This window comes from Magnolia sinica, chromosome 13, assembly GCF_029962835.1.
Source record: "Magnolia sinica isolate HGM2019 chromosome 13, MsV1, whole genome shotgun sequence".
NCBI lineage: Eukaryota > Viridiplantae > Streptophyta > Magnoliopsida > Magnoliales > Magnoliaceae > Magnolia > Magnolia sinica.
Genome location: NC_080585.1, coordinates 25,536,471 through 25,680,649, shown reverse-complemented (window position 1 = coordinate 25,680,649; position 144,179 = coordinate 25,536,471). Strand labels below are relative to the sequence as shown.

General features: G+C 39.8%; 4 protein-coding genes across 6 annotated transcripts; 2 read left to right on the top strand and 2 right to left on the bottom strand.

The window, feature by feature from the left end:
* The first annotated feature begins 36,029 nt into the window (after positions 1 to 36,029).
* LOC131224070 (gibberellin 3-beta-dioxygenase 1-like) lies at positions 36,030 to 40,459 on the top strand. Its single transcript, XM_058219638.1, has 2 exons — positions 36,030 to 36,542; positions 39,784 to 40,459. Exons 1-2 carry the CDS (start codon positions 36,076 to 36,078, stop codon positions 40,409 to 40,411), a joined length of 1,095 nt encoding a protein of 364 aa, XP_058075621.1. The 5' UTR covers positions 36,030 to 36,075; the 3' UTR covers positions 40,412 to 40,459.
* A 36,688-nt stretch (positions 40,460 to 77,147) lies between these two features.
* LOC131224171 (gibberellin 3-beta-dioxygenase 1-like) lies at positions 77,148 to 79,169 on the top strand (the record flags this gene model as incomplete). Its single annotated transcript, XM_058219712.1, has 2 exons — positions 77,148 to 77,905; positions 78,297 to 79,169. Coding segments are annotated over 2 exons (1,398 nt in total), but the record flags the coding sequence as incomplete, so codon positions are not given.
* A 3,965-nt stretch (positions 79,170 to 83,134) lies between these two features.
* On the bottom strand, positions 83,135 to 127,741 carry LOC131223310 (uncharacterized). 3 transcript variants are annotated; one of them, XM_058218665.1, is made up of 11 exons: positions 127,415 to 127,741; positions 122,164 to 122,323; positions 119,969 to 120,067; positions 117,459 to 117,572; positions 115,756 to 115,935; positions 99,842 to 99,921; positions 92,252 to 92,291; positions 92,044 to 92,151; positions 90,188 to 90,268; positions 84,050 to 84,172; positions 83,135 to 83,374 (listed from the first exon to the last, which is right to left on the bottom strand). In XM_058218665.1, the coding sequence occupies exons 1-11, from the start codon at positions 127,633 to 127,635 to the stop codon at positions 83,327 to 83,329; spliced, it is 1,254 nt and encodes a 417-aa protein (XP_058074648.1). In that variant the 5' UTR covers positions 127,636 to 127,741; the 3' UTR covers positions 83,135 to 83,326. The 3 variants fall into 3 exon arrangements, with proteins under 3 accessions (XP_058074648.1, XP_058074649.1, XP_058074650.1); XM_058218666.1 differs by having other exon boundaries at positions 119,969 to 120,064; positions 127,415 to 127,740; XM_058218667.1 differs by lacking the exon at positions 119,969 to 120,067.
* Positions 127,742 to 135,647: 7,906 nt separating this feature from the next.
* LOC131224170 (probable 2-oxoglutarate-dependent dioxygenase AOP1) lies at positions 135,648 to 139,457 on the bottom strand. Its single transcript, XM_058219711.1, is given in 3 exon segments — positions 135,648 to 136,010; positions 137,455 to 137,776; positions 139,198 to 139,457. Coding segments are annotated over 3 exon segments (834 nt in total). The 3' UTR covers positions 135,648 to 135,758.
* Between the last annotated feature and the right edge of the window lie 4,722 nt (positions 139,458 to 144,179).

Below are 144,179 nucleotides of genomic sequence, written 5' to 3'. Positions count from 1 at the left end.
GCCATTACATGGCTGCGATTAGCTGCGACCACAGGGCGTGGATTCAGTCAGGTGGGGACCTGACCGTGGGGCCCACCTTGATGTATGTGTTGTTTATCCACACCTCCATCTTTTTTCCCCCTCTAATTTTAAAGTATGGGCCCAAAACTGTAGCAGATACAAATTTCAAGTGGACCACACCATAGGAAACAGTGGTGAGTGGTGAATGGCCATTAAAAACTTTTTGTGGGCTACAAAAGTTTTGGATGAAGCTGATATTTGTGTTTTTTTTCCTTCATGGAAAATAAGCATTAAGGTGGATCCTAAGAAGTTTTTAATGGAGGGGTTCAATGATCAAGGTTTCTTGTGGTGCATTCCACCTGAGATTTGGACATGCCTCATTTTGGGGTCATACCTAAAATAAGCTAGTAATAGATGGTGTGGATATACAACATATACATTGAGGTAGGCCCCACAGGTCACGACCCGACTGAACTTTGTTGTATGGGGACCTGAGTGAATCGCCCCCCTTGGGCTCACCTTGATGCATGCGTTGTATACATCCACGCCTTCCATCCATTTTGCTAGCTTATTTTAGGACATGGTGCAAAAAATGAAGACATAAATATCAAGTGGACAATACAGTAGGGATTGAATTTCCACCATTAAAAGCTTTTTGGGGGCTGCAATTTTTTTGGATCAGGCCGCTATTGTGTTTTACCTTCATCTAGGTATATGTGACCTTATCAACGGTTTGGATGACAAATAAACATGCGGCGGATCCTAAAAAGTTTTTAATGGTGAGCATTCAGTGACCATTGACTCTTTTCCTATGGTGTGGTCCACCTGAAATTTGTATTTGCTTCAATTTTTTTACCATGTCCAAAATAATCTGGTAAAACAGATAGACGGTGTGGATATACAACACACACGTTGAGGTGGGCCCTACTGTCTAGGTTGCAACCACCTAGCTGAATCCCAGTCGCAGTTAACCTGGTCCCATTACATTTGCTAGCATGGCATATAAGTGTAATGTCCAAGCTATCCATAGAAAGGTACCACTATATAGATTTCCTATCATAAGAATTAGGTCCCCCAAATATCAAATGGACCATAATTAACAATAGATATATGGTTGTGTTTGGCTTGAAATTCGGTTATACATACATGCGTGTATCGTGTTAGGCATGTCTAAGCCTTTTATATCTCCATCCGAAATGAATACCTTTCACCCCAGGTGCCAAGAGACTGAGAACTGAAACAGTTTGGATGTCTATGTTTTTAAAAAAGTGATTTACGAAGGAGATGATTGGTTTTTCTAATGAGTTTTTTGTGCATTTTAAATGAAAGGACTTTTCTCACCATGATAGCGGAGAAGATTCGTTACATGCAAAATGTGAGTAAAAAGAACTTAATTGTATTGGCTGAAAAGAAAAGAGAACTTACAAAGATTATTCCTTTGCGATCTAGCACTTGTAGCATAAATGATCAAGCCTTAGATCAATATCTTCATTGGTCCAACAATTAAGGCATAAACGAAGAGAATTATACTACTGAAAGTAAAATTTAATGTCTTCTTTGTGATCCAGTGCTCGACGTAGATGGAAAGCAATTACCCTACTATTTACCCTACTATTCTAAGTCAGTCCATAGTAGCATGGACGGACTTTAGATCAAACTTTTCATCTTAATTTCTTTTAATTTTGACCATCCATGATATTGACCTTGAATTTGTCCTATATTAGACCCCTCTACTTGAAAAATTAAACTCATTCCCGGAGTTTAGAATGGTAGTAGCCCATTGTTATGACTTGCTTTCACAACACGCTTTCTTTGTCTTCAACAATAATTGATAGTGAAGAATTACAAGTTAGATTGAAATTTAGATAACAAAACTCAATGGATTGCAACCTTTTATACCTTTTATATTTAAGTTGTTGACTTCCACCTCTATTACAATAATGGATTGGTCACTCTTGATTAATGTCGTTGGCCATGCTGTTATTTTCATCATTGTCGTCCTTCAATCTATGCACTTTGGCCATTGTGGAGAAGGTATAAAGGTGTTGATCTGCTTAGAGCTTGATGGGATGATTATGAAAGTGTTACTCTCTTTCACCATGGAGCCATCATATCTGTTGATCCATTGATTGTCTATATTAGGCCACTCGTTAACTAATCTATTAATTTAAATGGAACTTTTTCTAGTTTAACATTGAATTTATCAGTTGATCTATACCTGGATTTACCAAATAATTTGATGGCAGATTCATTGAGAGGCATTTCTTGACTTGCATTTCAATCTTATTTTTCATATATATCTGATTGGCTGGAAAACATCCAACCACAAACTGACTTATAATCACGAGCCCCTTTGATGGTCTTGGGTCACTTGTTTTCGTGAATATATTGTGGCCCATGGATTTGATCACCTGAGAAATCATCGCTTTCAACTCTTCCATTAAATTATCAAATTCTCGATAAAAGGTTACAAACTTCGTGCTCATGATGCTTGATTTTTCTTAATATAATCCATATGATTTTTGCTGCCTGATCCATTGCCAGACACCAATATGACCTGAGGGAAGACTTCAGTCTGATATCATATAAGGTAGCAGGGCATGGTGCAAGAAGAGTTTACTATCTTCTTCTTAGGCATAGCCATTGTATTAATCCACAAGTAACGTGAAATCTCTAAGCAATGAGAAATAAAAGTAAATTATTGATGATTTATATAAGCCTTTAACTATTAATTTATAACTTTTTCAAAATAGTAAACTTTTTTAAAATAATAAGTTCACTAAAATTAGTATATAACTTTTAAACTAACTTAAGTTCTTTCTCATTATTAAAATAAAGATTTTAAGCTATTCCAACACTAAATTCTAAAATACCCTCAAAATATTTTTTTGTAACTTACCAAAAACAATAAATTTAAACTTTAAACTCATAATTTACACTAGAAATGATCAATTTTTTTTAAAAAAAATGTTTAAAGCGCCAATTGCCATTGGCATTCCTCAATGTGTAGATCTCATCAATAGTTTTCTAATAGTATGTCATTAGCATGAAACAAAAAACTAGTTACAAAGTTATAACCTTTAGAAGTTATAGTGCAAGCTAATTGAACCTTTTAGCTCTATTTTCTTTAATCCCAACCATATGTGATATGGATGCTTTGTCCTTTTTTTTTTTTGTTTCACACCCATGTCAGTACACACACTCGATGTTAGCCACCCCCGCTAGGGATCGATACCAAGACCTTAAGTGTTGAAACGAGGTATCTCCACTCAGTCTGCCAGTTGAGCTATGGATATGGGTGTTGTATCAAGATGAGTCACCAACCTTTGAAATAATTTTGGGACCCTTCTCTTTCACTCTATCATACACTTACATGTAACCGCATTCTTTCCCTTTGTCTCTCACTCTCTCCCCTTTTCTCCGATTTCCCCTTTGCTCTACACATGTCTATAATAACATCTATGATGGGCAAGCACAGAAACTTAGTATGACTAGAGTCAAGTAGAGAGTAGTCTCTAACACATAAAATGGGATGCAAATTAGCAGCAAAGTCACTACTCAACAGTGCTATGTGGGCCCACCATGATGTATGTGTTTAATCCATGCTATCCATCCAATTCTAGATCCTTTAAGGGCCTGAGCCAAAAGATGAGGTAAATTCAAATCTGAGGTGGACCACATCACATGAAACAATGGTGATTGAAAGTCCACCATCTAAAACTTCTTAGGGGACAAAAAGTTTTGGATTAAGTTGATATTTTTGTTTTTCCCAGTGTGGCCTAATCAACGGGTTAGAGGGCAAATAAACATATTATAGTGGGCCCTAAGATGTTTTTTTAAAGGTGGGCGTTCAATCACCACAGTTTTCTTGTGGACGGACGGCGTGGATAAGAGGCACATTATTGTGGGTCCCATGGGTCACTATCCAGTAGTGAGTGGCCATTGTTAGTGTCAGTATGCAATCTGCCAACGTGGATTGGGTAATACCTCAGCTTGTCCCAAGCTCGGCATAGATTGGGCCTCTGAGGGGCCCACCATAATGTATGGGTTTATCCACACCATGCATCCATTTTTCTATATTATTTTAGGATATAAGCCTAAAAATAATGAAGATCCAAGGCTCTAGTGGACCACACTAGTAGTTTCTATCTAGCCACCTCCACTTGATGTTGATAGGTAGCTATGTTTGGAATGCTTTCGTAGTAAAACCAAGAAAAGAAGCCACGGTACCATTAAAATATATTTTAATGTGGGGCCACTGTTATCAATGCCTGGTTCACGCCCTTCATCTCTTTTACTTTTTCTTTTTTGGGGATGAGACAAAAAACAGACAGATCCAAAGCTCAAGTGGAACAACTCCATCTTACCTTTTCATTTCAGGGGATGAGACAAAAAAATAGGTAGATCCAAAGCTCAAGTGGAACAATTCCCCTGGAATAAGGGAATTAAATACCTACGCTTGAAAACTTCTTGAGAGCTACTGTTGTTTGGATAAGCTCGTATTTGTATTTACCCTTCATCCATGTCTGTGTTACCTTACGAATAGGTTGGATGAGATACACATCCCTATAAACCCTAAAAAGATTTCAATTTTGAACAGCAAGCGTCATCATCCTCCGTTTCCAGTGGTATGGTCCACTTGAACTTACAATCTGCCTCATGTTTTTTGGCTCATACCCTAAAGTGAGAGAAAAAAATGAATGGACGGTATTGATTAAGACACATACATGGTGAAAGTAACGATGGGCTTTTTACATGGATTTACCTTGTAATTGGGTAAAACTAACAGCACCCAAATAAATATCTAAGTACAATTGAAAGTTTGATGGAAATGGCTAGAGATTCCCAACCACAAGTGACAGCCGTAGGAAATGGCCTAGTCTGCTACTGCCAAACCATCTCCATTCGGTGCAAGTGGCGCCTACAACTCAATGATCCATGCCGTTCACGTCCTAGGCCATGTTGTAATTGGCCTCCCATGAACCGAAATTCTTTAAGATTGGAAGAATCCTTACCCTTCAATGGGAGGTCAACAAATCGACGGTTAATAGAAAATACAGCAACATTTCACATTCAAACAAGAAAAGGACCAGTTAAATCTACAAATTTAAGTAGATTTTTGTTGGACAGGCCATCCAACATGAGTCACATCATATCAACGGCTCAAGCTATTGAATCATGGGCCCCACTTGTTGGACGTGAAGCCCAAATGTCACTATAAAACATTTTGGCCAAACATCGTAGGTGAAGACGAAATTGGCCCACTTGACAAAAGGGGAGTTTCTCTTTTATTTATTTATTTATTATTTATTTTTACCATTTCCTTTTCCAGTAAGGAATCTATAGCCTAAGGCAGTGTATAATCCTAGACTTTGAGAAATTAGTTAATTTTTAAGTTGATGATATTAAAATCATTACTCTGAAAGCTTTTAAAGCCACACGTGTGTACAAGTCAGCTAATGCACGTGGCGTTACATGGTCACGATTAGCTGTGACCACAGATCACGTATTCAGCCAGGTGGCCACCTGATAGAGTCCAGTCAGGTCGTAACCGTGGGGCCCACTTTAATGTATGTGTTTTACATCCCTGCGTTCATATGATTTTTTTTTTTTTTTAAATTTTTTTACCTTTCTTATTTTAAAGTATGGGCTAAAAAATTAAAGTAAATCTAAATCCCAAATAGACCACAACACATGAAACAGTGATGAATGACCATTAAAAGCTTTCGTTGGTTACAAAAGTTTTGGATCAAGTTTATATTTGTCTTTTCCCTTTATATAAGACTTTTTGACCTTATCAACACTTTCTGTAGCAAATAAACATTACAGTGGATCCTAGTAAGTTTTTAATGGTGGAATTCAATGATCCTCATTTCTCCCCTGCATTCCACCTGAGATTTGGATTTGCTTTATTTATACGACACATACATTGAGGTGGGCCCCACAGATTACAACCTGACCAACTCCACAGGTCCCGGCTCAAGTGAATTGCGCCCCCACATCCAGTAAGGTAGTTGCGACCCTAGCAGTGAGGCTCACCTCGATGTATGTGTTGGTTATGCCCTTTATATATTTTGCTAGCTTACCTGATGCCCAAGAAACTGGAGTAGATACAAATCTCAAGTGGATATTAAAAGCTTTTTAAAAGCCGCAAAAGACTTAGATCATGTTGGTGTTTGTGTTTTCCATTCAGCCAGGTATGTGTGACCTTATCAACAGGTTAGATGACAAATAAACATTATGGACCTTAGGAATTTTTTAATGGCAAGTGTTCAATGATCACCATTTCCTTTCCAGTGAGTGGTCCACCTAAGATTTGTATTAGCTTTACTTTTGGGACCATGCCCTAAAATAAGCTGGTAAAACGGATAGACAGGGTGGATATTCAACACATAGAGGTGGGCCCTACAGTCTGGGTCGCACCCACTTGGCTGAATCCAGGTCCCAGCTAATGGGAATCCCCATTACATATAGCATGTAGGTGCAATATCCAAGCTATCCATAAAAAAACGGTACCACCATATAGATTTCCTATCATAAGGATTAGATCACCCAACTAATCAGATGGACCACAATTAACAAAAGATGTACGGTTGTGAAAATTTTCGTTGGATGTTTTCTAACCACTTATTTCTAAATCATGGTGCATGTACAAATCAGATAATGCACTTGCAAGTAATAGGTCAACGTGGCAGACAGGAGCAATCTTCAAGCTATCCAACTAGTCAGGTAGGCCACATTAACAGAACAATGTACGGTTGTGAACATTTTAAGTTGATATTTTCTAGCCAGTCAACTTATCTAATATCATGGCTCACCTGCTTAGATGGATAACCATTATCTCCGGCTAATGACATCAACATGTCGTGGTCGACCTGATGGTGGCCTGGATGTATTATCTATCTGCTATGTGGCATATGTGGTGGCGCGTACGTCAGCTGACTTGTACATGCATATGCGAATGGGAGGCAAAAGATTTCAAAAAAGTGGATTATTAATTAAAATAACCCTCAATTATAACATAATATATGCAGTGATATTAGAATTTCAGTCTATGCTTTTTTAGTTGGTGGACATTTTTGGCTTCCAAAGGATGAAAATGCTTTGCTGACAGCCGTCCTGCATATGGCGGTAACTTTTTGTGGAAGTAAAGAGAGCCTTTTGAGAATGGGGTATGGTATCTATTAAATTAACGATTGCGGTCACTCCTCGGTGGATTTGACTCATTCACTTTAATCGGATAGCCGTGAACTTATAGTAAATCATTCAAAAAATAAAAATAAAAATGGAGTTGTTTGTGACCCACAATTGCATGATCGTTATGCATTAATTCCATATTGTTTCCACCAATGTAGTCCATCTATAATGAGTTATGCACCCAAGCTTCGTCCAATGGCCTGAAATTAGAATCCATTTCATATGAACGGCTTGGATTTGTTCCGAGACAATCCAGTGAGCCCTAGATAGATTCTCATGTGGAGTTCAAAAGTGGGGTCCTTGCACAGCAAGGCCATTCGGCCTTTTTAAATTTTTTTTTTTTTAATTTTTATTATTATTTTTAATTCTTCATGGTAGGGAGCCACATGAAGAGGAGGGGAGCGCAATGAAGAGGTGAATCACCATCGACAATTAGTAGTTATACGGATGGACAATTCACTCTCGACGATGATAACAAACTTCGACCAATTTCTACAAAACGACGGGAAAGTTTTAGATGAAAAATGAGGATTTTTTTAAAGTTATCCGGTTATATTCTCAAACATAGAATGTAAGACACCAAAAATTAATTTTTGATGTGTTGTTTTTGTTATTATTGGTGGTTATCAATGGTGGAAATTTGTGAAAGGGAAGAGGGTGTAGTGGTCCCCTTTCTAGTTATTTATTTATTTATATTTTTTTGTATGTTTTTTTTAAAAAAATAAATTATTTTCTTGTTTGAATGGTTGGAGTTTGTGGAATGAAGGAAGATGTGGTATTTGTATGGATAATGTATGTATGGTGGAGATTGTGGTGGTCCCATGTTGGAAGGGTATTTTATTATGTTTGTTTGTTTGTTTTTTTTTTATTATCCCTATTTGAATGGTTGAAGATTGTGAAAGGGAGGGGGATGTGGTATTTATATGGATGGTGGAGAGTGTTGGTCACTGATAAGGACCGTGGATCGTCGATATTATATGTAAATCACAAATATTCACAGTGGATTGCCGATACACAGTGGCTAGTGACAATCCACAATTTATATCGGTGATCCACATAAAATATCAGCAATCTACATTTATATCGACGATCCATTGTCCTTATGCATTTAATAAATTACTGATGGTGTCATTATATGAATTGGTGTGATTACACTTAAATCTAATTCTTTATCTTTTAAGCACTGTAGAATCCTTGTTGGTGGCGGGAAAACAGTCCTTTCGTAGAATACTCCAATATAAAGGTCATTGCTAAGTAATCAATACAATTTCTACCTATTTTGAATGATGCATTTAACAAGTTCCTTGTCAGGAGGGAGATATTTAGAAGACCTAATTTAGGTATCTACTTGATTTTGATAGAGGATGCAGGAAAGATAGAAAATCGATCCACTTCTTGATATAAAGGCATTTCAGTGAATACGCTTTAACTTCAGTGACACTATTCTCCAATTTAGGGAGTGGGCATTGCCTTGATTATGGGTCTCCAGTGGGAAATAATAGACAAATCGAAGTAGAGCGATCAAAGATCATGAAGAATGAGTAATATGGATCAATTTTTCAAGGATAAGTCTCATATTACAAAGAAGAATTTGTTGAAGGCATGTAGAACTCTCTGAGGAGAGAGTACCAATGACACAGTTACCTATAGACACCCCATCCAAGAATGATAAGCTAATTGTCATGTCCCAGACTCGGTAACCGGACTCACAAGGAACCCGATGGCCGGTTCTGGTCGCAACAGCCTCCGCAGTACCCCATTCTCGGCTCCTGAGGTAGGTTCCGATCCTGGGATCCTACAAGGAGGATTTTCATAACAGTATAATCATTTCCAATATGAGCATACCCAAGATCACAGCAAGTACATCTGAAAATAACAAAGGCACACATCGAAAAATCTACTAAAAATTTAAACTTTTACATCATCCATAAAGTCCAAAAGGACATACATGAGAATAAAAGGAAAAGAGAGAGAAATCGGCAACACTGGAGTTCTCACTGCTCAACTCTACTTCACGCTCTGCTGCTACGGCACTTACCTAGAGTCTCCTGCATGCATCAATCGTGCATAAGCTTATAGAAGCTTAGAGGGTCGTGTAAGTGTGCGACAATGGTGCACAGAAGAATAGTAGGAGGTATAAGGAGAGAAGCATGATCAATGAGCATATCACTAGCCTTACTAAGGCTTACTATGAACGCGATGCAATGAGTAATGGGTGCCATACTAAGACAATGCATGAAGGGGGGCTTGTACAACCAATGCTAATGCGATGCAAATAATGTCAGTGCTCATATCCAAACCATAAGTGAAGTACATTTCTAATCATAAGGAAATCACCGGGGTCCATTATACTGCTGAATGACTGCCGCTCTGCAGACCCCGTACAGTCAAATGAGCGTAAGAGACCTCACTACTCGCCTGTGGACAACCAATCACCAACAAGGCCTGAAGGTAGCTAACCCATTTACGAGCTGGTCAGACTCAGCCTAACAATGCCTCCTCGCACCAGGCAGGTAAGGCCACACCCCTATCCAACCGACTACACGATAGTGGGAGTCGTAGCCTAACGGTATAAGGCTCTCGTGCGCTTATGTATTCCACCCGGTCACGGCGTTGGAGCAGATCTTTGGTACCATGGAAGTTTTAAAAATTTCACCCATGGGCATCCTATGCACCCGGTATGCTCAACTAATATTTTCGGTGTCCAGACATACGGCTATCCACGAATACCACTGTGGAGGTAAGGCCCTGATGAAGTAAGGGCGGATATCCATAAGCTATGCAATGCCAAATGCATGAATCACATAATCACCCATGTATCAATCCCAAACATCCATCTCTAGGGAAGATACCAATATGTCCTACACAATAGCACAACCATGGCCAATCATACCTCAACCAAGCATGCATATGATGCATATGAGAGTGGGCCATGAAACTGAATAGGGGTGCCATTGAGGTGAAGATGAACTCTCTACCTAACCATGAAGGGTCTAGGTACTTAACCAATTCCTCATAAGGAATACAACCTCTAGTGGGGGCCCATATACCTGGGATAGCCCACGAGATTAAGGAGAACAATGGTATGGGCCTAAATAGATGAAACGGGCCTAGCAAGGGTCTATGGTGGACCTTTAACCACCCATAGAAGCCTATAGGCCTACCTTAGGGCCACCAATGTGGACATCCAACTACAATTAGTTCCCAAGAGGTAGCTCATCTCTAATTGATCATGTATCAAGGCTCAAGGACCACGCAACATCAGAAATAAGAAACAGGCAGCCATAATCATACCACAAATACTCATGTTGGGCTTTAGAAAGGGCGGCCCAAGACCTATCCAGAACATGGGTCCAAGAGAAACACACATAGCCCAACTCATAATTACCATTATGGGCTCAACATAAAGGCCACTAATTCCATATATTGTGGTGGCCTAGTGGGCAGCCCATTGCTCAAACCACATGGGCAAATGTCATGCTCTTAGTCATGTAAGTTGGGCCTACAACTCGGCCCAAGTATTAAAGTTGATTTTATGGGCAACCAAGGGCCCATCTACTTGTGTAATCCAGCCTACTAACCCAACACAATAGTATGGTAAAAATGGCCCAAGAGTTCAATGGGCCTATCTGGAAAGTCCCAGCTCAATTGGGCCTAAAGAGTTCAACAACTAGCTATATTCGTGGATCCAATTAAATTCAACTATGGTGGGCCTCAAAAGTACATTTATTAAGCTCAACATTTAAGGAATGAAAGATATAAATTATTCCCTCTAAGATCTTCACAATGTAGTGGGCCTTACTCCTCAAAATTTCAGCCCAAAGGCTAAGCATAATTATAACATATTGCTGTCCTAAATTTGGGCACTCCATTGGAGTGGGTCCAGGGCCTCTAAAACTCTGAAAATTGAGGGCCAAGGTCCCTCATCATGTATACAATGAGTGGTAACCCAAAAAGGTGGCCCACCATCAGAGGGAATATTTTTGAATTATGGTTTTATCAAGGCATATTGCTGGACTGCACAGCAGAAAATCTGGCAGTCCAACTATCTTGGCCCATTCTTTTGGATGCCCAAATGAGGTCCGTTGGAGCTGAAATTTTATAGAGTGATACTACCATAGGTAGGCCACACCCCCACAAGATTTTAAAATTTTTAGACTTCTATAAATATTTTAATTCATTTAAAGAAATCCATCTGTCTTGAAAATCGGACTGATCTGGACACTATGTTGTAATGGGCGGGTCCAGCCATCACTATGGTGTGTACAGGTGTCCATTAGCCTCAAAATTTTGTAGGTGGGTCCCACCATGAGTGGTCCACCTTCTTGTAAATTTTTATAATTGTTACACACCCAAAACTATTTTAATAAATTTTGGAATTCTAACCTGTCCAGGGTGGATTGCTGCTGGAACAGTGCGCCGACGTGGAGGCAAACCCGGGATCTCCTGAAACACATCCGGGTACTCACAAATAACTGGCAGCAGTTCAATACTCTCTGCCACAGAATCCTCAACGACTGAAGTCAAGAAACTAAATAACGGCTCTCCTCTAGGCTCAGCGACGAACTGGAACACTGGCAAGCCTGGAATGTGAAACGTAACCGTCCTCGCGGCACAGTCTAAGATGGCACCGTTGCAGTTGAGGAAATGGCAGGAGCAGTTGGATGAGCTTCGGAAGTTAAGTTTCATTCGTCCCAGTAGTTTACCTTGGGAAGCCCTGGTATTGTTTGTGAAGAAGAAGGATGGTTCGTTGTGACTTTATGTAGATTATCGTGAGCTCAACAGAGTCACCATCAAGAACTGATATCCGCTTCCCCGTATTGATGACTTGTTCGATCAGTTGCAGGGTGCACAGTATTTTTCCAAGATAGACTTATGCTCTGGTTACCATCAGATTTGGGTCCGAGAAGAGGACATTCCGAAGACAGCTTTCCGGACACGTTATGGTCACTTCGAGTTCTTGGTCATGTCGTTTGGACTGACCAATGCGCTCGCTATATTCATGCTGCTGATGAATGAGGTTTTTTTGTCGTTCCTTGATCAGTTCGTGGTGGTATTCATTGATGATATTCTTGTATATTCAATGACTCGAGAGGACCATGCTGAGTACCTGCGGATTGTGCTTGAGACCCTTCGTGCCCACCAGCTGTATGCGAAGCTGGAGAAGTGTGAGTTTTGACAGGAAGAGATGAAGTTCCTTGGTCACGTGGTGACGAGGGAGGGTGTCGCTATGGACCCCTAGAAGGTTGATGCAATGCGTCGGTAGGGCCAGCCCACGAATGCGTCCGAGATTCACAGCTTCCTTGGTCTAGTGGGATATTACCAACGGTTTATCGAGGGTTTCTCCCGTATTGCAGTATCGCTGACCCGGTTGATGCAGAAGGGTGTCGAGTTCGTCTGGAGTGACGCTTGCGAGAAGGCATTTACGGAGTTGAAGGACCGCCTCACGTCCGCTCCTGTTCTCACTATTCCTGATGGGAGTGAGGGTTTTGTTATTTTTACTGATGCCTCCAGAGTTGGGTTGGGTACTTATTGATGCAGCATGGGAAGCCAGTGGTGTATGCCTCACGCCAGCTCAAGGTCCATGAGCTGAACTACCCCACTCATGATTTAGAGCTCGCAGCATTCGTCTTCGCACTGAAGGTGTGGAGGCATTATCTATATAGGGTCAGGTTCGAGCTCTTCTCGGATCATAAGAGCTTGAAGTATCTATTTTCGCAGTCCGAGTAGAATCTGCGTCAGAGGTGATGGAGGGAGCTGTTGAAGGACTATGATTTTGATCTTCAGTATGACCCGGGTAAGGCGAATGTGGTGGCGGACGCGCTCAGCCGTCAGCCACAAGGCTTAGTGGTACAGATGATGGTGCGAGAGTGGCAGATGCTTGAGGATGTTTAAGAGTTTGACTTTGAGTTCGATTTGCATTCTTCTATTACTCAGCTTTCAAGCTTGTCGATTCAACCCTCTTTGGTGGCTAGAGTGATCGAGGCTCAGCAGACGGACGAGTCACTTCAGGAGTACCGAGCAGAGGCCGCATCCGTGGAACAGTCAGACATACGCTTCAGAGGCCAATTGTGTGTCCTAGACGTTCCAGAGTTGCGTCGGGATCTGATGACCGAGGCACACCGATCGAGACTTACTATCCACCCACGCTCCACGAAGATGTATCGTGATATGAGGAGGCAGTACTTCTGGCAAGGGATGAAACGCCAGATTGCGAGTTTTGTGGCTGAGTGTGACACATGCTAGCATATTAAAGCCGATCATCAGAGACCCCCTGGTCCCTTGTAGCCGTTGAGCGTTCTAGAGTGAAAGTGGGAGCATATATTGATGGACTTCATCGCAGGTTTGCCGAGGACTCAGTGCGGTCATGATACCATCTGGGTTATCGTCGATCATCTGACGAAGTCGGCTCATTTCATTCCAGTACGTGCTTCCTGGTCTATGGACCGGTTAGCGAGGATATTCATTGAGGAGATAGTGAGACTGCAAGGCATCCCAGTTTCGATCGTTTCAGACTGAGACTCCATATTTACGTCTTAGTTTTGGATGAATTTTCAACAGGCATTGGGGGTCACTTTGCATCTCAGCACCGCATATCATTCGCAGACGGATGGGCAGACCGAAAAGGTCAACCAGATCCTTGAGGATATGCTTAGGGCTTGTGTGATCGACTTTGCGGGCAGTTGAGATGATCATATGCGCCTCACCGAGTTCGCGTACAATAACAGCTATCATGCAACTATCAGCATGACTCTTTTTGAGGCACTTTATGGTATACCGTACATATTTCCTAGTTGTTGGACTGAGGTTGGAAAGCGTCGTCTCTTAGGTCCCGAGCTTGTGCTGCAGACGTCAGAGGTTATTGATGTTAACAGGCGGAGGATACACACAGCTCAGAGCCGGCAGAAGAGTTTTGCTGATCGTCGGCGTCGACCTCTCGAGTTCGCAGTCGGCAACATGGTGTATCTCAAGGTCTCGCCTATGAAGGGTGTGATACGTTTTGGTGTGAAGGGCAAGCTCGCCCCGAGATTCATCGGACCTTTTGAGATTACCGAGCGTGTGAGCGCTGTGGCCTATAGGCTTGCCTTACCTCCTAAGTTGTCTGCTATCCACGACGTGTTCTATATTTCTATGTTGCGAAGATGTGGGTCAGACACTATTCCTGTGATTGATTGGCAGCCACTTGAGGTCCGTGACGATGCTTCCTATATTGAGCAGCCGATTCGTATCCTTGATCGGAAGGAGCAGGTCCTCAGGACCAAGGTTATTCCCTTGGTGAAGGTGCAATGAGGTCATCATTCAAAGGCCGAGGTGTCTTAGGAACGCGAGGTCGAGATTAGAGAACGTTATCCCTATTTGTTTGATGATTGATTGATATATGATTGTTTGTATTGCCTTCCTTAGATGATGGTGGTGTTTTATCTTTTATTTTGTCTTAGATTGTTCAATTTTGATGACAAAATTTCTTTGTTGGTGGGGAGGGTTGTGAGACCCGACCCAAGTTGGCATGTGTGCATGTGTGTGTGTGAGTATGCGTTCCGTCCATCTTGATCCCGCGGTCCTACCGGTCGAATCCTGGTAACCCGTGACTCTTGGATAGTGTTTACGGTCATCCATGAGCGTAGTCGTGAAGACTCGACTCGGATCGAGTTGAGACCTATGCCATTGTGACCGTATCGTCGCCGCGGTTCCAACGACGCATCTTGTACGTCCATCCGATGTGTAGATCGTAAGTTGGGTACATTTTATTTTCTAAGCCCTTGATCATGATCATGTGGCCCACCTAAGAGTGGTGTGCATGGATTTCTAGGTAGGTCCCATCTCTTGGAACTATTTCCAACACACACTACATACACACTACCTAGGCCCTATCCCTACACCACCTATCTCTAAAACACCATCCACTAACCTAAAAAGTCTACTAACCCTACAACATTGTTTCTAACTCCTTATTGTTATGATTTCTCTTCTCTATCCAAGGTAAGAAACTTATGATTACTTAGCTTAAAAGAGATTTTTCTCTCTTTCCCTCTCATTTCTCTCTCTCTCTCTTCTCTTCTTCCCTAGCAACATTCCTCCAAAAATTTCTAAATTCTCCCGCCCCTTCTCCTCCTTTTTCCTCTTAATCCATCCATTGAAAATCCATCTCATCTATCTATCTTAGTTCCTTGGAGCATTTGGAGCTTGGTGATTCAAGTTTTGGTGAAGATATTTAGGTGGGTGCTTCTTTATTCCATACAATATCCTTTCCATAGTGTAGATCTTTTTCTTCTTTCATTCGGAAAGTGTAGGACTCACCACTAAATGGTGGAGATCCTACACAATTCCTTGGATGTGGCCAAATGGTCCATCTTATGCATGCATGTCCCATACATGGGGTTTCCTCTTGATGGACCCCATCATGGAGGGTTCTCTACATTCCATAACTTGATGGGTCATCTAGACCCCTGCATCATGGTTGGGATGGTATCTCATCCATTCATCTCAAGTGCAGATCATGCATGATGAAGATCCATGGTGAAATATAGATGGAAATGCAATGTATGGGTGTGATCGTGTTGGGAAAGGCTCAATAGTGACGGAGCATTCTCCCAATGGCCGGAATATTTTTATTTCTCTTCTTCTACCTTTCCTATGATTGCTGATGATGTGTGTGGTCCACTTAGTGGGCCTAGATAGTCCAGAAAAGTCCAGCTAGGGTGGGACATCCATACTCACCTACACTATGGTTGGGTGTCCCATTTCCTGACCTTTACTGATGTATGTAAGTGTGGTAACCATGGAATTTGTTTTGAACATTTATAGGGCCTACTAGGGAGGGCCATAGCACCTAATTCTTGGAGTATTTTTTCTTTTTATTTAACTTATATAATTAATTTTATCTAAGTATATGTTGCTGTCTAGAATTTTCTAGACAGTTTCTAGTTGATTTTGGACTAGATTTTGGGACTGTTTGGGGGATTATTCATAATCACAAAATATACTTTCCTAAAATTTGGGGATCTCATCTTGATGTCTCTCAAATTTCAGCCCCATCTGACATTCATAGGGGTCCCAAAGGTGTGGTCCAAGTGAGGTGGACAGTCTAGATTTTCTGCACTATTCCAGCAGCAATCCACCCTGGACAGGTTAGAATTCCAAATTTATTAAAATACTTTTGGGTGTGTAAAAATTATAAAAATTTACAGGAAGGTGGACCACCCATGGTGGGACCCACCTACAAAATTTTGAGGCCAATGGACACCTGTACACACCATAGTGATGGTTGGATCGGCCCATTACAACATGGTGTCCAGATCAGTCTGATTTTCAAGATAGATTGATTTCTTTAAATGAATTAAAATATTTATAGATGTCTAAAAATTTTGAAATTTTGTGCGGGTGTGGCCCACTTATGGTAGAGTCACTCTGTAAAATTTCAGCTCCAACGGATCTCATTTAGGTATCCAAAAGAATGGGCCAGGATAGTTGGACTGCCAGATTTTCTGTTGTACAGTCCAGCAATATACCTTGATAAAACCATAATTCAAAAATATTCCCTCTGATGGTGGGCCACCTTTTTGGGTTACCTATCATTGTATACATGATGAGGGACCTTGGCCCTCAATTTCCAGAGTTTTAGAGGCCTTGGACCCACTCCAATAGAGTGCCCAAATTTAGGACAACAACATGTTATAATTATGCTTGGCCTTTGGGCTGAAATTTTGAGGAGTGAGGCCCACCACATTGTGAAGATCTTAGAGGGAATAATTTATACCTTTGGTTCCTTAAATGTTGGGCTTAATAAATGTACTTTTGAGGCCCACTACAGTTAAATTTAATTGGGTCCACGAATGTAGCTAGTTGTTGAACTCTTTAGGTCCAATTGAGCTGGAACTTTCTAGATAGGCCCATTGAACTCTTGGGCCATTTTACCATACTATTGTGTTGGGTTATTAGGCTGGATTACACAAGTAGATGGGCCCTTGGTTGCCCACCAAATTAACTTTATACTTGGGCCGGGTTGTAGGCCCAACTCACTTGACTAAGAGCATGACATTTGCCCATGTGGTTTGAGCAATGGGCTGCCCACTAGGCCACCACAATATATGGGATTAGTGGCCTTTATGTTGAGCTCTAACCTTTCCCCTATGGGCCCATAATGGTAATTATGAGTTGGGCTATATGTGTTTCCCTTGGACCCATGTTCTGGATAGGCCTTGGGCCGTCCTTTCTAAAGCCTAACATGAGTGTTTGTCGTATGACTATGGCTGTCCGTTTCTTATTTCTGATGTTGCGTGGTTCTTGAGCCATGATCCATGATCAATTAGAGATGAGCTACCTCTTGGAGACTAATTGTGGTTGGATGTCCACATTGGTGGCCCTAAGGTAGGCTCATGGGCTTCTACGGGTGGTTAAAGGTTCACCATAGACCCTTGCTAGGCCCGTTTCATCTATTTAGGCCCATACCATTGTTCTCCTTAGTCTCATGGGCTACCCCTGGTATATGGGCCCTCACTAGAGGTTGTATTCCTTATGAAAAATTGGTTAAGTACCTAGACCCTTCATGGTTAGGTAGAGAGTTCATCTTCACTTCATTGGCACCCTTATTCATCTTCATGGCCCACTCCCATACACATCATATGCATGCTTGGTTGAGGTATGATTGGCCATGGTTGTGCCATTATGTAGGACATGTTGGTATCTCCCCGAGAGATGGATGCTTGGGATTGATGCATGGGTGATTGTGCGATTCATGCATCTGGCATTGCATAGCTTGTGGATATCTGCCCTTACTTCATCAGGACCTTACCTCCACAGGGGTATTCGTGGATGGCCGTATGTCTGGACACCGAAAATATTAGTTGAGTATACTGGGTGCATAGGATGCCCATGGGTGAAATTCTAAAAACTTCCATAGTACCAAGGATCTGCTCTAACGCCGTGACTGAGTGAAAACTATGAGCGCACGAGGGCCTTACACCGTTAGGCCGCGACTCTCACTGTCGTGTAGTTGGTTGGATAGCGGTGTGGCCTTACCTGCCTGGTGCGAGGAGGCATTGCTAGGCTGAGTCTGACCAGCTCGTAAATAGGTCCGCTACCTTCAGGCCTTGTTGGTGATTGGCTGTCCACAGGCGGGTAGTGAGGTCTTTTACACTCGTTTAACTGTGCGGGGTCTGCAGAGTGGCAGTCATTCAGTAGTGTAATAGACTCCGGTGATTTTCTTATGATTGGAAATGTACTTGACTTATGGTTTGGATATGAGTACTGACATTACTTGCATCGCATTAGCATTGGCTATACAAGCCCCGCTTCATGCATTGCCTTGGTATGACACCCATTACTCATTGCATCGCATTCATGGTAAGCCTTGGTAAGGCTAGTGATATGCTTATTGATCATGCTTCTTTCCTTATACCTCATACTATTCTTCTGTGCACCATTGTCACACACTTACAGCACCCTCTAAGCTTCTATAAGCTTATGCACGATTGATGCGTGCAGGAGACTCTAGGTAGGTGCCGTAGCAGCAGAGCGTGGAGTAGAGTTGAGCAGTGAGGACTCCAGTGTTGCTGATTTCTCTCTCTTTTTCTTTTATTCTCATGTATGTCCTTTTGGACCTTATGGATAATGTAAAAGTTTAAATTTATAGTGGATTTTACGATGTGTGCCTTTGTTATTCTCAGATGTACTTGCTGTGATCTTAGGTATGCTTGTATTGAAAATAATTATACTATTATGAAAATCCTCCTTGTAGGATCTCAGGATCAGAACCTACCTCAGGAGCTGAGAATAGGGTACTACGGAGGCTGTTGCGGCCAGAACCGGCAATCGGGTTCCTTGTGAATCTGGTTACCGAGTGTGGGGCGTGATATGAGGTCCACTTGAGATTTGGATATATTTCATTTTTGAGATGAAACCATAAACTTATCTGTTAAAATGGTTGGACGGAATAGATAAAATATGAAAATCATGGTGGACCCTAGAGAATTTACTCAGTAGACGTAGTGAGTTACATAGTACACTATTCGCTTCCGTAGCGTGCTACTACTAGCTGGCTAGGCATGTGCAAAGACGAGATTGACACTCCTTGAGTTCCGAGTTGTACGAACAGTTCAAAGGATATCAAAGTTATATCGGCCCCACAGTGATGTATTTATTATATGTAAACCGTTCATATATTTTTAGATATCATTATATAATATTATCCAAAAAATGAATAATATCCAAAGATCATCTGGACCACACCACAAATAGCAGAAGAGAATGATTTTTACCATTAAACATCTTGTGTGGTCCACTTGATAGTTAGATCTGTCTTATTTTTCGTCTTAAGTCTTAAGACGAGCTTGCCAAATGGATGGACGGTTTAGATATAACACATACTCCATGATCAGACCCATGGAACTTGCTAACATCAATAAAGCAAGTTAGGTGCACAGCTGCACTTACGTGAGATGTTGTAAAACGTTATTGCACTTTCGTGTAGTGCGCATTAACTAAAATATCTAACATATATTCGATAAAAGTAAAGATAAATAACGGATATTTCTTTCGTAACCATGTGGGGCCCACCTTTATGTATATGTTTTATCTAAGCCGTTCATCCATTTTGACATATTATTTTAAACCTTGATAAAAAAAAATGAGGTATATTAAAGGCTAAAGTGGACCATACATTGTGAAACAGTTAGATTAAGATTATACATCCAAATCCTCCCGAACCCGATTCGACTCAGTTTTCCTGACCGAGTCGAAGTCGGTTTGGGTCAGGCCAGCCATGTATAAGATCGGTCCGAGTCAGGTGACCTGGATTCGGTCCCGGATCGGATTGAGTTAGAGTAAGGGCATTGAGACTTCGGATCGGATTGAGTCCCAATTCGATCCGATCAGGACCGATGCCCAGCTATACCCTTATATATGAGTAATATTATCATATCTTGTGTATGGTATAGTATATTAAGATGTAATACCCTTATATATTTATAATATATAAATAACTATAGGTATATCATATATTTACAATATCAATACCGAATATATATGAATACCACTATAAGCATCATAATGTCCTATGATGTTCTGTATAACTAGATAATTATAATTTACATGAATGAAGGATATATTATAAACAAATTAATATTAAGAAATAGGTATTTCTTAATACTATCTAATTAAATATAATATATCTAGTTATACAGAATATATATATAATATTTAATTTTTAAATCTCTTTCATATTTATTAGTCAAATCTGATATTTATAAGTTACTGTATATCCTCTCATGCGTTTTTAATCTCTTTCATAGGAGATTAAAAGAAAATATCAGATTTGGTATTATTTATAATATAAATTATAAATTTATATACCATGAGTGTTTAACATAATATATACATTGCTACAGTTATATAACAATGTATTTAATATAAACCCTAAACCCTAATGTAGCTTAACATCTTAACATATAATGTTAAGCCACATTATATCCCACTCAACATTGCTATAATGTAGTATTTAATATACTTTATGTTAGAGTTATAAAATACATATATAATTATAGTTATTGTATTACTTATAATATAAACTTGTATTATCGTAATACAATTGTGTATTACGATACCAATTGTACATATAAAGTTAGAAATAAACACCAGAGAATATAATTATTCGCCTATCATAATTTATAATAATATCATCTGTTATAAAATAAATTATACTATGGTGTTTATGATTATAATAAAGTATCGTAACCCTATATAATATAAGTTTGTATTATAAGTAATAAAATAGATATAATTATATTGAGTGATTCTTTGAGTTGTAAGAGTTGTGACTGAAGTGAATAATGGATACACCACTTTAATAACAGTATAACATTATAATATACATATCTTATAACTATTTAATTAAATATCATTATAAGACATGAGTATATGATAGTTATTATTATATCAAATATATAATAACAACTATCATATACTCATGTCTTGTAATATATTAGTATATTATATTAAATTAATATAATTATTTATATTATAACTCAAAAAAATTATTAGATATTTCGATAATGATATTTGTTATAATTATATTAATTTATTACAATTATAATTATATTAATTATTATATATTTGATATAATAACAACTATCATATACTCATGTCTTTTAATATATTAGTACGTTATATAACTTTTGTTATATATATAATTTACCATATTTCTCATGTTGTATGTATATATCACATCCTAAACTCAATATATAACATTTAAAAGTAATTTAAATGTTATTATATCATGTAATACTCTTAAGCTTATTAATATATTAACAATACATAAATATTAAATATACATATGATAATATTTTAGGGTTTAAGGTTAATATATACCTATAACATGAGAAATATGGTAAACTATAAATATAACAAAAGTTATATAATGTTTATATCATATATACGTGAAGTGTATAAATATAGTATTATAAAGTGTTTTGTTATGAAGTATATGTCGGTTGTACATACTATATCCGACAATATATATAATTATACATCTTAATGTTAGATGGTATAATTTGTTTGGTTATACCAAAAATTATACCATCACTCATCACTATATATTTATACCAAATACTTTATAACACTATATTTATACATTTAATGTAATTTAATATAAATACACATATATATATATATATATATATATATATATATATATATATATATATATATATATATATATATATATATATATATATATACACACACAACCTAAATATATATACTATGAAATGTTATTTATATATTTTATAAATATTTAAAGTTTCATATTAAAATAATATGTAACTATAACATATATTATATGCATATACTTACAACATCATTAATGTAAATTACAAACTATAGAAATTGTAATACATAAAATATACTAGAAAAATTTATAATGAATATCATATTTCAAACAATTTAATGACTTGTATAAAGTGTAAAAACCTAACATATATCTGACCATACAAATAATAATATATATTTATTAATCTTTGCTTACTGATATTCATATAATTTATATATTAACAATTTACGATAATATAAACTATATATGACAAAATATATAAAGGAAAATAATAATAATAATAATAATAATAATAATAATAATAATAATAATAGTAAACATTAAAACTTATTCTAGTAATAGCATTTAATATTCTAAATCCATAGTGTAAATTCTAGCTTAAGTAGTCCCTAGGACTCTTTTAGCCGTTGACATCCAAATTCAAGATCATCCGACTAGCGGATCAGCGAGGATCCGTACTTAAGGCCAAGAATCACTTGGTATGGCTCACCTAGGCTTTGGATCCACCTCATCTTTAGCCTAAGGTCCTAATTGGACCTGTGAAACTAAATGAATGGAGTGGATTTCATCCAAACACCATTGTGGACCCCACCTAAATGTTGCATGCGCACATTTCACGTGCACCCGCTGTGCTCCAGTCGGCCCAGCACGGTCAAACGGGTCTTACCCGCAATTTCCATAAAAAGAGATTTCTCTCTCTCTCTCTTCGTTTTGCACAGCCGACGGACAGAGTCCGTTTGGGATGTGAGGTGGCCCACCTTCATCATCCATATCAATGATCCAAACCGCCCATCTGACTCGGGCAGCGGGCCCCACCAAAACCCAACTTACTTCACGTGTTGAAGTGCGTGTGTGTGGGCATAGTTTACGGCGCAAATCGGCCCTACAAACACAAATTGCTAAAAGAGGAAATCCCATTCCGCTGCTGCCTCGAGGGCGATCCGTGTGAGCCCTCCTCTCGAAATCTTAGCCGTCCACCCCGGTGCTATCACAGCCATCCATTTGCTTAGGGCGTTCCTTGCAAAACCGGGGACGGTTTCGGCTCATTCCCACGGTTTTGTGAAAATCGGACTGTAGGATGTAATCCTGACCATCCATCCAACGGTATTATGAGGCTTAGGGCTTCAAGAAAAGAGGATAAATACGATGAACAGTTCAATGCCCCGTCCTTAGCAACCCTACCTCCGAAAATCCATGTTTCTTCCTCCCTTCAAACCCACCGAGAAAATGCCGCTAGACCTCCCATTTCTTACTCCTATAAGCTTCCTAGGGGCTATACCAACCTTCCTAAAGGGATGGATTGAAGGAAGGAGAGGTGGTTTTCAACGCCATTAATGGCCGTCTCTTTCTTCTCCGTTTGAGCCGCGTCTGGTCGCACCGATTAAGGGCGATTTCTGGTCAGATTCGGAGTTCCCTCTGGCCAGAGATGGAGGAAGAAAAGAAAGGAAGAAGAAGAAGAAGAAGAAGAAGGAAAATGAGGAAGAGGTGTGACTGTTTTGCCACACCGATTGGGCCGGAAATGAGTTGCTGCCTGGCTCGACCGAGCTCGGTTCGGGTCAGGCAAAGGTGAGATGGCAGCCTCAGCTTTGAGGAAAAGCAGAGGGCGAGGCTTAGGGAAATTGAGAAAGAGAATGGAGAAGAAGAGGGGTGCGTGCGGTTGTTCATGTTACAGCCGCTGCCGAGTCAAGCGAGCTCAACTCGCTGGGGTCTGAATCAGGGTGAGATTTGGTCCAACGTTTTGCTGATGTGTGGGTCTGAAGGAAAACAAAGGAAAAAGGAAGAAAAGAAAGACAACAAAAGAAAAGAGGATGAAAGAGGAAAAGGGGTTTGAGGAAGTGAGCCGACTCACTGTTGAGTTGGGCTGTCTTGATTCACTACCGAGTCACAGAGTTGGTGGGTTTGGTCCTACAATTGCTGAGATTCCAACAGGAGAGTAGGGGAAAAAGGAAGAAAAGAACAAGAAAAGAGAGTTAGGAAGAGGAGAAGACAGGAAGAGGAAGAGAAGAGGAAAGGGAGTTGAGTCCTGACTCGCCACCGAGTAACTCGCTAAAGTGGGTGTTGGGCCACGCCCGAACAACGCCCGAATACTACTAAGGTATAAAATACTCTAACCTCTTGTGTTGTAGTGTTAGGTTTGATTATTTAAATAGACATTATTAGATTATTCATGCTATAACTAGTTAATAAAATCAAAGGTTGTAATTATCAAATAGTAGATCTTAGTGTTTATTATCCTCATTAACGCTACTATAATTATTGCGAAGTATTGAATATAGTTAATCATCGGTAGGGTAATTTTGCGGGAATTAGTATTAGGTATATTAGATATTAATATTTATCATGCTATACTTATTTTGTCATTGTAGGTTATTGACAATAGGTTTAGCATTGTTAGTGTTGATAGACAATTATTATTTACTTTTACTTCATTCTAATATTATTATGAATTAATTGTATGAGTTAGGTTTCAAACTCTAAACCAAAGCCTAAAGTTAGATTGGTGAATGAAACCCTGAGTCTAAGTAACCTAAACCATAAGTTATGATCCTAATTATATAAATTGATAAGTTGTTCTCTACGATATCACTATAGGTTCCTTTTACCGTTGTTATTACTATCATGAGTTACTATTAGTATCCTTATTCGTGTGTTGTTAGATAATTTAATATAATATTAGCCGTTGTAATATTCTCAAAATTAATAACTAAATTATTTATGAATTTTACTCATTCATTACTCTCATTAACAATACCATTGATGGCCATACGAAATAGAGTTCAAATTCCATAATCTAAACCTAGAACTAAATCCTAAGATGAAGCCCTAAACTCTACATTAAAATCGTAAAATCTAAGTATGGGACTAGACTCTAGAATAAAACCCTAAAAATGAGTAATTCAAACCCTAGGTTATGATCTTGAACCCTAGGTAGTATGTAGAACTTAGATCTATCCTGATTTATGGTAGGATTTGATTGTAAGGGAACACACATTCTTTAATAATGCTGGTAGGCGATGCAAAGGATAAGGTGATGATTCTTCCCCTTGAGCTTTTCATTTTCCCATTAGCTTAAGTTCTAGTTTTTATTAAAAATTATAATTGATATCTCTCTCTTATAATCACATGTGTTAGCTGGTGAAAATTGAATTGCTATATTACATGCTTAATGTTCATCCTGTATATTTGTTCATGCTTGTGGATTATTTGTGTATTGCTTATGGACTTTAAACTGGTACATTAGTGGGAAACCCCCACCTATAAATGTACACCCATACTTGGGATGTAACCCGACTGGTTGTGATTAAAATGGACCTTCGACTTAGTGGTTATTGAGTAGTGGTCTAAATGGATCATTGATGTGGGCCTACCATCCAGGGTTATTGTGTCCAAATGGTTTTCAAGGATGGTCTTTTATCGCATGGTTTTGACACTCGCCCTATGAGGCCTATTTTGATAATTGCCCTATGTGGCTTGTTTGATATCGCCCTATGTGGCTTTGTTTTGATATTTTTCCTATATGGGTTCGATGTTTTATACTGTGTAACCATACGATGGTAAGCCCCATATATTGTAATATGATTGGCCACTAGTCGATGGGTTTCCATTAAACATCCTAAGATGGTAGCCTCATGAGCCGGGGATGGTGGTAATGGGACACTATGCCCGAGCTGTCGGCCTACGCTGGGCCATGTGCTCCCCGTAGTGACCTTTGAGCTTATCTAAATTGGCTGGTTGTAAATGGACTAATAATGACTTGGCTAATCATGCATGCATGACATACTACGACGGGGATCATTATGCCCATATGATTATGCTGCGAGTTGCGCTAATGACCAGCCGATCAATTTATGATGATGACTTAGATCACTCATGCCCATACGATTACGCTGCGTGTTGTACTGATGACCACTTACATCTTTGGGTGACGACCTCATTACCTATCTGGATATTTTTCCTGGGGCACCGACCGTCCGGATGATTTACCCGGGTCGATGATTGCATTCATGCATCTATGCACCTAATAAGACTGTATTTACTCTATTTTGGTTGTCTGAATGTTTTATACTATCTCTTACCTAATGCGGCGGTGTGTTATCTTGAGGGGAATTCACATTGAGTTGGCCAATCATCCATCAAATATAAAACCGTCAGGTAGTACAGTGGCTTAAGTGAAACGCATGTTCAGACTTGATAAGAAGCAGGGTACGATCACCAGGAATGCTTGACTGTATGCTTGGAGGAGCTGTGTGATCTTGCGGCTTATATTTATATGTTTTCTATTATTTCTCATGTATTAGATCATGTAATTCTTCTATTTGTTAATTTTGGAGACATTGGTTTGTATAAGTCATTATGGGCAACTTCTTGTAAATTTGAATGATAATGAAATTTTTCTTTATGTCGATTTGTCCACACTACGCTCATTTGCTTACTCTGATGATGTAAGAAAAAAAAAATGTATACTCGAATTTGACCATCCTTTAAAGCTAACACTAGTGTTTGGTTATACCAAAAATTATACCATCACTCATCACTATATATTTATACCAAATACTTTATAACACTATATTTATATATTTCAACATTAAAATTAAGATGTATGATTGTATATATTGTCAGATATAGTATGTACATTCGATATATACTATATAACCAAATACTTTATAATACTATATTTATACACTTCACGTATATACGATCTTAAGACATATATATGGTTACAATAAATATCATAGATAACTATTATATGATGTAAATATAATAAGTATAATATCATATAAGTAATAACTACTTATAATTAGAGGTGAGCATCGGTCCGGATCGGAGCAGATTGGGTTCAACCCGATCAGATCCGAAATGACAATGGTTTGACTTGAACTCGATCAGATTTGGAATCAAATCCGGGTCACCTAATCCGAACAGATCCGATGCATGATTCGCCTGACCCAAACCGAGTCCGACTCGGTCAGAGAAACCGAGTCGGATCGAGTTGGGTACAATTCGGATCTATGTGAATTTAAATTAACTTTTCATATAATGTGGTCCACTTCAACATTTAATTATCCTATTTTTTTGCTCAAGGCCTAAATTGATATGTCAAAATGGATGAATGACTTAGATAAAACATATACATCATGGTGGGCCCCACATGGCTCTTATAGAGCTTTTCACCTGCATATTGAGGTTTTCATTGGACGTTACTTTACGTGCATGATAATAAATTACAAAGCCATTGCAAATCCATTGTAATTTCAATCACAACAGACCATTAAATACTGAGAAAATATTCCTTGAATTACCAACTTAAAAATCAAATTGAGTTCAGCAATTTTAAATTAAATGCATAGAATAAACTCTCCCATCTCGCTACAGCTTCACCTCTTAGCCCTAGCTAAGAGGTTTAGCCACTCATGATTGGCCTAAACCCAAAACAAATAAAAAGAATAAAAAGAGCAAGAAAAGAACCAGAAGGAAAGAAATAAAAGGAAACCAAAGGGCGACATAAAGAAAACCTTCACTCTCTCTTCAATCCTCTCGCTTGGTTCCTTGCCCCATCAAAGAATTCCTCCCTCATCCGCTGCCTCAGCGCCCTGACCAGCGACACCTAAAACCGATCCACGTTCCCCAAACTTCTCTCTCAACCAAAACCGGCTCTCCTTGACCGTGCACAGCAGCAGCAACTGCTCCAGCGTTTTCCTCGGCCTAGCTCTCCCCCCGTCTCAAAAAGCTACTCTTTCTTCTTATTTTCCTTCCTTTTAAAGATGGCCAGCCCCCCCCTCTTCCGGTGCTGTGGAGTCCCACCAGAACTAGCTCACATAAACCGTCCTTCCGCAGGTAGTTTGCAACGAAGCCGGACTCCCTGTTTACGCAGCCGCCTCCGCATCTCCTTTCTTCTTATTTTTTTTTCTTCTTTCCAAAAGGGCAGTGTCCCCTGGGAGATTTTTGGCAGACCTACCTGGTGAACGGCTCGGATCAGCCGTCTAACCGCTCCCACGAGAGCAGGATCCGCCGCAAAAACCGGACGGTTTCCGGTTGAAAACAGGGTAACGTCATCGACGCTGTGACGATGGTGGGCCCCACTTTACTGTCTTTTTGGAAAATCCAATCCGTCCACTGCGTTCTACTCGAAAAATCAGGTGGGAAGCACTACTTTTAGATTAAATTCCATGTGACCCACGTTATCTTTCAAGTCACCGTTAATCATCCTTTTTAACAGCTGAAATCCACTCTCCATTGTCTTCCGAGATTATGCCACCTAGGCGATGTTCACGCCCACCCTCTTGATACAATGGACGGTTTGGATCATCACTCCAGGTGTCGAGTGGGCCCCACTAAGGAGGACCGGCGGACGACAGCGAAAACGCTGTTGCGTTTTTGAAGAGGACGCGGGTCAGCCACCGCTGACCCTTTTGTAGGAATTCGGTGCACCGCAGGAGTGCACCGTCTATGCACTCGCATGCTCCTTATGGGGTTCATCATGATGTATATATGAAATCTGCTCCGTCCATCCATTCTGTCACATCATTTAGACCGTGGAGACCGGAGATGAAGCAGATCCAAACAGCAGGTGGGTCCCACTTAAGGATTTAAGGGGCTGATCTGTCCGTTGGGCCACTTTCATAGTGATCCAGGGGCTGAAATTTTACGTGTACGGTTTATTTATGGTCCTCAAGCCACGTGTGAAGTTTCGAACTGATCAGATGGTGGGAACCCTATGATCTTGCATTTTGGACACTTTTCAGGCCACTTGAGCTTCGATTCCTCGATTTCTGCGGACCCCTGGTGTATAATTCCGTCGCTCTTGGTCTTCTGGAGTCTGTCCCATGCTTTAGTGTCATCAGATCGGTAAATCCATGCTTTTTAGTGTCCTTTCCCAGTCCAAGCTCATGAAGGCGCCCTGCATCACAAATTCAATTAAATTAGGCTATTAAATGGTGTCATGCTTGTAAATCCATGCAATAAATGGGTCTGATATGCAATATTTGACCCTCAACACAACCCCCAACCAGCATTTTGCTAGTCCCGAGCAAAGTATGCGAAAAATAAGTTGAGAATTACAGGAGAATTTCTATGAACTCGAGTGATTTTGGAAAAACAATCTAGATATTCAGAATTCAACAATTCATGAATGTTGGGCCTTACTCTCTCCTAGACTCAAACACACGATAAACTTCATTCAAAGTATTAGTCCCTTAATTAGAAATAATTCTAAACATTGAGTTCCACAGATGTAAAGTGTAATCCCAACTTTCAACATTAATATTCAAGTCTTTATTTCAGGATATTGTCGGTAATCAACAAGAGAATTCATAATAACCAAAGCTTGCCTCAAAGATCATCTTTTCATTCCTTCAGTTTTTTTTTTTTTTTTTTTTTTACTAAAAACCAAGAAGGGGAATGAAGTCCACACTTATAGGGAGCAAACCTATAGTGAAAATTCTTTGCCTAACCTTTCTCGACGATATCTCTTCCTTTTAATTGATCTTGACGGACAATTGTTCAAGTTGGTTCCTTCTATGCTTACTGATCACCAAATTAACCCTTCAGTTTCAAACTGAAATCTTAATATGTAAGCGAGATGTGACATGTGAAATCAGGACTCAATCAATGTTTACAACTTCTAGTCATGGATTAATAATTAAACTTAACTGTGAAATCTAACGAGCAACTGAATCTACGAGCAGTAAATCACCAACATTCCATATCCTGTAATTCTAAATCAAAGATGGTCGTCCAATCACTTTGAATTCACCAGAAAGTCCAGAGAAAATTTAAAAATTTTCACAATTTTTGCTCAAGAAAATACTGATTAGGTAACCTAATCTCCCACCCGCAACTTAAAAGCTACATTGTCCTCAATGTGAAGGATATGAGTATGGAATGCGCATAGAACAACAAAAGTAAAGAAAAAGTGAAGGGAAGATAGTACCTGGATGATGAATCGTGAGGGATCGCAGCATGGAATCCGGTCAGCACGAGCGAGAAAGTAAAACAAAACTAACAAAAATAAAATCCTACCTATACCACTTTCGCAGGTGCTCTCGATTGCATTTAGCGCACGCAACAAGCCTTGAAACCCCTAGGTTACCCCTAGTGGACGAGTTGTAGTCTCGTGAGGGTTTGCAGTAATGTTACCCACAAACATTGAACTTGCTAGGAAAATGAAATAAGTTGACAGATGGGCTACTGCCTACTCGCCTACTCCCCTGCCACCCACAAATGGCCCGTGGTCGGTGCTCTGTGGGCCCCACAATGATTTATGTGTTTCATCCATGCCTTCTATTTATTTTTATAGATTATTTTATGTTATGAGAATAAAAATGAGGTACATAGAAATCTCAAGTGGACCACATTGTAGGAAACAGTGTTGAGTGAACGTTGACTATTAAAAACGTTTTGGAAGCTATAAAAGTTTTTTTTTTCAAGATGATATTTATTATATACCCGACGTTAAAACCGGGTAGGGTCTGTTCGGGTCGATTCGGACCTATTCAGTACAGGTATTTGGACCGAATCTATTCGAATACAGTGCTATTCGAACCTTATTTGAAATACTTTCGAATCTATATCATTAGAATCGATCAGGCTCGATCAGACCGTCGGTTTTGTTCGGAATGGTACCGAGTCGGGTCGGATCCACCGGATCGGACCTAAGTTGCCCACCTCTACTTATAATTATAACATTCTCTTATGTAAAAATATTATTATATATTATAAGACACTATTATTAAAATATAGATTTTATTACTTAATTTTTTAATATTATCTTAATTAATATATATAATTATAATATTTGATAAATGTTATAATTAAGATTATATATGATAAACTATATATATTTAATTATACTAAATATAGTATATAGGATTTAATATATAAACTCTATAGTATATACAAATGTTATCTCCTAAAATTTATAACAATAACTTATGTTTAACAATACAAATATAAGTTATAATTGTATAGACAATACAATTATTGGGAATAAAGCTATGAGTTAACCTTGTTAATGATATAATAAAATGGTATACCACAATATAAGATATTGATATAATTATAATAATCAAAGTTTTATATCCATCTACCCAATCAATAATATGAAGTTTATATATATAGTTTATGATGAGATAACATAATATAATATAGAATTATCTATATATTGATAATTTTAGTAATATTAATAATCTCAAAATTATTATATAAATTTATAATAATATTTTATTACATAGTGTGTAAAGCAAAGGTTATTATATTTTATAATTCATAATAAGACTATAATAACTTTGGGATTATTAATATTAGATAACCACATAGAGATTAAATGATTTTAATATATTTATAATATCATAATATATTAGGTATGTATACTATATAATAAGTTATGTTATGATCATATAACTATATCAAAATTATGTTATGATACCGCATAGATATAATTGAAAATCCCTTGATATATTACATATAACAACTATTTGTAAATATCCATATAATAAAATATATTATTTATTAATTAGTCACATTATTAATTGGTAATTATAAGAAAATTTCAAAGACCTTTAATCTTTCAATTGTAGATAATTCTCGAAGATCTTTTTTATCATTATGCATATAGATGTATTATTTGATTGTTTTCACATTCAAATTTATATTATCATATCGTAATAATATCATCTGGGTCAGAGATATATGAACAAGATATTATAATGTACTATACAATATAATAAAGAATATAATTAATATATATATATATATAACAACAATATATTATATGCTTTGAGGTATTGAATAATATATAATCATAAAATGGTTATATATGTAATATTGGATAGATTTGACTTATATAATATTATTACAAAGTTATAATACATATTATAATGTTTTCTCTAAATAAATTATATAACTAATATAATATATATTACATATATATAACAACAATATATTATAAATTTATACATATAATAGTTGTAAAATATATTGACATATGTAGATAACATGTAATCTATATATATTACATTCTAATATAAATTATAGTTATTGTACTATCATATGTATAAATTTATATATTAATTTTAGTTATATTAATATATAAATATCAAAGGTAGCCCCACATGATGTGTAGTCCACACCAAGGCTCTTTTTTTTTTTAAAAAAATAAAAATAAATTACACACTCAACCCACACAAATACTCATCTAGTATAATACTTAATATGGGTTATCTATTTTTCGAACTAATAATTGAACGACTACAATCATATGGTCCAATTGATTTGACACTTGTATGTTGAGGTGAGGCCCATCTACATTGATTTGGACTTAAATATCTAATGTGGGTTCATGTGACAGCCCATCGTGAGGCCATATTTACAAGCCATGAACTGGGCCATATTCATACATTTTCACCCCTTTAAAAAATAAACAAACATGAAAAAGTTACTCAAGTATATAAATTAGATCAAAGTCACATATGTGATAAATAAATTACAAGGTGGACGTATATATAATAACCGCATCTGATGGATGTATCAAGTCAGATCCTAATCCTATCCAACCCATTCAACAAATTTGCATTTACAACTCATAAATGTAATTGGCTAAAATAAGAAAATCTTATCTGGGGTCCAGAATTCAAAGATCATGCCTAATTTAATGCTACAATTCAAATAAAAGGAAATCCTAACTTAAAAACAATCAAAACCTATCGATGAGTCTGACCGACAAACGAACGGACACATGTCTTCTGGGATTTAATGGTCATGGTTCGCTATTCCTTTTTTGGTAATCTAAAGATACGTGATCCTAATGTACTTCACAGTATCTTCGAGAAGTTATACAATGGAAGCAGTGACACTAAAACTCTGTATACACCTTCTTTGTTTTTTTATTGGATAATGGAATCTGTCAATCGGGGCTGTTCATCTTGTGGACCTTCTTATGGATTAATGATTCAGAAGATATTTTTATTGGCGAATCTTATAGCCATTGTTTTATTTTACATTTATCACTGCCAAACATTGATAATTGACTCTTTTCATTTATAAATTGAAGCTGCTTATTTGATTACTAAGACCCCATATTTGTGGGGTTTATAAATTATTTTCCACTAATAGTAGGTTCCACTTGATGGGTGGTCCACAATCATACATTCCTATGCGATATGTACCGTGGAGAGTCTCTAACATGCTTCGGTTCTACCATTTCCACCGCACCATAAAAAAAAATAAAAGTAAAACCTGATGATTTAGAAGCACAGCCCAAGTGATATGATCCGCCCTCCTCACTAATCACACGTGGAAGAAATACGTGAGAATCCGAACCATTCATCTAGTAGAAAATTGTATAGGTGGACCACTTTACAACAAAAATCGGATGATCGTAATGATCAGATCATTGGCGAGGGGATTATTAGAACTTGATAAAAAAAAAAAAAACAATGGTTTATAATCACCAGTCCAGAAATTTGTTTTAATTTGTTTTTTTTGTTTTTTTTTTTTTAAGGGTTAGCTTGTTAGTATACAAGTTGAGATATGGATCAGGGTGTAGAAATTTGTTTTAAATAAACACCTTGAGGGGTTCTAATTCAACATGCGTGTGTATCCATGCCCGTCCACATGCAGGAACACACACGAACAGGGAAATCATGGGTGAGATCTAATGGTTAAAATAGATTTATTTTCAACTGGTTCTTCTTTTTTATGCCATGGCCCACCTAATTTATTAAATGGCCTGAATTTTATTCCAAGAGATCTAAACAATGTGATGCACCCAACGGAAAGCTCAGATCTTACATAATATTAACATGTGTGCTTGAATGTGTATGGTAAGGATCCACACGCGTGTGTAATTAGCAAACCCTTAAACTTAGTAGAAATAACACAGAGAGATTTGCTAGGATACATTCCTACTCATTGCAGTACGATAAGGGCCAATTTGGCCACCTGCATTAGCAGTGATTAGATGGGATTGCATTCGTTGTCCCATATAATCTAATCCACCGTAAGATTATGTTTGGGACCCATCTGTAAAACGTGGGATACGGTCTTTGGGTCTCCCGCCCAAACCGCGGGTCGAGAGGGAAGGATTTCGCAATCCTCCCTCTGAATTAGCTAATTCCCGCAGTTTTTCCCTCAAAAAAATGCCTGCATTGCATCCTACATTTGGGCGTGAAAGGGCAGGGTTACGTGGGGCGCATCATGATGTAAATGGTGGTATCCACACCATTCATAATTATTTTTGGGTCATTTCAGAGTATGAACCAAAAAATGAAGTATAACCGGAAATGGAGTGGACCACAACCTATAATGAAGTAGAACCACATCAAGATTGCATGATGTTTGTTTAAATATTAAAACGTCCTTAAAGTGGGTCCACGTGGCATTACCTGGGTCGTCAATTAACATGACCAGGATTATCAGTGAGTTCATGGTCCTCCCACTAGATTGGAACTCATCCAGTTTCTCACCTCATTTAACGCACATGTGCTATACCTCGACGACATGGGGACGATTCATCCCGAAGCGTCTGCAATTTATTGGCCACTGACCCAAAATCGGCTTGATCAGATAATGCTAACTATCTAAACAATGTACATTCTACTTTTGAATTCGAACCGTTACTGATATTTATCTCGCCACCAATTAAAGGGTTAGGATTATTTGACTAGTGTGAATTTTGGTTCATGTTCGACTCACGCTTAGTCTTGTTGAACAAACGGTCTGGATATCTTCCAAATATACCAGGTATATGGTAATCGATGTGTAGGCAAAGTAAATTTGTTACATTAAGATCCATCTAATTAGTCCCTGGTTAGATAAGAGCGTTTGCAAAATGACTTTTGCAATCTCACATTATCTTTCCAAACATGACTTTAGTCCTATCCCGCGGGATTAAGGGTACTCCCATATCTTCCAAACATGGCATTGCAAATCTATGAATAAACTTAATCCAAAGACAATAACTCACGCATACATTAATTGCTACTTTTTCAATTTCATCCACTTTAATCCCACTTAATGCAGGTGGTTAAACAGGCCCTAAGTTGGGACTTTAGCCGTTGGATCAGGTCCCTTCCAATAACACAAACCGAATATTCAATGGGCTTGACTTTGGAAGGAACAAACTTGACAAATTGTCAGATTGAATCATTTCAACCCTTAGAATATTTGTCAAAAGGTTAAGGACACTGTCCATATTTAAAGGAAAAGAGATAAATGATCAATGACCTGTAATATTTCAATCTAATTAAAAAAATATTTTGAATATCCAATGTAAAAGTTATGGCCCATCATGTAAACGGTCTAGATCATTGAAAGATCATACCATTCCATAGGTTGTGAAGGCAAAGGTATTTTCATCTGCAAATAGTGTGTCTGTTATAAATGGCTTACTTTGGGAAGGTAAAGCTTGGGAGCGTTATAAAAAGATGCTGGGTAAAAGGTTGCGTCTACAATGGTCAACCATGATATATGTGTTTCATCCATTCCGTTCATCAATTTTTACGGATCATTTTAGGGCTTTAGCCCAAAATGAGAGGGATATAAATCTTAGGTGGATCACACCACAAGAAAACAATACTGATTAGATATCCACCATTAAAATCCTCCTAAGGCCCACCGTACTATTTATTTGAAATCAAATATGTTGATTAGGTCATGTAGGACCAGATGCAACAAAGATCATCTTGATTTAAGACTTTTATGGGCCCAAAAAGGTTTTCAATGGTCGATGCTCATTCAACACTGTTTCCTGTAATGTGGTCCTCTTGAGATTGGTATATATCTCATTTTTGGTCTCGGACTATAAAATGATCTAGAAAGATATATGGAGGGCATGGATGAAATATATACATCATGGTGGGGCCCACAGAGAACTGACCATCAGCCATTGGCTGGTGGCAAGGGGAGTAGCCAATCCATTTCCAAAATATCATTAACACGTGCAACTTCAATCTAATCTCCCGCTCTATATATTCACATGCAATTCCTCTAGTTTTCTTTCATCGCCTCACTACAAAACTTCTCTCATAACTTGGTTTTCTTTCCACACTCAACTCACCATGCCTTCACTCTCAGAAGCCTTGGGAGCTTACCCGGCCCCACTCCGTTCCTCACACATCGACTTCGACTCGGTCCAAAAAGTACCTGACTCGCACAACTGGCCCCGGTCAGGCGAGTACCCATCATGCGACTTGGTTGGTGACTCAGTTCCTATTATTGATATGGTTGACCCAGATGTAGTGAGTCACATGGGTCATGCATGTGAGAAATGGGGTGTATTCCAAATCATAAATCACGGCGTGCCGATGAGCCTTCTCCAGAAGGTCGAGTCGCAAGCGCAACGACTCTTCTCGCTACCGATCGAGCAAAAGCTCAAGGGAATACGTGGGTCTGACCAAACAGGATATGGCATCCCTCCCGTTTCTTCCTTCTACTCTAAGTACATGTGGGCTGAAGGCTTCACAATCGTTAAGTCTCCGGTCGACTCGGTTCGCCGAATTTGGCCTGATGGCTACCAAGAATTTTGGTAAATTGCATGCATTTGTTCTATATCATTCTATGGAAACTCGGTCGAGTTTGTGCAAACTCACTGAGTTGACTCGGTGGCTGTAACTCGATAATAGATCTGAAACATGGTAGGTGGGGTGGTGAATCCAAACCATCCACTTGATAGGTGCTTTCATGTGGATTGCTTATGTTGAAAAAGTCGAACTGAATCGATTATCGTAGATGTAATTGAGAAGTGAAAATGGTGAGCGATGAACATTTAATAAGAAAAGAACTAATGGTCAAGATCAGCTATTCAGTTTGATTTTCAACCAAGGGACATCCGTACATAGGATGAAGTAGATTCACAGTCTAGATTCGCTACCCCACCTGTCTCATTTCAGTTTTGTCTTAAGATATGTAGTTAATCACCTTATCAGCTATGGGTCCACAAGGGTATATGGTTTGGATGGTTCATTTTGCACATCAGATATAACTGACCATAAGTGGGCCATGAACCGAAACTCATGTTGTGGAGTGACAAACGATCAATAGCAGGAGCCACCGGGTGGACGGTCCAGATCTATAGATGGACGACCATATGTACGGACGTGATGAATTGGCAGCAATTTACGGCAGACGTGTCTTGTAAGACCCAGAAAGAGGAGGTGGCGTGGCATGAACCTTCGCGTGTTGGTTTATTACAACTCACCTCGCTTTATGTGGTTATATGTCAGTGAATCCAGACCATCCATCTGGTGGGCCTTTCGTATAATTAATGGCACAAATTCCCACCAATTGGATAGTCCTTATGAATATGGACTGTTGACCAATTCGATTTTCCCACAATCATTACAAATAGGCACATATCTGACGGATAGGATGACCTCATGAACTCTTTGGATGGCATATAAACATTAAGGTGAAGCCTAGGAAGGTTTCAACGGTGGGCATTTCATTCCCCACTGTTTTATCTTCTATGCCCACTTGGGTTTTTGATCCTCTTCATTTTCTGTCGCATGTCCTATAATGAGTTTGAAAAACGGATGAAGTTGGGTTTTGGATCCTCTTCATTTTTCGTCGCATGTCCTGTAATGAGTTTGAAAAAAAGATGAAGTTGGGTTTTGGATCCTCTTCATTTTTTGTCGCATGTCCAGTAATGAGTAATGAGTTTGAAAAACTGAGATTGGATTTCTCACAAGCATTGCATTGGGCCTACCCAAGAATCCTTGCGCAGGAACTTATTACGAAAGGTCAGCATCCGTATTCATTGAGGGAGCGGATTGGATACTGAACACTTCACTAGCCAAAACGCTACTGAAGTGATGTGGCAAAACACCATTAGTTAGATACCAATGGCATGTTCCCTGGTATAAATGCTACTCCATTAGATCCGTTAACGGAGCGTTTCTGCCGTGCACCTACTCGGCCATGGAATCGGATTGTCATTCCGAGAAAATTCAGTTGGGCCACTGTGAATTTATGTGATTTATCCACACCTTCCATGTGTTTTTCTATCTAATTTTAGGCGTTTGAGCCCAAAATTGAAGCTTATAAAAATCTCAAGTGGAACATACCACATGAAACAGTGAAAATAATGATTTCCACCGTTGGAACCTTTCCAAGCCTCACAGTGATGTTTATTTTTCATCCAAAATATTCGAAGGATCAAAAAACACGTATAAAAGTAAAAAAAATAAAATATAATCTTGATCCAAAACTTCCATGCCCCCAAGAATTTTTCAATGGTATAAATTCAATTCACACTGTTTCCTTTGGTGTGGTCGATTTTAGCCTTTTATATGCTTATGTTTTGAGCTAAGGCCTTAAAATTATCTTATAAAATGGATGGACAGACTAGATAAAATACATAAATCACAATGACCCCACAGAGTTTACTCAGTACGCAATCCACTTCCGTTGGCCACATACCGGTAAACTCATCCGCTTTCCTTGGCCACATACCGGTAAACTCCACGTACATTTTTTCTAGAAGCGGAAGTTCCTGGAACAAGGTGGGGCCTATTGTGATGTTTGTGAGAAATCCTCCCCTTCCATTCGTTTTTTGAGTTCATTTCATGACATGATGCCAAAAATGAACCGTATCCAATGCCTAAGTGGGCCGTACTAAAGGAAAATTTGGTTAGGAAAATTCCTACCGTTAAAATCTACCTGGGTTCAACATTGATGTTTACAAGCCATCCGTACCGTTAATAACTTCATTCCTACTGGGATGAACTGAAATAAAAAATATTAGCATGACTCAAAACTTCTGTGGCCCACGAATATTTCAAATGTGGACGTTCAATTATCGCGTTTTTGGCTCACTTGAGCCGGGAAACGGTTCATCTTCATGCGGAAAGTCCTGGCAGGAAATCCGCCTCCTTTTTTCTTAAGATAAACAATTACCTATGCATGGCCGAGTGTGTTTACCATGTAGACGGAAAACACCCGATCTCAATTAGAAGAGCATTTATGGAAAGGAAACAACCGATTGGAATCCACCTATGCCATTTGCAACGTCACTTCAGTATCGTTCAGTATCCAATCCGCTCCCATTGATCAAGTGTAAAGGGAATCATAGGGACATTAAGCATTTGGAAGTGTTTCTTTGATCCAGACCACCGATCTGATGGGCCTCACCCTAGATGGGAGCTATCCGAAAAATGTTTTAAAACGACAATATCGTATGATCATCTTTCTGTTGGGACCTGATCTAATCCCCGTCCATGATAGGGTCCATCAAATCAATGGTTTAGATCACTAAACCAGGCCATCACTTATATAGGAGACCCTGGGAACACTGGCACTCTCATTATGCCCGGTTCTTTTAGACAGATAAACAATCGAATCATCAATCTTGATCTTCCATTAGGTTTTGCGCCACTTTTCATGAGCCACTGATCAGATGAACTTTTCAATCAGATCATTGCCGTACAAAAATTGCACGTTTTGGATCAAAGAAGGTCCAATAATCAATCTGACTAATTCATCAAAAGACCCCACTTTGGAAAACTTCGTAGACAAGAAACCAATTTGATAATATGATCATAAAATATTTAACCGTCCAAGTATCTTTTAAAAAATAATAATAATAAAATAAAAATAGAGGGACCCACTAAAAGCATCACTGCACCCTAAATAACGGTCCGGATAAAATATTTAACCGTCCAAGTATCTTTTAAAAATAAAATAAAATAGAGGGACCCACTAAAAGCATCACTGCACCCTAGGCGCACAGTAGCCTTTGTTTCTAAATTCTTGTGCATGGATTGATGTAGCGACGTGATGGAAGAATACAAGAAGGAGATGAGATTGCTGGCTACTAAACTTCTTTGGGTGATGCTGGCCTCACTAGGCATCACCAAAGACAATGTCCCATGGGTGGGCTCCACCGGTGAACTTGAAAAAGCAGCCATAGCCCTACAAATGAACTGGTACCCAGTCTGTCCAGAGCCAGATCGTTGCATGGGGTTAGTCGAGCACACTGACTCACCTCTCATCACCATCCTTCTACAAAGCAGCAACATCAGCGGACTAGAAATCCTTCTGGAGGACAATGGCCAGCCCAAGTGGGTGACCGTACACCCTATCGATGGCGCCCTAGCCGTCAACGTCGGCGATCTTCTCCACGTCTTCACCAATGGACGGTTCAAGAGCGTTCTGCACCGTGTGCTCGTTAACCACACCCGCCCTCGCTTCTCCATCGCCCATTTCTTGGGCCCACCTACTGGTGCACCAATCTCACCATGTCCGAAGCTGGTGGGCCCAGATCGCCCCCCGCTCTATGGTTCAGTGACTTGGGATGAGTACATCAGCGTCAAGGCAAAGCGTCACAATGAGGCCCTCTCTTCGATTCGTCTACCTGCATCACCGTTGAAAGATCACAACCTTGTGGAGGCAATCTAGGGCTGTGATGCGATCTCTTCAAGTCTAATTTCATTTCTCTTGATGCCTCGTAGAGAATAAATGGTCAGATACGGCCTCTTGCACATGAACTTTCACATACAAAGAAAAAACTTTCTATTCAACCGAGTGTCATATATAGAGAAAATCCGAGCAATACAAAAGGTGGGCCACACCATAATAATCACTTGGTGGGAAAATCATCCGGACCCACATTGAAATAAAAGGACATCCAATGGTATAACTCCTTATACAGTTGTGGTGGCCCACCCAAAGAATGGATGGACTGGATTTTCATGTGAATTGATCTTCATTATGGTACCCGAATTTTGTGAGGATCAGATTTGCTACACATGTGACAAGTTGGCTGGAAAGGAAGGTTTTGTAGTGAAAGTTCATGTACATGAGTTGTACGTGACCATTTCTCCTTTGAATAAATCCGAAATTGAAAAAAAAGAAAAAAAAAAAGATCATGAATTATGTTAAATAGAAAGTTCTATTAATTGTATTTCAAATAAACAGAATGAGAAATATCTATTTAGTTGTCTACAGTTGTTCCAGATGTTGGATGGTTATGATCTTACGATCAATGACTGTTTAGCTCGATTCCGTGTGCTCATTGCGCACGAGAGAATATTTTAGAATGGGCTTTTGGTAAGTTATAAACATGTGAAGCTCGAGAAATGATACAGTGGGACATGAGCTAGCTTAATTAATAGGGTAGACCCATATAGAGAGGGGCAAGTGGAGTTTAAACATCACGGTGGGGCCCACTGAGGTGTGTGTTGTATCCACTCCATGCATCGGTTGCGCCACATATGGCAAACTCAAGTGGGCCACATCACAAGAAATCAGTGGGGATTGAACGTTAACTATCTTGTGGGCACAGAAGTTTTTGGATCAGTTTGATATTTGTTTTCCCTTCATCCCATAATCCAGTGAGAATCACCTTATGAATGGGTTAAATGGCATATGAACATCAAGGTGGGCCATGAAGGTTTCAAAGGAGGCCTTTTCATTACCCATGTTTATTGAAGCAGGTTCACTTGGGGCCTGTTTGATTTTTCATTAAAGCTTGTGTAAATACCTTTGCAATGGATAATTATTACCATTTTATCTGTTTGAAAATCCATAGAAGTTTCTACCTTGAAAATCGGATCAAAAGAGTTAGTTTAAATTTGTGGACCCCAAAGTGATGTATATGATATATTCATTCTGTCCATCCGTTTTACCACAATATGTTGAGGCATAAGCCAAAAAATGAGGTAGATCCAACACTCAAATGGTGCACACCAAAAGAAATAATGGCCATAAGAGGATTTTAACGGTAAGTGTTCGATTCATTTTGGACCTCTCTCATTTTGGGGTTTATGTTTTAAAATTAGCTAGCTTCCTGTTCATGACTGGGTGTCAATGGGCTTGGCTCGGCATGTGTCCTTACTCATGCATCTATGGTAGACTAACAAGAATTTTAATAGGATATGTCATGAGTTAGAGTACCCATTGCAGTGAAAATCCACTATCGTGTGAGTAGGTGGGTGTACATGGAGTGTGAGTGCATGTGTGTAGTATGGGTCGGTGTAGCTGAGTGTGTTTGGGGTGTTTAAGTTTGCTTTTTTTGTTTTTCTTTTTTTATGGGGCCACTTAGGCATACATATATACATGCATGCATGTAATGCTCGCCTATGCACTAGTTATCCGGAGTTCTCTTGAGAACTTTTTGATAACTCATCTTAGGTGATGTACTAAGCATAAAATCTGAATAGTCCACTAGATCCAACACTCAAATGGCGCACACCAAAAGAAATAATGGCCATAAGAGGATTTTAACGGTAAGTGTTCGATTCATTTTGGACCTTTCTCATTTTTGGGTTTATGTTTTAAAATTAGCTAGCTTCCAGTTCGTGACTGGGTGTCAATGGGCTTGGCTCAGCATGTGTCCTTACTCATGCATCTATGGTAGACTCACAAGAATTTTAATACGATATGTCATGAGTTAGAGTACCCATTGCAGTGAAAATCCACTATTGTGTGAGTATGTGGGTGTACATGGAGTGCGAGTGCATGTGTGTAGTATGGGTCGGTGTAGCTGAGTGTGTTTGGGGTGTTTAAGTTTGCTTTTTTTGTTTTTTATTTTTTTATTTTTATGGGGCCACTTAGGCATACATATATACATGCATGCATGTAATGCTCACCTATGCACTAGTTATCCGGAGTTCTCTTGAGAACTTTTTGATAACTCATCTTAGGTGGTGTACTAAGCATAAAATCTGAATAGTCTACTAGATAAGTGATGTCATGAAATCATTAGGGCAAAAAAGTTAACCTAATCCTAAAATTTGGTGGGCCGCATAAAATTGAGAGGAAATTTCCACTCTTGATTTTCACCGGGGCCTACTTGACTTACAAAACAACTGAATGTCTCGGCTAACCCGGACGCGGATTAGCTACTGACAGGTTGAGTAGCGAGACTCGCTACTGAAGTGACATCATCAAGTTCCGTGAGCCACACCATGATGTATCTTTTGTATCTACACCGTCCATCTATTTTGAGAGTTCATATTAGGGCATGATCCAAAAATTAAATCAGATCCAAAGCTCGAGAGGACCCCACCACAAAAAACAGTGGGGAGAGTGACGCCCACCGTTAAAAAGTTCTAAGGGCCACGAAATTTGATCAAATATTTGTGTTTTCCCTTCTTTCATGTCTGCTTTAACACATGAACAAGTGAGATCTCAAATAAACAGACCTTTGGAAGGTTTCAACGGTGGCCATTACTCTCATCACAGTTTTCTGTGGTGGGGTCCAACCCAGCCTTGGATCTGCCTCGTTCTTTGGACCATGACCTAAAATGATCTCTCCAAATGTATGGACGGTGTGGATACAACACATACATCATGATGGGGCCCACAAAAGTTGGTGACGTCACTTCAGTAGCCAGCCTCGCTACTCAACATGTCAGTATCCAATCCGCGTCCGGCCAACCCTTCATTTAAGTTAGATAAAGAGCTTGTATGGCCTAGATTGCATACACCCCTAACATTATATGAGTTCTCAAAAAGTTCTCACAAGTTGTCATGAGAACCAGGTGAGCATATCTCTCTCTACACGTGTGTATGTTTCTACTCCGTATATTAAAACAGTGGACCGTCTATATTAAACCTTTGACCTCTATATGGCAGGTGTGTAACAGCCTGTACGTAGAATTCATATACAAAATAGAAAGTCTCATTGTAATTAAACGTACATACTAAACTAAGAGTCATAATAAAATCCAGAATTTAAAGTCTCATTGTAATTAAATGTACATACTAAACTAAGAGTCATAATGAAATCAGATTTTTTTTAGATTGGTGTCATGCATGACATTTACTATGTGGATACTCGGAAATTATACAAATGGCAAACAATATTTCAAATTGTCAAAATCATTGTCGTTGGTAAAAATCCCAAAATCAAATTAGTTGAACAAACCTAACCTTTGATTTGTAGACCCTTGGTTGTTGCTGAAATAGGACCATTAGATATTTTCTCTTTTAACCGTCTCAAAATTTTCAATGAAGCTTGACTTTTTGTTGATTCTACACCTAATCTAGGGCCCCTAATTTGGATTGTGTATATTTTAATTACTTACACTCTAAATATGCAATTTCATTATGATAATTTGTACCATTTAATCATGTAATGAATTAAAAGACAACCTAGAGGGATTGTTTTTATATCCCATAACATGCTCTTATATTTTATGTTTCTTGAAAAGAAAATGTAATTTTTTTTTTAAATTTTTACTTCTATTAGTACACTGTTTAATTGTTTAAATTAATCGTATTTTGTTTTTAAATTTCAAATCATAATTGAGTATACCCCATGCTCAAATGGATACACCAGTTCCCTTGAGATTACGGGCATGGGTATTGTTGGTAAAAAATATGACAAGTCCGGAGACTTAGTTATGGAATAGACCAACTCTACGGACACAGCCCGAAGACCCGAGGTAACGGGTTTGACCGAGGCAAGACATTAAAGCCTAAAGGAGAGACTTAGTTTGAATTGTAGGGAATGAATCCCGACCGAAACTCAAAGAGTCAAGAGCCATAGACAAAATATATAAGACGCGTTAAGTTGACTTGGCTAATGAGCCAGCAACGTCTAAAGGACCAATTAAAGTCATAAGGCTAGAAATCGCCCGATCGATCATGAAACCGACTCATGTTAAGACGGTTGTAGTATCAGTTATCGGAATAAGAAGGAGTATCGGTTACGAGCTGACTCTGTTTCATCCGATAGAAGATAAAAAGCTCTGTCCTTGCAGCCAGCCGAGACTCATCTATTGCTAGAGTCGGTCAAGGCCGAGCCAAGCAAGGAAGAAACGGTGTAAGCATGAATACTGTCCCGAAAATCTTGTGAAAGGATTCCCGACCCCAAAAATCTCGGGATCGGGAAGCATCCGTAAGCAGATTGCAATCAAATCAAAATCTCCTAAGATTGGGGAAAGAATCCCTGCACGGCGGGACCCCTCACTCCTATAAAATAAGGACGTTTCTAAGATCAAAGGTACGACAAAAACCCTTCTAAAAATCCTTCCTACACTGTCCAGTCACTGACTTTAGCATCGGAGGGTCCCCGGCTCTAGCCAGGGTCTCCTTTCTCTCATCCTTGTGCAGGCAGTAGGTCAAAGGGAAGGTTTACCAATTTTTTGCATCAACAGTTTGGTGCCATCTGTGGGAACTAGTACAAAAAGTCATTTTCCACGCTCTATCCGGAAGCTGTAAACGTGCTTTAATGGTGATAACTAGAAGAACGGTCCCAGAAGATCCAAATGAGGCCGTTGTCGCTGAACGACCGTGTACAAGCGTAAATCGAGGGACTCAAAATTAATCCAACAACCGTCAGAATTCCACTACTCATCCGGCAGCCTTTACTGCTACGAGAAACATTCAGCGGAACAGTGGCAATGGACGACTGGATAAAGAGGTCCAGGAACTCAGATCCGATATAAACGTTATGAAACAAATGTTGGAACAGATACATCGACAACAAGTTCAGCCCGGTGCCTAAATGAACAACGTCCCACAACAAGTCGCTGATCCTGAGCCTATCACTCCGCAATCGGCGATCCCTCAGTGAAGTCAGCCCCACGGTCCATCTGAGCCAGCACCCGCTCATTCCGAGACTGCCCCCGATTGATCTCTGACACGAGATCGATCAACGGAGGTGTAGTCGGCCTCCGGTTGAGGGAATGGCACAAAGTGACGAACCTTGGAAAGCCGACCTTCACGACTTCAGGAGACAAGTGCGGGAAGAGATTACGGACATGAAGCAGAGTCGGGATGCCCATCAAATTAGGCCCGAAACAAAGGTATCCCCGTTTGTGGAGAAAATATTGTAGGCTCGGCTACCGGAACGGTTTCGTCTTCCGCAAATCACACCTTTCACCGGTAAAACCGACCCAACTGAACACATTGAATGCTTTCGAACATACATGAAATTGCACGATGCCTCGGATGCCGTGATGTGCCAAGCTTTTTCCCTCACTTTAGCCGATGTAGCTAGACTTTGGTTCAAGCAGTTGAAATCAAAGTCCATCAGCTCGTTTATGGAGCTCAGTGATGCGTTCCTCACAAACTTTATTAGTGGGAAGAAGAAGTTGAAGCCCCATGCGCATCTGAACAACATAGTTTAGAAGGAGGGAGATCTACTGAAAGACTACATTAAGCGTTTCAATTTTGAATCACTCCAAGTTTGGAAACATTCGGAAGAGACGGCACTCAATTCCATCATGCAAGGCGTTAGGGATAAACTGTTTCTGGCATCTTTGGACAAGAATCCGCCTGAGACTTTGGTTGAATTCATGACTCGGTCAGATAAATACGCGGATGCCGAGGAAATACGAAACTTGCGTGAGGCCGCCTAGAACGTAAAAACCCCAGCTAAAGAGTCAGCCAAAAAGAAAGTTGATTCGGCCGGAGGAAAGAAGCATAAGGTCGACCGAACACGCGATGAACGCAAGTCAGGTAAGTGACCTGACCGAAGGTTTTCTACATACACCCCGCTTAATAAACCTCAAGAGTAGGTGCTGATGGAAATCAAGAGTGAAGGATTTGTCAGTTGGCCGAATAAGCTTCAGAGTAATCCGAACCGGCAAAATAAGGATAAATATTGCTACTACCATCGCGATCATAGCCACAGTACGAGTGATTTTTATCACTTGAAGGAAGAGATTGAAAGGCCTATCCGAGAAGGCCGGCTTAGAGAACACGTCGAAAGAACCGAGACAGCAGAAGAACGCCCAGGGGATAACCGACCCACGGAGGAAATCCGGACTATTATTGGCGGTCCCCGAGGTGGAGGCGACTCAAACAATGCTTGAAAAAATTATGCCAGGAGCATCAGTCGACCTGAGTCTGAGATCCTGATCATAGCCCGACCTTCGAAAGAAAAGAAGAGAGAAAAATATTGTATCTCATTCACCGATGAAGATGCTCGAGGCATTCACCATCCTCATGATGATGCTTTAGTCATTACTTTCACCATCACGAACCGAAGGGTGTTCCGCATACTCCTTGACACAGGATCGTTTACTGACGTACTGTTCACTCAGGCATTCAACAAAATGGGTGTCGAACTATCGGCATTGCGGACGGTTCGTACCCCATTGGTCGGATTCTCTAGAGGACAGATACTCCCAGAAGGAATCATCTCACTACCACTTACTACTGAAAATCCTCCGCATCAGGCAACAGTGATGGTCGACTTTCTGATAGTCGATCAGTCATCTGTCTACAACGCTATACTCGGCTGACCCTCCCTGAGTCTTCTTCAAGCTGTGGTATCCAAATACCACCTCTTCATGAAATTTTCGACTAAGTCAGGAGTGAGAGTCATCAAAGGAGATCAGCAAGATACACGGCGCTGTTACTCGACAATCGTAAAAGCTCCACCCAAGGTATCAGTGATCGAGTCGCTGGACCCTTGGGTCGAAACTCACGAATGAGGACAACCGGTGGAAGACCTTATCTCGGTACCTTTGACTGAGACAGATGAATCCAAAATGGTGTGAATTGGCTCGTCTCTGCAGTCACCCCTGAAAGACAATCTCATAGCTTTGCTCCAACGCTACGCTGACGTATTTGCATGGAGTCATGAGGACATGCCTGGGATCGATCCTTCGGTAATGACTCACCGACTCAATATTGATCCAACCTATCAGTCGATTCGACAGAAGTGATGCCCGCTTGACCCCAAAAGGTACGCTATAATTGAAGAAGAGGTCAGCAAGCTCCTCAAGGCCAAATTCATAGAAGAGATATACTACCTAGAATGGATAGCTAATGTCGTACTTGTAAAGAAAGTCAATGGGAAGTGGCGAGTCTGTATTGACTATACCGACCTAAACAAAGCCTGCCCAAAGGACAGCTTTCCTCTTCCGAGGATCAATCAGATGGTTGACAGCACTGCGGGGCACGAACTTCTTAGTTCTATGGATGCATATTCAGGCTATAATCAAATTGTAATGCACCAATCTGATAAATCTAAGACCACCTTTTGTCACTGACAAAGGTCTTTATTGTTACCGAGTGATGTCGTTTGGTTTGAAAAATGCTGGAGCGACTTATCAAAGATTAGTGAACAAAATATTCGCTCGGCAGATCAGCCGAACCATGAAAGTTTACGTTGACGACATGCTCGTTAAGAGTATATATGCGGCTGATCATATAGCCGACTTAGAAGTGAACATTCAATTCAAGTCGAGAGTAGCGATTAAGGGGTAAGCCGTGTAAAGACTACATCCATTCTGTACCATTTTTCATGCATATGTGCATGATGATCGATGCCCTTAGCTAGACCTAGATTGGCCGTTCATAGTACATACCTAACTGATTAGAACTCCAAGACCTCGAAACCTATCTCATATCGACTGCCCCGTTGCCGCAATCGTGGAGGTACCACCCATGCATCGGTATGATACTCCGTTAGAGAGATACGCCGTGAAGAATAATAAGTGTATCATGTGTGCATGACGCCATGTATTTCATTCCACACATGTGATACATACATGTACATGCCACACATGGGTGAGAGAATCTCTACCCATGTGTGTGATGTCACACACCCATACTCCTCCCTTTCTTATGCACACCTCAAGTCAACTCTCCTCCATGCCACACCTCATGTATGACATCATCACACCATGTCATCTCATGTCCCTTTAATCCATATTAATTATAAAGCATATATTAATTACCATAATCCTAGCCTAAGCTAACTTAACCAAAAATTTATCCATTTCTTTATAAATACCCCTTTATCCCTTAGCATTTCACCATTTTTCAATAGAGAGAGAGAGATTTTGGTGGGCCATCAACACCATCAATCTCATCCCTTCCATCCATCTCAATCATCAATTCCATCCCTTCCATCCATCTCAACAATCCATGTAATTCATAAAGGTGAGTACACCCTCTCCACTTATATTTATTTTTATTTTCATTGTGTTTATGGATGGTGAAGATGACACTCTAATGTTAGGAATGATATAGATGATGAACATAATATGAATGATGGTGGAGATAATTATAATGATGATGATGATGCTATTAATGGTGTGGATGCATAGGAGAATATATTTTTAAAAAGAAGAAGAAGAAGAAGAAGAATCAAATTATTCTAGACTTCTTATGAGACCCATTGATAGTGGGCCCCACCAAAATGTTTATATGACATCCAAATCATCCAAGCATTGGCCCATTGGGGTGGCCAAACTCACACATGCACACCATACACACACGTGCACATATAAAAAAAAAATATTTAAATAAAATAAGAGAGATGGAGAGACGGTGCTGCCCAACATACAGGGACGCTCCTTGCCTGCTGCATGAATTGGAAAGGAGGGTCTGTGAGCCCACAATGGGCCCCACCCTTGATGTATGTACCTAATTCACACCGTCCATCATATTTCCCAATTCATTTTAGGCCTTGAGCCGAAAAATGAAGCCAATCCAAATCTCTGGTAAGCAACACCATCAAAAAAATATTTTAAAGGTAATAATTTGTTAGGGCCCATTGTGATGTTCTGTATGCGGAAAAATAATGAATATTGGACTTGTTACATTTGTCCCAGGCCATAGAACCCAGCTGACGGATTGGATTGTCCTATTGTGGGCCCCATACTTGAAAAAATATGATTTCAAAAATAAAAAATAAAAAATGGCAGCACCTGACGTTGTTACTATCAGCATCAAAATGACGCTACAGCAAGCAGCGTCTACTGTTGGACGCTGGAAGAATGTGGGCCCCACCACAGGCCCCACCTTGATGTATCTTGAACATCAACACCGTGCATTTAATGGGTTCTGTTTAAAAATGGGTCACCCCCAAATTTTATCCGTACACGGAACTCAAGTGGCCCACACCATCAAAAATCATGTAAAGACATGCTAAAACATATAGAAGTACTTACTGGGGCCCACCTGAAACTTTGATGCATCTGAAACTTGGACTAACCCCTCCACCAAGTGTGACACATACAATGGATGGACTGGATCTCTCAAGTGACCCACCTTGATGAGAAAATATACAAATAATAATAATAATAATAATAATATCAAAATAAAATAATGGTGTGAGGAAGTGACGTCCTCACTAGACGTCCACATTTGGGGTAAAATTTTGCGGGCCAATCATGGCCACACCATGATGTATGTACTAAATCCACACCATTCATCCATCTTACTAGCACCATTTATTATATGGTCCCAAAAATCAGGCCGATTAGAAGTTCATGTAGGCCATGCCACTTGGACAGTGGAAATTGTACACAAAATACTTAGATTTTTCTAGGGCCCCCCTTGGTGATGAAAGGTATATCTGGGCCATTCATCCACTCCTTCAGACCATTTTAAGTCATGAGTAAAAGAATGAGGCAGATCCACAACTTAGGTGGACCACACTATAAGAAACAGCGGGAATAAAATTTCCTACTATTAAATCCTTTGAGTTCTACTATGATGTGTGACTGCCACCAAAGTTAGGTCAGTCATTAGATCGTGGAGCCAACTCATTACATGTATTTTACATCCCAGTCGTCCATCATTTAGACCATTCATGTGTTATAAGTCCCACCCGACGCATGTACCTTATATCCATGTCATTCACCTAGTGGGTGGTATCAGCTATGATGTTGTTTGTTATATGAATTATTCATGGGGTGAACCCCACCATGTCAATGAGACCCACAATTATACAAAATATAATAATAATAATAATAATAATAATAATAATAATAATAATAAGGAAAGGGAATTGCATGCTTACTAATGAAAGCTTCCCTAGACATAATGCGATGCATGTGAAGCCCACCTAGGTGCATGTGTTGTATACCCACACTGCCTATATATTTTTCAGTCACTTGGGAAGTGAGCCCACCTCCTGCCCGTGGACACAAGATGAAGTAAAACTCAATTTTAGGTGGGCCAGGCCATACTACAAGTAAAAACAGTGTAATAACCATTGAAAATTCTTAGGCTCTAGTGTGCCCTTATATGCTGGGATGCTTTCTTGATCATGGACTCCACTTTGTAGTATGATGTAGATCCATGCCTTTCATCGGTTTATCCTCATTATTTTAGGGTATGGTTCCATAGACTAGTCAGATCCAAATCTCATGCCATGGGAGCAATATTGATCACTTGTCTACCGTTAAATACTTCCTAGATTTGCAGTAATGTTCGTGAGAAATCTATCCATCTATTCCTTTTAACCGATCATGAACCATCTAATATACATGTTTTACCAGCCATTCATCTATTTTGATTAGATCATTTTAGAGTGTGGGGCTGCCTATATATTTACTGCAATCTAAGTCATTTTCATAGTGCCTATTGTAATAGTTATTTCTCATTTAGTCCGCTAGTTGGTAGGAATCATGTGGATCACTACACTATAGGAATTTGGGATCTTGGGTGGCCCAACTAGTAGTGTGGATTGGTGAGAGTTGTATGGACCACCACATGTGAGTGCTTGATTTTTATAGCCAACCTAACTGTATGAAAATTGGGACAATCGTGTGACTACTTGTCTAAGTAGATTTATGATTGTTGTGGCCATTAACCATATGATCACTGACAGGATGAGTGATAACTAGATTTGACAAAATGGTGCTGAATATGTAGCTCATAAATCTTGTGATCATGGGTGACGTGGATATCCATAAATCATGAGGGTATATGGGGAATGTGTAGCCCAACCATATGAGAAAGTAGTGCTTTGGTGACTACTAAACTATGTGAAATTGTAGTACTGGCCGCCCGACTACATGAAAATTTAGTAAAGCGGTTGCCCCATTATGGGAAATATGGTATAATAATAATAATAATAATAAGTAACCATCTCACCTTAAGTCCCTTATTATGACAAGTAGAGTGACATTTGTATGGCCACTCAACCATACGGACTTCTGATAATGGAGTGACCATAAGACCATGTGGGCATATGAGAAATTGTGTGATTACTTAGACTCATGGACTATGCCGATGGTGTAACTTCCTGGGTACATGAACTTAGGACTTGTGACATATTGATCATAGGCCCATTGAGATATATTTTCGGCCCATATGATGAGGCTCATTGTGATGTATTTCCTGCCCATGTGATGTGGCCCATAGTGATGTGTATTAGGCCCAGGTATGTGGCCTACTTGTGAAATAGATTTAAGGCCACTTGCAATGTATTCCAAGCCCATGGGGGAGGCCCAATGTGATGTATTTGAGACCCATGGGCGTGACTCATTGAGATGTATTTTAGGCCCATGGGTTGTGGCTCATTGTGATGTATTTGAGGCTTATGTGTAGGGCCCACCTCTTGTATATTTGAAGCCCATGGACGTGAAGCCTGATGTGGTGTATTCATGGCCCATGAGCCAAGGCCCATTGCCATGTGTAGTGTACATATGATACGACCCAATATGATGTATATGCGGCCTATGAGTAAGGCCCAATGCGATGAATGTCGACCCTTGTGTGAAACCCAAAACGATGTATTTGAGGACCGATGTGATGTGTGATTTCGCCATGATGTATGTATTGATGTTTATGTGGGTCATTCCTTGGGGGCAATGTTGGTTAAATGTCCACATTGTCAAAGCCGATTGTTGAGGCCAGTTATTAATACCGATTATGAGTATGTGACAGCATAGCATTATCATACATGCCCACACGCATCATTTGCATGTTTGTTATGAGATGTGGTTGACCATTGCATATGTCATTGGGCAGATTGTTATGAGACTCCCTGATAGGCGAAGGTTATCTCACATGAGCGCACGGTATGTGCAGGATTGATGCATGACTGGATTGTATGCCTCATGCATCTTGCGTTATGATTACTGTATGCCCTAGTGACATCAGGGTCGTAGCCTCTACAGGCATATCGTGGATGACCAGATTGGACACCAAAAATCTGTTCTAGCATCGTGCTGCCATAGATGACCCTGGGTGAAAATTCCTAAACCCTCTTGGTACCAGAAGACACCCCAATGTCCAGACCGAGTGGATAAATGAGCACTCGAGTGCCGAATACCAAGTGGCCGTGTCTCCCACTGTGTCGTGGTCGGTTGGGAGGGGGTGTGGCCTTAGCTGCGCTAGCGTAGGGGTAATACTAGGATGAGTTTGACCAGCTCATGAATGGGTCCGCTATCGACGTGCCGGATAGGTATTAGCAGACTATTGGCCAGGCGGATAGTGAGGTTTCTTACGCTCACTTGGACTGTGCGGCTGGAAAGCAGCAGTGTCATTTGGAGTGCACTAAACCCCGGTGATGATCCCAGAGATGAACTGTACTGATATGTGGACTTATTGAGCAGGAGTTGCATACTCTTTCGTTCATTCATTCACTATCCACTCAGGCTGATGGTGTGCAACTATTTGTCATGTGTACCTTCGCAATGGCCAGGATTTCAGTTGGGGCGCGTGCGTAACTAACCTGAGATCAGGAATCTACCACATTGAGTCTGACTATCCAAATTAGGTATGGAACTGGTTTGGATAGAAGTCCCTTGTGATGGACCCCATACCCTGCGATACTACGTACTATCATCCTGACTGCAAACTCCAGCATGGTCATTCCATTCACGCTGCATATTGCATTACATCCACGGCATACGGCATTTTGGGTTACTGTGCTTTTACATTTAGATAAGCTGACGATATGCGTGAACTCATCAGGAATTGTATATTACATTGCATCCTCGGCATCTGATATTTGACTCTTTATGACCCTCATTTGCATGGCTGATCTGTATTGTGTACTCTGATATTGTATGATTATGACATGACAATATGATGATGATGATGTGATTACGGATGCGTGTAATACGGTTATGGCCGTGGTATAGGAGAAATGAAAATATGACTTGTTGATGCTGGTAGCATTAACTCGAAGTATTAGTATGATGCATATGCATTGCATTGACATTGATATCATATCTTATGAGCTACATGCCTTTCACATATATGATTTTCTTGTGGTATATTTATCTTGCTTGCATGCAGGACACACTGCACACACGTGTGTACTCACTAGGCTTTTTGCCTAAGCTTCCTATTTCTCATTTTTTTAGGGTTGGAGTAGCTTGGAAGACTTAGCTTTGTCGATGCATTGCATCTATCTTTCGATTTGACAGTGATGACGTGATGTACCTTTTGAAAAGCTTTGTACTTGTAGCCATCAGGACTTATAATGAAGAGCGTTGCTTGGTAATTTGATCATGGATCTTCATGCTCAGGTATTATTATATATAGATATATATACATCAAAAAAAATTCAGTCAAAAATCTTCCTTGTGGTGCGCCGAACTTGGGACTTGGTGTATGGAAGTCGAGTGTCAGATTCGGGGCATCACGAAAGCTGTCCGTTCCTGGATTTGGGGTGTGACAAGCCATGGCGAACTTCATTGCTGAAGTGACACCACGAGCAGATTCAATGACTTCGAATACCGAGCCTACTGAAGAATTGACAGTCGCTTCTCTCGAGTCATCGCCCGACCCAATCTCCTGGAAGCTATATGTTGATGGCTCCTCCAACTCTCAGGTAAGCGGGGCAGGAGTAGTCTTAGAAACTCTCGATCAGACCTACATGCAGTATGCCTTAAGACTTGGATTTCAAGCCTCAAACAATACAGCAGAATATGAATCTTTATTGCTCGGCCTTTAACTCACGGCCAGTTTAGGCGTTACACATCTTAATGTCTTCAGCGATTCACAACTGGCCATAAATTAGGTTACGAGCGTGTATCAAACACGAAAAGAACAACTAAAAGCATACATGGAGAAAGCGAAAGAATTGATCGACAGCTTTTAGCTATGCGTCGTCACTCGGATCCCTTGGATCGAAAATGCCAGAGCCAATCCATTAGCAAAACTTGCCTCAGCCGATGAAGACGACATACCCAGGTTTGTTCCGATCAAGTACGTAGTTAAACCAAGTATCAATGAACTGGTTAGCTCAACCGTACACACAATTCATTCGGAACCTACTTGGCTCGACCGAACGTTCGATATCTCGACAATGAAGAGTTGCTAGAAGATCGCGCCGAGGCTCGATGATTAAAGATCCGAGGTTCTCGCTATACCATTCTTAATGGGATACTGTATAAAAAGGGTTTCTATGCTCATTTATTATGATGCCTAAATCCCGATGAAGCCAATTACATACTACGGGAGATCCATGAAGGGATTTGTGGAAGTCACTCGGGAGGGTGAGTATTCGTACACAAGGTTTTACGTCAAGGATACTACTGGCCGACTGTCCAACACGATGCTCATAAGCTCATCCAAAGATGCGACAAATGTCAAAGGTTCGTCGCCATTCCAAGGCAACCTCCGGAGGAGCTGACTCTAATGACCGGTCCTTAGCCCTTCACACAGTGGGGAATCGATATTATCGGATTACTCCCCATGGGAAAAGGCCAAATCAAGTTCGCTGTCGTAGCAGTGGACTACTTCACAAAGTGAGCCGAGGCAGAGACTTTGGCGAAGATAACCGAACAGAAAATCAGGGACTTTCTATGGAAAAACATTATCTGTCAGTTTGGTATACCTTGGACTATTGTTACTGACAATGGAAAGCAGTTTGATAACAGAAGCTTTTGAGAGATGTGCGATAATCTTGAAATCAGGAATGTATACGCATCACCCCATCATCCTCAGACGAACGGATAGATTGAGTCGGTCAATAAGATCATCAAACAACACCTCCGAATTAAGCTTGACCGAGCCAAAGGAGCATGGGTCGAAGAACTCCTAGAGATATGTGGGTATACCGAACTACGGTTCAAAATGCTACATGAGAAATTCCTTTCTCCCCTACTTATGGCTCAGAAGCCGTTACCCCAGTCGAGATTGGGCTACCTTCAGCCCGAGTCAATTCGTTTAACAAAGAGGATAATGAAGAACTCTTGGCCCTCGGACTTGACCTTGTGGACGAACAAAGAGAACGAGCTCGGCTACGAACTATGGCTCGGCAGTAACAAGTAGCTCGGTTTTATAATGCCGAATCAATGTCAGGCAATTTCGAATCAGGGACATGGTTCTTCGAAAAACGTTCATCAACACTAAGGAATTTAGTGCGGGCACACTGGGACCCAACTAGGAAGGACCCTATATCGTCTCAAGCACCATCTGACCAGGAACATATCGATTGAAAGACCTAACCGAACAATTACTACCTCATCCAAAGAATGTTGAGCATCTAAAAGTCTACTATCCCTAGGTCAGCCTAGCGAAGTGCTCAGAAAGACTCAAAATTGACAAACATGTAAACCGAATCAAAATGAGAAAGAAAACCAAATATATTCATTCATCAGTATGTTTGTTACATTGAGTTATATCTTGCTTCGGCATTACATTGGTAAAGTAAAAGGCTTAAAAGCAAAAGGGAAGAAGGTTGGCCGCGACATGCGAGTTTCTTCCTTAGCTGAGGGTACTCTCGAGCCTGCCTTGGAGCTCGATCGGTTTGGAAAGTAGGTGTGAGTGCCAAAAATGGAGCTGATGATGGTACCAAAAATCCAGCTCCTAGGTTCGCCAGGAACTGACTCAAGAAGTGGTTTAGACTTAGCTACTACCACTGGGAGCAACCTTAGCAACCTCAGGAGCTGCCTCGGTTTCGACTTCGACATCAGCCGCGGCTTCAGCAGGTTCGGCAGCCTCGACCTCCTGACCCTCAGACCCGGAGGCACCATCATCAAATCCCGAGAGATCAAGGTCGGGAAAAGACTACTTCATCAGTTGGATACAAGCTGCATATCCACTCTGATACAAGCGATCCCTCTCTTCCCCAAACTCTTGGGATCCGAGAAAGGCCTGTACGACCTGATCCTTGACCTCCTTGATGACCCTCTGAATAGTAGCCTCGGCTTAAGCCTTGGTTCGAGCTAGTTTATCCGTGTAAGAGGCATGAGCCTGACGGATTCGCCGACTCTCTTCTTGAGCCTCTGTCAGTAGCGAAACCACTCGAACACATTCCGCTTTGGCGTCAGCGGCGGCCTTTCTAGCGAGTCCCAATTCGCTCGACAGAATTTCAGCCCGAGCCAAGGCAGCCTCGACTTTTCCTCCCGCCTTAGCTGCCTGTTGTTGAGTTGTAGTCAGATCCGAGCAGGCCTTAACCAAACAAGGGGCCAGCTGCAAAAGGAAAATGTGAAGTTAGATTAAGTCATCAATAGAAAAAATCACAAAAAAAAGAGAAAATTCACCGACATTACCTCAAGAGTATCTTTGCCGCATGACCAAGAGTTTGCACCGAAGAGACATTATAAAGACTAGCGAAGTCTGTCTCGCTCCCATGAGCGATGACCCAATGGTTATCCTCGATATGACCTACTGGAAAGGCGAGGGCTCATGTTGAGTCATCCCCCCTCCTGAAGTCTCCCCTCTCTGCTACTCTCTGCTCCTCTCTTAGTTCCGAGACTCGCTTTGTAATGGGTCCCGGCTCAGAAGCCACTTGAGACTCAGTAGGAGCCGTTCTTGCCTCTTCCGGCCTCTCTTCAGGGTCAAAAAGTATGACGATAGTCAGGATGACTGGAGCAGGGGCGACTGGGGCAGATGACTCTTTAGCCTTCGGAGCCGTCTTCGCCTTCTTTGAAGGCTGAGGCTCCGACAGAAGCACCGACCTCGGAGGAGCCTTCATTTTTTACGCCGGTTTCAGAAAGGACCGAGCTTCAGCCATTTCTTTATCAGATAAGGTAAAGAGTTAGGAAAAATCCAAGAGAAACGCGTCAGAATGAATAGAGGATACCTGTCATGGCAGAGTCTAGGCCCGAGAGAAAAAGATGCTCTGGTTGAAAAAGATTCTTCCAAGACCGATCTTCCGGACTTAGCGCCCTCAATTCCTTGATCCGAGCTAAAGCGTTGGCGCCTAACTTCGGCCTTTTCTTAGGGATGCCTGCAAAAACGCGTTCAGTCAGACTCAGAAGAATCATAGTAAGAAAAGACACAGAAAGGACACGCTGAGTCACCTGCTACAGAGAACGCCCGAGGAATGCGAGGTCCAAAGAGCTCAAACTCGGCGATCTCTCAACGACCGCACGCCCATAACCACCTCTCTCTCCAACGCTTGTTAGAGGTAGGAGGGTCGGTTATTAAAGGACTGCCCTTGTTTCGCCAAGCGCACAGGAAGTACCAGCCGGATTGTTGAGGGTTTGGTCGTACTTGGTGCAGATAGAGGAACTCATCAATGGTCAATGGGGGCTGCTCTGCCTCATCCCACAACACTGACCATCCGAATAAGTTCCTCCACCTATTTGGAACTATTTACCCGGGAGCGATTTAGAGTCGGGAAAGAAAATCCTGAGCAACGGGTTGAAGGGGCAGACGTAAGCCACATTGCATGACGACTTGAAAAATCACGACCATCTCAGGAGGAGGATGGTCGGGCAATTCACTCGGGAGAGGAAGGTGAAGAATAACTGAATCGGAGACATGGTACCCGACTCAAATTCTATCCAAGTCCGCTTAAGTTAAGACCGAAGAGATCGGACCCTTCTGCTTATCTCCAGCCTCCCCTTCCTCGTCTGCCGACTCAGCGACCCGAGCCGACCTCCTAAGAGGAACCGACTCAGTGGTTTCCTTGTCCTCTTCTTCCAAGTCATCCCTAAGAGGATTAGGTCTCCTAGGGGCAGCCCACAATGACATGCCTCCAGAAGGACCTGCCGAAGCAGGACGCTCCGCTGAAGTTTTAGAGACCTTTTCAGAAAACTGGAAAGCTTCATTGGCACCAATCGCCATCTCCGTCAGCAATAAGGGCGATTCCGAGACATTCCAAAGATGTCTCGTTTCGTCCTCATCACCGAAAATCTCCTCCCGGGGACTTGAAAGACCACGCATAGCCATTGAAACTGAAAAGGGAAGGGAGGGAGAGAGTTAAAACTCACCAGAGAGGCAAAAAACACAGAACAGAGAAGCTAAAAGGAAAAAGGGAATGGAAATGGCGGAGGAAACGACAACAGAGAAAAAAGAGGAAACAGGGGGAGAAAGAGCAAATGCGTGGAAATGGGGAAATGGCGTCCCGCTCCTCCTTTTATAGCCCTGCCACATGGTAGAGGCATTTGAGGAGGAGTCGAATCGATGCCTGTTTCAACTCTCCCGCCCGACATGTGGCGCACGCCGATTGACGTAAGTAACATCCTCGCCACGCGTCCGACGCTCATAAGCGAACGGAACGTTTTGACGGCTGTCTGCTCGTGCGACCTCAAGCAACGAACCGACGCACGTTAAGAACGACACAAGAAGCATAGTCTTTAGGGAACACCGACTTAAAGACTCATTACTCCCTAGTGTCGACATAGTTGACACAAGGAGTAAGGGGGCTTACTATTGGTAAAAAATATGACAAGTTCGGATACCCAGTTATGGAATGGACCAACTTTACAGACACAACCCGAAGACCCAAGGTAACGGGTCCGGCCGAGGCATGACAGTAAAGTCTAAAGGAGAGAGACTTATCTTGGATTGTAGGAAATGAATCCTGATTGAGACTCAAAGAGTCAAGAGCTATAAGCAAAATATATAAGACGCGTTAAGTTGACTCGGCTAACGAGCCAACAACGTCTAAAGGACTAACTAAGGTCCCAAGGCTAGAAATTGTCCGATCGATTGTAAAGCCGATTCATGTTAAGACAGTTGTAATATCGGTTATCGGAGTAAAAAGGAGTATCGATTACGAGCCGACTCTGTTTCATCCGATAGAAGATAAAAAGCCATGTCTTTGCAACCAGCCGAGACTCATCTATTGTTAGAGTTGGTCAAGGCCGAGCCAAGCAAGGAAGAAACGGTGTAAGCATGAATACCGTTCCGAAAATCTTGTGAAAAGATTCCTGACTTTGAAAATCTCGGGATCGGGAAGCATCCGTAAGCAGATTGCAATCAAATCAAATCTCCTAAGATTTGGGAAAGAATCCCTGCACGACGGGACCCCTCACTCCTATAAAAGAAGAACGTTTCCAAGATCAAAGGTACTCCAAAAACCCTTCTCAAAACCCTTCCTATGCGGTCCAGTCACTGACTTTAGTATCGGAGGGTCCCCGGCTCTAGCCAGGGTCTCCTTTGTCTCATCCTTGTGCAGGCGATAGAAGGGAAGGTTCACTAGTTTTTTTGCATCAACAAGTCTCTTTTCTTATTTTCTATTAAATCATAGTTACAAAAGCTGGTAGGAGGTTAAATTAAATTTTTGCATCAACATATACCCATTTCAAACCCCACATAGGTGTGGGCGTGGATGCATGCATATCCGTTAGTGGGTATGGTATGATATTATCCTGTACCTAGCTGAACCCAGCTCAGAATGTCATTGGATGCCTACCATAACAAGGTAGACAGATCGTACGAACTTTCACGTGACGTGCCAAGGGGCTCTCGGTAGATGGACGGCGTGTGTGTCTACTGGGATGCCGCCTAGAAATCCATTCCTTCCATCAGATTCACCGTCTCACGTTACGATACGAGATAAAAAAATTGAAGCAGATCTAAAACTCTAGTGGACCTCACGATAGGAAACAGCCATCGTTGAGACCTTTCCGTGGCCTAACATGATGTTTTTATTGCATCCAAACCGTTCATTAGGTTTTCTCCTCAGTTGGGATGAACTGGAAAAACATATATTAGCCTGGTCCTGTCTACGTTCAATCCCCACTACTTCACACATCCTGTTGAGAATCACCTTATGAACGGTTGAATTGCGTATAAAGATCACAGCGGGCCCAAGAAGGTTTAAATGTTCCACGTTTCCATCCCAACTGTATCCTGTGGTGTGCCCTACCTGAGTTTTTGTATCTATCTGATTTTTATGATCATATGCTGAATGATCTGGAGAAACTGAATGGACGGAGTGGATGTGACACGGACATCACGTTGGGACACGTGAATTTGAAGATCTAAGGCATATGGAGCATGTATCCAGGTCGTTAGTACAAAGAAACTGCAATGGATTGCTCGTGCCTAAAAACATCGCGGATAAGAAAATCGCAACCGTTTCATTGGCGGCCTAAATATAGACGGTTAGAGAGTAGACACAACAATGGTCCGAAATAAGAACCATTGATGTGATGGATATGATCATTCAATCTGAAATGATTCTGCAAGTCACTCATCCATGATATATTCCATCAAATCAACGGTCTAGATCCCCAATACATGGTTTCCACCTGTAACCAATAAACGCATCATGTGTTAAGAGGTGGGTTTCCAGTGCGCAAGTCGGGGCAAGTGGAGCCAGCAGGGGGATGGCCAATCCCAAAAATTCTCAAACATTGGAAAAGTCCTGGCCCTTCAGTAAATGGACAATTAAGAGCGAAAAACGTTCAACCATCATATAAACGATCTGGATCGTTTAAATGAGGGTCCCACTTGCACAATTGAAAACCCTAGTGAGATTGTACAATCCATGGGTTTGGTCACTCTATAATCCTAGTCCACATGCAAACTCAACTCGTCCAACTCGTTCAAACCTAACTCGATCCAAATCAAATGGATCCAAATTGGGTAGATTTTGCCTAATCCAAACTCAAACAGAGACGGGTACAGGTAACTCAATTCAAGTAACTTGAAATCCAACTCGATATTGATGAAACCCGACTCATGTGTGTACATACACTGTGGGCAAAGGTTCTATGCCTCATGTGAACTTTCCATAAGGTCAAGTTGTGTGGGCCTTACCATGATGCCTGTTGAACATCTACCCCATGAGTCAGATGCACCATTCCATGGTGGGTCTCGGGCTTAAAAATCAAGTCAATCCATAACTTTTGTGAGCCACACCACATACAAAAGTTGAGATGGGTTACCCTCCTATTAAAACATTAATAATCATTTATTAGGACCATCGAGATGTAGTTCACAAATCCAACCCATCCATTATGTATGTCCAACTTAGATGAGGGGTGAGACTAAGTTCCAGATTCATCCAAACTTAAGGTGAGCCCAACCGAGTGATTTCATATGTTTTAGGAATGTCTTCACATGATTTTAGATGTTATGGCTCACTTGAGTTCTGTATACAACTGATTTTTGAGATATCACATAATTTAAAGGGGACCCATCAAACGCACAGTGTTGACATTCGACACACATCATGATAGGGCCCAACAGCTTGACCTCATGGAAAGTTCCCATGAGGTCAACCGTCTAGAACCATTTCTCACACACACACACACACACACACACACACACACACACACATATATATATATATATATATATATATATATATATATATTCAGATTTGACATCTCATATCTAAGATGCCATGTAGCTGATGTAAAGGTTACAATTTTGACACGTTCACCTAGGTATTGAGTTCTGCTTTTAGCCCATGAATACTCGCTGCTCTTGACCTGACTCGGTGCTGACTTGAGTCACTTGACCCGGCTTGATACTTGTTATCTGGTCAAACTCGGTCCAGATGAGTCCAGGTTAGACCCAGACTTGGATTGGGTCAAGTATGCTGGACTCAGGACTTAGTCAGGTCAAGTTGGTTTCAGACCCATTTCAAAACCAAACTAAGTTGGGTCAACCATGACTCGTTACAACTCAACTCAATGCCCAGCTCTACACATGTAGAGATGGAGAGAGAGGGAGAGTCAAATCGGTCAATGGTCCGTATCTCATTCGTAAGTAACTTCAAAAGTCACTCTTCAAAATCCATGACAACCGAATAAAGTCACTCATTTTATAAAGACTTCGGTACTCTGGCAGAGAGTGATGATTGATACGCGGGCACTGCGCAATTGTGCACCTGGAATACATGCAACTCCAATTAAACCGTCCAAACTGTGATAAAAAGATCAGACGGATTATAAACAGAGAAAACGCTGATTTGGGTTATAACTAGCTGATTGGTTGATATTTATTGGACGGTTTAAATGAAAGATAGCCAGTGGCCCTAATTCATCGAACTTGTGTCCAAGAATCAGATGTTGGACGGTTTACTTGGATTTATTGTATGACACATATGCACATTATGAGTGCCTGCGTATCAAGTACCGCCGTCTGCCGGAGTATCAATGACACTGCTCTTCTCGCTTTTAAAACATGACACTTTGGCAAATTCTGAGTTCCTGCGTGTCAACTCACGGTCTGCCCGAGTATCAAATAACTCCAGTTGTCTAGATCCAATACCATTTTTTCCCTCACACGCGTGAGTAATTTCATACGCTGTCGGGAGAATGTAATAGGCACACGTGTACTTCATTAAACTGCTCAAAGGACCTACTGCATATGGGTACCGGTTTCAAAATCAGATTGGTTATATGATCCTGACCTTGATTAACGGATATCCTTTTTATTATTATTATTATTATTCTTTTGCTGTAATTTGATCATTGCCCATTTTCCTTTCAGACGGTGTAATCAGCCTCCTGGTATGTTTAAATTTGTAGGTTATGGTCCATTGGTAGAGGGATGCACTGTTTAGAAGACATCTCAACCGTACATACAGGGTAATGCATCCATCGGGTCCATCTATCTATTGATAACTAGCATTGAAGGGTTATGTTTCTAAAGTTACGATTATTAATGATCTTATTGTTGCTGTTAAATCAGGATATGTGGCCACATGTATAATGAATTGCCCAATTTTAGTTAAACATTTGTGAATAGATTAGATGTCAAGGTGTTTAAGGGTCATGTTTGACTTGAATCAAATTGAATGCTTGTGACCTTGGGCATTAAAGTAGTTGGATTAAACCAATTCAATAAAGATTAGCTTGATTAGTTTGTCTAGATGAATCCTTTTTATCTTTAAAATAAGAATTTCTCATTTGATAGTGATAGCTTAATTAGATTGTGTTTCTTAGTAAAAGCATTAAAAGATAGATAAATTAAAAATAAAGACTTAGTCTCCAATTGTATTAATTAGAATATTAATGCAATACAATTGGTAAAAGGAAAAATAAATATGTAGAAGAGATAATCTACAACAGTGTATATTGGTCAAATGGTTGTAGTCTTTATGGTGCTATAGACCTAAACGGTCATGTAAAATTACATACGATTATGGTACAAGGTCAACATCTGATCGGAGATTACCAAGGACTCTGTTATTTATATTAATGTACTACCGTATTGTAGCGATGCGTTGGACAATAATAGAACTAAGCTAAGAAGATAATCCAGGGGTTTTATAAGCCTGTTGTAGCATGGTTAGACAGAGGTGAAGAAAACTAAAATTAAATTAATAAATATTCATAGAAGGCAAAAAAAGATAAGCAAGGTAGAACTTAAAAGTTTGTGTGTGATTGTATTAGTGTGAGGCCCGTAGATCTTCTTCATATCTTACTTTTATAAACTCTAAAAGGCGGTGGCCATGCATAGCATTTGGCAACAGGAGAGATCTCATCCAACTCTCCTTAATCCTTCGTGTAAATGTAGCCCATCACATTCGGCCGCGTATATAGGAAAGATCACATAAGTAAGGTGCATATGAAACTTTGCTGGTGTCTTTATAATGATCGCAAGTTCCATCATTGATCTCATGTTTTTCATTATTATGAACATAGATTTTTCCTAAAGCTTTTGTCCAACAATCGATCGCCATGTTGCAGTCCTTGCATAGCTTGCAAATTCTCCTGCTAGAAATACAAATGCCACTATTGTGATAGAATTGTTCCTTAGATCACCGTACATGGGTTTGTTACTCAAACTTTCGTTAGTTGCCATTAAATCAAGGAAATATATCACTCTGATACTAAGAAATGCAGGGAAGGATGTGATAAAGAAGATCACTTTCTACCTTAAGTGTGCAAAACTTTAAATTCAAAAGGGGTAAAAAAAAATAAAATTAAAATTAAAATTAAAATTTTTATTAATCAATAATTGTGTAATCTATATGTTCTTAATGAGAATACTAATAAAGAAAAATTAAAACCATAATTTATAATTACCAAAAATAGTAAAAATTTAACCTTAATAAAAGTCTTTAAGTATATCAAAACTCTTTAAAAGCTTAACTTCTAAAAATAAAAAGTTCAAATAAACCTTGTTAGAAGAGTCCAGGGATTATTACAAGTAATTTCTTCTTCTTCTTCTTCTTCTTTTTTTCTGTTTTTTTTTTTCTTTTTTTAAATTTTATTTTAAAGATGAAAATCTAAAATTCTAAAAATAAGTAAATATGATAAAAATTGGAATAATTAAAAATGGTAAAAAATAAAATAAAATAAATCCCAGCTTGAAACTAAAAGCATGCATTTTCTTACGAAATAGATGGACGCAATTACAATGTGGATTGGTTGACCCCAAATTGACCATTACACTAGAGATTAGTAGGTTGTACATCCCGTAACGATATTCAGATCAAAAGTTATCGCTAATTTATAGTTCACATTTCAAATAACAATTTCTCCTCAAATGAATTGAATTTCTTTGAACTATACGTGCATAGGCCCTGTTACATCATGTCCTACGTAGAATGGTCCCGATTACGATAAACTACTTCGACTTTTATTTCACCTATTTTTGATCCATTAATACTAAGAATGTATTTGTCCCACATCTTACATCACTTCTCCTTATAAATTCACTTGATTCCTTATAATCGGTGGCTGAGTAGATAATCAATTTAACAGGGCTTATACATATACACGTGCAATCGGCTCAATTGAATCTCATTAATCAAGCATTACACGTGTGGGTATATGCCCTAATTGAAGCCAAGACCCATGGTTTATAAATAAACGTGATTTTAGTGCTCCATCAACGATGGGATCATAACTTTGGTACTTTGGATAGCTGTACGTCAGCCACGTGTGAGTGAGGAGGATGAGTCACTCCATTTTCAAAAACATGGCAAAGTAACATAGTAGTGTAGCTTTTGGCAAGGAGACCGGGATGAGCCATACAGAGGGCTGTGTTCTGTTCGTGGGAAGTGGAAACCTTCCCACTTTTTTGTTTTTTTTTTTTTAAAAAATAAAAAAAAAATAAAAAAAAGAAAAGCTTATTGGTACACCCCCACTGTCAGTTCACACTTCACTGTTAGCCACCCCATTTAGGGATCAATACCAAGACCTTAGTGTTGAATCGAGGTATCTGTCACTCGGTTTACCACTTGAGCTTCCCACTCCACAAGGCATATGTGCCTTTAGATCATTACCATCCATGCCACCTATCCGGACCGTCCATTAGCTCCATTCACTCTTCGTTCGCTTCTTTGAGAAGTCATGCTTATCCAATGATGTAAATTGTCCAGTAGGTTGCTTGCAAAAATGGATGGAGAATGTAGTTACGAGAAGATGAATCTATTCACAAATTTTAAGGACCATCATATTGCTCTGATTTTTTTAAAAGTACAAGAGGGATGGACTGGGAATGATGGACGGTTCAGATGGATGACTTTTATGTTGAAACGTATTACTATAACTGTGTGAATGTGGGACTTTCCACACACACACAGACTACTATATCATTTCTAATACTAAAGGGGAGTTTTGGAAAGCGGATGGGAGGAGGCTTGGGTGGATCCCCGGATCCACTCAGGTCAGTGTATCCCTGAATGTGGGGGTCACCATAATGAATTTGTCTTATATCCATGCCGTCCTTCTGTTTTATTTTAGGAAATGATCCGAAAAATTCAGAAGATCCAAATCTCAAGTGGATCACAACATAGGAAACAGTGTTGATTAAACACCCATCCTTAAAAACTTCTTGGGGCCACTGGAATGATTATTTACCATCCAACCTTTTTATAAGGTCACAAATACCTTGATGAAAGGATCACACATTATTATCTGCATTCAAAACTTTTGCGGTCTCGATAAGTTTTTAATGGTCAACCACCACTGTTTCACGTAGTGGGGTCTACCTTGGATTTGGATATGGTGCATTTCGGGGATCATGCTCTAAAATGTTCCGAAGAAACGGATAGACGGCGTGGATATAAGTTTCATATATGAAGGTGGGCCCCACAGTTAGGGATCCACTGAAGTCGTGTCCAACCGGGGTCGTAGTAAATCCGCATCACGCACACGAGCCTTCCCCTCAGAGCAGGCGCCAAACGGGCAATATGGGAGCCATCTTAGCTGTACACATAAGACAATCCGTACCGTTAAGATAATCAAAAGCAAAACTCGGGGTGGTCCACTCATCAAGAAGAGCAAACCTGTACATTGAATATGGACCGTCGGCAAGTTCTTCAACCACCCACACTTTTTCTATACAGCCAGTGGTTCGCCTCGTAAGTGGACCAGGATGATTTTTTGCTTATGGTCATATTGACGGCAGAGGCCACCTTATAAACACTTGCCTAGATGGCACGTGGGCTGCGTTAAAAGGGGAGCGGATTAGGTGAGAACCCAGCTTCATCCTACACGGTGCGGCCCTTACCCTGGGGCCCACCTTGATGTATGTATTCTGTATCCACGCCGTTCATTTGTTTTTCCAGATTATATTAGTGGACGATACCAAAAATTAATCAGATAAAATCATAAGGTGGACCACACAATAGGAAACAGTGGTGATTGAACGCCCAACCTTCAAAAAATTCCTAGGGCTACCTTAATGTTTCTTTAGTATTTAGTTTCCATCCAATCTGTTTATAAGATCAAATATTACTGGATGAAGGTAAAAAAAACAAATATCTGATCCTATCCATCTGTGACCCAATAATGTTCAATCACCACTGTTTCTTATGTTATGATCGAGATGATAATTGGATCTGCTTCAGTTTTTGGATAATGACTGTAATTTATCTGGAAAAACGGATGGACGGTGTGGATAAAGAATAAATATATCAAGGTGGGCCCCTCTATAAGGGTCGCACCGTCTTGGATAAGGCCGGGGTCTCACCCAATCCGCTCCCGCGGTAAATGCGGGAAACGGATTGGCTACTCCCTGGTCAGTGCTCTGTGGGCTCCAACATGATGTATTCTTTTCATCAATGCCGTCCATATATTTTTCTAGATCATTTTATTATATTAGAGAAAAAATGAGATGCAAAAAAATTTCAAGTGGACCACATTACAGGAAAAAGTGTTGAATGAATTTCGACCATTAAAAACTTTTTGGGGGGCATAAAAGTTTTGGATCAAGCTGATATTTGTTTTTACCCTTCATCTGGGTCTGTATGAGTTAATCAACATATTGGATGTCAAATAAACAATACAGTGGGCCTTAAAAGGATTTTAATGGTGGATATCCAATCACTATTGTTTTCGTATGGTGTGATCCACCTGAGACTTATATTCTTGTAATTTTTTGTATCAAGCACTAAAATGATCTGAAAAAACGAATGAACGGAATGGATGAAGCAGATACGTCATGGTGGACCCACAGAGCACCGACCACTAGCCACGGGGCTGGTGGCAGGGATAGTAGCCAATCCGTTCTCCTAAAGGTGCACATGGAAAGGGTGAGTAGACGTGGCAAAACTCCCAAAAGAGTTTTCTTTTTATCCACCAACTTATGGTGGGCCAATTTCGTACAGATGGCAAACGTTTACAAGATCCGGACCAATCATCTGGTAGGCCATATCTTGGATGGCCATATCCCAAAATTCAAAACGATTGGACAGTCTTATTTCTTTGATTGAAGGTTTTCTGGAAGAAAAAATGGACAGTCAAAGAAACTTTGGTTGTCTTCTTCTGATGCATTACAGTTTTGTTTCACCAAAAGTCTTCCCATATGATGGTCACGATTGACGGCCTGATTGGTGTCACGTCGTTGGATGTGTTCCACCCAGTGAAAATCCTGTCGTACGATTGGTTCGGATCTTGATACCGACCTGCGGGTCTTTACACAGTATAAACCGTTTTTTTTTTTTTTTTTGAAAAATCGTCCCCTTGGTTCGGTAATCCAGACCATTGGACTATTAAGTCCCACCGTTGATAGACTACCATACTGGAAGATCACAGCGAACCAATCTTGATACATTGCTTTCTCAGTTCTCAGTTGAATGTGGACCATTGTCGTTTTCTCTTCTTAACAGTCTATCCGTTGGCCACGCATATGGAGGAGGGAATAATCCACTGAATAGGAGATGCAAGAGATCAATGGTCAGGATTACGAATACATGGCCCACTTGTCACAATTGACAAAACCATGTACGTTGTGGAAAACGCGGTCGTGGGACGTATAATTCCTCACCCCTCTCTTCATGGGTTTTGATTATGATGTCTATGTGATTCTGACATGATAGATTACTGAGTGTCGGCAAGACCGAAAGAACGGTCCTGATCAATCAGTGAAGTCTATAAGTCTAAAATGCAGGTGAATTGCACCATAATATTATAAAAATGAGTGCTATCATATCATTTTTTTTCTCAAATATACCAAATTCCGTACGTTCGCACGTATGCATGTAAGACGGTCCCACATGCTTTTCGTGGGAGATTCGAACGTCGTGGATGGAGAATGAGAATATTTACCAATCATATAGATGGGAACTATATGCTCGATCGGACTCGGATTCGGTAGTGACTCCTCCTGCCTCAAGTACCCATCTCGGTACTGGTCGCTGCTGGAAAAGCTCCGTGGGCCCACCATGATATATTATTTTATCCACGCCGTCCATCCATTTTCTCAGATCATTTGATGGCATGATACATAAATTAGGACAGATAAAAATCTTAGATGGACCACACCATAGGAAATAGTTATTATTGAACGCTCACTATTAAAAACTTCTTGTGGGCTACGAAAGTTTTGGATCAAGCTGATATTTTTGTTTTCCGTTCATCGGGACTGTGTGATCTAATAAACTGATAAATAAACATTACAGTGGGTCCTAGGACGTTTTTAACTGTGGGAGTCCAATCACAATTTTTTACTATCGTGTGGTTCACCTGAGAATTTTATATACCTCATTTTTGGGCTCATGCACTAAAATGGTCTGATATAATGGATGGACGGTGTGGATATAATACATACATCATGATAGGGTCCACAGAGTCCGTGACTTGGTAATAAGGTTTTCAGCTTTACCAGTGGGGCCCGTTGTTCATTGATCCATACCGTTGTTATGATTGGCCAGACAGTGGATGATCATGTTCCAATAATCTTCCACGCTGTAAGAACCTAGCCACTAATCTTGGGCATTCATGTCAGTTGAATGTGGACTGCGGTTGTATCTCTCGCGGATTGCGGGGAGGGATGCGGATTGTGTCCTACCCCCACCCGGACGGATAGAGCTGATCATATTAGACCCGATTCGGTGGATCCAACCTAATCAGAACCAATCCGAACTATTCCGGACCGAACCGACTGCTTGGATCGGTGCGGATCGGGTATGGATATTCAGATCCAACAGTTTTCGGATCGAGATGGGGTTGTGGTCAATCCAGATCGATCCGATCCAGACTGACCCTATCTGACCCGATTCGGGGTAGTTCTTATCAGTAATTTTACTTTTTCCAATAGTATGGTCTACTTAGAGCTTTGGATATGCATCGATTTTGAGTTCAACCACTGAAATGACCTGGAAAAACGAATGAACGGCGTGGATAAACCACATGCATTCACGATGGGCCCCAACAAAGTTTACTTAGTATAATAAGAAGAGGTTAGCTGGAGTATCATACACAACTATATAGCTGCTGTAGGATACGATAGCTAATGTAGGCTATAGGTTATAGCTGGAGGTGCGTGTCGTGCGAAGACAAGCACTGATGCTCCCTCGAGCTCCGAGTTGTACGAACGGTTTAAAGGAGATCAAAGTTATATGGGCCCCATAGTGATGTATTTATTATATCTACACCGTTCATCTATTTTTAGAGATCATTTTAGAACATTATCCAAAAAATGAATTATATCCAAAGATCATCTGGACCACACCACAAAATAGAAGCGGAGATAATGATTTTCACCACAAAACAATTCATAGGGCCCACCATAACGTTTATTTTCCATCCAATCTGTTCATAAGGTCACAAAGACCTGAATTAAGAAGCAAAACAAATTTTCAAATTGATCCAAAACTTCTGTGAGGCAGTGACCCCAAAAAGGCTATCAATGGTAGACATTCAATCCCCACTGCTTTTTTCAGTGTGGTCCACCTGATAGTTAGATCTACCTTATTTTTCATCTCAAGCCTTAAAATGAGCTCGCCAAATGGATGGACGGTTTGGATATAACACATGTCCCATGATCAGACCCACAGAAACTTGCTAACATAAATGCAATAGCAATGTAGGTTTTGTGCATGGCACGCTGCATGCCGTGTACACCACGCAACGCAGCTGCCTCCCTGTACCGCCTCGAGCTCCGAGTTGTACGAACGGTTCAAATGGGAAGGGAGTGGTCGGTGGTTTGTGGGCCCCAGAATGATGTAATGTGTTTCATCAATGCCGTCCATCTATTTTTCCAGGTCATTTTATGGTGTGAGACAAAAATTGAGGTTATCCAAATCTCAAGTGGAACACATTACAGGAAACAGCGTTGAATGAGCGTTAACCATTAAAAAACTTTTGGGTGCCATAAAAGTTTTAGATCAATCTATTCTTTATTTTTTTTTTTTTATCTGGACGTTTATGACTTAATCAACAAATTAGATTTCAAACAAACAGTACATTGGGCCTTAGGAGGATTTTAATTGTGGATATCCAATCACTATTGTTTTCCTATGGTGTGGTCCACTTGAGATTTATATCCTTCTCATATTTCGGGTCAAGTGATAAAACACACATCATGGTGGATCCCACAGAGCACCGACCACAGCCACCGGGCAGGTGGCCGGGGGAGTAGCCAATCCGTTTCCGCTCATTTCAAATGAGATTAACATCACATGGGCCCCACAATAAAGTATTTATTATATCCATACCGTTTATCCATTTTTTGTGATCATTTTAAAGCGTTTGGAAAAAAATGAATCATATCTAAAGCTTAAATGGACCACACCGAATATAGCAGCGAGGATAATGATTTTCACCATTAAAAGGTCGATCCGAATCGTATCCAATCCGATCTGACTCGGTTCCCTTGACCAAGTCGGACTCGGTTCAGGTCAGGCTAACCGTATGTCAGATCAGTTCGAGTCCTGTGTCCCGGACTCGGTCCCGGATCGGATAGGATTCAGATTAGCCCAAATACATTTCGGACTGAATCGAGTTGGACCGAATCTGATCCGACTCGGTCCGATGCCCAGTTCTACGGACGGATTACCATCCGAGCAGGGCTCTGTGGGGTCCACCGTGATGTAAGTGTTTTATCCAAGGTGTTAATCACTTTTTTTAGATCATTTTAACGTATGAGCTAAAAAGGCTTAAGTGGACCACAAAGTGGAGATTTAATTTCCACCATTAAAAACTTCTTGGGAGCTAGAGAAGTTTCGGATCAAGCTAATATTTGTTTTTTCACTTCATCCACGTCTACACGACCTTATTAATAGGTTGGATGATAACAAAAACATCACAGTGGCCATTAGAAAGGTTTCAACGGTGGGTGTCATTATCAGTTCAGCTTCCTCCGGTGTGGTCCATGGAGCCGTGGACTTGCTTCAATTTTATTTATGTATCTTAAAATGATATGAGAAAAGCAATTAAGGGCTTGGATAAAATAGTTACATCATGGTGGGCCCCATAGAGCCCTGCCCGGATGGATTACCGATTCCACAGATCCAGTGGACCAAACCGGAGGAAGCTGCGGTGATAACGACACCCACCGTTGAAACCTTTCTAATGGCCATTGTGATGTTTTTTTTATCATCCAACGTATTTATAAGGTCATGTAGACGTGGATGAAGTGAAAAAACAAATATATGCTTGGTCCAAAACTTCTCCAGCTCCCAAGAAATTTTTAATGGTGGAAATTAAATCTCCACTTTGTGGTCCACTTAAGCCTTATACCTTGCTCAGTTTTTAGCTGATACTTTAAAATGATCTGAGAGAAGATATTAATGGCTTGGATAAAACACTTACATCATGGTGGGCCCCACAAAGCCCTTGGGTAGGACACAATCCTCGTCCTGCGGGGACACCCAACACCACCGGCCTCCATGGTGGCGGGACTTTGTGGGGCCCACCGTAATGTAGTGTTTTATCATGCCGTCCATCTGTTTTTCCAGCTCATTTTAGGACATCAGTCCATAATCGAAGCATATCCAAACCACAAGTGGACCTCGCCAAAGGAAACGGTGGGGATAATGACTTACACCTTCGAAACCCTCCTATGACCCACAGTGATGTGTATTTGTCATCCAACCCGTTGATAAGGCCACACAGACCAGGATGAAGGGAAAACACAAATATCAGCTTGATCCAAAACTTCTGTGGCCCCCGATATATTTTCAACAAAATCAAGGGAGGATGTATGCTAATTGCACTCGCTCGCTTGCTTTGTGTAAAAGAGGCACACGAGTGCGAGATCTGAACCATTCCTCAAGAAATCCGAGCAACGTATAGGCCATATACAAAATCAGGCCCATATGATCATCAGATGGGAGGAGAAATTCGCACAAATGAATAAACGGTTAAGATAAGTTGATGAATGTTCCAAACTCTTTGTACACGTGAGGTCCACATTATGATCAAATTTCCCCAAATTTATATGCATGCAATCTAAACAATCAGGATTTACAGGAGGTGGGTCCGGTCTTACAAACGACCGGCACGTTTCCACGTTTTAAGCGAGTGCACTCGAGCAAGTAGGAAAGCATTTCTCAGAAAGAGAGAAGACTTTGAACGTTTGTCGCTTTCTCTCGCTTAGCTTATCACCGAACCGTACACGTGGCCAAGATGTAGAAGATCCAAACCCATCATTAGGTAGCCACTAGCTTGAATGGTCCACATATCAAATTCACGTGCATTTGACAACGCAACCATAATCTTTAATGAAAAAGTGGAGAGTCAAAGGAGGGCGGGGATTGGGTGATACTACCCCAAAATCAACTTAGTGGGTGTTAATCTTATTGTGTGGGGCCCACCTTGTTGAAATTTTTTTTCATATCCACGCCAATCATTCATTTTTTTTAGCTCGTTTAAGGACGTCATCCCAAAACTTAAGCAAATCCAAATCTCGGGTGTAACACACCAGTGGAAAATGAGGGTGAATGACCATTAAAAGATTTTTGTAATTTACAAAATTTTTGGATCAAGCTTATCTTTTTGTTTTCCCTTCATCTAGTTTTGTTTGACTTTATTAAGGAGCTCGATGACAAATAAACATTTTAAATCTGCTTATAATGAGCCTTAGAAAGTTTTTAATGCTGAGCGTTCAATCATCCCGGTTTCTTATGGTGTGGTGTGGTGTGGTCCATCTGAGATTTGGATGTACTTAATTTTTGGATCGCGTACTGAAATGGACTTGAAAAATGAATGGATGGAGTGAGTATACAACATATAATCAGGATGGGTACTATGGTAAGGGTAACACCCACTAAGTTACCCTGGTAACACCTAATCCGCGCACCACTAGGACTTAGTAGAGATGAACGGTCCTATCAGGAGCTTTGTGAGGCCCACCATGATGTATATGTTTTAGCTACATCATTTATTCATTTAAAAAATCATTTTAAGTGATGAGCTAAATAATGAAGCCATCCAATGCTCAAGTGAAAAACATCATTGAAAATAGTAGGAATTGAAAGTCTATTGCCCGGAACCTATTAAGGGCGACGGAAGTTTTGGATAAGCTCAGGGGGTGTATGTGTGTCAGATCTACCTTTTAATATGTCTGGGGTCAGATCTACCTTTTAACACGTGTCATGATGGGCTCTGCAATGCCCCTAATAGGTTGTCCATCTCTAGCTAGGTCATGGGGGCTCTGCAAAGCCCCTAATAAGATTGTCTATCTCTAGCTAGGTTTGGGTGGGGTGGGGGGCTACCTTTTAACACATATCACGATGGGCTTGGGTCTACCTTCTAACACATATCATGATGGGCTCTGTAGAGCCCCTAATAAGAATGTCCATCTCTAGATAGGTTCTAGTGGGGTAGTACCCAATTTGCACTCACCAAAGGAAGTGTGATTAACTTTTTTTTTAATAGCCATTCATTTTTCAACAAGAGGATCCCAAGTGGGGGGCTACCTTTTAACATATGTCACGATGGGCTCGGGTCTACCTTTTAACACATATCACGATGGGCTCTGCAGAGCCCCTAATAACATTGTCCATCTCTAGCTAGGTCCTAGTGGGGTAGTACCAAATCTGCACTCGCCAAAGGAAGTGTGATTAACTTTTTTTTTTTTAATAGTCATTCATTTTTCAACAAGAGGAAACCCAATACAATGGTTAGGATTGTCTGATTAGTTTGACTTTCTACACAAGGTTCATCCAAGGTGAGTAATTATGTAATTATAGGAAAATAAGCTATCATTATTTTTGAAAGGTATTTGGTTAATTTAGTAATTACACCACAAGAATTGATATTCAAATTCAAATGCACTCATAGAAGAAAGAAATTGCAACCATTATAATTTTAAATTATAAAATTATCTTATGTACCATGATTCAGGGAGAAAATAAACACCCTAAGCTCAATTATCATTGCAGTCATAAGGATAAGTAAGCATTAGTCATTTGCAGCTATGAAAGCGACAAACAGAAGCCAATTGCTGTTGCACGCAAAGGGATATCCTTCTGGCACTACGTAGCCTAAACTCCACGCCCATCATGATGTATGTGTTTTATGCATACTGTTCATTCGTTACACTAGCTTATTTTAGTGCATGACCCCAAAAATGAAGCAGATCCAAAACTTAAGTATACAATAGTATACAAAATAGTGGGGATTGAACGCCCACTATTGAAAACTTATTAGGCCCCATCGTGATATTTTATTTTCCATCCAATCAGCTCATGAGGTCATACAAACATAGATGAAGTAAAAAACATAAATATAAACTTGTCCCAAAACTTCTATAGTCCCAAGAAGATTTCAACGGTGGGTGTTCAATCCCTGCCGTTTTTTGTGATGTGGTTCACTTGATATTTGCATCTACATTATTTTTGGACTCATGCCCTAAAATGAGCAGGCAAAACAGATGGACAAAGTAGATAAAACACATACATCGTGATGGACCCCACAGAGCCTAGCCACGTCGTGCCACAGTGATATTTCTTATTACAAGAATCTCACCCAATTCAAACATACAATAGCAAATCCCAATTCAAATCTCCCAATCAATTGCAATAAAAATCCCCAACATCCAAAATTGGAAAATCCAATTCCCAAAGCCCATTAGAAAAAAAGATATGAGAAACAATTGGGATTTCATGGCTTTGATTTCCATAAAAACCGGATCCACCCTTTAAGAGCAACAAAAGCAAGAGAAACAAAAAAAGAAGCTACCAATGGATTTGTTCCCTTTCATATCAAAAAAAATACCTTTCATATCAAAAAAAAGATAGTTTTCTTTTTATAAAAACCTTTTCAGAAAGGCTCCTTAATCACAACAGATTAGCAAATAGAACAAACACATGATTGACAAAGAAAGAAAATTTAAAAAAAAAGAAAAAGAAAAAGAAAAGAAAAGATGGGCACATACAAATGTGCATGCACTGTAAGGAGATCTTATAAAGGGTTGGGTTGATAGCCCACTTAGAAAAAGTGGGACCAAAGAGCACAAATCTATATACAAAATACCAAACTAACCTTTCCTACTTTTCATGGAAATGGCCCAAAACATTAGAAAAAGTTTCAAGAGCACTAAAACCCACTTCCTATTTATTTCCTGATGACAGAAATACCCTTCAGTGTGCATGGGAACATGATACCAAAAGCGTCATTGTCTTGTCCTTTGGATTTTTGGGGCCCTTAGCAATTGTGGACTTGTGGTAGTGGCTACACAAATCTCAAACGGGTTGCAGTTAAATTAGTGGAAGGCAATATGGTAATTTCCCAACTATAGAAGAGGGTTTTTTTTTTTTTTTTTTTGTCGTTTAGTGATAAGGGAAAAAGAAGATGTAATCCAAAGGCCATGATCTGAATGTTTTCTACTCAGGACAAAACAGGAAGGGATGGGAGGGAAATGTAAGTGTGTGTATGTGCATGAGAGAGAGAGAGAGAGGGAGAGAGAGATCTTCCCATGGAAGAAGGTTAAAGAAGGCCATGTTGTGAGAGACCACCACCATGGCCAATGACCCAATAGGACAACAGGTTCTTTATTTTTTTGTTCTTTCTCTTGTCACATACACCCCTTTCATTCCTTGTCTCCTTCTTGCAACACTCTCCCCAACACACCACTCAAAGACATCACTCCATCCAACACCCACCTTCACCACCTTTGTCACCTTCTTCTCCCTTTCAATCCCTTCATATCTATTTAATCTCACAATACAAGTACTCTTCTTGCTCACCTTCTTCTCCATTCCAATCCCTTTTTATCTCTTCCTTCCTCACAATACAATCACTTTCCCTCCTCAACACAATCTTTTCTTTCCTCTTTTTCACTCCACTTTCCTTCAACTACTACTAATACTCTCTTTTCCTACTTGGGTCTTTCCTTTTATAGAATTCCAACTTGTTTTCAATACCCCACCTCTCTCTCTCTCTCTCTCTCTCTCTCTCTCTCTCTCTCTCTCTCTCTCTCTCTCTCTCTCTCTCTCTCTCTCTCTCTCTCTCTCTCCATGCCGTCTCTCTCAGAGGCTTTCAAAGCCGACCCAGTCCATGTAAACATCACCCAACTGGACTTGGACTCGGTGAAAGAGTTACCAGACACGCACGCCTGGCCCCCTCTCGATGATGACTCGTTCGATGCCGAGTCGGTCCCTGTCATCGACCTTACTGATCCCAACGTTGTAACTCAGATAGGCCATGCATGTGAAACGTGGGGTGTATTCCAAATCACAAACCATGGTCTTTCAATGGATCTTCTCAACCACGTTGAGTCCCAGTGTCGCTGCCTCTTCTCACTACCAGCCCAGCAAAAGCTAAAAGCTTCCCGCCCGCCCGACGGCGTAACAGGCTATGGCCTCGCTCGCATCTCTTCTTTCTTCTCCAAGATCATGTGGTCCGAAGGCTTCACCATTGTCGGGTCCCCCATGGAACATGCTCGCAAGCTTTGGCCCGATAACTACACCCAATTCTGGTAAGCACATGCACTGAAATGCATGTTTGGTACGAGTATTATAAATATGATCCAGTCACCGAGTCAACTCATCTCGACTCGAAAGGGTTGGCTATGTATCGAAAAACCCAAGAATCGTCAGTTATCGAGAAAGAAATTAACTAAAAAAATCATCCTTTTGAACCGCTTTATGAATTTCCTGGGTACTGAAGTACTGAACACGTGCACACGTAACAAATCCAAGCCGTTGGCTAGGTAGCCTCACGGGATATTTTTATAACCAACCATTTGCTTTGTATGATGTGGCCCTCCTGATGAGCGGACGGTCCTGATTCTTGGAGTCTGTTAGCTATACTTAGTAGCATGTTTTTGTAAGTAGAAACTATTCAAATCTCTTGCTTTTTCCATGCAGTGATGTAATAGAAGAATACGAGAAGGAGATGAAGAAGCTTGCAGGGAGGCTGATGTGGCTGATGCTGGCTTCATTGGGTATGACCGAGGAAGATGTGAAGTGGGCGGGTCCCACAGGCGAGTTTCAAGATTCATCTGCCGCACTGCAATTGAACTCGTACCCAGCTTGCCCGGACCCGAACCGAGCCATGGGTCTAGCTGAGCACACCGACTCACCCCTTCTCACCATACTCTACCAAAGCAGCACCAGCGGTTTGCAAGTACTGAGAGATGGTGGCCATGGTTGGGTGACCGTCCCACCACTGGAAGGCGCGCTCGTGATCAACGTCGGCGATCTCCTCCACATCCTCTCCAATGCCCAGTTCCGCACCGTTCTCCACCGTGCCGTCGTAAACCGCTACCAACAGCGCTTCTCCGTCGCCTACCTATGGGGCCCACCAACCCACATCCAGATCGCACCCTTCTCAAAGCTCATCACCGCCAACCGCCCCCAGCTCTACCGCTCTATCACATGGACTGAGTACCTAAGCATCAAGGCCAAACAATTCAACAAGGCCCTCAACGCGGTCCGCCTAATCCCACCGTTAAATCTATCCATCGATACCAACAACGGCCATAACAGCGTGGAGGTCGGCTGTTGAAAGAGGTGGTGGGCCTACACCTCTCTCTATCTATCTCTCTATGATGTAATTGGGATGTACATGTGATTGTTTGGATGGTTGTGGGTAGAAAAGAGGAGAAGAAATTGGTTAGTTCCCAAGAGCAAGGCCCAACTAGATAAGTTATATCAAATCATGTAGATGCATGCAAACAAACGGTCGCTGTTCTTACTCTTGTCTCTTATACAAAAAGATAGAGAGGATTCTTATTTGAATATTCAGCTAACAGACACAAGAACCGACATTTCATTGCCCCGGATATGAAGGATCCCTCCCAAGCAAAACGACAATACTCAATATAAAACAGTTTCAATCACTAATCTTACACAACACATTCCTCCTATAAAAATATTCAACCCCACCTTCACATACAACAAAACCTCCCATCAGTTTTTTTTTTTTTAAAAACAGTAACTGATAGAGAGTTTTATGTATCTATGTGTTTTTTGTCCACAAACAATGGCGTTTCTGTAGTTTTCAAGAAAATCCAGTCCCTTTAATTAACATTCCTGCAATGGTGTCTGACCGTACCTTGGCAACAATGTCGTCCCTGCGGTTGTGCAAGTCCTTTCAGTCCTCGACAGACCCTGGTTAAACGAAGATGGGTTTGTGGGTCTGATTCTGAGAGAGCCCACGTGCTTATCATGTGCCTGTCATGTCTGAACAAATGTCCTTGCAAGTTATAAATCAACCCATTTTACTGGCTAATCATGATTTTTTTTTTAGTTTTTTTTTTTTTTCTTTTGTTCTTCTTTGGTTAAGGAAACTGAAAAACGGTTTATTTGTCGTTGAGAAGGTTGGAGCCACATCATGTATGAATGGATCCAACTTCACATTATTACATGTTGGTGATAAGCTAGGGTTAAGGAAACCAAAGCCAGTTTATTTGTCGTGGGTCCACATGAGGTTCTGAAGCCCAAATCATACATGAATGAATTCAAAGCTAGGATTAAGGAAACCAAAACCATGATGGGAAATGATATACAGTAATTCATGGTGGAATACAATGTAAGCAAGCCATCAATATTCAACCAAAGACTAATGTGACTGGAGCTTACTGCACTGTGGTGCACCCTGGCTTTATTGTATCATTTTCCCAACCATGATGATACTACTAGTCAAGAAGATTAAAAATCCTAAGATTGGCTCATTCCTGAATAATGATGATCTTGATATTGTGACCTTCCATTACTCATCTTTATCATTTTATTTCAATGCCTTTAATGAGAAAATAGCATCCTTTTAGCATGTAGATAATTTAAGATGATGGGGATTTTAATAACTAAGAGGTTGTTTCATATACACTTCTATATATTTTATAGAATATGAGAAAGCTAAAAACGGGTATATTCCATCGCCCAGCAAGAGAGAAAAAAGATTATGGACGTTTTTATATGAAATCATAACTATAGACCTGTTCTAACTTTTTGTTTTTTACATACGCACTACACCACAGTTGAATTTCAATGGGTACTCGAACCTATGAACCATGTTGAAAGACTTGTGAGTCTACCACCCAGGCATGAGTAAGGATCCTTTGTCCTAGCTATTTTAAGTTGGCTCTATGATCTTGTTTTGCTAATCATTCCTGAGGCTCTGCCTGATATAACTGACCGAGTCTTCTTATCACCAGCGAGTAAACTATCAATAGTTTCAACTGATATACTGGTCAATATTATGGATATCACATCTTGCCCATATGGGACAGGAGGAGAGTTGAAAAACTCCCCATATTTGTTTAAAATATTGAGATATATTGATACATATTCAAAATATTGCCATTATAAAATGCCTGATATGGTCAATACATGCCATACATGTAGGCAAAATCAACGCTACATCAACCCCCTTGCAAAAAAAAGAAAAAAGAAAATAAAAATCATTAGAACTTTTGAAAAAACTTTTTTGTCACTAATTTTTTTAAGATTATGCTTCTAAAGGAATTTTGACCAATCATTCTTTTAGGAGAATGGGATTTGATTGCAAAAATCGAAATCAAAGAGCGTGTGGTACTATAAACCTAATCAGTGAGTTGTTATTAATTTAAACTATTTTTTCTTATTTAAATTGCTTTGAATTTGTGGAATGAATATGGTAATTTATGATTTTGCATGTTTTTCACATGCTCAAATATGTATTTTAACCTCTGTTTTTTTATTTTGAAAAAAAAAAAGAAAGTTAGAAAATTTTAAAATTTTTCTACCCTCTCCCGTTTAATTTGCAATTAGACTATGGAAAGGGTTGGAGGCTGATCCATAGATTGACAAAAAAGTTTTAAAATTTTTAAAAAAGAATGTTTTAAATTAAAACTAACAATGAATAATAATAATAATAATTTAAATAATTGCATTGAGCATATGTTATTTGTTTCAAATATTTATGCATATATTAGTGCACGTTGATCTTTAATATGCCACTCATTTATTTATTAAAACTTATAAAAATGATTTAGAAATATATATTTTAAAATAAATGCACCACACATGTATATAAGGCTCAAGTACTTTTTCTTTTTTTTTTTTTTCTTTTTTTTTTACTTCTTTTTTGTCTCTTGAGAATATTTAAAATGTTTTCATAAATATTTTATTTATACGATTTATAAATTATATGAATTAATTTTGAACATAATTGCATCACTTCATCATATAGCACATAGTTCAGTACCCTATATATATATATATATATATATATATAAACCTCAAAGAAACCCTTCCAAAAGGAAAGAATATTTGTTTTTTGTGATCTTTTTAAGTGCATAAGAATGTCTTTTTCAGTATCCCCAAAGTTTCATTGACAAATATGCTTCTTAAAAACTAGCCATATATTTTACAATACCAGTGATATTTCTCATAGGATATTGATAGTTTCCATATCTCTAGGGTATGATACCGATATTTAGATCACTGCATATCACTTTTCCCACATAATCCAAGCAAATTTACATCTTTCTCAAATTGACTAAGCCCATCAACCTAAACATTTTATCCCTCTTTACCATAGCCTCCCTAATCTATGTTTAATAATATTAAAGATTAAAGATTAAAGGTATCAGAATCATATTCTAATAAACATTCTCTGCAGGAAAGAAACATTTATGGCCTATTTGGTAGATGCTTGAAAATGGGTTCGTCTCATTTTATTTAATCATAGTCATGTATTTTAGAAGATCTCCGTTACATAACTATAATTAATTAAACTGAGATGAACCCATTTTCAAGCTTCTACCAAACCAAACAAGCCCTTCGATAGTTCCCTACATGGAAATTGTATTATAATTTAATAAAGAAAACTATATGATACTTTTATTCAATTAAAATAATAATAATAATAATAATAATTAAATGCATCAAGAAAAAATTATTAATCTTTATCCCCATTTTATTTCCGCAAATTTATATTAAATTGTTAGCAATTAGAGATTACAAATCCATAAATTATCTAAAATGGACCGAAATGACCGTTCCGGCCCTTAATTTATTAAGGGCCATTTGAGATGACAGACACTAACATTGCCATGCTTTTGGTTCGGAAACATGTAGACCCATCCATTGTCGTCCACCCCCAACAGCAGTACAAGAACACACTGGGATTTCTTAAATTGATGAAATTCCCTCCCAGTTTTGCTAGTGGGGCAGTGCTAGATGACAGCTCAACCATTTCTCTACCATCTTGTGGGCCAAAATGTTTCCCAAATGCCTCAAAAGCTATCATCACATATTCCTCCACCCAAACAGCCTATTAGATACAGTCAAAAACAAGATTATAGATGCTTTGTGCATGGCCTCACCCCCATACACGCTGCCACATGTGCCAAAGTGACCATGCCTGATCTGGGCCATCCATTCATGTAGGCCCCTCTCGGTAGATGTCCAGACCCAACAATCAGGCAGTCGTTGGTCAAGCGACTGGCTGCTGTGTAAGAAACAAATAGCTAGCAAATAAAAACTCAGGCAAATTCATTTCTTCAATCTGAGTTTCTCCACCTGTCCATTTATTTCATTGGCTGTGGCCCAACCAATGAGTGGATTGGATCAGGATTTCTTCACTGTGGAACCCAATCAATTGGATAGCTCCAATGTTCCACATGTGTGCCAAGTTGGCATGTGGTAGTGTTTATTGGTGGCTAAGCGTACACAGCGTGTGGATTTGGCAAACCTGTATAAATTATTAGAGCTTCTACTGTTTTAAAGAATCTAATTCATAAAGTAGGAACTTATGTCTAGTCAACAATCTCAACAAATTACAGCCAATTTGTATTTTCTGCCAAATGATTCTGATTGGTTTCCACCTATAAATAACACATAACAAGATATTATTCAACAATAATTGGAATGTAGTGACGCAGGAACGCCAAGCAACGCCGAAAGTGATTCTACACGGAAGTCAGGTTACGAAGCCTTTCGTTTCTTGCACATTCCTCCTGGAAATCATCGTCTACAGTCAGATAAAAGGTAAAAGGAAGTGACATGATGCCAATCTTAGATAAAGCATCGAGAATGCATGGGACATTAGAGCCTACCAAAGCCACAGTTATAGAAATCCACCTCTTCAAGCACATTTTAATCATTTAAAAGTCATTTCGTCATTGCCTTTCAAGTTTTGAACTTGGTCGAAAATCAAAGAGATAATGATACATGCATCCTTTTTAGAAAAGACAGACAAAAAGATATAAACAGGTGCTACTATTAGATAATAATAATAATAATAATAATAATAATAATAATTAAAAGAAGAAGAAAGACGAATGAACTTCTCTTATCAAGGCGACCAAGAGTCTTTGGTAATCAAGGAGTATTTTCTACAAAATGACTATTGGGTTTGAAAAGAGGCCAGACATTCTTTACAGACAATGATTTTATTGTGTTCTGCAGAAAATTATTTGGGTCTAACAACTCCCTGTTTTTAAGTCAGAAGTACCAATAACTGTTATGCAACTAGGGAAAGAGGCACGGTGACTGGTGTTGTCGGATAGGCCCACTCACAAGCCTGCCAAATAGCTGATGTCCAGTGGGTGGGCCCGATGTTACAGTGCCGAAAGGGGTGCATCTTTTTGTTTGTGGTTTTTTCCTCTCCCCTTCTAGTGAGACTTGCTAACCTGGAAAGCCTTTAGAAGAGAAGATCGGTGCCGTTGCTCTGCTATTGCAGCAGCGTATTTCTCCTTTAGAGTGTCACATGCTTTCTGCTCTGCATGGAGCCCAAGCTGCACCTTTTCTAGCTTCTGTAAACAGAACAACATATCAAGTACAGACTCAAAGAGTCTTTTCAGAATTAATAAGAATGCACAGAAGAGGTAGGATGAGTTTCTGATGAACCTTATTTGATCAAACAAAAGAAAGAAATCCTTAACGATCCATACAGCAATTCATTTACTGAAGACGAGCACAATATCTGGCTTCTGAGATTACCAAATACACCATTCTACCATGAAATATATAATCCAAGTTTACAAGGCTAGTAGGCTGGGAAACTCAAACATTGAACTACTAATTATGACAACTAAAACTGCATGAAGACCCACATTTAGAGGTGCCTACCCGAGTATAGAAGAATCAAACAATGGTTGACTTGATCGCATAAGAGCAGATCTTAAAGATTGTTAAAGGCATGTTCTAGAAAGAGATGCTGCTATGGAACACGCTTAAACAAGTTCTATGAAGTGTCGTCCCCATCTTACACATGGAAAAGATTGCAATCATGGTTGCTGCTCTCGTGGCACCACATGGATGGGCTAATGGCAAAAAATAGTAGTGCTCGACAACTATGATCAGCGACAGTCAATAGTTTCAGCCTTTGAATGTGCATACAAATGCATGCACCCACTCACCCACCCTTCCACATGCAAGCATACACACACGCGCACACGTGTACGCACCCACATGCAAGCATGCACACATACACTTCCATGGCTATCTTCACACACTGAGAAACTGGCCATTCCATGCCTCGTCGAAGTCTATAACAGCCAGTTCATATGGGGCATGTCAGATCAGTGGTTTGGATCCATAGTTTTTTAGTATTCGACGGGGTTCCGCCAACATGGCCATATGAAATATGTATTGGTCAGCCATGAAATATGCTACAGTCTAAAATTGCCTGGCTTGAAAATTGGTGGCCAATACGGCCTTGATATAGTCAACCCCATAATGGTTAAAGGGCTGACACACCAACAAAAGGCTACTTTTTTTTCTTTTTTTTTTTTCTTTTTCATTTTAGCTCATTTTAAACCTCAGAGGAACTTTAGTATTCCATTTTCAACTAATTCTAGGTCCATTTGGAGACCAAAACACAATATTTGAGTTGGATTTAACAAATCAAAGAGGAGTGGATGGGAAAATTTTCGGAATAAGAGGTAAATCATCATTTCTTTTTTTTCATTTTTCTTCTTTTTGTTCCATTTCAATGCAGTCCAATCATGCTTGATTTGTGTTTGATTATGGCCTATTTGGTTGGGTTTCCCAATTCTTCACATTTTTAACCATTTTATTGATTCTTGACCAATTAGAATTCCGCACATTAAATAGATACATTATGAATTTTTACAGAGTAGAAGAGCATACTCATCAGTGAAATAACCAGGGAAAAATTTCCTCCCAATCCATCATGGTCTCGGACAAATTAGTATTACATTACATGCATACAATTACTTATGATAGTATGTTATTCATTACATTACATTCACAATGTTTGTGATTGTAATCTAATCATAGATATCTTAAGTCCAGATAATCTGAGGTTACTGTTGTGATGTTTGATTAAAAACTTAAAATGTGTATCTAAAAACCATTACAATAAGAATTGGTAATCAACCAAAGAGTTTATCCCAAATGATATAACACAAAATTTAGAAGTCAGACTAAAAATTCAACTTTCTGCAGGTCAGGCCAGCAAGAAGTGTTCTTACCAGCGAATGGTCCAATAACCACTGAATGCACATCCAAAACTCAAACAAATTAGAGATTTGTTTAGTTCTCATTCTTTTTCTCTTTTATGCTTCTATACCTCATCTAACTACCCAGCTCCATAAAGCAAAATATGAGCTTTGGATTATTCAAGCTCAAGCCAATCCGTCTCATGCCAATATTAAAGCCTAAAAGAAGGCAAAAAATACTCTTGATCTTTTTTCAAAATATGGAGCTCTCTATGTTGAAGGCAAAAGTCTAGAGAGATTAAACTGAACCTGGGAATGCTAATTCCAAATACTTCTAAACTTCTATCAAGAGTAGAAAAGATACATCCAAAATTTGGAAAATTAAGGACAAGATGGTGTTCTTTGTGAAAATCAAAACGAAATAAAGGATATAATTGTTGACTACTTTAAGAATATCCTCAATTGTAATCATGGATATATTTCTCAGGTCATCATGAGGCTTATAGACAATCTTACCAAGTTATCTCAGGTATAAGGAGATAACCTACGTAAACCGATTTCTATTCCTGAAATTGAAGCAACTATAAAGTCCGCAAATACAAACAGGGCCCCTAGGCCTGATGGTTTCAACACCCATTACTGCAAGGTTTGCTAGCCATTAATTGGAAACGATGTTTGTAATGTCATTATCAGCTTCTTCCAGGCTTCCAAAATCCTCAAGCAATTAAACAATATTCTAATTGCTTTGATCCCTAAAACTGAGAATTGTGACTCTCCTAACAACCTGAGACCTATATCCCTTACAAATGAGAGAAATAAAATTATAGCTAGAATCATGGTTAACAGAATGAAGGCGATTATGTCCAAAATAATTAACCAACCCCAATCCGCTTTCATACCTGGCCGTAATATATCTAACAACATTCTCCTTAGCCATGATCTCATTCGATGTCTTCACCTTGATGCGGGCCACCTAGAATGTGAGTTAAGGTGGACCTTAGAAAGGCTTTTGACTATGTTTGTTGGGATTTTCTCTTAGATGCCCTTTGAGCTCTTAATTTCCCTGATAAGTGGATTACTTGGATTCATGTTTGCATATCGACTCCAATATTATCGGTTATTGTAAATAGTAAAGTATGTGGCGATTTTAAAGGAAATTTATCATGGAAATGTTCTCAATGCTCCTCATTAAATGTTGTGATAATGATTTGATTGGGACCTGTTTCTCTTTGGGGCCAATCACCATTTCCCACCTCCTTTTTGCTGATGATTTGATGATTTTTACCAGTGTTGATCCTCTCTCGACTGCCAACTTGAGAAATTTCTTTACCAACCTGAGTGATCGCTCTGGTTTGGAAATTAATCTGCACAAGTGTTATTTTATTCTCTGGATTCTGCTAGTGCAAGGATGTCGTAAAAGCCATCCTAAACATGAGCGAAGGTGATCTCCCTATTAAATACCTAGGGGTTCCTTTATTCTCTTCTAGGCTTCACATTTGAGACTGGCAACCTTTGTTTGACAGCCTCAATAAAAAGCTTGGAGGATGGGAATCATCCCTATTACCTTCGCTGGCAGGTTAGAGCTAATAAAATCAACCCTCACCAATCTTCACATATATTGGTCTCATGCTTTCCCGCTTCCTAAAACTCGTTATGACATTATTGAGTGGCGTATCTTGAACTTCCTCTGGGCTTTGCTAAATTTCATTCAATTGGATGGGACCAAATCTGTAAGCTTAAGAATGAAGGTGGGCTCTTATAACCTCCTTTGAATGATATGCGAAAGCCTACCTTCTTAAACAATTTTGGAAAACCTCTGCAAAGAAGAGAATCTTTGGGGAATGTGGTAATGCAGAGGCATTTTCACACCGGGCTCAAGCGAGGTCGCCTGTGGGATGCAGGGACACACTCGAGGTGGGTAACCCATGTGATTTGGGGCCCACGGGGGAGGTCTTGTGTTCAAGACTCCTCACCGGGGGTGATTAATGCACATTTCATACCAGGCTCAAGTGGGGTAGCCCGTGGGATGCGGGGACACACTTGGGGTGGGTGGCGCATGTGATTAGGGGCCCACGAGGGGGGTTCGGCCGAGGTCCTAACCCATGAGATGTGGGGCCTGGGCTATGAGATAAAGGGATTAATTCGTCATGTTCTAACAGTTAGAGCTTTTAGAGCAAGTGGTTAATTGTCCTGCATCAAATTGGTATCAAAGTGGGAAGTCTCATGTTCGAGACTCCTCACCGGGGGTGATTAATGCAGAGGCATTTTCGCACCGGACTCGAGCGGGGTCGTCTGTGGGATGCGGGGACACACTCGGGGTGGGTGACCCATGTGATTTGGGGCACACAAGGGAGGTCTCGTGGTCGAGACTCCTTACCAAGGGTGATTAATGCGCATTTCACACCAGGCTTAATTGGGGTAGCCCGTGGGATGCGGGGACACACTCGGGGTGGGTGGCGCATGTAATTTGGGGCCCACGAGGGGGGTTCGGCCGAGGTCCTAACCCATGAGATATAGGGCCTGGGCTATGAGATAAAGGGATTAATTCGCCATGCTCTAACAGTTCGAGCTTTTAGAGCAAGTGGTTAATTGTCCTGCATCATGTGGGTTCATTCTAAGTTTATTGGATCAAAGTTGGTCTGGCAAATCAAAATTCCCCCTAATGCGTCACGTGCCTGGCAAAGCATCCTCAGTGTCTGTGACATAACCAAATGCCATACAAGGTTCCATGTTGGCAATGGAAATTCTACTAACTTTTGGAATGACCCTTGGATCAAAGAAAATAGTCTTTTTGACAGATATGGCCTGGAGACTGTTCAGGATCTTGGCTTTGGCACTGACATCACTATTAGTATCTTTATCCATGATACTGAATGCCAGTTCCTGTATCCGAGCTTGGCTGAGCGAGAATATTTGAAGAAATCAAGCATTGCTATTTTTATCCCTATTGATGATGAAAGTACCTGGACCCTAAGCCCGAAAGGCTCTCTTACTTTTGCTTCGGCCATTAAAGCTTGCAGATCTATGGATCCTTTCCCCTGTGATTGACCTGGTATGGTTCAAGGGCTCCATCCCTATGCATTTGATCACTACTTGGATGGTTTTTTAGGGCCACCTCAAAACTAAGGATATGATGTGTAGAATAAATATCATTAATGATTCTAAATGTTGCTTTTACCCATGCAGGCTTGAATCAATTGAGCACCTTTTCTTTCTATGTGACCTTACTCGTTGGATTTGGGAAAAGCTCCATACAAAGCTCTCTATTCCCCTTAAATACTTTTCCCTCTTCTATCCAATCTATTAGAAACCTAGTAGATAACTCTAGCATGCACTGACATTAATGAGTCTAAGAGTGGCCTCCTTTGCTTCCTGCCATCCCTCAAGAGATACCTAGGGAATTATCTCGGCAATGGACGTGTATAGCCCAAGAGACAAAAGCCTCAAAACTATTCTCCTTGGCACCTCTAAGCTTAACTTTGCCAATATTTCAGGTGCCACCATCGAAGTTCACAATGAAGAGTGTTCTCCGCATTAAGCAACCCAGGATCGTCCTCATGGGAGATGCGCCTTTTTGCTCGTCAAGTGCATTCCTTTATAACCTGCCTTAGGTGTCAAGTTTGCATCATTAGGAGACACCACAAGCCCTTATTCTCAAATTGGCCACTGTTCCCTTGCATGCTGCCAATCTTATTATCCCCACTAGTGAGTTAGCTTACCTTATTTAATCTTCCTTCTCCTTTCTTAGCCCTGGGTGTGGGCCCCTATACCTGGCCCAGAATGTGGGCTCCCGTTTATTGTTTTTTTTTTTTCTCTCTCTCTCTCTTTCCTCCCTAGCCCAAAGTGTGGTTTTTTTTTTTTTTTTTTTCCTTCTCTTTTCTAGGGTCCTTGCCCCCTGTCCCTTCTTTTCACTTTTTTCACGTCTTCCTTTCAAGCCTTCCGGCCTTGGGTTTAGTAATAAGAGAGACTTGTGCATGTGTGCATGTGTGTGGGTGTGTGTGTGTGGTTGTGTGTGGGTGTGTGTGTGTCAATCGATAAAAGCCAATAAGGCCCGATTCATATTAGTTTTGGGACATGCCAATACACCCCATGAAACTGATATTTAACCTTGTCTAGATCTCTAAAACAATGGGCTGCGCCAAACAGATTGAGCACCCAAGCATACACTAAATGCCCTAAGGTGAAGGATTATATTATTCCTCGCTAATAAGTGATACATTTGATCTCTGATCAATTTTAATATTTTTGAAAGTCATGGTACATGTGCAGTTTGGTGTCACATATACATCTTGGGCCATATACCAAGTGAGCAACAAGTCGATTGAGCCCTTGTTTCATTGCAATATGAGAGAAAGTGACATTTACCTGTTGAGTTCCTTTCACAATCGCCTCCAAGGAGTCAATAAGTTTAGCACGACCAGTTGTGCTGATCATGGCATCTTGAAACTAACAAATGATGGAAAAAAATGAATCAGAATTGATACATGAAACATCAATTATTATTTTTTTAATGACAGTTGGTACCAGAAATGAATCTGCATGCAGAAGAGGTTATAATGGTGGTACGAAAGTAAGAAATAAACTAGATAACTAAAAATGTGCAGCTCAACTAGGAGATTATTAATTTTGTAATGATGCTACCCGGAAGCAATGATTTGGATATAGTACTACTGAATCTTCACATTTGATTGTAGACGTAGATTTAGATCAAGATCTAGATATGAATCTGTGCACAGAAGAAGTTATAATGGTGGTATGAATACAAATGAGAAAAGAAGCAAAGAAAACCAAGAATATACACATAAGGAATGTGGAGATCAACTATAAAATTCTCCTTTTCTAATTAGAATAAAACATTATAACTGGGGACTATTCCCATAACATGTAACTTTTGTAATTGCAAAAATACAAAAATTGAAATCTCAAAGTGTTTGGAGAGCTCTCCAAAATTCAATCATCTAACATTTCTAAATTTTACAACACTACATTTTTGGAAATGATGGGGAAGGATTGGATTAATCCAGGTATTATATCATCCGGTCCCATCAGGAGATACATCGGGATTGCTGGTGGAATTCGAAATCCACTACATCTTGGGCCCCACGTTGATGCATGTGTTTCATCCACGCCATCAATCCAGCTGCGCCCTTGACACATGAAAATCGAGTTGCATATGCATACACTTGACCAGCACAAGTTGTGAAATCTGGTCCGTTGATTACAATTCCATGGTCCACCAAGCGCAGGTTTCACTTAATACTGTTTTTCCCACAGGAAGAATTTGATCCCAAACGTGGGATTGGACAGTCAAAATACCATGGTATTTCCAGATATATAATCATTGTGTAATAGTGGTGTGAATTCCACGTAATGTGATTCAATACCATCTAATCCGGCGTTCCAAACAGGCCCTTATGTGATATGCTGCTTCCTCATCCTTCATCTTTTGTGTCTGAGGCAATATAGCTCATTTCAAACTCATTTTTGCATTGGATGTGTTTCCAGGAAAAAATGAGTATAAATTCAAAACACAAGTTTGTTTAATATACATTGATTAAGCAGCGACAAAAATTTTGGGTACACAGCTAAAGGGATTGCATGAAGATCAATCTGTCAAGTAAACACTTTCAAAGTATTCACTTCTTTTTCTTTTTTCCTTTCTCTTTCAAAACCAAAAAATGAAGAACAAAGGCAAGAAAAGACCATCTCTACGTTGTTTCACAAATTGCGGCTGTTGACAATATACTGCATATGCTTTTGAGTGCATGCAGAAGAACAAAATGCAGATATGGCCTTTCTGCAGAGAATTGTAGTGTACTGAGCCTCAGCAAAATATAGTTTGCAGAGGCGTGTGTTCCTGCCATGTGCGGCCATTCGGTGATTCGAGAATGCCTCATAAATCTCAGAGAATGGAAGAGAGTAACCCTTTGATCAGCGGACAACAAAGAGAAAGTCAAGGGAACAAACAAACAAAATAGCTAAAGTCCATATTCACTAGAAAATATGACAGATCAAACGATCAGGATGTTCCAATCTGGGAGATTTTTGTGGCATCCTCTATCCACAGTTGAGCCCATCAGATCAATTGGGATCACAAAACCATGGACCCACATGTAAGGAAATATGTCTCAGGAACCGATACGTATGCTAAGGCTCAGTACTCTATAATTCATCTTCCGAAAAATCTTATCTGGTGCAGAAGATTTTCTTTATGCACAAACCTGAGAACTTATGGAGTTTAACAATGATGTTTCCTTTAGCATTAGCTCTTTAACCTCCACAAGAGCATTATAAGTAGCATAGTATTTACGAGTTTGGCGAAGCGTTTCCTGCAGTTACAATATTCAGGTAAATTATTTCCAGAAAAGACACTAAAAGAATGATTGAGATAAAGAATCACTTGTGTTTATTTTAGAAACCATTTCTAACCTGGATCTGAACATATAACTCTGAAAAACGACGTTCATACCTGAAGATAAGGTCAAATACTATTAGATATATTACATGCAACTGATATGCAATTGCTCCTTTTATTTACACCAAAATGCTAAGATATCATGATCAAACCATTTGCATAGGCACAAAAAAAGACCCACATAATGCATATGTATGTGCATGATCAAACAATGTTAGTACTTAGAAAAAGAAACTAAGCATGTAATGAGCAGTGGTCAGAAAGTTTAGTATGTGTGTAAGCTTCAAAGCAAAGTGTAAGCTTGCAAGATAATTTTAGAAAATAACAGTAGGAAGGGTGATGGGGACATCACGCGCACACACGCCGCCCCCTACGCATGTACACATGAAGGAGGGCCCCAACATCGATCTGGATCGATGACGATGTCCAGGGAGGGCCCCCATGTTAGAAGACGGAATTTTTGTTCAAAAAAATGGACCCGATAATCAAGAAAAGCCCATCATGGGATCTCATGATCATGGCCCGCTAGTCGGATTGATTTCATATTTTAGGTTTTGCTTATTGTTATTATTTAGAATAGCGTGAACGCTTTAGATTTCTTTATTTGGTTTTTATTTTAGTTTACTTCATCGCCAAGTAATAGGTTGTACACATGATGCGAGTTTTGGGGTATAGGGTTTTCCTATAAATAGGCACCCCTTGTAGTTCTTTTCAGTCATTGAAGTTAATAAAAAAATTCCTGCTTTATTTTTCTGCTCTCTTCGTGAGTTGTGGAAGAATTCAAAAGTGGGTGCGAAGCCCTCCCTTTTCGAAGGGCTAACTACCGTGGTGCGAAGCCACATCGATCCCAATTCACCCCCATCTTCCATCATCTTTTTTTTCCATCTTCCCCCACCATCCGTACTTTAAATTTGTCCTTTTGTTGCATCAGATTTCTTCATTGAAGCAGGTTTCCAGATTTCGGCCCGCAGGCGAGCTGAAACTTTGGCGGAGCACCACGCACAAACCGTACATCGGATCGAGCTGAAATTTGGAGGTTTTGGAGTCCATCCCTGGCTGACCAGGGCCAAGGTGGCCTTTTTCTGAATAGTGGGCCCCACACACGTGCGGCCGGGATCACACGCACGTCCGTTTGGGCCATTGTTGTTGTCCACACGCGGGATCATCTTTTGGCTCAGGTTTTTATCCTCTTTATCCTCTCATAGTCATTTTTTCATGAATCCTAACCCTATATTACATGATCCCTAATTGATTTGCCCCTTTTTATCACCTTAGGGTTCCTTGAATTGAAATTAGGGAATCCCTTGGATTAGGGACTGATTTTTATGCATGAGTAGTTGATTTTATTTCCCTTTGACATTGTTTGGTTTATAATTTTATTGGTCCAGTCCTAGCCTGTGTCGGCTTGGACCCGCATAGATTCCCCTTTAATTGAATGTTTGGATTTTCATGTGGGATGTGGAATTTGTGTGATTGTTTCTGAATTGGTGTGATCTAAGCCTGCAATCTTGCATATCATATTTAATTTTCCATGTCCTGCATCAAAGGGCTAGTGCTAAATTACATATGAAATATGCTAATGGTTTTTTTTTTCCTCTCTTGTTCTAGACTAATGAATGATCCTTCATTTGCTTCGTGTACAAGTGGTCTACATCTATCGGCAAAAAAAACATATTCTTAAAGTTCAAGTTGGCATTCACACTGGGCACCACCCTTTTGTTTGATAGCATGCCCAATGTTCAATGTATTAATAGGATCACCCAATACTATGTGCCACTGGTCCACAGTACAAAACCGAGGTGGAGTACAAAGTTACCAGTATGAAGGACAGTAACATTGATATCGGCCAGTATATCATGATACTGATATTCTCGATATATCAATCACAAGTTCAGTTGTATAAATCAGTGTCGAGTGATACTAGCGTTACTTTGCGGGTATCTATCACTACCAGTGACAAGTGCGACATTAGACTGAAAATAAAAAATCTAGAAAATAAATAAATAAATAAAAGAGCCTTTTTGCACAATTTTTTTTTGGGGAATGTGTTTCTTGGTGTGTTTTAACAATCCACTTGAGTTGTTTCACATCAAAACAAATATTTGTTGGAGAAACTGGAATGTATGAGTTCCATGCATTGACATTGATTTGAAGCAAGAACGCAACTTTAAAAAAAAAAAAAAGATTTCAAATAAGAACTCTTTTGGTTCTTGTTAGTATTTTAGTTCTATTGCTTGTAATGAATGACATCTGAATGATATAAACTCATTTTGGACCAATTGTGGCCGACAGCACATAGTTGTCCCATATGCAATGGAAAATTGTTATGCAACTGATGGGGACATCACGCGCACACGCGCACTCACCCGGCCCCCCCTACGCACGTACGTACGTAGAAGGAGGACCCCACCATCGATCTGGTTCGATGACGACGTCTAGGGAGGGCCTCCTAGCTAAAAGTCAAGTTTTGGTTCAGAAAAGTGGCCCGATAGTCAAGAAAAGCCCACCATGGGATCTCATGATCGTGACCCACTCGTCGGATTGGTTTTATATTTTAGGTTTTACTTATTGTTATTATTTAGAACATCATGAACGCTTTAGATTTCCTTGTTTGGTTTTTATTTTAGTTTACTTCATCGCCAAGTAATAGGTGTCGCACATGGTGCGAGTTTTTGGGTATAGGGTTCTCCCTATAAATAGGCACCCCTTGTAGTTCTTTTCATTCATTGAAGTTAATAAAAAATTCCTGCTTTATTTTTCTGCTCTCTTCGTGAGTTGTGGAAGAATTCAAAAGTGGGTGCAAAGCCCTCCCTTTTCGAATGGCTAACTACCGTGGTGCGAAGCCACATCGATCCCAATTCACCCCCATCTTCCATCATCTTTTTTTCCATCTTCCCCCACCATCCATACTTCGAATTTGTCCTTTTGTTGCATCAGATTTCTTCATTACAGTAGGTTTACAGATTTCGGCCCGTAGGCGAGCTGAAACTTCGGGGGAACACCACGCACAAACCGTACATCGGATCAAGCTGAGATTTGGGGATTTGGAATCCATCCCTGGCCGACCAGGGCCAAGGTGGCATTTTTCTGAATAGTGGGCCCCACACACGTGCGGCCGGGATCACACGCACGTCCGTCTGGGCCATTGTTGTTGTCCACACACGGGATCATCTTTTGGCTCAGGTTTTTATCCTCTTTTATCCTCTCATAGCCGTTTGTCATGAATCATAACCTTAGATTACATGATCCCTAATTGATTTGCCCCTTTTTATCACCTTAGGGTTCCTTGAATTGAAATTAGGGAATCCCTTGGATTAGGGACTGATTTTTATGCATGAGTAGTTGGTTTTATTTCCCTTTGACATCGTTTGGTTTATAATTTTTATTGGTCCAGTCCTAGCCTGTGTCGGCTTGGACCCGCATAGATTCCCCTTTTTAATTGAATGTTTGGATTTTCATGTGGGACATGGAATTTGTGTGATTGTTTCTGAATTGGTAGGATCTAAGCCTGAAATCTTGCATATCATATTTAATTTTCCATGTCCTGCATCAACAACTCTTTTAAAGATGTTTTTTTTTTTTAATAAAGGTAACAAAAGATGTATTCATAGAAAACAAAGTACAAGAGAAGGAGAGATCTCCCGCTGAGATAGCAGGAGAAATCTACCAACGAGACTAAAAAAACAGCAAAAGCAAAAAAAACCATTCTATTGAATGGGAAGAACATGACCCCACTGCTAAAAAGTGTTGAACTCTCTGGACTGTGTAATCCAAAGGTTTAGAAAACCCGGATAAACATCTCCCATTTCTTTCTTCCCAAACCGCCCACCAAACTGCCAGCAGACTCATCCTCCACATCGTAGATTTAAGTTTTCCTAATTTTGGCCCAAGCCAAGGTTTTATCAGACAACATTACACGATATTTACAATCTTTCCCATGATATTTATGCATTCCAAGGGTGTGATACATAGTGCAATTAGTGCAATACTGATACTTCAAACACTAAGCATGCCACCTTGTGCTAGTGATGACCTACAAAGACTACAAACAAAGTTTCCACATTCTTTATGCTTCCAGTCATTAACATTTCAGAGAGACATTCATAAATTTAAAGAAATTTGTTTCATGGCCTTGGTTCTACCATTCAAAAAGAGGCAGAGTTGAAGAGGATGTTCAAAAAAGAACTAGAACTGGGTGCATGAATGGAGTGTGCCTGTGGAGTTCAGTTTGATAGCTACGTGCCAACAAAATTTAAAAGGAATTTTTTTATCAGACAACCCTTTGACCAGCTATGCTATATGGGGCAGAGTTTTGGGCAATTCAAGGTAACATGATTTCAAAGTTGGAGCATTGTGAAGATGGGGATGTTGAGATGGATCTGTAGGAAGACTAGAAAGCATAGAATAAAAATGAGGTCCTTTGAAGCAAACCAAGAGTAGCCCCAGTTGGAGATAAAATGAGGATAGCCAGCCAATCAAGATGGTTCTGCCATGTGCCAAGAAAACCAGAGAGGGTTCCTGTAAGGGAATTTTGATTAGGATTGCATGGCCCTGAAAGCAATGGGCAGAAGATGGTAATGATGACATTGATGATGATCATGATTGCCAACACAATTGCGTTGTAGCCCTTGTAGTTATTCTTTTAGCTGCATTTTTTGCATGATGTTCATCAAAGCCACTTAGTTTTTTCCTGCATAATTCATGGGCCATATTCTCATGAATCATGATGGTGGCAAAGCAAAGACTTCTTCAAATCTTAAAGGCAGGATCACTTACCAGTTTGCAAGATCATACATAATATCCAGCTTTGTTGGTTATTAATGGGCCAAAGGGTAACAGACAATACCAAGTAAAGGATCCTGTCTCCTTAATGGACTGGTGTAGAAGATTTGAGTTAGAAAAAGGACATAGCCTATAAATAGAGTTTCTTATGAAATCCTATAGAGGGCTTTACAGAGCTGATAAGTGTGAAATCACTAAAACATTTGGGCAAAGATCACTTGGGAAACAAAGGAAGAGTTTATTACCATGAGAAGGCATCACTCGGCAGTGAAACTAACAACAGCATTATAAGGTCAGCCATAATGTCCCTTCAATGTAATAGAATTTACTGGAGAAGAGAATTCATTACAGAGATTCATTGTCATTGAGCAAAAAGGTTGTTGCTTTTGCCTCATACATGAAGGGGAAGACAAGAAAAGAGTTCACATCTTCATAATCATGTGTGGTATTATGGTGAAAGAGATCCCTGCCTACAAAAGGAGATGCATGAAACATTGGGACTAGTTAAGGGTGGATTAGATATGGGAAATAGTCAAAGTTGGATGGTAGAGAGCTCTGCACTCACAGGTTTAAATACCAGTATCAAAGTGCGACTCACCTGGAGACCAAAACTCTTATGGCTCCCTCCAAGTTGTTTTGATTCAATTGGGATCATTCTAACTCAATCCAACTTTGGAACTTGACTCGACCAATGATCTCATCTGTTGCCTGCGGAGATCGAGTCAACTTAGTTTTATTTAGAACCATGTCTGAAATTACACCAGAGGAAAATGCAATGGAGGTAATGGTGTACAAGATTTCATTTATTAGAAGCAAGGCATTGAAATTTTGAGTTATGATAATTAAACTGACCCGCTTGATTTGTGATTTCAAGCCCATCAATCCTGTAAAGTTATAAAGATAGTTATGCTCATCCTGTATTGATTATTGTCAATTCATCTGCTAAATTACAGTGTTCATACTACCCACACAGTTGCCATGGGAAATTGGGTGGATTTTTAATAGTTGCAACCAGTGTTTTCAATATCAGTATCAAGTTCCAAGTAGCAAGGAAGAAATATAGTCACGAACACAGAATCCAAAAATGGGCAAATAGCCGACACATTCACAGTGATTACATGCAGTGTTTTAAATATCAACGATATCGGCCGATATATCCCACAATATATCTTGTATCCCACCAGTGCGATACGAAACACACTAGTGCGATATATCCCACATGTTTGATCTTGTGAGCATTTTCGAATTTCAGTCCTTTTATTTTTTGTAAATCATGCTAAATTAGTGTCAAATTGTTACAGATCCATGATTTTTTAAGTTTTGCATGAAAAATCATGAATTGGGAGATTCGATTTCGAGATTTGGAGGAGATGGGCCGAGTTGTGGAAATTTGAAAAAAAATTAAAATTTCCTAATTTCTTGCAAATCGTTTGCAATCTGTGTCCAAACTTCAAATCAAACATGTATGTAACCTAATCTAGTGATTCTTCATTTGCTTTTGAGTGTATTGCTCGTGTTTCCACACGTCTTCTTACATTTATACATTATATGAATAGACATTGAATATACTTGCATCAATTCAATTAGACAATGCACAGATTAGGACCCCAATACAACGAAAACCTATTGCGTGTACTTATTTGTTATAATGTTTTAATTTATAAATGTGTATTGATTTCTTTTTTAACAATCATCGAAGTTTCATTGAAAAATTCAGCCAATTTCCCTATGTTTCCCCATGTTTCCAACAATAGTGATACATTACATGATACAACCGATATATCCCATGCGATGACCGATACGTATCCGTATCCCAAGAATGCAATATGTAACGCGATACCGATATTTCGAACACTGATTACATGTGATGTGATATCATTCAAGAAGTTGATTTCTTGATTACCCCACGCGTATACGGAGCATTACAAAAGGCCCAACAAAAAAATAAAATAAAATAAAAAGGGAGGGGGGGGGGGGGGGGGGGGCGAGGTTTCTTAAGAAATTTTCTGCACAAGAAAGCAAATGGACACCAAGGGATAAAAGAAAAGAAGAAATAAGAAGATTTGGAAAATCGAAAGAAGAAGGATCAGAACCGACGAAACTTTGATACTATTTTAATTAGTACAAAGAGAGATGGAATAGAGAAGAATAAAGAGAGAGAGAGAGAGAGAGAGAGAGAGAGAGAGAGAGAGAATAAGGGAACACAGAGAGGAAGGGCCAAAGTTAGGATTCACACTCCCCCTCTTATATCATGAAAGTTCCATAATTATAGAAATGGCATTAATAACAAAAGTTTTAGACCAAAATAAGTGTCGCTGACCCTCGATACAGATAGTATTGGCCAATACTATCAATACTGCAAACAGTGGTTGCACCAGGTGCAAATAGGGTTGTCAATGGGCCAGGCCTAGGGTTGGCTTTGGCTTGGATTTTTAACTATTCAAGCCAGGCCTATTCAAAATTTTGATTTTGCTCAGCCCAAGCCTGGCCCATTGATGGCCCTAGGGGCAAAGCAAACACCTAAAAGAAACTTGGCAAGAAAGATTCCCTTTTTAAAGCTATAAGAGTCAAGAGAAGGTATGTGTTAAGAAGATTAATAATTTGATCCACTCAGGCACAATGGGGTAGTTCCATCGGTCAAACTCTTCAAGATGAAACATAACACTCGAAGGTTTTGGCCTTGCTCATCAAGCAACCAATCGCGGAACAGAAAACCAAGCACAACATTGTTTTTTTGGGAATAAAGTTAAATAGTAAAAACAGAGTCAGGCAAACGGATATTCATGAAGTCATAAGTTGTACCAAACAACGGAATAGCTTACTGGATTAATTCTGTTTGAGATGGCACATCATCAAGCCTTCGTTTTAGCAACAAATTTGCCCTTAGTTTAGCTGCAAGTGCCTACAAAACCACATTAAAAAACATTTTATCTCAAATATAAACACTATAAGTTTGCCGTTAAGATCTTCAGACAATGTATACAAAATCCACACTGAAGACAATAAATTTAAATCATCGTTATCATCCAAGCCTTATCTCAATTCCCAACTAATTGGGGTCAGCAAAGACAAGAAATTAAAATGATAACGAAAACTGAGAAAACATTTGAAACTAAGAACTTCAACTTCATATATATATACTACAGTTTATAAATAATAATTAATAATAAAATACGTGGCAAAATAATAATTTAAAACAATTTCAGAGTCGCAGTGCAAAGACTGCTTAGGAAGCCAATCTAATAGCATTTTAGAAGCCGAAAATGTCTTGATGAAATAACAGACCATTAGGATGTTTATACAACTTTAAGGTTGGCCAACCAACCTTGGAATGCCATTGAAAATTGTCAAAACACGGATGTTTTGCTCTCTTATGGTTGTTTACAAATTTATGGATGCATTTGCATGCTTATGATTATCGGAATGGATCATTCAGACGAATAGACAAATTTGCACACAAATTCTCATTTGAAGGGTTTTATTAATTTCGAGGAACAAAACAATGTACATTCCAGGTTTTGAAATACAACAAGCCTTCAATTACTTCTCTTGGAGAAAACCCTTGATTAAAAGGGAAAACCAAATAAACAACATTATGTAGTGGTGTAGTGAATAGTGCAGTATGTGCATTACTAGTTGATCCTAGTCTCGTCTTTTGTAGCTTGGCATGTCGAAGAGTATCAGTGCATGTTGACAGATGCTTAGTGACACTGTTAATTATTGAGCTGTTGGACATCAAGCGTCGTTGGGGGTCGAGATAGTTCTTTAGCATAGAGTATGGATCTATTCATTGCAGCTGCTAAGCATTAGAAAACCTTTAGCGAAACATCTACATTCCACCAGCTTTAAAGTACAGGGAGTATCTCGTTGATCATAGCATCTAAAAGTCAGCGGGACAGTACAACTTCCTTGGGATGATGCTTGATGGGACACAACATCCTGCTAGGTCCCAATGCTATAGCAGCTTAGATTATGACAGTGCAAGTGAAGTCACACTGATGAGCACATAGCACCTCTGGAGCACTACTTGTGGTAATGCAGGGGTGAACACCCTATATTTAGTACATGGTGCCGCAAGAGTGCATATTGTAGGCATATGGGAGAGCACACCACCTGCTTAGATACAACGCCGCTTTCATGCAAGGTGAAGACACCACTGCCTAGTGAAGCACTATTGAGCACTGCTCATGGGGTGTAGGGGTGAGGATCACATGATCGAGTGTATGCGCTAATTTGTGCTGCTTGGAAGGTGCAAGATGAGGATGCCCTTGCAAAGATACAATGATGTTGGGCGCTGCTTATACAAATGCTGGGGTATGGACACCACCTGTTGAGACCAATGTTTTGACTAGCATCCGAAGCGTAGTTATGACGCTATGTAGTGGTGTAGTGAATAGTGCAGTATATGCATTACCAGGTGATCCTACATACGCTACAGGAGATCAAGTGTGGTTGAGAAGTCAGCTTGACTGACAGGATTCGGAAACTTTGATAATATCAGCGCTGGTCGTGATGGTGGTAGAGGTTGTGGCCGTGGTCTGGATCAGTGTTCGAAATATCGGTATTGCATTACATATCGGATTCTTGGGATACGGATACGTATCGGTCATCGCATGGGTTATATCGGTTGTATCATGTAATATATCACTGTTGCAGGAAACATGGGGAAACATAGGGAAATTGGCCGAATTTTTCAATGAAACTTCGATGATTGTTAAAAAAGACATCAATACACATTTATAAATTAAAACATTATAAAAAATAATGATAATAATAAGTACACGCAATAGGTTTTCTTTGTATTGGGGTCCTAATCTATGTGTTGTCTAACTGAATTGATGCAAGTATATTCAATGTCTATTCATATAATGTATAAATGTAAGAAGACGTGTGGAAACACAAGCAATACACTCAAAAGCAAAAGAAGAATCACTAGATTAGGTTACATACATGTTTGATATGATGTTTGGACATAGATTGCAAACGATTTGCAAGAAATTAGGAATTTTTATTTTTATTTTTCAAATTTCCGCAACTTGGCCCATCTCCAAATCTCGAAATCGAATCTCCCAATTCATGATTTTTCATGCAAAACTTAAAAAATCATGGATTTGTAACAACTTGATACTAATTTAGCATGATTTACAAAAAATAAAAGTACTGAAATTTGAAAATGCTCACAAGATCAAACATGTGGGATATATCGCACTACTTGTGCGTTTCGTATCGCACTGGTGGGATACAAGATATATCGTGGGATATATCGGCCGATATCGTCGATATTTAAAACACTGGTCTGGATCAACTATGTATTCATTGTGGCAGACATGTACGTACCGTCGGCTATTGTTGGGTTCTTCATGGTCGTCCTCAAGGTCAAGCGACCAATTTTACTGCCTTTGATAACAGAGATTCTCAAACTATTATTGGGGACACAATATCTTAAACAACTTCACCTATGGTTCCATCAGATGGTGATGTGGTTCATCTCTCAAAAACTGAATATGATGCTTTGTTAAGAGACAGTATTCAAAATAAGGCCTACCGATCCACTCCCTTGGCTCAGACAGGTCATATATCCACTGCTCTTCATACTACTTTTGTGTCAAGTCCTTTGGTAATTGATTCGGGGGCTACCGATCATATGACAGGTACATCTACTTCTTTTTCTTCATTCACTCATAATCCATATTTAGGACAAGTGAAATTAGTAGATGGTTCCCTAACACCTATTAGAGGAAAGGGTAATGTTTCTATTTCTCTAGCATTCTCATTCTCTTTTGTCTTCTTGTAACAACCCACGCCCATACTGTATGAGGCCTTTTGGGGGAAACCCCGAGAACAAAACCGTGCGGGCTATGCCCAGAGCGGTGTGTGGGCCATCAAGGATTAAATATACTAAGAAATACTTCTATTGTTGGACTCCAACCAACCCAGAAATTTAGGTGGGCTGGAATTTGGCATTGAGCCCAATAATTGTTGCCTATAAATGTTGGCAGTATGGCCCACTAGATTTGAGGAGGATTTAAGTCAGTTATCTTACCATCTTAATTTTATTTTCGGCTTAATTAGTGCGTGATTAAAGGCCCATTCCAATTGGATTCTTCTTGGGCTAGTCTCCTAGTTAATTATGGGCCTTATAGCCTTGGTTGGGCTGGAACTTTTTGATAGACCCGTTGGACCCTTGGGTCTTATATTTACCATGTCATTGTGATGGGTCTTATGAGCCAAATACTCAAGTAGTTGGGCCCTTGCTTTCCCACTATAATAAATCTATACTTGGGCCGAGATGTGAGGCCCAACTTACTTGTGCTAAATATAAGGATTTCCCATATGTTAGGATAATGGACTGCCCATTAGGCCCACCACAATGAGTGAACTCATGACCCTTATGGTTGGGCCCTAACCTTGCTTAAGGGCCTACCAGGTTACCTATGTACTAGGCTCAGTGTATGGCCCTCTAGACCATGGATTGCTTAGGCCTTGGGCCTTATTTCATGCTCGAGTAGTGGTGGGCTAGCTCTTGGAAACCAGTTGAGGTTGGATGTCCTCCTGGGTGATCCTAAGGTAGGCCCATGGGTTTCTCTATGGATGGTTAAAGGCCCACCATAGACCCTAGACCATTTATTTGAGGCTAAATATGGATGCATGTGGAGCCCACCTCAACGTATGTTGGTCCAGGCCATTCAAGCCTTGGATCGCCCGATCATGGAAGCACTCTCTGCCTTGGGTTGCTGCTGGGCTCACAATCCAGTAGCAGGCCCACTTGATCTTTTCATGATATATACACACTCTCCATCGATTGGCCTTCATGAGATTATTTCCACATAGTTAACCAGGAAGTCAAACAGGCCAAAAGTTTATCAAAGGGCCTTAGATGTACAATTTTATGGTTAAAACTTTATTTGGCTGTGGGGCCCACCATATTGAGAACTTGTGTACGTGTTACATGCTTATGTTTTCTTATAATCTTTGGGCTTAATCAGTGTATTCTTCTGGGTCACCTTTAGTGATCACATGAGGACCCCATCTTAGATCAGATTTTTGGGGCATCCCATGGGCCCAAAGTGGGTTGGGACGTCCCAGCTTGGCCCAACCATATATTAGGCCGACTTCCACTATTTTGATGGACTTGTGGGCTGAGATAAGGATAGTATTGGGCCCTTAGTTGCCCACTTAAATTGCTAGTTATTGGGCTGATGTAGTTGGGCCCATTTCATCCAAACTTAAACTTATTTTTAGGCCGTATATTGTGTACGCGGGCTGCCCACCAAGTCCAACTTAATGCATGGATTCTATGGCTATTGGAAATTGAGCCTTGGGCCTTAATTTCCCTCTTGGGGCCCATGTTGTTAAAAGTGGTATTATATCTTTTTATGGCCTATTATGAGGAATATATATATATGTAGTTACCTTTATTCTTATCTTAAATGTAGGCCTTGGGCCTTCTGTCCATATAGTTCATGGTTGATATGCCTTTTTAGGGAATGGCGGTTAAATGTCCCCATTATGGACCCTCTAGGCCCGGTTGTATTTAAGAGTGATTGGATAATCATCTTAGACTCTTACTAGGCTCATTTCTATATTACTTAGACCCGTAGTTTGTATGCTTAGTCTCGTGGGCTACCCTAGGTAAATGGGCCCCCACTAGAGGTGGGATTCCTTATGGATATTGTCTAAATACCTAGTCTTAGTCCCTTCTTGGATAGGAGTATACTACTTCGTATATCGCCGCATAATGCGTCTAGACCCATCTTCATGGCCCATGTGCATCATTGTATGCTTGGATGACACTGTGTGTGTAGTTATGGTTGTGCCATTGGGCATTGCATAATGCCTTTTCGAGGGACGTAGTATCCCCTCTTGAGCACGTTGGATGCTTGGAATTGATGCATGGTTGATTGTGTGATTCATGCATCTGGCATTGCATAACATATGAGCATTATCGCCCCTTGCTTCATCAGGGCTATAGCCTCTACAGATACATTGTGGATGGCCATGTTTGGACACCGGAAATGTTACTTGAGCATACCGGGTGCATAGGATGCCCATGGGTGAAATTCTCAAAACTTCCATGGTACCAAGGATCTGCTTCAACGCCGTGACCGGGTGGAATATATGAGCACACGAGGGCCTTATACCGTTAGGCCGCGACTCCCACTGTCGTGTAGTCGGTTAGATAAGGGTGTGGCCTTACTCGCCTGATGTAAGGAGGCATTGCTAGGCTGAGTCTGACCAGCTCATGAATGGGTCCGCTACCTTCAGGCCTTGCTGATGATTAGCTGTCCACAGGTGGGTAGTGAGGTCTCTTACGCTCGTTTGACTGTGCGGAGTCTGTACAGTGATAGTCATCCAGCAGTGTAATGGATCCCGGTGATTTCCTTATGATGGAAATGTACTTGATATGTGGATTAGATATGAGCACTGACATTACTTCGTTTTGCATTTGCATCAGCTGTATAAGCCTCATATTGCATCGACTTGACATGGCGCGTAGTACTCATTGCATTACAGTACTCATTGCATTGATATGGCTTCCTACAATATTATACTGCCTTGGTATAGCTTCTTGCATTTATAATAGCCTTAGTAAGGCTAGTGGTATTGGTATTGGTATTGATCATGACTCCCTTCCTGTATCCCATATTATTCTTCTGTGCACTATTATCACATACCTTCACCACCCTCTAAGCTTCTATAAGCTTATGCACGATTGATACGTGCAGGAGATCCTAAATAGGCGTCGTAGCGGCAGAGTTTGGAGTAGAGCTGAGCTTAAGGACCCAGTGTTGCAGACTGTCCTTTCCTCTCCTCCTATTATTTTATGTATGTCCTTTTGGACCATATGGATACTTATAAAAGTTCAAATTCTTAGTGGATTTTGTGATGTGTGCTCTTAGTTATTCTCAGATGTACTTGTTATGATCTTGGGTATGCTCGTATTGGAAATGATTATATTGTTATGAAAATCTTCCTTGTAGGATCCCAGGATCGGAACCTACCTCATGAGCCGAGAATGGTGTACTACGGAGGCTGTTGCGGCCAAAACCGGCCATCGGGTTCCTTGTGAGTCCGATTACCGAGTCTGGGGCGTGACACTTCTTGGCTCCAAATATTATATCTAATTTGTAATCAGTTAATAATGTTACGAAGGACATAAATTGTATTATGACCTTTTATCCTGATGATTGTGTCTTTCGAGATCTGAGGACGAAGAAGTTGCTTGGTGGTGGACATGAGAAGTATGGATTATCCATTCTTCGTTCATATTAATGAGTGTCTTAGTGTCAAGGAAGATCCTTATATCTAGAATTGTCAATTTGGTCATCCCTCGAGTCTAGTCTTACAGTCTTTGTTACCTCTGTCAGTTGAATCTAGTGATATCAAGGACTTAGTGTGAGGCTTGTATTCTAGCCAAACACTATAAGTATGTTTATCCTCATTGTAGAAAAAACAGTCTAGTAGAATTTTTTTTATTTGGTTTATTTGAATATATGGGGTCCAATTCCCCATTGTTTCCAATGGATTTAAATATATTGCCTCGTATGCTTCTCATATGACATAGATTTATTTGATGAAAATTAGAGATGATGTTAGCTCCATTTTCAAAGTGTTTCATAATTGGGTCGAAAATCAATTTTATAGTGAATATTGATACTCTAATGCAAAATGAGCAAGTTCACTAGATGATCGACGATCTATAATAGGCTATTGTATTTTTTTCAACAGTAATTTGGTTACCTGGAAGACTAAGAAGCAAACAGTTGTTGCTCAGTCCAATGCCAAGGCAAAGTATAATGCTATGGTAAATACGTTATGTGAACTTAAGTGGTTGAAAAGCTTTGTTACAAAATTGGGTTTTCTTGTGGAGACCCCTATGACAATGTATTGTGACAATTAGGTTGACATTCACATAGCTTCCAATCTAGTTTTTCATGAGCAAACAAAATATATTGAAGCTAATTGTCACTTTATTCGTGAGAAAGTTGCAGCTGGCGTTATTTCCACTCCTTTTGTTCCATCTTCTGCGCAATTAGTAGATATCTTCAATAACAATCTTAATGTGGAAGTTGAACGGCGTGTTTTTGGTAAGCTGTGAATGATTGATATCTATGCCTCAACTTAAAGGGGAGTGTGTGAGTGCGTGTATGAGCCTGTGTGAAGCCCTGCTGAGACTATGAGCTATACCTACGATACAATCGCCCCAGCTAACGGATTTCCACATCATGCATAGGTAGTGGTAAAATCCCAACACCAAAGATCACCTTCATATTGTTGAAAGGAAAAGAGACTAGATACGGAGCATAGGGGAAGAAAGAGAGCAAGAGAATGGGGCCACTGGTGCTAGAAAAAAGAACCTAGAGAAGGTTCTTATAAAGAGATTGTAACATAACACTCAACCATTGCGAATTAATAACCATTCAAAATGTCTACTCGTTATGAAACAAAAGGACTAAAAAGAGTGGTGGATGTCTACTTTTCCATACTATTAAACGGCTCCCCAAAAGGATTCTTCAAAAGTTCTAGAGGTTTGAGACAGGGAGATCCTCTCTGTCCCTTCTTATTTCTCATGGTAGGCGAGGCTTTGTCCAAAATGCTTCAAAGAGGGCAAGATGAGGGCATTCTTCAAGGGATTCACATCAAAGGGATGCCAAGGCCTATCACACACATACAGTATGCTGATGATTCTCTAATTTTTTCTGAAGCCTCAGTCGAGAAGGTGGCCAATCTTCGAACTTCTATCCGTTGCTTCCAAGCTATTTCCGGTTTAAAGGTGAATTTGGCTAAATCCAAAATTTTCGGAGTAAACATGGAAAGATCGGAAGTCGAAAGTTTTGCCCAATTATTCGGCTGTGCTGCAGATTCGTTGCCGTCTTATTTTGTCGGCTTACCACTTTGTCCTGGTCATCCCCCAATATCCATTTGGGACAAAGTGATTTTTAGAGTTCAATCATACCTGTCTAGATGGAAGAGTCGATACCTCTCCTTAGGCGGTCGTCTAACACTGATAAAATCTGCCCTCTCCAGTCTTCCGATTTACTTCACGTCACTCCTCATTTGTCCGACCCTAGTTAGAGAAGCTATTGATAAAGCGAGGCGGGATTTCTTATGGCAAGGTAAGGAAGTTCGGAAAAAGTTTCACCTTTTAAAATTGTCAGAGGTATGCCTTCGGTTGGCAGATGGGGGTGCGGGAGTTAAAGATTTGAAAGTTATGAATCAAGCTCTTCTTGGAAAATGGATTTGGCGTATAGCGGCAGATCAAGACAGTCTATGGAGCTCCATAATCAAAGGAAAGTACGGCACATCCACTGGGGGCTGGTGGGTTAAACATTTTCCTTCACATAAAGTTTCTTATATCTGCCAGGGAATCATGAAAATGGAACGGAAAGTTCTTCCTAATGTTGGTTTTGTGCTTGGCAACGGTGCCAAAATTCATTTTTGGGAAGACACATGGATCGGAGATCACCCGCTTAAAATCAGATTCCCCACATCCTACCACATTGCCTCTTCCAAAAAATCTTTCGTCGCTAATCACTATTCTGAAGTTGGTGGGCAAATCGTCTAGAATGTTACGTGCAGAAGAGCGCTTCAGGATTGGGAGATCCCAGAGTTTACTGATCGCCTTCAAACTCTCTACTCTACAGCCCACTCGATTTCGTCGGATGATAACATTTTCTGGAAACCAAACAAATCTTCCTTCTTCTCTGTTCGATCCCTTTACAACCACATTCACTTTCAACAGGCTGATCCTAAGCCAAATCTTTCTTTCCTGTGGAATTATGCTGCTCCTCCCAAAATCGTTGCCTTTGGATGGCTAGTAGGGAAAAAGAAAATATTAACGGTAGACAATCTGAGGAAGAGAGGGATGATCATCCCCAATATTTGCTTATGCTGCATGCAATCCGAAGAGACTATCGATCATCTGCTGCTGCACTGTTGCTCCGCCCAAGCCATTTGGGCTGACATCTTGAGCAGCTTTAATCTTTTTTGGTGTTTCCCAGGTGAAGTTACTCAATTCCTTCAAGCGTGGCAGGGTGTTCATCTAGGAAAGGTGAAGACAGTCATTTGGAGGATGTCTATTCGTGTTGTCTGCTGGTCAATTTGGGGAGAAAGGAATAACAGATGTTTCAAGAATTACTCCTCGCCGACCGGGACTGTAGCTTCAAGGGCCAAGCGTCTTATGATTGAGTGGTCCTCTAATGTCAAGGATCTTTTAAGCCAGGATTTTTTATTTTTAGGGGTGTAATGGCGGTCTGCCTCCTCAGCAGCCCCTCTTTTGTTTGCGTTTTCTCTTTTTTTGTTTTTCACTTCTGTTTTAATGATATCTTCTTGCCTTTCAAAAAAAAGAGTGGTGGATGTTTCACATGACGGAAACATATGGCCACATACAATGATTTTTATTTTTATTTTATTTTAAATAACAATTAATTTGTAAAACCAGGTCAATCAAGACTCATAGAAAGGGACCTGATCAAGCCTTCGAGGAGCCAAATCCATGCTTTCTGGATCATTTTTTCCACCAAGCCAGCCTCGCATGCACGTACGAGCTTGTGCGTAAAGTTGCACCAACTTAAACAAGGGAATATGTATCAAAGTGATTAACATGTTTTTGCTTAAACCCGGCTACTAATCTAGCCTTATGTTTCTCAATTGAGCCATCAGCTCGATGTTTCTTTTTTAATATCTATTTACAACCTAAGGTTTTTATCCCAGGGGGTAATTAATTTGCACGTGCTATTAGTCCTAATGGACTCTATCTCATCAATAACTACTTTCTAGAAGATAGCATCATGAGAGGACAACCTTCTCAAATGTCACAAGGTCACCTTCAAATTGAGCTAAAAATACATGAAAATCAGGATTGTAGTCCTAAACAATCCTATGCCATTTACTTCTCCTCATTTTAGGTTCAGGCCCAGGTTCTTTTAAGTCTATAGGATTTAAGCTAGAAGACGCCCAGGTTCTTTTAAGTCTATAGGATTTAAGCTAGAAGACTCGTTTAGTTTTACAAAGGGACCCCCACTAGATTGACTCCCACCATTCCTTGATTTATAAGGAAATGTGTTTTCATAGAACTCTGCATCTCTGTATTCAATTAAAATATATGCACCAATATCTAGAAATCTATATGCCTTGTTATGAGATACATACGCTACAAGTACACGGTTTGAAGTTCTAGCTCCTAAGTTAGATCTTTTAGGATTTATTAGCCTAACCTAGGCAAGACAACCCCTAACCTAAGATAACTTATATTAGGTTTTTCTGCCTTTCTACAATTCATGAGGTATTATCTTAAATTTGGTTGTAGACACTATTAAAAATGTAACAGGCAAAATAAAGAGCTTCTCCCCAAAAACTAAAAGGAAGACCTAAGCTTAGTAGTATAGCATTCACCATGTAAATTAGAATCATATTTTTATGTTATGCTACCCCCCATTTTGTTGAGGAGTGTAGAGAGCAATTACTTCACAAATTATTCCATTAGATTCACAAAAGTTATCAAAGTCCTTAGAGGTGTATTCCAAGGTGTTCCGTAATGGTAACAGTGGCCGTAACGGCCACGACCGTTACCTTTACGATACAAGGCATAAAGGTTGTTACGGCCCCATAACAGCCATTATGGTCTCTCTTTTTTATTTTATTTTTATTTTTAAAAAAAAAAAACCCCGAAAAACTTGTATCTGCCCCGTAATATTGATTAAAAAGTATGAAAAACCTATATATATCCCGTAATGGTCTATTACGGGGCTATTATGGCCTTTATTACGGGTCATTTTTCTCATAACAGCTGTTACAGCCGTTACGACCCCGTAACGTGTAACGGTTGCCACCGTTACCTTTACGTAACGGCCTTTATGGCACACCATGGTATTCACCACCTCAATCACTTCTAAGGGCTTTGATTTTTTCTATTTAATTGACTTTCTACTTCATTTTTTAAAGCTGTGAATTTTGAAATCGCTCTATCCTTATATTTTAATAAGTACATTATTGTTGTTATGTGCAACTACATATGTGCATGGATATACGATCATGGCATATGCAATCTGACACATATGTTGTTGATGCAGAAATCTACACGTCCTTCCTAGACCACTTGAGACCTGTAAAAGGGGACAAGAATGGAGACCTTGGCTGCTCCAGGGGATCCTCCGATCAAAGTCAGGTAGGCAAGCTAGGTCTAGTCGAACGTAGGGTTTGTGAGTGGAGGATTGTGCGTACCTTTCACCATTAGGGATGCTCCTATTTATAAGAGAGGAGAGGCGGTGGCGTAGAGGGATATTCCTTATTTAGTAGGAGCATATTGTAGTGGGATTCGGATCCCTGGCGTATCGTGCTGATCTTCCGAGATCTCCTTTGGAGATCTTTGACAATCGAACAATTGTCTACCTAGATTCTCAGATAGGTGAGTTTGGTAAGACCTGAATGGTTAGATTCAGGTCGGAACTAACAGAGGAGGCCGAGGTGGGGAGTCATTCCAAGGAAAGGCTCGACCGTTCTGGGTTCCTTTGTCGAGTTGTTGCCGAGCTTATTTTGGTGTCGGGTAGTTTAGCGCTCAGCCGACCGGCCTCCGAAGACTGTAGGATGACCGTGGTCGATCTCTTTTCCTATTCGGATTGGGGTTGAGGTTGAACTCTTTGCCGTATCGATCACTGACCGGCCTCATGGCACACACGGATGTCCGACCTAACCTTACCTCATTGGCGGGTTCATTATTACCCACAACATATGTGATCACATATGTGGCATATGTAAAAATATATGATCGCATACAGCATACGTGATCGCATATTGGCCAACGGTTAGCACATTAATTATTATTTTTTGTAAAAAAAAATAATAATAACTTTTGTCTATAAAAAGGCTTCCAAACCTCCCCCATTTGCGATATTCTCACTTCAAAACTCTCTTACTCTCCTCCTCTTACATTTCTTAATTCCAAGTGGTCTTAACTTAATCTCTCTCTCTTACATTTCCTACTTCCAAGTGGTCTCTCTCTCTCTCTCTCTCTCTCTCTCTCTCTCTCTCTCAAGTTGGAAGATCAAGATTCAAGCACTTGATGTTTAATTCATTTTATTTCTCTCAAATATACTTTAAATATGTAAAATTAGTTATCTATTAGCTTAGAAAAGTTACCCTTTTTCTTATAAATTTTTTTCATTTTTTTTTTCAAAAAACAAAAATAAAATAAAAGTTACCCTTTTTCTTATATTTTTTTACAATTTTTTTTTTCAATATTTTTTGATTCTTTTTTTCAAAAAAAAAAATTGTTTTTAAATGCAGTCGCATGTGTGATTGTGCATCCCATATGTGATTCGACAAGATTGAGTACATATGTGCATATCTGGAATAGTCATCTATAAAAAGTATTTATTACCTCCTATTATAAGATTTTCCCCGGTGTTTTCAGTAGTGTTGTAGCGTAGCGTGTAGCATAGCGAAAACGCTACGTAGCGTATGCATGTAGCATAATCCCTAGTAGCGTAAGCTATAGGGTATGTAGCGTAAGCTACGCTGCATGTAACATAGCGTGGATAGCGTAAGCTACCTGAAATTTCATTTTTCAAGTGTTTTTTCTATGTTAGTTAAACACCTCTTTTAAAATGGTGATGACTTATACCTATGACACATGGCACTACATTAAACTAATCCGGACCACCCAAATTGTGGTCCATAATCCATATCGTAGATAGAGCACTTAGATCAATCTGGACCATCCAAATTGTGGTCTATATCATGAATTTGTGATGTTTCAATAAATAAAAAAGAAGTCATACTAAGTGTCTAAAGGCAAAGAGAGGGATTTTGCATGGAAATAAGTGGTTGATGATCGGGATTCATAGTCAAAAACTCATAGAAATTATGCATTTTGTAACTTTTATCATATGTTCCATTATTTTAATTAAAGATATTAAGGATTGTGTAGCTTACATTACACGCTATAGAGGGCCAAACGCTACGCTATAAGCTACACGTTATTTAAAACACTGATTTTCCCTAAGATCACATCTCAATGTATTAGTCCTAGTAAGAATTCATTTTGACACTAAGAAAAGGTTTTTTGCATACTTTGGATTGTGAACATAACTCATACTTTTCAAATTTATCGTTTTCTTAGTTAGAAATTATACCACGGGTAGCCATACTTCTAAACAATTTGGCATTCACATGTCCTAGTTTACCATGCCATAATGAGATAGCAAACACCATGTAAGCAAAGGAAGAAGTTCTATTCGATTCCACATTTAATTTGAACATTCCATGAGCATGATCAGCATAACCATTACCAACGAAGGATCCATTGTTTGTTATTACAATTTGATCAAACTCAATAACCTGTTTAAACCTACTTTGTTCAAAAGATAACCCAAGATAAGGTTCTTGTGCATGTCTAGAACATGAACAATATTGACTAGAGTAATGGACTTCCCAGAGGTGTATGCTATTTCAACCTTTCCTTATCCTATCACGTTCGTGGTGACAGCATTCCCCACTCAAACCTTTCTTTCCAAAGGAACTTCCTCATAACTCTTGAACCATTTGTGATCGTAACACGTGTTAGCACCCATGTCAATCCACCAACCGTCACATGGTTCCATACGAACCATGTTGATCTCAATGACCACAATCATGATATTAGGTTCTTTGGTCAGATTTGCTTGAGGTGCAGGCTTCTTCTTTTTTTAACATTTATAGCACTCTTGCAAATGGCCGAATTTCCCACAAACAAAGTAACTAATCTATTTATTTTGGTCGCCAGTTTTCTAGTTCTTATTATTGGACTTGGATTTCTTTTTAAATTGATTATTCAGGTTTTGCTTATGATTATTGAGTTTTTCTGTGTTGGTTCTTGTTATGCTTCTCATTTACTAAGAGACTCTTAAATACATCTTCCTTATTGTCTTCCATTTTATCTTGAAGTGTTGCCTCTTTCTCAATTCGAAGACGAATAACCAATTGTTCCATCAACAATTCTTTTATTTTATGCCATAAAGAACTTTTGAAATCTTTGCAAGATGGCGGCAATGTTTACTGGCAGCGTATTTCTTCACGCCTCCCTCTTTAGTTTTGTACTTTTTCTCTAGGGTTTTCCAGATTTCAGCAGCAATTACATAGTCACAGTACAGTTCATAAAAACTGGTTCGACATTGCACTTAGTATGTAATTGTTGCATAGGTAATCATCTTCATCACATTTTTGTTAAACCACAAATAACTATGGTTCAAGGACATCCATTGATTTTAAATGGCCGATTACGTATGCAACTTTTGGGGGGGGGGGGGGGGGAGGGAGGGGGAGGGTGGTCAAATAAAAGGAAACTTTTGTTTCCACCGCTTGAAGTGTTGACTATCAAACACCTCACGGCGAACAGATTTGTCATTCGTATTATCTGTAGCCATAAGGCTAATCTCTCAAACTTGTTAGTTCTTAAAGAATGGTATGGGAAATAAGCAAAAAAAAATCAATGTAATGGAACCCCACATTTGTAGATCATGAGCGACAACAATTGCACGGTAGAACTTTGAGATTATTGCTAGGACGAGGCACAAACTAAGTTGTTTTCTTTGAGATAATCCATGCCTCTCTGTAAGTTGACGTGGTCCAAAAGGCTCCAACACGCTACCCCCACAATATAATCACCCTAGCTGACAGATTTCCACGGCATATACAAGCAGTGGTAAAATCCAAACCTGAAAGACCACCTTCATATTGCCAAAAAGAAGAGACTGGACGCAGAGCAGAGGGGGAGAGAGAATATGAGAACAGGGCTTCTGGTGCTGGAAAGAAGAGCCTGGCGAAGGTTTTTCTAAAGAGATTATAACGTAACGCTCAACTGTTACGGATTTAATAGCCATTCAAAATCGTTTGGCCATTATGAAAACAAAAGGACTACAAAGGGTGTAACACCCATATGTTTTGAGGAGTGGATGTTTCACACGACAGAAATGTGTGGACACATCCAACGGTTTTAAATATATAAATAAATAATTTGCAAAACCAAGACAATCAAGACTCAAAGAAAGGGACCCGATCAAGCCTACCAGGGATCAGATCCCTCCCCTCCTCGCGTGAGTGCCGTGCACACATGCCCAGTTAACTAGTTTCTGGGCCGGCCTCATGCGAGCATACGGTCTTGCACATAAAATTACACCAATTCAAAAGGATATACAGAGGAATGCTTTATAAGCACTACTTTTTCCTTCTCTGTCTGATGTGGGATAAACTATTTGCATTTGAAAAGAAAAAAAGATACATTTTATTTTATTTTTATTTTTGAAATACCTATGTCTGGGCATTCGAAGTGCCCTAGGCAGACGGGAAGCACTAGTGCCAAATCACAAGGTACATACAGAACCCATTCATACCCTACAATTTGGAGAATAAAAAGTGGGAAAAAAGGAAACCTATTATATGCAGGTTATGAAATTACCCAAACGACTAACACATGGATATGCCACCAGAGCCCACCAATCAAGGCTTGGTGGTACACTTAAATGCACCCTTATTAACTAGATTTGTGAAAATGTCTCTGGAAAGAATACAGAAATATGCCAAAATGAGAAAGGTAATCATGAATGAGCAGACACATGAAGCTAAAACCATTTTAACAAGACTTTTAAGCACACTACAGAATTTGATTTTGCAAAGAGTACAAAAAAAAAAAAAAAAACGTCAGAGGTTGGAAGTGTTTTTCCAATAGAAAAAATCCACATGAGAAGCAGCAGAATCTTACACTCTTTGCTGAATTTAACTTTTCCAGCAAGCCACGGAGAGAATGATCAAAATCAATGGTGTGGCTTTCGCGCTCACTGCTATGTGATAAGTTCTTCTCCAGCTCAACCACCTCAGCTTGCATATCGGAACGTTTTTGTTTGCAGTAGGACCGAAAATCAGATTCTTTCCTTTCTAGTGTCTGGAACATTTTCCGAAAAAAACAGTAAGCCACTCAATTAAAATGCACAACAACCATATAAGCAAACATGGCTTTCAATTATCTAATCACCTAAAATCATCAGATACAGTGGTAGATACCCTTCTCAGCATTTTTCCCCTTTTGTACCACAGAACAAAAAGAACAGTATTTTCTGTAAAAGATACGTTCCAGTTGTGCATTGCATACAAGGTAGAAAACCATGTGCAAGGGTTACAAAGATACAACACAATGGATATTGTTGGCAGTAAATAACAGTTGCTCCTTTACACTTTGCATCTTTTGATACTAATAACAACAAAGTTATCTCCATTAGCTGAAATCACGATAAATAACTTTTCACAGTCAAACATGTTTAACAGTCAAGATTGCAACAGAAATAAATGCAAAAGCATCGCAAAGAAGGCTGTTATTTATATAAAGAAAATTAAAAATTAAAAATTTATATATATATATATAGAGGCATGCTCACCTACGCACCTACGCACATGCGCACCTTTGCACACCTGTCATGGGTGTTGAATCTGAACAGTCCATAAGATGCGGAATCCCATGAAACCTTAGGGGGTGAACTTTCACTCTGATATAAGATTCTGGTGGGCCATAGCAAAGAGAAATTCAAATCAAGGAAAAAAAAATGTTTGCATTTTTCATGGCCCACCGAAGTTTTGGATCAAAGTAAAAATTTGTACCAGGAGGTTTCATGAGGTTCTGCTTCATGTGGACCGTTCAGATTTGCGAGAATCATCAGATATGATGAGTTCTTAAAAAAGTTCATATGTAGTACATACGAACTGGTTCGCAGGTGAGCGTTTCTGTATATATATATATAAAAGCAGGATTCCTAGCTTAATTTTAATTGACACCAACTTGAAATTACTGGTTGAGGGAGATAGTTTACCATGAATGCTTGTTTGGTCAGGTCATTCAATGCTTTGTGTAGCTACTCACTCAGAAAAAACTAAATACCAGGGCATTATTGGCATCTTCCTCCACCTGTGTGGGTGCGTGTGTGGGAGATCCAGATAAATAATTCACATATATTTCAGACTATTTTGTATGCTTAATGCTTTTATCATTTTCTGCGAAAATAGCAATCTTCTTCCTAAAGACAAGCAGTAGCCTTTTACAATATCTTCAACAATTGGGAAAAGAAACGTAGAGAAAAAAAAAATTAATAAATTGGGATTGCACCCCATCCAGAAGTGGAGTGGGAGGATTACTGTGGTGACACAAAGCAGCCTTAGGTCGAAGTTTTCTTATTTTATTCGATGACAATTTTCATGTCCTTAACTGTAGCTTAGTTTCTGTAAGAAAGATAATACACCATTATACCCGCATATCTATGAATTGTAAACTACAGAAAGAAACCCACATCTTGACCAGTACACCTACTCACAAATAAGAACAGCCCGCATTAAAAAAGTAAGAAAAAAATCTAACTACAAATGAAAAACTGCATCACAAGTGGAGGATATTAGAACTGCTAGTTCTACATTATCTACCTTCAACAATGCCAACAGTGATATCAAACTTTGCACCACATTATTAGCGCCCTTTTTATCAATTTCCTGGTTCAGATGTTGTATCTCATTGAGAACATCAGCCTTCTTCCTTTCCTGGTTCACAGCACATGCAGCAAGATGAGGAAGGTCATGATCAACCAACCAAAAGGGTAAATGAATTAATCAAAGCATGGCAACCCCACAGTTCAAAAGCCAAAATAGTTCAAAATTCATCATCATTGTCTTAGCCTTGTCCCAGCTCATTAGGGTTGCCTTTATGATCCCTATTTTGTCAATGAAACCTATCTAAGGCCCCAACCTTGGTAGGTAAACAAGCCGACTTGAAATGAATTTTCATCATTGCTTGGCAGGAGTTTGATGACTGGCTGCCCACCTGACATCAAAACCTCCTTCACTCTGGCTGACCAACTGGCACACCACTACTAAGCAGAGTTCAAAAGTATACATAGATTATCAGAATGAAACCAAGAGGGAATGTGGGATATATGATACTCCCCCATGGCATAGCTGTTTCCACTTTCCAAGAATGAGAAAAATATACATTAAACCTTTGATTTGGTGACTACCAAAGGTGGTGTCAGTGTGTACACGTGCAAGTGAGCACATGTGTGTAGTGTGTTCTAATTTCTGTTTCTTTGTTCAGTCACTTGGGTCGCTACTTGTTGAGGGTACTTAAGCAACATTGTAAGTAAGCAATGATAAATGAAGTGTGATTTCTCCCTAACCACTCATATCCTTCCCCTATACCTTCTCTTCTTTTTCTTCTCTTTTTCTTCTTCTTGTTCTTCTGCTCTTCTATATTACAGTCTACAGATGCAGTGTTCTAAAACCCAACTTGACTTAATGTTGAGTTGAGTCAGGCTGGCCTAGATAGTCTTCACAGGATAGCTGATAGTCTTCACAGCATTTGACTGTGTTTTGTAATAAAATACAAAATTATTATAATTGGTAAAAAAAATAAAAAATAAAAATAAATAAAACAGGGAAAATGATGGGAAAATGAGCATATGAACCACTTCTTTTTCAACAGAAAAATCCACAAAAAAAATTCTTCAAGGTCACTATAACTTCAAAGTGAAGAAAAAATAAGGAAAAAGCCCCTCGTGTCTTTTTGGATCTCACCATAAGTCATAATTCTTTTATCAGGCTCATCACGAACCAACTTTCCCATCCCCAATTTTGAATCCCAAATAACAAACATCTTAACATGGATAGGGAAGGATTCACCGCAAATAAGTAGGGGTGGCAATGGGCCAGGCGTGGACTTGAGACACAAGGCCCAAGCCCAACATGGGCCTAACACAGCAGGCCAAAGCCCCGAGCGCAAAAAAAAATTGGTTCAGCCTGGGCCCAACCCCTCCTGGACCGGCCTGATAATTGATAAAAACAACTATTTCTCACTTGAATTTTCCTAATCTATCCGTTGATCAGGTGGGCCACATGCATAAAGAAACATAATTTTTTTAGGAAAGAAACCAACGGTCTAAATTCAAGATAGACAGGTTCTCTGAGGGGATCAGAATGACATATTTGTAAGATATAATACATGTACATATAATTAAAGTCGGGTCAGGCCAGGTTGAACGGAGTTGGGTCGGTCTAAAATGATTTGAGCCTGATCCCAACCGAAAATTCATTGGGCCATGCATGTGAGGCACAAGCCCAGCCCAGAGCCGGGCTGGGCTCATCGAGTCGGACGGGCTACCCAGCCCATTGCCACCCTTACAGATAAGAGAAGATATTTTTCTTAAAAGCCAAACAACTCAAGGCTGAGCTATATAAGAGGAAGGGGATAAATTCGGAGGATGCTAGATCAAATTCAGTAATCACAATCGAATGAAATTTACAAGAATCCAGGTCCAGCAGGAGTGTGCAGCATTACTTGGGATGGATTAGTTCATTGAGAAGGATGCACTTAGGACCGGTAGTCATGTGTGACTCTTCAGAGGTGGAGACTGGAGCACTTTGTGTTTGGATGTGTGAAAGAGCTCTTCAGACTTCATGTGAAGAGATAATTGTTGACAGAGATTTACTCCATATAATTAGATGAGTGAATTCCAAGGGGTCCTATCCATGGCAGTTAGCTTATTGGACGGAGAAGATTATGGTGTTAGGGAAATAATCAGGTTGCCCTTTACCAAGTTGGGAGGGCCAGAAATTTGGAAGCTGGTTCCTTAGCTTGTGAGGGTGTTCTTAAACCTTCCCTGTTCTTTGGGGAAGCTTTTTCCTTCTAATCTTCCAATCTTCTCTCTTTTAACAAAGAGTTTTTTCTAACCTTCACGGATAAATGCCAAAACAACTCTTTGAATCCCAGAGAAAAACCCAAATCACCATACAAGAATAGTTCAGTTACAGAGAAAAGTTTTCATTTCCATGGGGAAGTCTAGAACTCAATATTTGGAAATATATAATGAAACAACAAGCATGAATCGAATAATATGCTCTAGGAAACATTGTGCCCATAAGAGGTTTGTCTTTCTTTCACTGACCTGTTCATTCAAACTGGCACGCAACATCTTTATTGAATTTTCTGCATGACCCAACTCCTTTTCTAGCTGCTGTATGTTACTAGTCTCCTCTTCAATCTCATGCACAAAAGGAGCCCATGTTTCACATCTCATGAAAGCAATAAAGGAAATGAAATGACTAAATACACTGGCAGAGATAGCAGCCATGTTAACACACAATAGCATTCAAAGTCATGAATATACTAATTATACCAGATTCCACAAAACAACGGAGTGCTGTTACACTGAATCATTGGAAACGCTAAGAACATATTCTAATGAATTAGAATACTTCTTAATAATAAGGAGAAAATCACAATCGCAAGTAAGAAAAGACACTAACAAGGATAACTCAAAAGAAAACTGAGTCCCCATTAACAATGAAGATCTCTAACTCCCTAAGTAGCTAGTAAGCCTGCTTCCAAGCTGTATTTAGGTGAATGCAGTGAGCACAATGAGCAGATGGAAATATATGATCACATCATGAGCGTCTCAGTCACAAAGAAGAACTCCAAGGATATCTCTTGCTGCTATCACTCCACCAAAATAATAATTCTGGAATCTCTCATACATAGACTGATAAAACATAAGTTTTAGTGCCTCAAGGAATAACATGAACCTCGACCTTTTCTGAGTGCCCTATTGCCAAGATGTTGCAAGTAAAACTCACAGCACCCACATGATATAGAATCATATTGGAAAAGTGGCATTTGATTCTGTAGACCAACGAAAAAAGATATTTTGATTTCTAACCATCATTCCACAATACATATAAGTCAGCATGATCGTAACCATCCATTAAAAGCATTCCAAATAAGTCATACATCAATTGGTGTTTCGACGGTTCGACCAATTAAGAAGTAAGAAATCATAATAATAAAAAAGCTCCACGGTTTAACATTGAAGAGAAAATATCATTTAATCTCTTATAAAGAAATAATAATAATAATTTACCTTTTCTAAACAATCCATTTTTTTAAGGTTTTTTTTTCTAAATGATACTTAAAGCCCCCAACAGTTTAAAAACATAAAATGAAAGCCAAGTGAAGCTTAAAATAGAAGAAAATAGGTATAATTTGAATCATAAATCGTAGAATTCAAATTATAAAATCATAAGATTCATATAAAAATGGATTTAGCAGTGGGATTCAAATCGTTTTGCTTAAGATTCAATTCAAATCGTAATCGTGAATCGTAGGATTTTAGCAACACTGATCCATTTTTTTCTCTTTTTTTTCTTTTTTTTCTTTTTTATTTTTGGAAAGATCACTGACTTTTTAAAAGGAGCATAGATGAGATATCTACACCAAAAATTAAAAAAGGCCGGACCAATGAGACAAAAAGCCAAACAACAATCACAAAGGACCTTAACAAACAACCCATACTCCATGATGTTGAACTTAGCCCTTCTAAACGCCATATCCAGCAGAATACTCTGATTCCAAAAACATCTCTCATTCCTCTTTTCTTTTTCCTTTTCTTTTGAAAGGCAATCATCTCTCATTCCATTTCAACCAAATAGCTCATATCGTTCCAATAGAACAAGCTTCACAACTTCTTCCCTTTTTCACTAGAGCCACCCCCTCACCATGCAAGAAAGAAAGACTCTATTGAAGCTGGCATCACCCAACTGGCTTGAAAAAACATCAAAGAATTGAAGTCATACTGCTCTGCATAGGTAAAATGCATAAAGAGGTGATTGACCGATTTCACATCCCACAGATACATGATACAACTATTGGTATAACCACTGTAACACTGATTATACAATATTCATATTCATTATTTCAGATGTATTCAGGCCAATATTTCCTCATTCTTGGGAGGCTCTCCCCACGTCTCAAAGTGGTTATCGAACCATAAGTGTGCATGCTGCCACAGTTGATATTATATGATGTAGTGAAAGATGTCAATAGAAAAACAAACTAAATAAAAGCAAGTAAAGGCTTCATTGATTGTTTTGTTAATATGTATGTCCTGCATGACAGTCATCATTCATCCCATATGGCAACTTTTTACATAGATTAACAAAACAAAAACTTTACCATCGATTGTAGCAGCAATGAATTCCAAACAAAAATTACTTAAGTTAGTTCTTGCAATTTAAGGAACAAAGATATATAGTATCCCAATCATCAAACTAGCATGATCTTCATTGCAAGTAAAGATAGTGTTACCTCATCCCCCATCTCAGCTCGCACTTTTAGGACACGAGCAACAACCCATTGTACGACGGGATAAGCACCTTTATAGTCAAGGCCTTGAATCTGGTGAGCTTGAAGAGGGTATGGACATTTCATAGAACGTAGAGCAGCTTCGATGACTTCACCAACGTTACTGAACATCGGAAACAACCCCAACAAGGAAAAATTAGCCAAAATGCAGGAAAAAATTGTTACAGCAACTTCAATGAAGAAAACAAGTCAAATCGACCTAGGAAATGTCCTAAAACCAAAGAGGATTAAATAAAATCATAAATCGGATTGCTATCAGAAAATTTCTTAAATATATTTTCATGTCAATGTATATTACGCATGCATGTATGTTTAAGTGTGTGCGCGTCTAGAGAGAGAGAGAGGTGCACTCCAGTGGTACCGGTACCAGGAAGATGTGGGCCGATGTGATTTATGCAGGACATCCAATCCGTCCATCAGATGTGTGAGTTCATGTTACCCACAAGTAACAAAAATCAATATGATCGAACACTCAGGTGAGCCATGTAAAAGGGAGCAAGATGGGAAGGACCACCCACCCTTGATTTTCACCCGATCACACCTGAGTTGCAAAACAGCCTGATATATGGCCTGACCCTTCATCCAGGCTAGGTGAAGGATCTGAATGGCCTGGATTCCATATGCACTACAAGGTGGGCCCTCTATTCAAATCAACAGTAGGCGTCCACACTCAACATATTCCCTATGGTCTTGGCATGTAGCTACCTCAGTTTTGGATTGGGCTGATATTTGGTTACCGAGGTCAATTGAGGTCAAGCATCTGACAGACAGGTTGGATTTCAAGTATCCGAGGCCCCGTTTCTGCCCAGTTCCACCATTGTTTATGGACTGGTACTGATACCCCGGAACAAGTCAGAAACAATGCATGTGAGTACCCAAATAATCATGCATTGGATATATAGGCTGCATTTGGAAGTACAGCTAAACCCAGTTTCTAAAGGAAATGTTCGTTGACCACCCGCATTCAAAAGTTTCAACACCTGAGAATCCATGGAAATTGCATTCCTAATTGAGAGGGCTACCTCTTTTTTGTCAAGCTGGCTCCAAATCATCATTGTCTCAACTAATCAGTATTTAGCCTTTTTCTTTCAGAAATCAATTCACACTCAAACACATTTTAGTAACACCCACCCAAACATGCCCATAGCATATTAACTGCAATATCTTCCTATCACTCTTCTATTTATTAGCAACCAGGAAAGTTATTTACCACTATTGTCATCTAACGTGTGCTCAGATGAACTATTCGAATTAATTGCAATTATCAGTCAAATAAAGTGGAAATTCCCAAATTGTTAATTCCTTATATTCATATTGAGGGTGTATGCTCCAAATCATGAAACCCTTTTTTTTTACCATTAAAAGGAAAAGGACACCCTTTTTAGAAAATACACTAACTTCTTTTCCCATTTTCTCTTCATTAATTAGAATGCTCTAATTGGAAACTCCAGCTAAAAGCAATGCGCCAGCCAGTCCCTAGCCTGGGTAAAGATGTCAGATGGCCATAGAGATTCTTCCAAGCAATCACGAAAATACATATTCAAATATGATGGGGAAAATAAGATAAGCAACCACCAAATAGCTGGGACCAGGCTTTGATGATGATCTATCTGTATGACTGGAATTCAACTCACTTTTGACCCTAATGTAGCCACACACTCAAATTACAAACTAGTTTCAAGGATGCAAATCAAAATGTAGGATTTGAATCATAATGGCAAGATTTTAGTAACACTGAATACGGATTTTTTTGAAATCTAGAGTTATGCATCATGCAAAGAGGAATTATAGAATTTAAAACCCAAAGATAGCACTGTATACTTGGGTTTTCAATTTGAACAAGTGGACCAACATGTCAGTGACCCAAAGAAGTAGTTTGGAGGCCACCATGGATTGGCTATCATCAGTCATCACCATTACCGCCACCGCCACCATTGCCGTCATCGTCATTATTGCCATTTCCCAGGTATTTGGATTCACTCTATGAATTTCGTTTCACTAATCATTCATAAGCACTATCCTCATTAATTGAGCAAGCCGTCATATCCCTTCCGACCACCATGATCCAAGTGCTTTTAGGTCTTCGTCTCATCCTCTCTTCAAGCCTTTAATCCTAATCAATGTTCTTTTCTTTACAAAAGTCATCTCGTCATTGCACATGACCAAGACCTCTCAATCAAGGTATTCCATAGTGGTAACGGTGGCCATAACAGCCACTGCCATTACCGTTACAATACGGGCCATTACGGGTTTTTTTTTTTTTTGGAAAAAACTTATTTCATCCCCGTTACAGACCATTATAGGTCATTTTTTTCCTTAACGGCCGTTATAGCCATTCCAACCTTGGTAATGGTTACCACTATTACCATTATGTAACCACCATTACAAACATTATGTAACCGTTTTGGAATACCTTGTTCTCAATATGCTCTGCCACCCCCAATTAGTTGAGAAAAGGCTTAGATGAGGAAGATGATTGGATTATTCATGGCTGCTTCTTACAACATCATTCGTAATTTTATCCTTCCTAGCCTTCTTGCACATCTCCACATTCCCATATCTGCAACACTCAAAATTTGGCATTTTCATTATAGTGTGTTTTAACTACCAAACAGTTAGCCCCACATATCAAAGCCAGTTCAACAGTTATCTTATAGAAATTCCCTGAAGTTACATAGGCGTGCTCAGTGTTCGAAGTATCGGTATCGCTACAAATTTCGCTGGCCAGGGATATGGAAACAATATCGACATCACAGATAATATCGCTGATAACTAGAAATGCGGAGAAACATAGGATAAACAATAGAATTTTCAGTGAAACTTCAAGAGATGTTAAAATATACATATTTGCATATTTAGAAATTTTTTTTTTTTTTAAAAAAAAAATGCAGAAAGAATACATACATAGCAAGTTTCCATTTAACGGGACCTTATAAGCATGTGCTGGTGTAAGAAATAAGTCCAACCATCCTCTTCGGCCAATTTAATCATCCAACATTCCATCCAAACATCCATTGATATTGCAAAATATCAACAACACATAATATTTCACCAAGAAATCATCAACAATTGGAAAGGAAATGAAAGATTGTGGTCTCAATATCTTACATGTTGCGAGATATTATCAATATTATAAATGACAAATTAAACACTACATATAACCATGTGCTTGTCGAAAAATTTTAAGATAAAAAAATTTTTAATAGACAAAATTTTGATGATATCAATATGTTGGCAATATTATTGAAATATCGTCAATACACTTATGATACAAGCATTACCTAGAATTTACACAGTCGAAATTATTGGCAATACATTGGCGATATTGATGCATTGGCAATACAAGTGACACCTAGAATTTACCGAGTTGAAAATATTGACAATTATATTAGCGATATTGATATGTTGGCGATACTTAGCGATACATTGCTAATACCTAGAATTTCTGATACTATCAGCGTTATCGATATCGCTACCAGCGTTATCAATATCGCTACCAGTGTTATCGGTATCGCTGAGCTATAGATAAAGATAATATCGGAGATATTTCGATAATATCGGAGATAATTTGAACACTGGGCGTGCTGTGATCATACAATCTGTGAGAGGTACATCTCCACACTAAGTGTAGTTCTTCTAATTTTGTTGGGAACATCCTTATTGATCTCATCCTTTTGTATAATAGAAGGAAATCAAACAAATCACTTTGTGGAATCTTCTTGTTCATTTTCTCTAGTGTTTTTTAATTGTACTTTTGAGGAATTTTCTAACATTTGATTTTAATTAAATCCTTGTGTATATAACCATTCCTACTATAGTAGAGAATTCCAAATAATCTGTCTGTTTTAGCTACTTCTAGACCGGGGGCTTTAGAGCCTTCCCCCAAACAACTAGCTTAGCATTTGCCCCTGCTCTAGTCTAGTCAACCAACATGCAACACCACGTCACCTGCAAACCAAATAGACCTTGCCATGAATGGACCAGGCCCAGAAATCCCTCTGACTGGAAGATGATGGCCACCAATGCCAGGCCCCTTTTTTAGTTGAATGTAGACCATTGCTATATGTATCTTCTTAACCCTCTATTTACAGATGACAGATTGAAAGGTTAGGATTGTCCTACTGGTGAGATTTCCATGATATGGTCCATCCATGGTGGGGCATAGAAGGCCAATGCACTGGAACTCTGAATGATGGGCCGCACTTACTGAGTCTGAAAACCCGAGTATATCACTCATATCCTCAAATATGCACAATATCCTTACCTTTTATGTTTCTACAGGTAGGGCCAAAGTCTAAACATTTTGGTGTTTTTTGTTCAGGCCAGTACTGAATGTGCATGGTGAAGAGGTTTGGCCATTTATCAATGATCCAGACCGTTCATTTGGTGGGCCCCACCACTGGATGGAGGGAGGGGGCATGGATTGCATACTGACACTGCCAGTAGCGACTCACTACTGGATGGTGTTCTGTGGGCCCCACTATGATGTATGTGTTTTATCCATGCCGTCCATCCATTTTGCCAGCCCATTTTACGGTATGATCCTAAAATTTTGACAGATCCAAATCTCAAGTGGACCACACCACAGGAAACAGTGGTGATTCAACCCCACCATTAAAAACTTCTTGGGGGCCACAAAAATTTTGGATCAAGTTGATAATTGTGTTTTCCCTTCATGTCTGTGTGACCTAATCACCATGTTGGATGGTGAATAAATATTAGGGTGGGTCCTAGGAAGTTTTTACTGGTGGGCGTTTAATCACCACTGTTTACCTGTGGTGTGGTCCACCTGAGATTTGAATCTACCTCATTTTTTGGTTCATGCCCTAAAATAATGATCTAAAATTGATGGACGGCATGGATAAAACACATACATCATGATGGGGCCCACAGAGCACCTTCAAGTAGCCACGACGCTACTGCCAGTGTCAGTATGCAATCCGCGCCCGGATGAAGGACCCAAATTCACCCACATTGAAGAAGAATTACTTCAAAAGCTCGAAGTATGCAATTTCCAATCACAACAGTATCGAAACCCGTATCTTCTAATAGCAAAATAAAAATTACCATTAGGTCCCTGTGATTTGCTTAGCGTTTTCAAATTCCGTTGTTTTTGAGGTGTTTTCTAGGAAAGAGAAAGGGAGAGGACAGTATGGAATTGATGGAAATAAGAGGGGCAGTAAGGGGTACTTGCATTTTGTCACGGACGGTGAGATCTTCGTCACAGAGAGCGTGGAATTCAGCATCGACGGCATGGGTGGCTGCGATGCACCAAGCGAGGCCGCCGGCGAGCTTGTCGAAGGGCGATACGGACGGTATTCGCGCGCGGGAATAACCTGCCGATGCGATTAAGTCCAGAATCCCTTGCAGCACCTCAGTCCGGTCCGGGTCGAACTCCGGTTCCGAATCCGACATCTCTCTGCAGTTCGTTAGTTCGGGTTTCTCTCTCGCGACTTGGGTTCTGGCCTCTTTTGATGGAGAGGCCGACTCTCATCCGTCGCGCTGGATCAGGAAGGACGCGGATTTCCCGCAAGAATAGCTTGAAGTTCCTACGCAACGATGCTGGGTGGGGCCCACCGAGATTTTTGTTAGAAATCCACCCCGTTCATCCTCTTTGAGAGATCATTTTAGGAAAGACAACAAAAAATTATGTGTCCAAAACTTAAGTGGGTCACACGAGGGGAAACAGTGGGGATTCAGTGTGAATCGTTGAAATATTCTTCGGACCATAAAATTTCTGTGTCATAATCTTCTTTCTTCTTCTTTTTTTCATGTACACGGTTTGGATGGCATATAAACATCAAGGTAAAGCCTAGGAAGGTTTTAATGGTAAGAATTTCTTTCTCTAATTTCGTACTGAGTTACCTAGTACGCTCTTATTGTACTGACTAAACTCAGTTGGGCTCACTGTGAATGTATTTAGTTTATCCACGCCGTCCATCCGTTTTTCCAAGATCATTTTAGTAGTTGAGTTTGAAATTGAAGAATATCCAAAAGCTCAAGTGGACCATACCACAAGAAACACTGGGAATGATGATTTGCACCGTTGAAACCTTCCTATGGCCCACAATGGTGTTTATTTGTCATCCAACTTGTTAATAAGATACCAAAGACATGGATGAAGGGAAAACAGAAATATTAGCTTGATCCAAAACTTCCATGGCGTCTAAAAAAATTTCAATGGTAGAGGTTCAATTTATACTTTTTCCTATGGTGTGGTCCACTTGAGCTTTGTATGTACTTCATTTTTTACCTCATGGAATAAAATTATCTTTTAAAAATGGATGGACAGAGTGGATAAAATACATAAACCACGGTAGGCCCCACAGGTTTTACTCATACGCAATCTGCTTCCTACCTTGTGACCTACTTAAAGCTGGGCAAAACAGATCCAATCCGGTGGATCCGACTTGATTAGACCCAATCCGACCTGATCAGAACCAAACCGACAGTCTGGATCGGTGCGGATCAGGTAGCCCCATCCAGATCCAAAATCTTTTCAAGTCGAGTTCGGATTGGCCCTGATCTGACCCAACCCGACCCGAAAACTTGATCCGATCCTACCCGATCCGGAGTAGTTATTATTGATCCTTCTACTTGTTCCTGTGGTATGGTCCGCTTGAGATTTGGATATGCATCAATTTTGGGTTCAACTACTAAAATGATCTGCAAAAACGAATGGATTGCATAGATAAATCACACGCATTCAAGGTGGGGCCCAACAGAGTTTAGGGTGTACAATAATAAGTGGATTTACTGGTGTACTGCACACACCTATGTAGCTGGCAGTATGTGCTAGTTGTAGCTACGTGCCGTGCCAAGGCGAGCACTGATGTATTTATTATATCTACACCAAGTTGCACGAACTGTTCAAAGGATATCAAAGTTACACGGGGCCCACAGTGATGTATTTATTATATTTACACCGTTCATATATTTTTAGAGACCATTATAGAGCATTATCTAAAAAATGAATAATATCCAAAGATCATCTGGACCACACCACAAATAGCAGCAAAGAATGATTTTCACCGTTAAACAATTTGTGTGGTCCACATGATAGTTAGATCTGTCTTATTTTTTGTCTCAAGTCTTAAGACGTGCTCGCCAAATGAATGGACGGTTTGGATATAACACATAACCCACCATCAGACCCATAAAAAAGTCAGAGAAAGCGTCACTTCTTTCATAGTCATGTGGAGCCCACCTTGATGTATATGTTTTATCTAAACCGTTCATCCACTTTGACATATCATTTTAGACGTTGAACACAAAAAGTACAATATATTAAAGATTGAAGTGGACCACACCATATCAAACGATCCGAATTATACCCAATCCGATCTCACTCAGTTTCTCTAACCGAGTCGGACTCAGTTCGGGTCAAGTCAATCAAGCATCGGATCGGTCCGAGTCAGGTGACCTGGACTCGATGTCGGATCGGATCGAGTTCGGGTCAGACTATTGAAATTTCGGATCGGACCGAGTTAGGTCAAATCTGATCCGATCCAGACCGATGCCCAGCTCTAGACCTACTTGAGTTTTGGATGCGCCTTAGTTTTTCATCTCATTTCCCGAAATGAATTCTCAAAGCGGATGAACCGGGTGGATTTCGCATAAACATTTCAGTGGCTCTACCCAACATCTTACGTAGTAACTCCCTGGAGTTCCTCCACAAGGAAGCCGATGCTAAGATGTTCATGAGAAATCCATCCCCTTCAATGAGAGCTCATTTTAGGACATAAGATCAAAACCTATGAGTATCCAAAACTTAAGTGGGTCACACTAGAAGAAATGGTTGGGATTCAGCCTGTGAATCGTGGAAACATTTTTGGTGTCATAAAAATTTTGTGTAAGAGATTTTTTTTAATATTATTATTTTCACTTCATCCCATTGGTAATGATCTTATAAATGGTTTGGATGACATATAAACATTAAAGTGAATCCCAAGAAGGTTTCAATGGTAGTATATTTTTTTTCCCAATTTTACCGCTGTCGTGACTCGCTTGAGTTTTTGATCCACCTCACTTCTTATCTCGTTTCCTAAAATAAGCACTCAAAACAGATGTAAGAGGTGGATTTCTCACAAACATCTATGTGGACCCCACCTAGCATCCTTGCGGCTTTGGCAGGAAATCCACGTCTGACCAGGGATGCGGATTTCCTGCTAAATCCTTTTACAGAAGTTCCTACACAAGGATACAGGTAAGGGCCAACAAGGTATTTGTGAGAAATCCACCCCATTCATCTGCTGTGAGATAAGGGACTTGGATTACGAAACATATCATAATGTAATCGTGTGATGCTAGAAACATTCTGTCGACCCAACCATGATGTATGTGTTTATCCATGCCGTCCATTCATTTTTCTAGTTCATTGTAAAGCATGAGCTCAAAAATGAGTTAGATACAAATCTCAGGTGGACCACACCAGAGGAAACACTAGTAATTGATCACTCAGCATTAAGGCCCACTATAATGTTTATTTGCCATCCAACCTTTTGGTCAGCCGCATAGACATGGACAGAATGGAAAACAGAAATATCAAGATTTAAAAATTTTGTACCCCAATAAGATTTTAACAGTGGGCCTTCAATCATCACTTTTTCCTATCACGTGATCAATGAGCCTATCTTTTAGCTAATGTCCTAAACTAAGCCAAGTAATGGATGAGCCGTCTAAAACACATGCATCATGGTGGGCTTACTAGGTGAGACCCCAGCCTCAAGACGATGTGGCCCTTACCGTGGGTGTCTTATGTTGTAACTAGATGTCTTCAATTTGGTTTCCATGGTTCGATTACATCGAACCAGCTTCGATGTCATTGAAACCAGTTTGATGACATTGAAGCCGATCGATGTCATTGAGTATTTTCGGAATTTTTCACTGGTCACTGGACAGTTTTGGTTATTCTTCGATGTCATCGAAGATTTACGCAGATTCGTTTGCGGAAACGCAGATTCTGCAATTTTTGTTACATATTCCGATTCTACTTCTATCTAAACCTATATAAAGGGGTGTATACGGAACTATAAGGTATTCTAATAGGTTCTAAGTATTTCTAAAAGGGTTCTAGAGTTTCAAGGGATGGAGAAAAGGAGAAGTTTGAGGATTGCTCAAGCCGGGTAAGTCCTCCATCTTTGTAATCTGTGCTTTCATAGTGAAGATCTATCGCTTTATGCCATGATTTTTCCCATAAGGATTTTCCATGTTAAATCTTTGTGTTCTTTTGTGTTTGCTTAGTACTCTTGAATTGCTATCCTAGATTCATATCTGTATGATTCCGCAGCACAAATCTCAACATCTTATAGTCACCGTAATTCATTTTACTTTCATGCATCTTTCTTTTTGTCTATATATCAGCTTCGTGCATATAGATATTCGCTAGGGGAGATGGGTGGTCCTTGAGGTATGCCTTTTCGAATGGGTTGCTCCCTTACCATAGGACCACTTTTATGTATGTATATATGATGTATCCATGTCGTCCATCCCTTTTTCTAAATTATTTTATAGCATTATTCCAAAAAACAAGCAATTTTAATTATTGGGTGGACTATAAGATAAGAAACAGTGGTGATTTACTGTCCTACCATTAAAGACTTATTAGGGTGCACGTTGATTCAAAACTTTTGTGGCTCATTGATGATCAATCACCACTGTTTCTTATGGTATAGTTCACCTGATAATTGGATCTGCTTCATTTTTGGAATAATGCCCTGAAATGATATGGAAAAACAGATGGATGGTATGGATACATAATACATACATCAAGGTGGGCCCCACATTAACCTCCATGATAAGGGCCGCACCATCTTGGGTGAGGCCTGGATCTCACTTATTCCGCTCTCCCTCATGATGTTTTTCAAGCAATACATAATAGAGATGCCCATCGAGTCGAGTCGGACTGAGTTAGGGTTGACCCCACTCGATCCTGTTTTGAAATAGGCCTAACCCTAATTCGACCCAACTCAGTACCGAGTCTAACATACCTGACCTGATCTGAGTCTAGGTCTGGGCTAGACTAATCCGAACTGAGTCTGACCCGGTCACAAATATTGAGTTGGGTCTAGTCGACACCGAGTCGGGTCGAGTGCAAAAGGTATCCATAGGTTGAGATCACAACTCAAAACCTAGATTCACTTGCCAGGATTGCAACCTCTACATCAGTTGAGTTTTTTTAATATATATGTATGAGTCGGGTTTCAGATCGAGTCGAGTCAGTACCGAATTGGATTTTTGGTTAAGTCGACTCAAGTTACTGGGTGACTGTAGACACCCCACCCCGGCTAGCAGTTTGGTAAGGCATGGATGATCCTTAGGAATTGAACCTGAACCCCACACCCTACCATCAAACCCGAGCCAAACCTAAATCCCCCTATTACCCATTTTCAAACCATTTTCCGAGCTATTTTTGAGCCCTAAACAAGTCACCTCCAAGCCATTTCTAAATCACAACCAAGCCATTTTCAAGCCCAAAAATCCAAAACAGACTTTGGGCCGAACCTAGAGCCCAAACGGAGCCCACTAGCGAGAATTCAAAATCAACGGCGAGCGGGCGGTAATTGGATTACCGCCAGCGGTAATCCGATTACCACCTTACCTCGACAGATGTGCCCCTCTGAGCTACAGATGTTGCTCCCTCCCAAAGTCAACTCTTCCATCAATTTGACCCCAAAACTAATTCTATTTACCAGCCTACCAAGCCCAAGAACCTATAAGGGAACGTCATGTGGCATTACAATCTCCTCAACCAATCACAAGCCGCCACATCATCTTTCACCCTCCAAAGCCTTTAAAATTACCAAAAGATCATCCCAAAAGGCTATAAATACCCTTCACTTATCTTCATTTCTCATCAACCAACAACAACTAAAGATCCAACCAAGTAGGAGAGAGAGAGAGAGAGAGAGAGAGAGAGAGAGAGAGTAAACAAGTAAGAGTGAGGAGTGTCCGAATTTTCAAGCCTCTATCTTTCTAAGCCTCCTCAACCATCTCCTAGCTTTCTCACCTCCACTTAAGTTAAACCTTCCAACCATAGCACACTAAAACATCCAAGCCTTCTAAAGTGCAAGTCAATGATCACACATCCATCATTAGTATATCGCATCATTACCGCCCTTCTCAACCCCCTTGCTCCTTTAGATTATCATTGAATGTATGCTCTGTGACTTGTCAGAATTCTGGATCCTGTCACATCAGAAACTCATGGTAGGGTAGTTCATTTTTAATGATATTTTAGCATCATCACATTTGTTCAAAACTCCTCTAGATATTCCTCGGATGTATGCTCTACAACTTAACGGAATTCCAGACCTTACCACATTAAAAATCCAAGTCTGCTTAGTCCCATTGTAATGTTATCATCTTATCCCTTAAGAATATTTTACCACACGAAGTAGAGACCGTACATCCGTACGGACGGAGAGGATGCTTAACACCTTCCCTCTTTGTAACTGCAGTCCCTTACTCAGAATTTCAAATCGCAGATTAGAAGTCAACTTAAAACAAAAGAGTCTTCGGATTCTCTGGCTTTACATATTCAGCAAGTTTTACCCGACTGTGGGATTTTGAGTTTAGTGGCTAGTGGCGACTCCAAATCTATTGTATCAACAATCCAAATCAGCCCAATCACCCTCATCAAAACCAACCAAACATAAATTAACATGGGCACCGATTTCCCAGCGTTCACAGTGACTCAAACTCAACTCGGTTTGAGTTCGGACTGGAGGAAGTCAACTCAATTTGGACCGACTCATCCACTCAGTTCGGATCGAGTCGGACAAGAGTTTGCCGAGTCAAGTCGTCCCATGCCTAGCTCTAATACATAGTACTAGGTCGATGTTGTGTGCTACACTACAGTTCGAGTTCGCTCATGGCCAGTAATTGACTTGCGATAGGTGATGGGGGTGAATCCATGCCGTCCAACTATGATCATATCCGTGCATAAATAAGATCGTTTATTTGGAGTGAGTTTCAATAGCAGACAATTTATGGACAGGAGTAACTAGATGGACGGACTGGATTTACCTCCATCCTCCATCACACTGGTTAGGGGTGTTGGTCGTGGATGTGGATAGGCACTGAAGGAACCATCATGATCAGGTATGGGCTTTATGCACACCCTCCGCCCATTTTCGCATATATTTTACAGTATAAGCACAAAATTGATGTAGATCAAAAGCTCAAGTGGACCACCCCAAAGGAAGTAGCAGTGATAATGATACCCACCATTGAAACCTTCTTAGGGGCCACGGTGATGTTTATTTCCTAACCAACTTATGAGGTTACATAGAACTAAATGAAGGGAAAACAAAAATATCAGCTTAGATTCAAAAATTTTGTGCCCCTAAAAAGTTTTCAACAGTAAGCATTTAATCCCCAGTGTATGGTCCACTTGAGCTTTGAATTTGGTTCAGTAATAGCATTATACCCTTAAAATGATATGGAAAATTGATGAATGGTGTGGATAAAACTGATACATTACGGTGGCCTCTTAGAGTCCCTTTCCACGCCGAGTGCGGGATAGGTGGGCCCACCGTGAATGAGAACTCTACCTTGTTCAGCCTTTAAACTAGATTATGTTAGCCCATGGCCCAAAAATCAGACAGATCTAAAACTCAAGTGAGTGCCACAGGAAAAAGTGGGTAAACTGAAAACACAAAAATACTTGCTTGATCTAAAACTTTTGTGGCCCCACAAGTGTTTTATAGGTGGATATTCAGTCCTCGCTATTTCCTATTGCGTAACCCACTTGGGAGCTGCCTCATCTTTTAGCCCAAGTCCTGTCATGACTTGAAAAAACAGATGGATGAGTGGAGTCTTCACAAACATCACGGTGTGCCCGCCTAGCTTCCTATCATAGGCAATCCGCGCTGATTTATCCCCCATGTTTGTTTTTGTGGGTGAGCAGTGGATCCAAACCATCCTTGAAGTGATTCTTTAATGGTTTGCTACACTCATCAGGTTGAGATTTCCATATAGACTGGCTCAACCCTCTTCCTCTGGTATGGTTCTCGGATGCCCTCATCACATGTCAATCTCGCTCGGCAGTACTTAATTCGGTTCAACACTACAAGTCATACATGACTCAGGCGAGTCGCACTTAATTCAGTTCAATACCACAACTCAACCATGTCAATTTGACTCAGTAGCACTTAATTCCGTTCGATACCACAAGTCAACACTTAACTCAGGCGAGTCAGGCCCATTTTGCTCCAACTCAAATGAATCCTGACTTGACTCAGGGCTGAACGAGTCCGGCCGAGTTGCTGACTCATTCTTTTTAACAAAGATTATGTACTCCACTACAGAATCTACACTTTATGTGGCCTATTCACCAAAATCTCCTAAAAATCATAACCTTTGGCTATCTCTACCTACATATTCCATTTTTAGATGGGTACTTCTCTAGAGAGCCAAACCAACCCTAAGAAATGATTGATTATCCATTATAATCCTTGCTATTACACATCTCAAGAACATAGTCATCTTTAAGTGCACTTACTTAAGATTCCAAGAAGCCCCTTACACAATTCAGATTAAATACCAGCAAATTTCTTGAGTGCATCCTCTCCGGGAATTTCATTAATGTCCGAGAATAAGTAGCGCATGTAATCCATGTACTTGAAAGGTTTGAAGATGAGTGGATGGTCCTTGTCGATGAGCTCTTGAGGCACCTCTATCATCACCCCTTCTTTCGGTATTGGAAACAAGCCGCATGTAGACCTCTCTTTATCTCCACTCAACATAACCTGATGGTGCACCGCATGGAGCCTCCCGTTGCTCCAAGCCTACGCCAATGCAAGTAACAAAAGTAGAAGTAAATAATGTAATCATGCATCTATAATTGCAAAAATCTTGAAGTTGGAGCAACGTTTGGTTACAACATTGTGTTAGGGTTGGCTTTGATTGTAGGAGAGTATATTAGCTTTGAGTTTGAATTTTGTGGAATGTTACACGTATTTATATAATTTTCAGCCATTAATGAAAACAAGAAAATGTTTTCATACAATGTTTTGCTTAATTACAAAGAGAAACGGTCTATCCTCGAATTTAGACTAGTTATTTTAATTATCCGAATATGATTATATTGCATTATTCAATTTTTTTGAAAAAAATCATAAATTATTGACAAGGTCGGGTCTTTTACAAGTCTTTGTAGAAATCGGCTTATTCTACGGCTACTCACATGAATGTGAAAAGTCATTCACCCCTTAATTAATCTCATTCAACCTCCTTAGTCAAATATTTAGTTGATGTTTCGACGTAAGATAAGCTACTTATGCCTAGCTAGGTAATGTATCTTAGTTTCTACTTATTAAGCTGAAGTGATTTAAATAACTTTAAGTTTTTTTAAAAAAAAGTTACTATAATTGATCTAATTAAACTGAACTTATATCAAATAAGTTACTTATCTATTGCTGCAAGTAGAAAAAAGTAACTTATTTGGTGGGATCCAAACGGTCCCTTAGAGACCGTCCATTTTAAAAGGAAAGTTGAAAAGCTCCAATCTAATTAAGAGTTTTATTTTTTGTAAATGCCCATTTTATAATCAGTTTGGATAATTAAAATATGAACCTGGATCAAAGTTAATACATCAGGATGTCCCCACGTATCCTATAGCAAAACACAGAGAGATGTACTCTAGCAAATATCTATAAGCAGACTGTAAAGATTTGCAAAGACATGTGATTGCATGCACACAATGTCATGATGTAAAGCAGATGGAAACTTCAATGGATTGGGTGTCCCAAACATGAGAAAGATCTAAAAATTAAGTGAGGCACACTACAAGAAACAATGGGGATGGAAACACCCACCATTAATTAAAACTACGTGGGCACACACGGATATTTATATATACCATCCAATCAGTTCATAAGGTTATTCCCACCTACGCGAAGGTGTGATGTTTATTTGCCATCCAGCCAATTCATAAGGTTATTTGCACGTAGATGAAGGTAAAACACAAATATTAGCTTGATCCAAAACTCATGTCATCAAAGGAGCTGATGGAATGGACAAGCGGATACAACACAAACATCATGGTGGGCCCCACATATTTTGGTGGCCGCATCTTTGTGTGGAGTTTCTTCAATTAAATGTTATACCATAGCTGCATCTTTATTAAATAATCAGTTGCAAGCCATCAACCATCTAGACCATTGATTTCATGGGCACAACTGTGGGTGGATCAAGATCCAAATATCTTTAATGTTTAAGAAATTAGCGTACCTTGAGTGCTTCTCCAACGATGACAATGAGAGAGCCTTTGGAAAATGTCACATCCAACCATTCACCTTCCTTAGAGAGCATTTGAAATCCTTGGACCCCATCTTGACACAATATCGTGACCGTCGTTTTATCAGTATGAGGCACTAGGCCCATGGTCAAATCATCTTTCATCGGAGCTTTATATTTTAACATACGAAAAAGAAGATCGCAGTCCCCGCCATGTAAATCATAGTGTTTACTAACACCAAAGCTATCAAAGATCATCTTCCGAATAATCTCAGTCAATTCTAACATTTGCATGCTAATGGTGTGGAGCGTTTGGCTGGCAAAAGAGTAAATAGTTAAAAGCATAGAATGCATAGAATACATTCTTACCATTTTTTATTTGTTATCCAGGTTAGTTTTCAATTCTCATAAGTGGGGTCTATGGTTTGATAGATGAAAATTTTCCTCAGTAGGACAACATCAACCTTTCAATTTATGCCCTATGCATGAACATTTAAGAAGAGAAATTCAACATGGGTCCATATTCAACTGAAAAAAGGTTATAACTTGGGGCTGTGAATGGCTATGCTAGCCAATGGAATATTGGGTTCGAGAACTGGGTCTGGGCCTAAAATTTAAGCTCGTTTAATAACTGAGCTGGGTTCGGGCTTCATTTACGAGTCTGTCTACTCGACCCATTTAAGATTTAAGAGCATTTTTGTATATCATGCTTAATGGTGAACTGCTGAGATGCTGCACAAAAGCGGATGGCTGGGCTTAGGCTCGTGGTAGGCTAGGGCTCGGTTCATGCATAATCATCGTGGCTGGTCTAAGGCCTATTTGGTTTGGCCTGTGACAGGCTCAAGCTGGCTTGGGCCTAGGGCTTACTTTGTGGGCGATCTTGGACAGCCTGACATTACACTCACCATTGGGCTTCTAATATGGGAGGCACTTGTCATATACTTCCTCTTCGACAATGGCCATAAAAATGATGGTAGTGCCTTATCCACATGGTCCATCTATTTTTTCAGCTTATTGTAGGGTATGATTCCAAAATTGAAGCATATCCAAAGCTTAAGTTGACCACACCATCGGAAACATTAGGAAATGGATGCCTACCTTGAAAAATTCTTGGGGTTCACAAAAGTTTTGACCACACCAAAGATTTGTATTTTCCCTTCATCCATGTCGGTGTGATCTTATGAACAGGTTGGATGACAAATAAACATCACTGTGGGCCCTAAGAAGGTTTCAACGATGGAATAAATCATTATTCCCACTATTTCGTGTGGAGGGGTCCACTTGAGTTTTGAATATGCTTTAACTTTGAAAAAATGGATAGACATTGTATGAAAATCCTCATAATTCCTCGGATTTGAACGATTTTTAGGTCATTAGAAAGGTAACTTGACAAGCATTCAAATGAGACAAGAATCGTCTAATTTGGAGATCATTCAATATTCTAAAGCACATTAAAAGTTTTCGATCGTCATTTTTCAATCTCAATCGTTAATCTTTTGAAATCGTGTGTAGATAAATCACGTACATTTATAATGGGCCCAATAAATTAGTTCACTCAGTACACAATTCAATTTCCACAAAAAGTCAAGAAAATTAAAGGAAAATTGTTTTAAGTTTATATGCATCTCACCAGAATCTTGGGTTCCCATTCAGCCACATGAGATCCGTAAACGCCTGAGCCATATCGAGCTTTGGTGCACCGTCGACACCCGTACGAGTGATGTCCGTTACACCTACGTAACCATAGAAAGGCTTGGGACTTGTTTCTTCATCTATATATCGACAGGAAGATCAAAGAGAGGTTTCATGGCCCCAAACATCTCTTCACATAGTTGCATGGGGATTTTATCATATGCCACACAGAAATACCCATGTGTCTCGCAAGCTGCTCGAACCTCTTTACATAGAAGACCCCACTCCTCGATCCCTTGCTCTAATGCTCTTGGGTCTTTTGAGAAATCAAGAAATGGAATTTGGGAAGGATTTTCAGCGCACATTTTGCTAATTAACACTTAAAATGGCGATTATACCATTATGTGCCTCTCTCTCTCTCTCTCTCTCTCTCTCTCTCTCTCTCTCTCTCTCTCTCTCTATATATATATATATATATATATATATATAGGAGGAGGTTCAAGTCCAGCAGGTTGGACCACAAATTATGGTCCACCTAGAGGATAACTTCCAATTCATTAAGTGAATGAGCCATCTGAACCTTCCAATAGAATAACCCCAGTATTAGGATCACCTAGTACAAAAATGAGCCATATCTACTCATCAAGTAGGCCACACCATATAAAAAATATTTATCCATTCACAAATAGCAAGATACAAGTGTCGTCCACTCAATGAGTGGATGGGGCTCATTTTTGCATACTAAAATTCTCATCATAGGTCCAACATATTGGACGGATTGAAAGTCTCATGTGAAATTGCGGTAATGACCGCTTCGGTTGAAGTAGGAATATGCCAATATGTCCTAGAGGGGGGTGAATAGGACTTTTTAAAATTTTTATGGTTATTTAAAATCCTATCAAACTTGTCCTGAGAAAATCTGTATGAATCGAGATTTCTTCAAAGTAACTCTAATGGCTTCCAAGCCAAATAGAGGATCCAATCATAATGCTATTTGACAAATGAATAATATGCATTTTGTAGATTATGATGGATGTGACTGTGTGTGAGGTGTGATCTTAGATATTCAATTATGAAAGAATTTAAAGAAATTACATAAGTAATCAAAGACAAATATCAATCACAAACACAATCATTTTTATAGTGGTTCGACTACTTTTCTACTCCACTCCCGGCGAACACACTCAACCCTTGAGTGTACTAGATTTCACCGACAAGTTCACCTCAAACTAGAGGTTTTAAATCAGGTTCACCTCTAACTAGTACAACTTACACTTAGGCTGACACAATATGTCTACACGACACTATTTATGCTCCCATGAGCAAGGTTCAACACATAGCACCCAACTTTTAGGCCCCACTGGCTAAGGATCCACACAAGGAACCTAATGGAGGTTTCACAACAGGTTCACCTCTAACCGGAGGTTTTATACAGGTTCCCCTCTAACCAGTTTATGCTCTCCATAGAGCAAGGGTCCTCTCAAAGCACCCCCACATACACTCCCGCCGGAGGCCTCCTATGAGGGCTTGCAAGGGGTGAGAAACACCTTTGACCCAATCCTAAGAAGGAATGATCACAAGGGTCCTCTGGACTCTAATGACTTACAGATAAGTAAACGAGTCCCTTTCCACGCGATGTTAAAGATCTCCTCCTTTGATGATGAAGAATCTTCAGCTTCCTTGATCCGCAACTCAGACGATGTACCAACACATGGCGACGGGTTAGGTCAAGATTATAATGGAATCCTACTCTATTAAATGTTTTCCTATAAGGCAGATAGAGTGATTCCAATCATCTATACATTCAAGACATCTCAGCTTAATGATTTTCCATTAAGGTGGTAGCTGTAGGATCCTTGAATGCGGAAGTTCATTCCCCAATCCACTCTATTGAATGTCAATGATGAGGGTGGATTGGAGGATGAACTCCCATGAGAGAAAAAGGCTTAGGGTATATGATTTAGGGTTAAACACACAAAAGCACTCTCTCTTTTTCTCTATCTACCAACCAAGAGCAATCTCTCATTAAATAGGCAAAAGGTTCCAATGGATATAAAACGGTCACATTTTTGACAGAGTTCGATATCATCGAGCATATACTCTCGATAGCATCGACTGACCGCTCGATGACACGAACTCAAATGTCAAACGCTTTTGAAACTTTTTGCCAACTGGTCGAGGGAATCGAACATGTGTCAATGTCATCGAATTTCGAACTTCGATTTCATCGACACGAGGTTCGATTCCTCGACATTTGAAACTGAGAGAGACTTACCTTTGAAGAATTTTCAGGAAACAGATATGATCGAGCATCACTCGATATCATCGGAATTTGAATATCGATGATATCGAGGGCAGTGTCGATTCCTCGATAATTCCAAGGAATTTTCCTATAAGCTTGCTGGACAGTTTCTGTCCACTTTCGATGACATCGACCATGCCTCGATATGATCGATATTTGAATATCGATTTTATCGAGTGACCATCGATCCGAGAAAATATCCTGAAAAATTTGTTGGATGTAAATGTGTCTTAATCCGATATCATCGAAGGGCTTCCGATATCATCGAAATTTGAATTCCGAGGATATCGAGAAGTTCTTCGATATATCGAAGATTTCATGATTTAGGACACGACAAACCTAATGTCAATTTTATCAAGTCTACTCGATGGACTCGAGATTCAAATTTTGATTATATCGATACGGCTATCGATACATCGATAATTCCGTCCAGAGGTATATGCGGTTGTTGGACATCTTATGTCCTCATTTCAATAATATCGAGTGAGCTTCGAGGACATCGACAGCACTGATCGATGACATCGATCAGTCTATCGATAAATCGACAGAGGTAGAAAACTTAGAGATTTTTTTAAAGTTTGAAAAAAGTTTTCTAACCCAAAAACCCTATGATATTCTAATCAATTTTAAGGATTTTAATCACCTGGTGTTTTGGGACATGGGATGTGAGGCTAAGATTTACCTGTGGCGAGTTCGGGCCCACATCTAGTTGAGGCAGACGCTTGATCGATCTTCCTATGGAGCTCCTTTGTCTAGCTGACTCAACGATTACGTTAATTGACAAACCATGGCACTTTCAATCTCCCCCTTCGTCAATTACGTGACAAAATACCAAAATATTGTAAAACAACTTCTAGATAGACACCCTAAATTGTGTGTATATAATCTTTACACAATTGTACAAGATTCTCTAGTTTGTACATACACACATTCAGTAGCTGCTCCCCCTAATAGTAATCTCCCCCTATCTCCTTGCAGCTGCTCCCCCTAACACATGCACCACCATCCATAAACAGATATACAATTGTCCTTCGGGGTGTGGCTTTGCTCCCCCCTTTTTAGCTATCATTGGCAAAGGATTACGTAACAGTTGATATTGACTGAAGTTGAAGCAATTTGGAGAATCATCATTCAGAGAGCATATGCACATAATAGATAGATGTAAAACAAACATCTCATTACAGAAACCATGTATGCATATCAGATCAAGTAGAGAACAGTGAGATAAGCAGATAATATAAAGATCAAAACATCACATGCATCACATCAGATAAAACAGGGGATCTCAAAGTATAAACATGACAGTAAATATGTGTGAGTTATCACCAGCAAGATCCCAAAATATCCAAAATGTATATACTGTCCAAGTTTGGCAGTAGTATAACAGTCATCCCAGTCAGTTTAAAACAACAAAAACTAGTCGAGTTGGCTCAAATATGAGCACAACAAAAAGAGAAATGTTTTGTAGACCCGCAACAATATTGTACTTCTTCGGTTGGCACCTAACGTCCACGAGGCTCGCCATGCGTGAGCAAGTCCACTACTTGCTGGCATGTTTGCTGGAGAACGTCGACTTTTTCTTCAATCGCGGTGAGGCGCCTTTTACAGTTGTAAAGACGTTCCTCCATACCATCCATCCTGTTAAGTCGGTGATGTTCTAGGTGATGAGCTTGGAGATTTGTGATAGACTCCAGACTGAGCAGTGGTGTTCAATTGGATCCCCAAGGAGTAGGAGGATATGAAGGTTAAGCATGCTGGGCAGCCAACTGCATGGGAGCATTATTCTTGGGAAGAGATGAAGGGAGTCACAACTGTTGAGCCTCCTAGGCTACATCACTATCAAACCATGTTTCTTGATGAACAGCATCAGATGAGGCAGGGAGGCCCACATAATGAGCAAGTTTACATATAAGTGCAGGAAAGGGTAGTGTATACTGATGATCGCCTTGGATGACACGAATTAGTTGCTTGAGAAGCAGCGTTGGAAAGCATACTTAAATTTCTTGATACACATCATAAAGAACATTTAGCACAAAGGGAGGAAGATGATTACCTTTTACATCACATGGATATACATTGGACCCAAGAATGCTATGAAGAATTTTAAAAGTGGGTCTAGATGATTGATGTGAAGTGAATTGTCATCACTCTGGGGGACAATGGTGCCATGACATAATGCACGGGTTATTTCTCCCCAGACACCCAGACCATTGAGATTCCGATTTGTCACTGGGATCCGAGTGACTTCAAGATTCAAAAGTCGTGCAAGGGTGATGGGAGTGATGCACATGTTCGATTCAGATATAGGGAGGATCATCACGAATGATATCATAGTTGTTAAAGAATTCATGGATCAAACCTAGTTGATAGGATCCTCCAAGATTCAAGATGTTCTGCCATCCGATCACTTCCAGGAGAAGATCCATGCTAAAGGGCTCAACGGCGCTGTTCAAGACATGACGTTCAACTATAGGGACTGGATTTCTTACCATCGAAACGAGATGATACTGGCTAGATTCAGGTTGCTTGTTCTTAGATTTTGAAGATTGAGGAAGAGACTTTCCTTTACCTTTGACCATGATTTGTTGGTAAACCAAGATGTAAAGGAAAGAGGAGACAACCAGAGAAGAGAAGAGTTGTGTGGATTGAGATCGAATACATGCTTCTCTATTATACCAGAGTAGTCAATGATATCGACATTATGCTTATAGTAACATCAAAGACTGTGTTGATGACCATTAGGATATCCAGTGGAAACTGAGGCAGTCCAACCGTTGGGAAGGAC

Excerpts from the sequence above, each read along its gene's own strand:
- LOC131223310 (XM_058218665.1), bottom strand. The coding sequence starts at position 127,635 with ATGTCGGATTCGGAACCGGAGTTCGACCCGGACCGGACTGAGGTGCTG. Across the intron at positions 122,324-127,414 it reads CTCACCGTCCGTGACAAAAT|TAACGTTGGTGAAGTCATCG; the intron begins GCAAGTACCCCT and ends TCCGATGTTCAG. Across the intron at positions 90,269-92,043 it reads TAAACTCCATAAGTTCTCAG|TTTCAAGATGCCATGATCAG; the intron begins GTTTGTGCATAA and ends ATCATTTGTTAG.
- LOC131224070 (XM_058219638.1), top strand. The coding sequence starts at position 36,076 with ATGCCTTCACTCTCAGAAGCCTTGGGAGCTTACCCGGCCCCACTCCGT. Across the intron at positions 36,543-39,783 it reads GATGGCTACCAAGAATTTTG|CGACGTGATGGAAGAATACA; the intron begins GTAAATTGCATG and ends GGATTGATGTAG.